The sequence below is a fragment of the Mustela putorius genome, unplaced genomic scaffold, assembly GCF_011764305.1.
Source record: "Mustela putorius furo isolate JIRA1106 unplaced genomic scaffold, ASM1176430v1.1 tig00003863_pilon_pilon_pilon, whole genome shotgun sequence".
In the NCBI taxonomy this organism is placed as follows: Eukaryota; Metazoa; Chordata; class Mammalia; order Carnivora; family Mustelidae; genus Mustela; species Mustela putorius.
Window position 1 is genome coordinate 21271328 of NW_025422015.1, and position 144179 is coordinate 21415506.

Here is a 144179-nt window from a genome sequence, read left to right on the forward strand (position 1 = left end):
CAGGGTAAGAGGGATGGTGAATGGGGAAGCGAAGGAAGACAGACAGCAGGGAGGGACAAGAGGTCCGTTGGGGGAAGACCTGCGGTAGCAATAAAATTGTCAGATTCATCAGCCATCGCCTGAGAGGTTTATTTTACAACAGGAAGCTGCACTAGAAAGGACAGAGAATAGAACAGATTGCTACAGAAGCTACTTCTCTTCCTTCTTTGAAAGAGCGGGACACAGGGAGGGAACAGAGCTTCCTAACTGGTAGAGAGGGCAGCCAGGACCGGAGATCACGAGCCATACTGCAGACAGAGAGGGTCTCAGATAAGAGAGAGCAGAACTGAGATCGTGAGAGGTGTCCCCAGGGTAGCCTGATGGGCACACCATGAGCATACCTTAGCTGAGATGGCCACCATCATTTCAAGTCCAAGGAGATAGAGGCAGGAAGAAAGAGCTCTGGCAGTGAGCAGGGAGAGAGAGAAAGTGAACATCCAGGAAATCACATTGAAGTCATTATTACTACATGAATCTCTTAACACGCCTGTGGGCTTGTGTTTAAGGTGCTGGAGATCCGGGGACGGATGGCTTTTCTGAAGGCTGAACGTGAGCTGGTGCAAAACAATCCATGGACTGGCTCTGGTAGCACACAACACACTCTATCTCTTTCCTGGAAGATTCTATACAGACACAAGTAGAAAAGAACTGAGATTTTTGTTACTTAAAGGAACCACACATGAGATACTATTGTTAGTAGGATTTAGAGAATCATCAGGTGATATATTTTGAATCGCCTTCACACTAAGAATTCTCTGGGAATAGTCACTTCTGCTGAGAGTCATCTGGTTCCTTCCAGACCAAGGAATGACCAGCAATGTGGTCTTGATTCTGCATTTGACAGCCTCTAGTGACTAACGGGGAGATGCTAGTGTTCTGCTTCCCACAAGTCTCTTGACCTGTGGTGGGGATAAAGGATGCCTTGGTTGTCCTGTTGGCTAGCCAGCAGGGAGAGTGGGAATGATAAAGCTCATACCTTCTACACAACACCATCAGGTAAGTTACCACTGGGTACATAAAAATAATGCTCATGAAAATATCTTTACTGATTTTCATGTTTATAAAGATAGTCCATGCTTATTTTTAAACAGTGAAAACAAGGTTTTCTACTTTCTATAGAAGTTATCTCTATAGAATATCTATCTATATATATATATATATATATCTTCTATACCTATCTATAGAAGTTATCTTCCTTCCCAGGAAACATTGTTTAACAGTTTGATTTATAGCCTTCCAGGATTTTTCTTATGTAGATAGATACTCCACATCTATAAGTATGTAACTCAAATCTTTGTATGTTTTCCAAGCTAGTGGTCAACTTTTACATGAATAATCAAATAAGATAGCTCCAGTCCCCATCCTAAGTAGTTTTGGGATCTGGCATTTTCTCCAGGTTCTTTAGCCATTCCTGAGGAGGATGTTAATATGGTGGGTGGCTATGACCTCTGGATCCTCTTCTGAAATCCATTGCTTATTGGTTTGTATTGGGTTCTCTCTCCAGCTTTTCTCTGGTTTTCTTTTCTTCAAAACCTGAACATGGTCTCACCTCATTTTCCAAGGCCCTTGTTAGATGGATACTATCATGTGACATCAGATTTTACTGAATGTTCAAGATTTTGGAGAAGATACAGAAATTAACCCTCTCTCATACTAGGCTTTTACATTTAAGTTCTGCTTGGTTATAGTTCATGGTCCTGCACTATTTATGGGCAATTACTAATAATTGTCATGATGATATACAGCCTCTTGACTGGCTAAATACAGAGTGTGGCCCCATGTTGTGCTACAAACCGCTGATGTTCTTAGAACCTTATTTTATCTTCACAGCAACCCTGGGAAGCAGGTGTTATCCGCATCATTATTTACAGATAGAAAACCGAGGTGAAAGGATGTAGCTTATTCGTGGTCACACCGCTAACTAACATATGGAGAAGTTTCGAACCCAGGCTATCTGACTTAGAGTTCCGTGTTCTCAATCTCTGTACTGTTCTGCTCCCACGCCTTCGTAATTATCAGAAATGTTGCCTATCCTACTAATTACTACTCTCTGTCACAAAAATCAGTTTCACTGAGATTTCCATCCTCCCTGGGAACTCTGGCCTCTCCTGTGGTCCACATCTTCTTCTTTCAAAACCTTTTTTTGTTTGTTTGTTTTGTTCTTGCAACCTTCCTCCAAAACAATCCCCTTTCTATTCAATGGTCATGCTAGTTTTAAAAATCTTGAATGGGCCTGAGTGCACCTTCGTTTGCCTATAAGACTCACCTTGGCATTACGATGCATCAATGCCTATATTAAGCTTCTTCAGTTCTGTGATTTCTCTGTTACCTCTCTTCTCATATTTCCCAGGTGGAAAACCTTTCTGTTTCTATAAGGGCAACTCTTGGAAGGACTCTAGAAATCAGTACGTGTCCAAAGCATGAGATGCGGCATGAGGCACATGCAGGGATCATGACCTGAGCGGAAGGTAGCTGCTTAACTTACTGAGGCATCCAGGTGTCTCCCTCCATAAAAGCAAAAAACACCAGACTAATAAATTAATTAATATTAACGTTATCTTTTAAAAATTATTTAGCATTACCAAAAAATGTTAGGAAGAATCATATAACTCTCAAAATCTCCTGATTCTCTACTGAATCACCCAACCAACAATAACATTTATTTACAAGAGAATGCCAATAATGCTTTACAAATTCCAAATTGGCCTTGCTTTTAAAAACAAAACAAAACAAAAACAACAACAACAAAAAAACAAAACCAAAACCAAAAAAGCAAAAAAAAAAACCCAAAAAACAACAACAACAAAACACCTATTGTCAATGATCTTTTCTATAAAAAAAAAAAAAGAAAAACCTTCATTTTGACTTTTTCTACATTGTGTCTTCCACATTCTCAGAAAATAAAAATAAAAACATGAAAAACGTGGGCAAGGAAATCCATATTCATTAGCAGGCATGTGCTAATGTGAACCACTTCTAAATCCAAGTGTAGTCTTTGGTCCACTTCTCCAAAAGGTAGCCCTAACCCAAAGAAGTCAGGGACTAATTAAAGATGAGATCATCTTATCTCTATCTATTCATACATTTAGAAAAGCACACTTCATTTGATAACAAGTGGTTGCATTGAGATTCCCCCTCCCTGCATATATTCCTGGGGGTCCCTTGTGGTCTCAGTGCCTCAGAATATGCAACTTCTGATCTTCCCCTGCCCTAGGAGGAGAGGTGATTTGCCCTGAATTCTGTCCTGAGCATTCCTCCACTACACATTTTTTAAAAGTATACTCAATACCCAACATGGGGCTCAAACTCATGACCCCAAGATCGAGAGATGCATGTCCTACCAACTGAGCCGGCAAGGTGCCCCTCCCTGCTACACCTTTTGTGAATGTTGAAGTGTGGGCATGTGCTATTTTATGAGGTCCTCCTTGTTTGTTGGTGCTTGGTTGTGTTTGAATCTTCATGGCGTGCATGAATCCGTCACCTCTCAAATAATAATAATAATGGTAATAATAGCAAAAATAACTGACAGCTTAAAAAAAAAATCAAACACTTTGACTTGAATGAAGAACTTGACTCCAAAACCTTAAAGCAGGAATTTCTTCTGTGGAACATGAATTCAGCCAAGTTCAGCAATAAGTTCTGCAGAGAAGGATCATTCTCTTCTCAGCATCAATAGAGTTCTCCCAGGAATTAAGTAGATTATGGGTTCAGTGGAAAGCTTCCAGGAGTAGAGTAACTCTCCTTTCAATCCAAAGACCTACCTGTTGATCTCAGTCCTGTTGGCCCACCTTCCTTTGAATCCCTTCCAGGTAGGCTTTTTGACTCCTGCAGAAGTACGTGACTATGGATATCTTTGGCCATGCTTACAGAGATGCATTTATAACCTTGGTATTGAGATATCAGAAAACTTGTTTTAACTAGTTTATAGTTTTGAGAATATTTGTGTGGTATTGTAGCCCTTCCGTATATCTATGTTTAAAGAATCAAGCTTATGCAAGAAGGGTGGAAGGAGACTGACACAGAATTAATACATGTTTTGGTTTCAAATAAAGAAGAGATTTCACAGAAAAAAAAATCAATTAAACTGACTATTCCAGGAAATAACCAACCTAAATATTGAAAAGCACATGCTAAACCAATAAATAACAGAGATATCAAATATCTAGAATAAAAGCACAAAGGATAAAATATTAGAAAATATCAAATTTGCTTTCTAAACTTTTAGTGGTTAACCTTTAAAGAGAATAAAAATAATAAGGCATTTTCTGTTTGTAGCCTCAGATTTGGTTTAAGATAGTCTTGCACAGTGATGATTACTACTACACCCTTTGGCTCCATTTGAAGAAAGAGCATGATTGAATGAGCAACTTTTGACATTTGAAAATCAACACTGTTTATACTTGAGAAAATCCACCATAGGTTGTTTTTAGTGAACTTAAAGCAATTTATAAACAAGAAAAATTTATTCTGCGTTCACATTACCTCCCTTCAATTATATTTTTCCTAGAGTTTAATAACTATAAACACTCTAAATGAAGCCATATTTCCAGAGCAGGCAATGATCACAATTCTTCTACATTATACTTGACTTCAAAACATTTCCCCACTTACAAATGACTTGGAAGGCTAGCAAAAGGCAGGGCAGTTGGGAGGCTCATCATTAGGAAACAAGTTAGGGATGGAGAAAAAGATGATGGTGAATTTATATCCAGAAGATACAGAGAAAAGAAACACAGAAAAATATTTTACTCAGTTAACCAATTGACTTTCTAATATAAAACACGGTATTAAATCTTGTGCAGAACAGAGCTATATTATGATACTGACGACCAGTCTGAACTTGGACCTTTAAAACTTCAAAACAGGTTGAGGTTGTTTGGTGATGGACTGAGTTTCATGTTTATATTTATGCCCTTCACCCTTTATTCTTCTCCTGCATCTTCAAAAAAAATTTATTGAGTCAGTTGATGCATATCTTTTATCTTTTCAGTTTGGAGAGAGCATCGAGTGAGTTGGTCAACGAAGGGTCTCAAACACTCATGTTCCACGACTTTCAATTTAGAAGAGGGGGACCGAACCAAGAGTAACTGTGTCCTGTTGGATGCAGATATGAGCAGGGGTCAAGTATTATTACCCCATGAGTCAGAAAATAAATTTCTTTCTCTTGTATTTCAGAAAATGCCCTGAGAACAAACATCTGGAGCTCTCTCAGGCTTAAGCTTGGTGGAAGCCAGGGGACCCGAAGACCTAAAAAGACCTAGGATGTCTTGATGTTAATTAAGCACTTGCTGTCCTACTATACCTGTGGTCTTGTCTTACAACCTTTCTCCTCTTCAATTGCAATACTCCGTCCCATTAACAACTTTGCTATCTTTACTTCTATATTATATGTATTTTTATAGTATATTACATTATTTCTATATTTTATAGTTTATTTTATTACATACATATATTACATATATATAATGTATAAATACAGAATCAATGCAAGTTCATCTTCCTCATTCAAAATTAAGAATTCTCTGAGGTGAACATAGTCTTTCCTTCCTCAATCCCGAGACTTGAGTCTCTTTGTCTTCTGTGTTGTCTCTTTGTCTTGACTGTGTTATCCAAAAAGCACCACTGATTCCTCTAATATCTGTATACAGATTCTTGCATTAGCTCATATAAAATTAATTTAGCTCAGATTTCCTGGAATACAATAGCCTGAGTACCTAGTAGAATACCATATGTGGCACAGGTGCACAGAGGGACTTTTTTCCAGGAAAATTACATACATTTAAGTTTCACACGAACTCAGTGAAAGGTGTCCCATGTCCTGAAAAGACACAAGCCTGACAGCTTGGTCTCAGAGCTGCAGGTAGTATGACAAACAAAAGGTGTGCCGATCTATTCTCCCTCCCTCCATGAGTGTTCACATACTTGCTTCCATTTTGTTCCTGGGTATACCCGAAAATGCTTCTCTCTAGAGAGTTGCAAACAGTTTAAACTGGTCACAAGGGGCAAGTTGGTCTCAGTAAAACAATATATGACTATCTCAAAGAAAGGAGAATTGGAGATGTTTTATATGAAATGATGAATTGCAAACATGTATTAACTGTTCCATTTAAATTGACAGTAACAGTAATCCTCATCATTAGAATATATTATGGGAAATGGATCTATATTTCATTTTTAAAGTTTTTATCTTATCATTAAAAAAAAGACTTTGAGAACTAAAAATTTATTCTGTTTTGATAGACTATTGATTCCAAGTGATTTTTGATTCTCTGTTGTATCACTCCACCACTCTCTCAGCTGAATTAATCTAAACCCAACAAACATTTTCTAGCATAATTGGTTTGGTTCACTGGCCATGTGGAGATTTTGAGTTAGCCAAATGACAGTTTCATGGCATATTTAAAACATCCATATGTTCCAAAGACGAAATAACCTTCTCTTTCATACTCTAGTCAAGAAAATATTTCCTAGTAACATTTCTCAGGACAATATTGCTTCAGTTAAAAAACCAACTGTTTTTTTGTTTTCTTTTTAATACAATAGATGAGTATGCTTTGATCAGTGTGCTGGGCAACAAAATCTGTAAGAGGGAAGCAAGGAATAAGTCCAACTGGGTCACTTTCTCATTATTTAGACTCTAGCATTCTTCTCCACTTTAAAACTTACAATAACAAACACAACTTTTCCTTTTTAAGAGAAGAATATCCAAATAAACATCATCTTTTTGTGGCATTTAAACTAACATAAAAAGGCCATTTTGGCTAAGTATGCAAGGAGGAATAAAATTCTTAAAAGACTTTGCACTCAGTTTTCTTACTGGGGTTTTCTAATGTTACTTGGTGTAGGAGTCTGGTTTTTCAAGTTTAATATTATGAGGAATGGGGTTCACAATGTCTAAGTTAAAAAGTTAAGTGAGGTTGGAGGAAATGCTGAAGGCAGATAAATGGATAAAGTTGTGAAATTTATACCCCTTTCCCATTTTAGAGATCTGAAAAGGGTTAGTTTCAATATGGAGGTATTAAGTAGATAAGAGATCTCAAACTGGAGTCAAAGCAAACCCTTTCTAGAAAAATGTGAAACTCAGGGACTTTCTAGTGACTTCAGTGATTTCAATGATTTCAGTGATTAAGAGTGAGATGAGTGCTATGGACATGAAGAGGAAAAGAACTGAAAGGGAGGAAGACTGTGGCATACTCAACCTCCAGATCTGGAGAACTGAGATTTCATGGCTGATAGTATTGGGGATTATGAAAGCTTTGGGGAAATAGGCGACTATAACAGAAGAAGTTTTTTCAAGATAATGTGACTGAAGTTCGGGCTAAAATTCCTCTACTCCTTCATTAATTCTACAAATATTTATCAAACACTTTCTATTTATTTGTCAGGCACAGTTCTTGGATCATGCATCAGAGGAAATGAATCAGAACAAAATCCTTGCTCTCAAGAGAGTATATGTTCTAGTTGGAATATAGGCAATTAAAAAAAAAAAGAAATTGTTAGTATGTTCAGTGATGATAAGTGTTAAGGAGTAAAAGAAATAACAGGGAAAGAGGACAAGAAGGATAGGTTTTGAAATTTTAGATAAGGTGACCAGGGAAGAGACTAGCAAGTGAGAAAGTCTTGAAACAGGAGGCCACCTGCATGTTTATTTCATAGCTAATACTTCTGTTCTTGTACATATAATGGGCTTAAAAACTGTGAACACTCCCTTTAGAAACATCTTGAAAGGCTGGATTTGGTACAGTAAATGCCTCCTGTACTACGTTTCTATACCTATGTAAGCCATTAACTAATGGATGAATATAACAGTAAGCATTCATTATTTCTTACAACTTTTGTAAATCAAGAATTGAGGAGCAATGTCTCTGGCATCTGCTTCCAGGTGGCTCCCTCCCAGAGCTGGAAGGTTCATGCCCGTTGTTGGTAGGAAGCCTCAGTTCATCCCCATGTGGGCCTCTCCACAAGCTGCTTGGATCTTCCTGTGACATGAAGCAGGTTTCCCCTAGAGCAAGCCATCCCTGAGAGAAGCCAAGATGGCAGCTGCAGTGTTTTTATCATCTACCCTTGGAAGACATACATTGTCATTTCCATGTTACCCTAGAGCACATGGTATTAACAACCATGATTCAATGTGGGCAGGAACTACACAAGAATGTGAATACCAGAAAGAAAGATCACAGAAGGCCATCCCAGAAACTAGATACACCACCACTGCATATACAGGAGTGTGCACTCAAGAAATAAGGAAAAACAGGTAAAAGAAGTGAAAAAGGTTAGCGTTCAACAGCGCTAAATTAAGTTACCCCCAAAGGATTTGCCTACCAGTCTCCATCTTCCTGGGTCTGAGGCATAATCTAACTACAGCAGTTGTTAATTGTTAAAGCTTACATTCAGAAAGATAAGGATTTGGAATAAGAATCTAACAGTAGAGCTGGACCCCTGAAAGTGTGACATAGTTAGCAAAAGAGGAACTAGAAAAATCTGCCCACTGACCAAGGAAAACAAGAAGGGCCATTTTTATTGGGCTGAGTGCAGTGGAAAAAAATTGTTCCCTAAGAATTAATAGCCACAGTCAGACCCTCACGTGGCTTCTGGTTTGGTGATATACTTCCTGCCGGCACCAAGAGCCCCAGAATAAAAAAAATGTGCAAAAAGTGGTCTTGGGTCTTGACGTGTCCAGCAGAATCAATTATTAAATCTTCTCTAGAGAAGCAAATTTTCAGACCATGACTTCTATGATTCCCATTTAGTATATACTTAATAGATATGAGCATACATTATAAAACTATAAAGCACACAAAGAAACAAAGCTTTACGGGTGAGACTCCAATGAACTACAGAACTGAACACTCAGGATTTCAGATTATAGGATTATGAAAATAAAAATCAAATATAACTATTTTTAAAATAGTAAAAGAAAGTTTAAAATGAAACAAACATGAAAAAAAGATCAGTCAGATTTTAGAAGAAATAAAACAGTAACCACTATAAACTAGGGATAACTAATAGTAATCAAAATTAGAACTTTACTGGGACCTCCTACATGTTGCATGTCAGAGTGAGGACACACACACAAAAATCCTTAAAAATCAATCATAAAGCTGGACAGAGCATGTGATCATTTCAATAAGCATAGAAAAAGCATTTGACAAAATGAATAACATTTTGGCTAAAAATAGCTCAACAATTTAGAAATAGACAAAAATTTTCTCAACTGGATAAAGGGCATCTATGAACACCTGTGGCTTACATCATACTTAATGGATGAAACACTGAATGTTTCTTCCCCAAGACCAGGAACAAAGCCAGGATGTCCAGTCTCATTACTTCTATTCAACACTGTGTTGGAGGGTCTTGCAAGAAGTAAAAGACATCCAGTTTGGAAAGGCAGAAGTGAAATTGTATGTATCCAGATGACATGATCTTGAATCCAGAAAGCTCCAGGGATTCCACTAGAATTAATAAACAAGTTCAGCTGGGTTGAATACAAGATCAGTACACAAAATTCATTTTTATTTTTATATTCCATCAATGATCTGAAACTAATTCCATTCATTATTTTATCAAAAAGAATTAAAAACCTAGAAATAAATTTAACAAAAGAGTGCAAGGTAGGTAAATAAAAACTACAACTTGGCTCAGAAAATATATGGATGATCTAAGTAAGTGGAGAGACTATTCATGTTTAGATTGGAAGACTCAAGAGGACAATTTTCTCCAAACTCTACCTAACAGAAGAATTGCAGAAACTGACAACCTGATCCTAAAATACATTTGAAAATGCAAAAGATCAGACTACCTAGAACAGTTTTGAAAAAGAAAAACATTGGAAAACTTAGAATTCCTGATTTCAAAGAATAATATAAAACTACAATAATCAAGACAATGTAGTATAGGTATAACATTTATGGTGAATGGACATTCAACAAAAGTGCAGAGATAATTCCTTGGGGATTGGGGAGAAAGGACTGTCCTTTCAACTGACAATCGACTATCTACATGCAAAAAGAGAATCTGACCCTTATCTCACACCATATACAAAAATTAATTCAAATGGATCACAGTTCTAAATGCACAAGCCAAAATTTTCGAATTTTGCCCTATGTGTGTTGTTTGCTTAGTTTTCTATGTATTTGGCATGTATCTATCTTTAAATTCTCCCAGAAGCATAAATTCCTTCTCAATACCTCTAGCACATCAGATATCCCGTCAACTTCAGAGTTTGGAACTTTCTTCTGGAGCCTTCTGTTCTATGCAGTGTGGATCGATTTGTGTCTATGATGGACAGAGTTGTCATCTCTGGATCACTCTCCATCAGTTCTTGGGTGTGTGGGGGGGTTTCTCCCTTTGTCTCTCCCATGGCTGAGACTCTGATTCATGGCTCTGTAAACATCCTATCTCTTGCTTTCTTCCTAAAGAATATTCCTGTGAAAGGATGCAAAGGAGATAAATTTCTGAGGTTTTGCTAATGTGGAGATTCTTTATTGGTCCCTTATCCTTAACTGCTCATTTGCTGGGTCTAAATGTTTAGGTGGCAAATAATCTTCCATAAGAAATTTGTTGGCTTTGTTCTGATGACTTCAGGTTTCCAATTAGCTACTGGAAAATTTGAGCCAATCTGATTTTCACATTTTTGTTTTCTTAAGATTTATTTATTTATTTATTTGAGAAAAAGAGAGAGAGAGCATGAGCAGGGAGAAAGGCAGAAGGACTAGTAGACTCCCCATTGAGCAGGGAGCCTGATGCTGGGCTCAAGGATCCTAGGCTCATGACCTGAGCCGAAGCAGACATTAAACGAATGAGCCACCCAGGCACCACCGACTCTCATTGTTTTATGCAATGTTTCCCCCCTCCCCAGCAATTTTCAGATTATTTTCACCCCTTATTTAGTGATTTCATGATGATGTTCTCTGGTGTAGTTTTATTTTCATCGTTAGTCCAGTGAACCCACATCTACAGTTCTGGGAGATTTTCTTTTCTCTCTTTCTTTCCCTCCCTCCTTCCCTTCCTTCTTCCTTCCTTAAGATTTTATTTTTAAATAATCTCTACACCCAACGTGGGCCTTGAACTCTCAACCTGGAGATCAAGAGTCCCATGCTCCACTATTGATCCAGTGCAGGGCCTCCTGGGAGATTTTCTTGACTGACTTGATAACACCTCTCCTCCCCTCTCAAGTCAAATTTTTCTGCTTTCTAACTCTGGAACTTCTATTATTTAGATAGAAACTTCTTTGCTGATTTAGTGTTATTGAGTTGTTATTTAGCTTCTTATTTCCATTTCTCTCTCTTTTTTTCTTTCTTTCTTTCTTTTTTTTTTTCTAGGTTTTTGTTTTCAACATTATCTTCCAAGTCTTCTTTTGAGCTTTTCTTTTATGGTATTTTATTTTTAATCTCCCAGACTCCTTTCATTATCTGATTGTTCCTTCTTAATGGTATCCTGCTATTATTCCACAGATGCTATATTCTTTCTTAGCTCTCTGAGGATATTAATAATAGATTTTAGTTGATTGTTGTTTTCTCAGAAAGTTTCAGATTCCTCAAGTTGCTTGTTCTGATGATTTTTTTTTCTTTTAGTCTCTTTCATTTTAGAATAGTGGAGGATTTCCTCAAATACTCTGTGATCCTTTGCATCTCACTCATACCAGAAGCTGGGGAGTTTAAGGAAAAGTTCTAGAACCTAGTGGGACTTGTACACTGTGGTATCATGGTAGGGTGATCTGACTGGCAATTTTATTAGGGGGTCCTAATAATATCTTTAGGCTGAGTAGATTCTCTAGTGAATAACCTTCCGCCTAGAGGGTGTAAGTCAGCACTGAGGGTTCTAGAGGTAGCAGAGAAAGAAAGACTGAAATCTGACATTCCGTGCTTCACTTATTCTCTCTTTCCTTCCAGAACTCCTGCCCTCAGTGCTTCCTAGTCCCCTCACCCGCTTCTGCATTTAGAGCTGCTCTGTTACACTTTCTAGAGAGTAAATCTTCAGTGTACGGCTGGAGGAAAAGAGGGGTCAAGAGGCACAGTTGAGTGGAAGAGAGGGGAAATGCTTGCCTCAAGATTCCTAAATTTCCAAACATCCTGTCTTCCCCACCCATCAGCTCCTCTTGCAGGGGTATCTGGAATCTGCAGGGCTGGGCTGTTTTGGAGATTCTGGGATTTAAATCACCTTTATCAGGACTTTCTCTATTGTCAAGTTAGGCTTTAGTTTTCTCAGATTTGCTAAGTCATTTACCATTGATCCAGGTGCTTTTTGGCTTTCAGAATTTGCTGCTCTTTTCCCCCTTTACATTTTTTTTCTCTTTGTGGATGTAGGGTTTTGAAAACTCGTGGTAGTGGGCTTCAGGAAGGAGGGAGTCCAGACAAATAAAGTGTTCAGTTGACCATCTTTATTTGAAAATGTGTTCAATTTTTTAAAAGATATTTATTTATTTATTTGTCAGAGAGAGAGAGAGAGCACAAGCACAAGCACAAGCAGGGGTGGCAACAGGCAGAGGGAGAAACAGACTGCCAGCTGAGCAAGGAACCCATCACGGGATTGATCCCAGGACCTCAGGATCACGCCCTGAGCCCAAAGCAGACACTTAACTGAATGAGCCACCCAGGTGTCCCATGTTCTACTATTCTTTATGCCATTCTGTGTGCCAGAAAGTTTTTGTAATTTAAACTAATTCATTGGAAAGAGTTCACACTCAGAAAAAGGGACATTCAGGACAAGACCTGTGGTGGGTCATAAGTAAGGGGATTTATGTATCTCAACATGACATGCTATCGTCAGAGCCCGCATTCTCTGCCACACAGAGAAATTACATTTCTCCTGATCTCAAAGAAAATCCCTCTCCTTTTCCTGATAAAAGTATAGATAATAAGTAAAAAACAGTTTTGGACTTTTTTTCTTGCCACACACTTTACTCCATTTGGGGGGGGTGTCAATATTGAATAGTGATTTAGTAAATTAGGAATTAAGAAGCAATGACAAATAACCCAAACATTCACATTTTAAATTTCCAGAATTAATGATTAGTTCAAAAAGATTTCCTAGGTCCACAGACTTGTGTTTTAACTTTCTTATAAATGAATAGCTATTTCAGTACTCTCTCAGGAACTAGATCTTTCCATTAGGTCAGAGGGCAACATCATGCAGCTCAGAGGAAAACGAGTATTTTGTAAGTGATGTCAAAAGCCTTGGAGAGAGTCTGCAAGTCTGAGAGGGGCTTTATTCATACAAGGGTCTCAAGCAGTCACCACTCAAGAGACAAAAGAAGGAAGGTCCGTCTCCGATTTCAGCATGCGCCTCCATCCCTGTAACAGCCCATAACTCCCCCTGCAGCCTCCTCTTCCAGGTTGGTGAAAATTCACACTTTGGGTCCAAGCTGCTGGTTTGGTTAGTCCGCTGGCGAATTATGTGAAGCCCAGTTCATCCAGGGAGGTTGGGTGGGGCGCCGCCGCCTTCTCACCCTTTCCCTTTGATGTTCTTTTTTTCCTGGAAGTCTGCACCTCTGTATTTACTGTTAACGGCATGCTGGAGTAGACCTCTTCTCTTGTAACCGTGTTATTGGAGTCAGCTGAGGTCAACTGAACTCTTTGCATGCTTTTAATTACAGGGGTTTTAAATGTTTTTTCCAGCTTTCCTGTATTTTACTTTCTGTCACTTCTGCCGCACTTTTCTCCCTCTCCATGCTCCTTCTCCACTCAAGTCTAATTCAGAAGGAAGCCTCCCTTTCATTAACGACCAATAGGATGGAAACAATAGATAACTTCTGGAGTTCTTATTTACAAGTGTGGGTTAACTGGACAAAAGGAATCCATTTTAATTTCTTGAAATGGAATATATTTGCCATGTAAGAGCAGGTGCACCATCGGATGTAAACAAAAAAACCTGGGTGGCTAGATTAATATTCCATGGTTTTGTTCTAGAGAAATTATTTCTAGGAGTCAATAACAGTTTTTTCTTTAGGCCTATTTATTTATTTTGTTGAACATGTACTTACACAGTACATCCTAGTGCCAGTCTTCAAGGACTTTGTAAGTACGAGCTCAGTCCTATGAGATAACTAGTAATATCTACATTTCATAAGTGATAAAAAATGAGGCACAGAGAAGTTCACTAACTTCCCTAAGGTTGCACAGCTGGCAAGTGGCAGGGCTGAGATTCAGATCCAGTGGTCTCCTACTCCAAAGTCCATGCTCTTTATTTTCTAAAAAATGAATCCATACCTTATCGGTAGGTTACTCTGCTTGTAGAAAGAGAAGGAAGAGAGACACAGGGAAAGAGAGAGAAAAAAACAAGGAAGGAGGGAAGGGAGAGAAAGAGGAAGAAGGACTGGGTGAGAAAGAGAATCATAAATGACAATGATGAGTCACCATCGTCCCTACCATCACAAGCTGGGTTTCTTCAATTCAATACCATACATTTAGAGAATGTACCACTTGAAAATGCTTCCAGTATATTCCTATTTATGCTGCAAAGCAAACTGTACCTGTATTTGTGAGCGGTGAAACAATGCCTTCAAATGTGAATCTGCCTTAAACTGAACATTTGAATTTGCTGAGTAGACCCAGATTGTGGGAGTATTTTCCAGGATATGCAGAGGTTTCCCAATAACTGGCTGAGGAAAACAAAAAATAAAAAACGTGTCTCTGAAGAAAGGATTCCATTTCTCCTGGGTTCCTAAAAACTGTAATCTGTTTCCAAGTGTAGCCTGGATAGCTGAGTTTTAACTTTTGCAAACATGTGTTAAATAGATACTAGGAAGATGTTGTACATGCAGGTGTGTTTTCTAGGCACAGAGAGCTATCCCATAATATGTACATATTCTTAAACGTGTGGTTATGAAATGCATTGTGAAATTAGAGACACATTTTAACTGTGTGTGTGTGTGTGTGTGTGTGTGTGTGTTGGAGGCAGGGGGTCTGGACGGTGAGGTCCGGATGCAGAAGAAATCAGACTACGGAAGTGAAGCTGGAACCCTGGGATCCAAAGAATAATTGTGTGTGAAGCGAACTGAGTAAATAGAAGGCAGGAAGAGATGACAATATTTACGTAACAAAGCTAATCATTCAAAATGTCAGACGCAAACATTCACTTGGTTGATTGAATTTATTTCCTAATAAATTAATTTGATAATTTAGACAGCTTTGCTTCGGGGTATCACGTAACAAAATGCATTAGCATTTCAGACCCCTGTGAAGTTTATACTCCAGTCTTGCTCAAAACGGCACATCCCCTTTTGTTTCCTTAGATTTTGGATGTGTTATTTCTTTACAGTGGTTTAAACTTTGTGTCTTGGCTCCACTAAGAACTGATGCACTTCTCTCTTATATAAATACTCTTCCCCTAAATTTTTGCTTTGTTTTAGTTAGTCTCCATGTTCCGGTAATTCTTACCACATGGAGCAAAACATTTCAACACTTTATTTATTTAGGAAAATGAAGGCCGTTATTTTGTTCTTTCTTTTGATAGAGCTCAAAATAAGAAAGTGAGCATACTTCAAAAATGGTTTTATATTAAAGAAAAATGTGTTCCGTAACCATGTCTAAAGGGGAGGAAAAAAAAAAAAAAAAACCCCGTCAGGTTTTTGACTACCTAGAATTTGGTTCATCTTCTAATGCTTCCTGAGTTCATTAAATCACTAGAATGAAAGCTCCATGAGGGGACAGATTTTTTGGTTTTTGAGATATTGTCAGTATCTAGATTTACAGGCACAGATGTTCTCAAAAATATTTCTGAATAAATAAACCAAATAATACCCTGGGATGCAGTCTAAATTTAAAAGCTCACAAATTTCAAATAAAAAATATTTCAAGGGATTAATCCTGATGAATTAAGGAAGTGTTCTTTTTTTTATAGAGCTGTGTAAACATGATGGTTTCTTAGAAAGGTTTGGCTTCACAATACATGTGAATTTTCTTTTTATGTTTGCTTATTTAGAAGTTCCCATAAAAATCAGCAGATCTAGTAATTTTTAAGCATTGGTAAAAATACAAAAGCTTTCAAATCCTGGTAGCTATTTACAGAAAGCTGAATAAACGAGCTTCTTCATTATAGAATGTGTACTGTGAACATTTCTTTCTAGCAATTTGAGTCATATTTTTTACTTTTTAAACAGTTCTTTCTGAGGCCCCTGGGTGGCTCAGTCATTAAGTCTGCATTCAGGATCCTGGGATCAAGCCCCGCCTAGGGCTCTCTGCTCAGTGGGAAGTCTGCTTCTCCCTCTCCCACTCCCCCTGCTTATGTTCCCTCTCTTGCTGTGTCCCTCTCTGTCAAATAAATAAGCAAAATCTTAAAAATAACACAGAAACCCAAAACTGTTCTTTCTATAAAAATCACAATTTGCTTAGACATTCTGATTTTAAAGATGTGGTACTCCCCAATCTAATACTGTCCTGTACATGGAGATCATCCTACTAACCAAACTGCCTCAAAGACAGCTCATAAATCTGACCTCATATCTCATATATACTTTCAAATTTTATTTTAATCCTTAAGTTTCTTTTAGATAAGCTCTACTCCTACTATCTTCCCTTTGCACCAACTCGTTTTCCCCTCCTATCAATATGGTAGTTAGCTGGGCCGAGCTGTCTTGGATAATCTAGTTAAGTTTCTGCTTTCTGTTAGAACATCCCAAGCATCTACTCCCTGGGTTTAGAAGGAGAGCTTTCTTTTTTTCTTTTTTAAAAGATTTATTCATTTGAGAGAGAGAGAGAGCATGTACACCCATGCATGAGTGAGGGGGAGGAGCACAGGGAGAGGGACAAGCCCAGTCCCTACTGAGCAGGGAATCTGATGCAGGGCTGGATCCAGGGACTGCCCCCTCCCCCATCATGACCTGAGCCCAAGGCAGATGCTTAACTGACTGAGTCACTGAGGACCCAGGGCCCATAGGAGGACAGCTTTCTATTTTTATTGAGAAAAACCACAAACAAGCTAAATCAGGGCAAAGGCCATGATTGATGAAGAGTTACCCTGAAATGGGATATGGAAGATGGACACTGGGCTGGTTGAGGCCATGTGACTGATGTTGACAGGACTCTGGTATTCCTCTTGACCCTGTCCCTTCCTTCTCCCTTTTCTGACTCATTCAGTGGGATTCAATCTGCTGCTTTTTCTAGTTCTTTTTCTACTCTTCTTCACCAAAAAACCATATGGAATTCATACCCCCTTAGATAAACACTTTCCAGGTTATTTCTCCATATCAAAGGGGTCATTTGCTTCACTAGGTAATTCAGAATTGATGACAAGTGTGTTTTAAGAAGTTACTGTCATCGGGTTTATCAGTTTGCCTAACTTGGCCACTCTCGAATAATGTGCTTTTTATTATGTGCTGTCCGCGTTTGTTCCCAGTGAATCAGAGAATTCAAATTAATGTTCTTTACTTGGTATTCCTTATTATTTCCTTGGGAAATGAATTGACCCAGGAATTTCTGTAAGACCGAATTAAGGCATCACTTTCAAAGACAGAGGAAGAGTGGAGCAGGGAATGGTCTGTTATGGCCGATCCTGTGGTTTCTTCTTTGTAGCAGGCAGGTCAAAGTGATTCCCTAGGTCAGGTCAATTCCCTTTCCTGGAATACTTAGACCTTTTAAATATTTTTTACATAGATAAACCTACTCTCCAAGGGAAGACTTTTTTAGAAATATTTTCACCTCAAAACATTGGTTATGATAGCAAAAAAAGCTTTTCAGCAATATGAGAGATACAGAAATAATATTTTGATTTCTCTGGATTATATCCCAAATCATTATATTTTTGACTTCCTTAAATTTTTTTCCGCCTTTACAGACCTGCAATATAAGTAACAATAATAAAATCTTGTCAGTTTTTTTAAAAGACAAGTTTTCAAAATATGTCATACATGTTAACTGGTTAATGCTTTTAGTCACGGTCATAATTATTTAAAATGCCTTCACTGTACTGTCACTAGAAGTCACAATATAAATCCATAATTTGAAAAAAAAAAAAAAAAGCATGATCAGGGCAATTTTCTCCATAACTTTTTTGCTGCTGTGAATTCTAAGCACTAGCTACATACTTGAGAAGGAGAGCCAGGTTATTTATTTTTTTTTCCTAAGTTGTTCCTTTAAAGACATTAACTCTCATTTTATGTTGTGTGAAGTTTGAGTTTCAACACCTCTAGTTGTCCTTTTCCTAACATCTGAGAAAGGAGAAAAATGGATTGATCATTTCCATTCCCTCTAGCAAAAATAATTGAATTAAGGTGTGTGTATATAGGGAGGAGACAGAGAAATAAAATATAAAAAAAATGACTCACTTCCTTCAACTTCAACCTACTTCTCCCCTTCACATATTGTTCCTCACCATTAAATTTTCATATGTTCCATTGCCATATGATCAATCTCAGCATATAACCATTCCACTGGGAACTCAGTAACCACATAAAGTTTTAGAGATTTGTGTTAAGGAAAGATCCAAACATCTGTAGCAAATTGGTTTTCTGTGTTTATTTTATTTTATTTTACTTTAATTCAATAAAAATATTACCAATAGAGTGGGTTTGATAAGAGACATAGAAAATTTTAGGATGCATGACAGTTTATGGTAGTTAAAAAAATAAATGAATAAAAGGAATTTTGTCCTTCACAATTGAGAGAAGATCCTGTTGTCACTAGAAGGAGTGGAGCAGGGAATGGTCTTATAAATCGAAAAGCAATTTTCTTCCTCAATTTCCTCCAAATAGACAACACTATTGACTTCATAAAAGTTACTCTGAAACTTAAATGAGACAGTTCATGTAACATATTTGCAGTACTCAATAAATGTATTATTATTATTGTGATGATCATTATCCTTATTATGGTTTTACTCCCAAGAGTTACAACACCTGGCTCTGTCCATAACCTCCTCTTAATAGTTACTCTTTATTCTTTAAATGTTTCTAGCTCATGGCTGCAATTTGTTTTTACCAAATATTAATTTCCCTAAACATCATGGAAGGAGAAAAAAGTAAAGAAGAAGAAGGCATTGTGAATACAGTGATATTCTCTCCAAAGATAGGGCTCTTTAGAAATTAACTTTCTGGTCATGCTCCTGTTTCTCATTATTACTGATAGTTTTACTCTTAAAGCTAAATTTTTGATGGCCTGGGGTTTTGACAGACAGTTTTGGTAAGCTCTGCTATAGGTGAGGTGACAGTAATTATCCGGTCAATTACAACAGTGACATTCAATCTGATTATTTAGTTTAAAAAGTATAGCTTTTTAAAAAATTAAGTGAGATAAAAGATGACTTTTTTTTTTTTTAAAGATTTTATTTATTTATTTGGCAAGCAGAGATCACAAGTAGGCAGAGAGGCAGGCAGAGAGAGAGGGGGGAAGCAGGCTCCCTCCTGAGCAGAGAGCCCAGTGCAGGGCTTGGTCCCAGGACCCTGAGATCATGACCTGAGCTGAAGGTAGAGGCTTAACCCACTGAGCCACCCAGGTGCCCTGGTAAAAGATGACTTTTAACACCAAATTGCATTTATGTGAGGCTAAGTTATCTTTAGTTCAAAGATAATTCATCTTTAATTTCTTTAACTTCTAATATGGACCTTTAAATGCACAAATTTCCAAAAGATTAGGATTAGAATTTCAAGGGACTGGGTGGCTCAGTCGGTTAAGTGCCTGCGTTCGGCTCGGGTCATGATCCCAGGGTCCTGAAATCGAGTCCCTTCTTCTCCCTCTGCCTGTTACTTCTCCTGCTAGAGCTCGCGCTCTCTCTCTCTCTCTGACAAATAAGTAAATAAAATGTTTTTAAAAAAAGACTAGAGCTTCAACTTACAAATGACAGTAAATAAAAGCTTGCAGCATAGGAAACAAATAACTTTTTCTTCCTTTTTTTTTACATACATACATATATATACATACATACATATACAGATGTGTATTTTTTCTTCTTTTTTGCCAAGAAAATGATCTGGTTCATAATAAATACTTAGTGTTAGTTACATTGCTGTAATGATTTGTATTAATCCTTTCCAGTTGCAGTCTCTCTGAGAGCAGGTGCACAGTCCCTTCTTGTTATGCGGCTGATAAGGAAACCTCCTCCTAGCTTCTCACAGGCCCTCTTCTTTCGCCCCTCGCCCCAGGTATAATCTCTTCAATGAGTTTAGTTTTCAAAAGCTGAGAAGAGCTGTAGACTTTAAGCTTTTGGTTCTTGGTCTTTGAGGGCCAGGCTAAAATCTGGGTAAAAAGAATTACAATATTTCCGGGGGTGGGGTGGTTGGAGGTAGAACACCAAAAGGGCAGAAGGGGATTTCAATGACTTGGCCTGCCTCAAGCGCCATGAAGAAAAGGTACAGGGCGCCAGGAGAAGCTATCACACATTTTCCTCCCGACAACTCCATGAAGAAGGTATGTGATGCAGGTGACAGACCCAGGCGGACCTAAACTAGGCTTTTGCGGGTGGGGTAGGATAGATTGAGACACAGAGACTCTTTAGAATAACAAATTAACTGTAAAGTATAAATCTGAACGTGACAAGAACAGCTCCTTCAAGCAAACACACAAGTCTGTTCACCTTCACCTTCTTTCAGTCCCTACACATGGTCATATTTTGACATGATTATTATCATGACATACGGACTACTTTGCATGGGGCTTTTTCTTACTCAACATATTTTGATGGGCCTTTCCCTATGTTTCCATCCTTATAATTAGCATTATCAACTACTGCAAGAGATTCCTTGTGAAGTGGGCCATGATTGGCTTAGCTAGTCTTCTGTGGTTGGACTTTGGTGCTTTCCAGCTCTTCAGGATTTTAACTAAAGCCTCACAGCTGCCTTCTCCAAAGAACTCTTGACCTCTGCTGGTTCTAGAAGATAAACTCTCAGGGGCCAGAATTTTTGTGTTGAGAGGCAATGTAGTAGGGAGGCCATGGGGCTGTGGGTCACACAGAACTCGCTGGGATTCCAGTTCCGTTTTCCTGTGGGGCTTGGTTCTCAATTCAGTGTTTTCAACCTCTGGCTCCAGTCAGCCCCTTGAGGCTAGGCCTTTGTACTTGCTGTTGGTTCTGGAACACCTTTCCTATGGATCTTCCTGAGCATCTCCCAGGCAACATCCAGACCTCAGCTCAGAAGTCATCTCCCTAGAGGTGCCCTCCGGTGCTGCCCAACACTCCTGTTCCCACACTTTGGCCCATTATTCTTTTTTAATTTCCTTTCTCGATTCCTATCACTCTCTGGAAGGGTGTTGGCCCATTTCACATGGCCTGTTCACTGTCTCTGACAGAGCTGTGGGTGCAGGAGGGCGTGGATGCATCCTGTCCATTCCCACCGCAGCCTCGACTTTCCCAGGGACACTGGTACCCCGATGCCTCCTTGCTGGGGTCGCACACCTGCCCCAGCCCCGCTGCTGCATTCTTCTTTATCTAAGTATTGCTTAGAAAGCAATTGCTTAGAAAGCTTCAGAACCTTATTTAACACTCATCCCCACACTGGGTCTTATATTTACCAGTTTCCACATGGAAAAATAATTGCTAATTAGTCCACTATTTTATTTAAGGGAACGTCTTTTTGTTACTTATTATGCCTAGTAATGACTGTCATGACTTAATGAACTTTATGGATAATTACATTTTTGTATTTATATATCTGATCTTTATGGGTTTTTTTCTCCCCCATTAGAGTACAGATGGCTTTAAATTTTTCCGAAACCGCGTGTGGGATTTTGGAATCAAGTGGTACTGAATCATCTCATATCCAGTGTGCAGCCAGCTTCGCATTCAGTTTTGAACAGATACTGGTTGCTCATTTCATTTGATCGCCCAGGCTTTCCTTTTAATCGATGGCCATGGAAGTATAAGCACACAAAATCACAAGTACTTATTTAATCTACTGCATAACCCGGAGGATAATATCTGGGGGGTCCTAGGCTTCGGGAGAATAGCACCGTGTTCACATTGACTTCTTTCTCTCTCTTCTTTCTCCAAATAGGTTTACGGAGGTTAGAACTTGGTAAAATCAATACCAAGGTTGAGCACGAGACATTGAAAAGAATTAACTGTTAAGAGAAGGATGGGGAAAGAGCCCAACATTGTTATTCATTGTGCGGGAAACCTAACCATCCTGTTTGTATCTACTAAAACACTGTAGCTCTGAACAGTTTGCTTCTCTCTTGAACTTACCTTCTCCAGCTGCAGGATGAGAATACTGACCAGGTTCCTTCCAAAACTGGCATTCCTAGGATTAACTCAGCACATTTTATCACCCCTCATTTCTCCTCCCACAATCACTGACAGCTAATGTTGCTTCATCTCCACAGAAGGGCAGTTTCCTGAAATGTGAGGACATGGTTATTTTCAATAAGCTCTAGATCATTCTGATGGATGGCAAAATTCCAGGCCTATTGGTCTCATCAATACACAAACAACTTTTAAAGTATGGCTTTATAGCCTTATAGGCTAAATACTAGTATCAATCAGTTTCTTCTCTACCATGTTATTGATAGACATCATGGTTCCCCATAAAGGGAAATTTTAACAGACGGTCATTAGTGATAAAAAAGAATATTACTTTTTTTTTTCTTCCACAAACTGTTCTTAGTTGAAACAATCTTATTTCAGAACATAGTTTATAGATAATGCCAAAGTGTAGGTTTTGCAACAGAGAAATGGTTTGCCTGATGCTACTTTTATTTTCATATGTAGGAAACTAAGAATGATTTCCAATGCCAACTGGTCCTCCATTGCAAAGTAACCTCAAGAAGTCAGTTAAACCCATCCCAGCGTCCTGATGATAAAAGTAAATGTACTATAGCCTCATCTTCTCCATTCACCCACAGTCATCATTACTTTCTCCCATTATCACAATAAGGAGTAGATTGTTGGGCTAATAGTGGGTCAAACATCTTGCTTATATGAAAAATATCAGCTCTGCTGGAAGGAAGTGTCCCAGTGATGACCTGGTGGCTTTAAAAATTATTATTTGGCAGGGGTGGAGGGGGCACCTGTGCCGCTTAGTCAGTTAAACATCCAGCTCAGGTCAGGGACGGAGCGTGGAGTCCAGCTCCCCCGTGGGCCTGGACTCTGCTTGAGATTCTCTCCATCTCCCTCTGCCCCCTGCCCCACTTGCTTGCACACTCTCTCAAATAAATAAATGAATCTTAGACAAATATATATATATATTATTATTTATTAAAGGTGATGTAATAAATATTTTATACTAATATTTATTAAGCTCCAACTGCATGCTGGTCCATACTCTAGACAGTGCATTTACAACCAGGAAAGAGGCAGGTAGAGAGGAAGGAAGGACAAAAGGAAGGAAGGAATAGAAAAGGAAGGAAGGAAAGAAGAAGAAGGGAGGGAGGGAGAAAAGAGAGGGAAGGGAGGATGAGGGTAGGGAAGGGAAGGGAAGGGAAGCGAAGGGAGGGAGGAAGGACGAAACCCAAGTTCTATTTTTGGCTTTTCTGCCACTGACTCAATATTAACTTGAACCAGTGACCAATTTTGGTCTGCTAACTAAGCCTATCCAGAGAACAGTGAGAAAATGCTTCAGCTTCCTTATTTGAATGCTGGACAACTGCTGAGATCACTTACATAAATATTTTTCTTTGAGCTCCCTAGAAGACAGGAACTTTATAAATATTTAGTATTATTGTTGCACCTTAGGTCCAAGTAGACAGGAGAATTATGATAGTCCTGTATTTGTGTAAGAAACAACCTATTTCAGACAATTCCAGTTCATGCCAAGCAACTTTGCATCGGTTGGTTAGGGTCCCTTGGGCTTTCCTTTTTCCTTTCTCCTCCCCTCATTGCAGCTGATGAATGTGGAAATATAAATAAACCCTCAGAGCAGAGGGTAGGAAGGTGAGGAAGCTCAGCGTGGGGGTAGTCACACTGGCCAGCTCCAGTGGTGTGTCGGAATGGGTGAGGATTCAAAATAAACATTACATTTAAAATTCCTGATTGAAAAGGGTGAGAAAATGATTCATTTTAAGAATGAGTAATTTGGTTGAATGTTCTGTCCTTGAGTAAAACCTTGATGAATCTTCAGTTTTGCCTGTTCTGTTTCTTTTTTGGATACATGTGGTTAGAAGAACCCAGAAAAATGGGATTGTAATTGGCATGTTTAGAGTCTGTTTGTTTCAAGTGGAGTCTTCCAAAATTAATTCACCTGTTTCTTTGCAAATTCTTGTCCCACAGGCTATTTCTCCAAGATTTTAATGGGACTCAGTTCTGGAACGATGTTCTCAGAATGCATACAAGGGTTATTTTTGGATGGTGGAATTTCAGGTGATCTTTTTAGTTTACTTTCTTATTCAAACTTCCCTGCACTTCCCGACTTTTTTTTTTTCTTTGAATAAGGAGCAAGTATCATTTTTACAAAAACAGTAGTTTGAAAAATAATAAAATTGAAACCCCATGCTACTGATTTCATTCTCCTCTCTGCCATATAGCCCAAGTTTCTAATGGACCTACGCTTTCTTCTTGCATTCCTTACAAATTTAAGACAAGCAGTTATACAGTAATTAATTTCCAAATTGGGAAAGTGAGCCCTCTGTGCAAATGAGTAGGCAGTTGATATTGGTCTAGGGAACTCAGGCGCTTATGAACCACACTTACATAACATTTTTCTCTTTTGTCTTTATTTACGGGAATAATTCAAACCAAAGCAGAGTGGGTCTCTTGCCAATGAATTATGCTGATAATGTTCTGTTTGTTAACCTGATGTCAAGATGATTTTATTAGTTTTACTATTTCTTGAGCACTCAGGGTGTTTTAGATACAATGTCAGTTACAGACAAACAAAAGACATTAACTTCACATTCAATGGTTTTACTTAATGAAATAATAAAAACCATTTAAGACTTTCTCTTTTGTGTATCCATGTGTGGTCTCCTTTTCTATTTCTACTCCAATACTAATGCAGGGCAGAACCTTCAACATATCTGGGGGCCAAACTTTCTCCCCACTGTCCAACTTCGTAAAGAAGATGCTTCCAGGAGGATCTGCAAATGCACCTATACACTTTTTCTATAAGTATTTATTAAGCACTTATAGCATGCTGGTCCATACTTCAGGCAATGCATTTACAATTGGGAACCAGAGTGGTCCCTGATCTAGAGAGGCTAATGGAGGAAAACAAGCATATCAACAGACACTGAAGTGTTAGCACTGCAATCATGAGGTCTGGATAGAACATTTAATGAACTCCACTATGGAGGGGCCAATGTCATCTTGGCAGAAATATAAGAGGAAGGTTCAGAAAATACTTCAGCGGGGAGAAAAGGCAAATGTGGCAGAGTGAGCAGTCTGAAAAGGCACAGTGATGTGAAACAGCAGGGCTCTCTTTTGAAAATTCTAGAGGTAGTTTTCATGTGTCTAGAGGGCATGGGGTGAGTGAGGTGAGAGTGATGGAAGGTGAAGCTAGAACATTAAATGGGGGGCAGTTTCTAGATATGAATTTAGGACTCATAGAACCAATCTCAGGAAGCAGATAGAGCTATGTGTTCCAGGCTCTTCCATGCTGGGAATAAAGTGGGGTCACAAAGCAGGAACTTGATCTTTGATTGCTCCGGAATAACCGAGCAGGATTTTAATCCTGCCCAATGTGGTGAGTGTGCCTCACATGGTTCCCAGATCCAGTCCTCTTGGCCTCCATGTCCACCATTTTGTTCCTCTCTTTCCACATTCCTCTTGTCTTCAGGGCTGGAGCCAGAAGCAATAGCCACAGCCATGGGGCTTGCAGAAACTCAGCTCTTTCTTACCTTGTCCCACAGTTTCCACAGCCCTCTTCTCTGATGCCAGCCTCTTGTCATTGGCTAAACCTATAGACTTCCATCCCTTCTCTCCTTGTAATGGGTCCCTTCTCAGGCCACTCCTGGAGCTCCCTGGTCAGCGGATCCACTTGCAGTTCACTTTCCAGACATGGTGACATATGCCTGAATCTTTGGGAGAAAAAAGTTTTGATGCAGGCTATTAAGTTTGGGAAAGTTCTGGGAAAAGAAATGGAAAGAGAAAATAGGAGAAAGAAAAAGCAGGCTGAACTAAGACTTAGAGAAAACAGGGTGTATACGTGGCTTGTACAGAGCTTCCAAATTCAAAGTAAGTGGTACATATTTGTAGTATTATTCCTAACCTCTTATCTTTGAAACTGATATCCTCTCTTATTTTTCTATTTCGCATTGTTTGTATGTTTGTAAGCCGCTCTAGAACTTTTTAGAAACATGGCAGAATACAAATACATGAGCACATAAATAGAGAAGGTATTTACAGTCGCCACAATGAATAATGAGAGTACTGAAAACAGGAGTGATGTGGTAAAACACACACACACACACACACACACACACACACACTTCTTGCTAAAACACTTTTTGCTAAACGTGACTGTGGTCAGAACTTGACATAGCGGGAAAAGAGGATTTCAAATTATAATCTAATTTCCAAAGCATGCTTTAATCCTGACCTACAATGGTGAAGGAGTTTGGCCATATTTGTTCCCTCAAAACCAAACTAAACCAAACCCAGCAGGAAGGAAAGCACCAGGGCGCTGACTTTCTGTCATCACGAGCAAGACTTTGCCAGCCTCGGGACTCCCACAAAGAGTAAGGGTGGGAGAAATGACCCGGAGGAGATGATGGTGTCCCTCCGTGGGCTAGGGAGCCCTGACCGGGACTTTCTCTCACTGTCCCTCCTCCCAAACCCAGGATTTATCCCTTTTGATCACTCAACTCCTCCCCTTCTCGGCTAGGCTAAACTTGTCTTCTCTCCCCAATTCCTCCTTCCCCCAGGGATTCACTCCCGGGCCAGCGCCCCGTCCCGCGCCCCAACCAGCGCCCACGTTCTCCCAGGACTAGCGTGCTCACTCCTTTCTCCTCGGCCCCAGCCCCTTTTCTCGGCTTCTGCCTCTTCCAGCGGGGACGCCCCCTCTTGCCTCCCCACGGAGCCCAGACCTCGGGGACCGAGACCGGGTCGCCGGGCCGCAGGTGGCTGGGCGGGAAGCCCGACGGGCCCAGGGTCGCCCGCGGCGGGCAGGGGAGCGGGAGTGGGGGGGGGCGGGGGCGGGGGGGGTGCCCTCCCCGCAGGCGGGCGCGCGGCGGGCCGAGGGGGCGGGCCCAGGCCTCCCGCGCGCCGCCACCGCCCCTCCAGCCGCCTCTTCGCTCCGCCAGTCGGCGCGACCCAGGTGCCGGCGGGCAGGAGGCGCCTGAGGATGTGCGGCTGGCCGCTGCTCCTGCTTTGGGGGCTGCTCCCCGGCGCAGCGGCGGCGGGGGGATTGGGCCGGGCCCTCCCGCACCGCACCCTTCTCGACTCCGAGGGCAAGTACTGGCTGAGCTGGGGCCCCCGGGGCGGCCGGCTCGCCTTCCGCCTCGAGGTGCGCACCGCCGGCTACGTGGGCTTCGGCTTCTCGCCCACCGGGGCCATGGCCGGGGCGGACATCGTCGTGGGCGGCGTGGCCCACGGGCGGCCCTACCTGCAGGTAAGCGCGTCCGCTCCGGGAGCCCGCCCCGCCGAGCCGCGTCCCGTCTCCTCCCGCCCTCGGGGCAGGCGCGAGTGCAGGCGCCCCCGGGGCCGCCCGGCGCCCTCCGCGGCGGAGGCTGGAAGCCTCCCGTAGCCCTACAGCCCGAACCCCGCACGCGCTCCTCTTGGAGGTCGGCTCCCGCGCCCTCGGAGCCAAAGGCGCCCGCGGCTGGACTCCCCGCCTCCGCCGCCCGGCCCCGAGTTTGCCCCCGGGGAAGCTGAGCACGGGTGACCCCGGGCAGCTTTCCGTCTCGGAACACTTTCCTTTCTCCAGCGCCGCACTGACTAGATCCCCCGCATACACACCTGCCACGCATCCCGGTCCATCCGTCCTGGAAAGGGAGAACGACCTTTGGGGACCTAAGGAGAGGGCTATTAGGGTTGGAGGGAACTGGGGGCTTTAGCACTTTGCTATCTTGCTGTCTAGAACCAGGATCCCAGAATTTACCAAATCCCAGCCATTCTGGAGTCCCCAGGCGTGGAGCTGAGGTTCCCTGCCTCATCTGAGAGATGAACGAAAGGTCCCCAAGAACCGTTTAGGAACTTTGCTATTCTGGGAGCCCGTTAGGATGCCCATTCAGAGACCTGCAAAACTTACAGTTCCCCAGGCAAAATCCTCTATGAAGTGGGGAAACTTTTCACTTCTTTTAATGGCCAACCAAGTTAATTTGACAGCTGCCGATTTGCTATGAAAGAGTCGGAGTAGGCACGTTGCCTGTTCATAGATATCTTTATGAATGGGGGAGTGGGGGAGGATGGTGAGAAAACCAGAATGATTAGGTGGTTAGGTTTTCTGGACATCTTTGTTAATTTGATCTTCACAACTTTTGGGCGCTTTTCCATGGTTACATAATATGGTGAATATACTCTGTTACTTATAAATGTTCATCCCGAAATACTGCCCTTTGCTAAAAAGTCTTTTCTTCAAAATGAAAACTCCTTACCGTTCTGGCTTTGGGTTAAGGTTTTGATGATATTAAAATCAGTGCACTGGTTGGATACCAAAGCGCCTTTCTCAGTAATTTTATTTCCGACTTCTAAGTTTGATTTCCACAACTTTCTGACTGAGATGCCATCAGATTTTAACCCTAATTCTGGCACTGAGCTAGTAAATCTGGCTAGAAATAAAGAAAATGACTGTAATAAAAACTTCAAAACCTGTTGTCTGTTTTTTTTTAAAATATATAAATTAATCCTTTCTCCCAAAATAAATTTACTACACCCCCAATAAATGAACTTTTAGGAGGACTATGCTTTGTTGAAGTCATTGATGTATAAATTTCCTCCAGCAGCATTTCAGACATCAAATTTGTAAACCAAGAATTTGATCGCAGGACAACAGGCCTCACTAGCTGAATAACTAACTCTCTTCTGATAATGAAGAAGAAAATATCTTCTTTAAATACCTAATTGAGCCAAGTCCTTTGTTTGTTTGTTCAGGGTGGGAAAAGTATGTTCTTTAACTATCTTTGCACGTTTTGTTGAGAAGGACTTGGAAAATCTGTAGTAATATCATAAAACAGGGTATACTTTAAAAGATAACTTGATATTGTCCCCCCTACAAAAAAGAGCAGCATTTCTAGAAAATCCATCCAATTTGATATCTAATGAAAGACCAAAAGTAGAGTCTTGTTTCAACATGCCGTAATTGGCCCACCGCAACAACAGACTTTGTTAACCACAGAGTGTTTTCACACTGCTGGTGGTTCTTCATAAAGACTGTATAAAAATTAACTAAATGCTCTTTGGATTAACTTGGAGCCATATGAATTTTCTCAAAATAATCAGTGAATACCTATCACTATGAGATAAACCTTAGAAATGGTCGCTTTCCTAATATATTTCATGAGAATGAAATAAGATTTTCCCCTCCATTTTTATTCCCAAGGAAATAAAATCGTTATTTTCATCTATGTATGATAATTGTTCTCTTAGTGGACTGACAAGCTTACTGTTCCCTTTCCTCCATCCTACTCATTCTAGGATGTATAAAATACACTCAGTTATTTTATATGGAAATAACTCATCAGTTATATGGAAAAGAAAACTGATCAAAAACCTCTTTAATAAAATGAAAGACACCAAACACTAAAAATAAAAAAATATACCAGTTCCTTCTGGGTCATCCAGGCTAGGTGATTTTCTAAAACTTGAAATTGAATCTTTCTTCTAGAAACTATTAATTTGAGAGTCTTCATACAGTGGTATGTTAAGGAGCAACTACACCAAAAAGGTAAACATGGTCCTTAAACAGTATATGTAATTCAATTAGTGGACTTCAGATTTCATGTAATTTTACTCCCAGTGAGAACAAACTTTGCAAGACAAAGCATTAGCTTCTGGGGCATCCAAGCATGTGCAGCAGCTAATGGTTGGAGATGGCATCAGGCCACTGATAATACCCTACATTGACATCTGGGTCACCTCCCCTTGCAGCTTTCTTTTTTTCTATATATTTTATATCCTCTTTTCTTATTTAATTTTTAAAAACTTGACCTTCAGATATTTTTTTCTCTCATGATTCTGACTTCTATTTTCTAGTTATCTTAAACTTTCTTTTCAGTTGGATATTAACTCCTAGATAACTGTGTAAGAATAAATTCTAGCCAACTGGTAAAGAATTGTTGGTTAAAATAGATGCCAGAAACCCAAATGCTTATAGAGGTTAGACAGCAAGTATAAAAGAGTGATGGGCTCGATGCAATGCAACAGACAGTAGAGAGGATTGAGGGCAAAAGAGTTTTTGTGACTGAGTTACTGTTTTGTGGGAATGCAAATCAGGTATTGGCAGATCTTTTGTTTTTGCTTTTGGTTTTTTTGAGAGAAGATGGAAATTTAGATGTGTGTAAATAAAATCCGATTATGAAATACTGGCCACAATCCAAGTTTGTACAAAGCACCATGTAGAGCACATACATACACAAAATTTTCGTGGAGGTAAGAGCCCATGGATAACTTAGTGTGGGGCCAAGAGGGAAAATGCCAAGGTTAGTAACGAATCGACCCAAATTATGAAAAGCCATGAAAGGCAGAGGGGCAGGTCCCATTTCTCTTCAGGCATGGCTTATTCTGTGGCAAGAAATGTCCACTGCCAGAGGGGGCCTTGTCCATTTTTTTTTTAAATCTATTGTATAACACAACACCCCAAAAAATGTTTGCTTAATACAGTGACACTTAGTTGGCTCTCAGCTCTGCAATTCAAGGAGAGGCTACTTGATGTCAACTCCAAGGTGAGTGATTGGAATCATCGGAAGTCTCCCTCAGTCACTTGCCTGACTGGCGGCTGCTGTTGTCTCTTGGCTGGGAAACTTAGCTGGTCCTGTGGTGGGAGTGTGACCACTCAGCTTCCCCACAGCTCAGTGGCCCTGTCCCCATGGTGAATACCCTGAGAGGCCCAGGTAGAAACTAGATAGCAGCCTTTTATAACTTAACCTTTGATTCATCTTCGTTGTAGTCGTATCTCACTGTATTCAAGAGGGAACATGAGGTGGCACCTCAGGAACATGTCATAAGGAGGTTTCAGGGGAATAAAATATGAGTGTGACTGTCTTTGCAAAATACTTGCTTCCACACCCATCCCCACTGACTTGTCACAGTCTCCTTCCCACCACCACCTTTGAGCACCTGTCTACATGCATCTATTCTCTCTTGACACTACTGAGATTGGGAGACAATATTTACTTATTCACCTTCTTTCCTTTTACTCACACCACTCAGACGGATTTAGTGAACAGTTATCCCACACTATTCCACACTCCCTGCCAATAAAGACTACAGAAGTCTACAACTCCCATGTTTTTCAGTGGTTGCCGATCCCTAATTCAGAGTCAGAGCCAGTGAGAATACCTCCAGAGGGCAGTGTGACATTTGCTAGTAGGTTGTAGGTGAAAAATCAAGTTCTATTTCCTTGCCTCAAGGCTATAGGCCTGGCCACCCTTAAAACTCTACCCAGAGATGAGGCTTTATGGAAATTTGCCCCTGCCCAGTTTTTAACCCACTGACCCAAATGGGTATATAACCAGGTCTGATCAAAGGGGAAAGAAAAGAGAAACATGGTTGGGAAGTGAAGGTCTCAGCATCATCTATCAGAGATACCCTGTTGTGGAGGGTCTCACACTTGGGGTATTGTGACCCTTGGGATGCTGCTGTGGTCATTTCTGCACTGGCTTTCACAGGACTGCCTGGGGTGGGGGTGGGAAGCAGCCTTTCCTCTCGCCTTGGCTTTTGAAAACCTCACTATTTTGTCTCAATGAATTAACTCTCACTTCCCTGATGGATTCCTGTCCTTTCCTTGTACTTTGCCCCTTTTTGACACAGTGCAATCCCACCCCCACCCCAGCCACTTAGCAACTGTGAGTCCCCATTTGAGGAAAGTAATCCGGGTTGATGAATGCCTAGTTTGTGTGAGTTAGAGAAGAGGGCAGCATTGTCGGATGTGCCCGTTGAATTTGCACAAAAATTGATTCACTCTTCCTTTGGGGGTAGAAATCGCCAGTGAATGGAGGCTGAAACATATGTCATCATTTGTTACAGCCTTGCTCCCGGGCTGCCTCTATGAAACATTTCTGTGGAGGAGAAGCAAGTCTTCAGCAGCAGGGTAATTGCTGCGGGGCTGGTTCGCTGAGGAAGTGCTCGGAAATTGTGCTGTGATTTGAAATCACAGAAAACAGTGAGCATTCTTTGTGGTTAACGATGTGCTGCTTTTAAGCGCGTCCCAGCCAACGGCAACAAAGAAATGTTTGGAAAGCAAATTGAAAAGCTGTAAGGGAAAGATGAAGAGAGCGTACAACCCTGACACAGCTCAGCTGGGGCTTTGTTAAGAGATATTTATAAGTCTTCAGATTATGCTCCCCCACCCCGATTTCCAGATGACGAAGGGACCTCTCCAAGCGTCGTGCTTTGTGCATTAGTAATAAGGACACATGAGCCCGTGTAATGCTCCACACACGATACTCTACAGCTGTGTGGTTCTCCCTGGCAGAGCAGATGATTTCATAATGCCAGCCTGAGGAAACAGGGCAGACCTAAGAGCCACGGGAATAATGCACCTGAACTGCCCAACAAGTTCAGAGCTTCAAACTACCAATGGCATATTTCTGGGTTCTTGTAAGGGAAGGCAGAGTCCACTTCAAAGAAAATGAATGGTGGCTTACTGATTCACTTTTTTGTAATAGAGCCCTATTGCAATAAAGTTGCTGGCAAAAGGAATGAATTCATTATACATCAACATGTTTCTGAAAAATGTTTGATCCATATGAAAGAAAAAGACAAAACTTTGAGTATGGATGCCTTATGATGCTGTTTACCATAACTTTTTAAAAAACAACCAGTACAGAACTTTTAAATAGCCAGCTGGTTCCCCAGGAAACTTCTTCCCAATCTATGTCTTTTAAACTTGTTACAATCTAGAGTAGACCCCCCAAACAAACAAACAAACAAACATCCAAAAAACCCTGCTCATAAGGATAGCATATAGTGCATAGCAGAGAATTCCTCAAAAATAACTTCAAATGCATACTTTTTGTTAACTGTAAAGTTGAAATTATATATCTAGTGCTATACAAATAATGTATAGACCACATTTAATTTGCTATCGAGGCCTTTCCTCTTCATCTCGTGTAACCAAAAATTATGAGAAGACTTTAAACAGTTACTGCTTTTACAGGTTAGTGTTGCTGCTCTGTGTATTTACTTACTGCTCTTAGGAACTCAGGGTTCAGGGATGCCCGGGCTGGCTCAGTCTGCAGACTCTTGATCTCAGGGTCAGGTGTTTGAGCCCCACATTGGGTATAGAGATTGCTAAAAAATAAACAAACTTAAAAAAAAAAAAAAGAGCTCAGAGTTCAGTTGATTCCCCTCAGGGCTCCTAAGTTTCCCCACACCTCCAATTTTACATGTGAGAACCTGAGTCTTCTACACCTATTCAGTGGTATGGTGGCCATACAGATCAGCAGCCTGGATTCATTTCCTCTGAGTCCTGGTTTTTTTATTCTTTCTTCTTCTGCAAGTAAGCAGTAGTTTACATAAAAACATTCCAATTTTCTTTCTTAATAGTGAAAGAACATGTATAATAAATAGGTTTTAAAAGTGATCAGTAAAATAAAATCATAGTATTTCTCTTACTACTTCTGTTCCCCCGTAAATGTCATAGACATACATTTCTATGGTATGATTTTTCATTCACTGAGTTCTTAGAAAATGCCATACACTATGATAAGTCCTTAAAGTATGTACTCTCATATAATGCTCACAATAGTCCTCTGAGGTCAACGTCTTATTCCTCCCATTTTGTGGATGTCCAAACTTGAGGCTACAGGTTACAAAGCAGGACAATAATTTGTGACTCTCACATGACTGAATAAAACACTTACCTATGGGCAGTGAATGTCGGAATGGTCAGTCAGTCATTTAACCAATATTGATTGAACTTTTATGTTCAAGTTCCAAATCCTAGGGACACAGCATTGAGTGAGATGAAGCCAGTGGTATCATGGAGCTCAGATTTTGGTGGGGGATAAACAAATAAATACATAAACAAGAAAAATACCAGGAAGTGCTGAGAATTAAAATAGCATGATGTGATAAGGGGAAACCATGTGGCTATTTCAGATTAGGGTGCTTATGATCAAGACCCAGAGAAAAACAAATGTCCCAAGTCTTAAAGGTTGTCTTTGGAGATTAATCACAGTGTTTACAACTCAAAACATTATATACTGTGAAGAAGGTTATCTGGCATGTGCATCAAAGAAGTTAGTAGACCTTGAATATAGGAAACTGCTTACCTGGAAGAAATATAATTAATGTTTTAACAAATGTGTCTGAACCACATGAGCTCTCTTTTCTGTTTCTGTGGTATTTCTACACAGATGTTTAGTAAGCTCCACTAGAGTCTTTCACGCTTTGATCTAGAGACTTGGTGATTTTATAGAAGTTTCTTTTTTAATTCTAGGTGTCAATGTTTTTCTCTTATACTCTGCTCTTTCTCATCTGCAACAATATTAGAGAATTAAAGAACTTGGAGAAGCTAGATCAGCAAAACACATGTGCCTGCAGAAGAGTTCCATCTTTCAGGCAATTGTTAAACGAAAACTCGGAAATCTCAGTTTGTTAGGTAAAACTAAATTGCTACCCTTTTCTCCTGGGCAAAGTGCATGCCCTGAAATTTGCTCATACAAGGGAACTCATGGTAGATGAAACCAGGTAGAAGCTAGGCCTCCTGGCACTTTGGACATCCAGATCCCTTTGGGCAGAGCCAAGATGGATTCATGCTGTGGCGGATGACAGTCTAGTGATGAACAGCGCGGCTAAGAGAACTGAGAACTGAGAAGATACTTCCTATGCCAGAAGTTCTCTGCACATTAACATCACTTGGGGGGGAGGGTCTTTAAAAAACTCCAAAGTCCGGGTAACTGCCCTCCCTCCCCCAAACCAGTTAAATTTCATACAGTCTCAGGGGGTGGACATAGGCATTAATAAATTTTAGTTTCCCAGGTGATTCTGATCAGCGGACATGCTCAGGAACTACTGACCTAATGTGTTCAGGCTCTTTGATAGGAATCAGGTAGTCAACTCCTTTATGGACAACCTACAGAAAGCCTGGAAGATTCCAGGCATCTGGCATGGGGATGCAAAGGAGACTTCCATACAAAACCATTCAGAGTGTATTTGAAGTCTGATGTTGAAGCAAGGCCGGCAGTATGTCTGGATACGGGAAAATGTTTTATAAAATAGAAGAACAAACTGGATTCCCCTAAAATGGAAATGCTTCTAAGATGAGTTTGACATGTTATTGATAATTCCCAAGTACTTTCTTTCAGATTTACATGCTGAAACTAGAGTAGCAATGGAAGGAATGTGGGTAGTGGTGTATTTCAACATATCTCTCCTCTCCTAGCTTTCTATCATTTCTGTACACCTTTTGTCAGTTGGTCCTAGCTGTTGTATTTCTAGGCAACAGGAATATCTGCCCACACAGAGTCTAAAATTCACAAGTTATATATGGTTACAAGGCATCAAAGGAACATTAATAAACAAAAGTTTCAGATAATTCTCAGCCCGCATTTAAGCCAAGAAAAATGTTCTACTTTAAAATCTTTTATTAGAATTAACAGTAACAAAAGGGACTCCCTGTGTATTTGGAAAAATTCTCAAGTGTCTTTCCAGTTACGTAAATAGACATCCTCTCTCTTCCTTCCTCTGTTCTCCGAGGTTACTAGTAAGCAGTGAAATGCCCTGAAGTTACCACTGCAGAAGGGAGAGGAGGAATGGTAGTGAAGTGGTAGATAATTAGTATTTTATTAGGGTATGGATGGAACATTTACAAGTTGGTGACTGTCCACGTTGCCACATCTTCCCGAGGTACCAGGGACAGCAATTCCATGTGCATGATAGGTCCTCAAGAAGTGCTTGTAGAGTAACTGAGGAACACTTAAAAGCAGGAATTCTTGGTGTAAATCCGGCACTGCTTGCTGCTTATTGGATGTTGGGTCCCTGCAAACTCCTTAGCCTCTCTAAGTGAGTTTCCTTTATGAAGAAGGGACTCCTGATATCTAAAGCATGGGGTTTTGATGAGAATTAAATGGAATTTAATTTTGCTTAAGAAAGCAAACTATGTGGCACATTGAAAGTACTTAAATACAAGATACTATTATAATTGGTCAAGCAATTAGTGAAATGTCAGAATTAGCGGGAGATGACATGGAGACAAATGTGGCAGCTTTTCAACGTGGGGAAAAGGTTTATGTGCTCAATATAGAGATGGGGGATATTGATAGCAGTGTTTAAGAAAATTAGAGGAAAAACTATAAGCAATTGGTTTGTGAATACTTTGCTGTCATTAATGACCGGAGACCAGCATAGTTTCAGTAAACACAGGTTACATTAACAAGACTGCATTTTCTTTTGCATTTAGTTTGCTGGACTTGTGGTTGGAGTATTAAGTACATGGCACATCGGAATGATAATAAGGCAATTGGCAGAGTTTCTCATTTCTTGCATGAGATGGACAAAAAAATTGAATTAGGCATAATCATGGATATTTAAACATTCATATCGAAAATACGTTGCTAACAGACTGGTTACATTGGACTACAAGATGAGGACTCAAAGATGGTAATGTAGTAAAAGAATGAAAAGAAACTAAAAGTTAAAAATTCACTGACAATACACATAGAGTTAAACACCTGGTTAAAAAATTAATTGTGTATATATAAAATGTGTAAAATTGAACTTAATTAGAATTCATATGGAAAAGTTCTAAATATTAGGTCATTTTAAACTCAGAATATGTGCTGGCTAAACACATAGATGCAATATTAGCCTATAAACTCTACTGTTTACATGAAGGGAGGTAATATTGTCAGAGTACTCTGTACTAGGCTAATCACATCAGAAGGTAACTTTTAGAATAACATTTTTAAGAGATCTAAAAGAGGATTATAAACATGATTGAAATCTCTGGAAGCTGGGATTCCCTGGGTAATGGGAAAGAACTGTCAATGTTTTGCCTGGAGAAAGTGATTAAAAAGATGTGATCATTTTTTTGTTTTTGTTTGTTTGTTTGTTTGTTTTGAGTAGTGGACAATATTCCTCAAAAAATATGGATTCGATGCTCTCTGTTAGGCTCCAGAAGGAAGAGAAAAGACCCAATTAATACATTAAAGAGTAGAAGATTTTATTTAGTTCAGTATAACATACATTTCTGACAATGAGAGGTCTTGAAATTGAATGAGTTGCTTTGTGAAGTTGTAAATTCATGAGCTTTTCAATAGAGGTATTAAATACTGTATAATCATCTCTTTAAAAATATTTCTGAGAGAGGAGCATCTGGGTGGCACAGTTGGTTGAGCGTCTGACTCTTGGTTTTGGCTCAGGTCATGACCTCAGGATCATGAGACGGAGCCCTGCATTGAGCTCCAGGTGCAGCGGGGAATCTGCAAGAGATTCTCTCTCCCTCTTCCTCTGCCCCTCCCACATTTATGTTCTCTCTCTCAAAGAAATAAATCAGTCTTCAAAAAAATTTTTTTTTGGAGAGAATTCCTCCTTTGGTAGGAGCTGAGATCAGGTGACTTTCAGGCTGTCTTCCAGCTTTAGTGTGATATTAAAAATAACACATTCATGCTTTTAGATTATTCAAGAACTCAATAGAAAAGAAGATATTAGTAACTATATTGGAAACTGTCTATGTTGTTTTTCACTCTGTCTCAGAAGTTGTCCTGTCTCTGTGTGTACTGTCCCATTACAGTGGGTATGGGAGCATTTCATCTTCCTACTGTGTATATTTCAGTATATTTGAATTATGTGTCATGAATGTGTAATTGAAATCTGAAATTTAAAATCTGAATTTAAAAAAATGCTTTCTGACTTGTATATACTCAGAAGAATTTGGAGGGCTTCAAGAGGGAAGATGATTGTGAAGTTGGTGAGTTTCTGAAACTTGATGGTGACCTTATTTTGATTTATCTCCTCCCAGTCTGCATATTCTCTGTCTCCTGACCTTCCCACCCAGAATGATGTCTAGGTAGGCACCTCAAGTTTAACCTCGTTACCCTCAACATCTTTCTTTCTCAGCCTTCCCAGTCTTAGTAAATGGCACCTCCTGGTAGCTCCAGTCAAAGCTTAGGAGTCTTTGTTTCACCTTCTCTTTCCTTCACCCCACATATGAAATACATCTTCAGGTTCTGTTGACTTTTCCTCTAAGCTAAGTAAAAAACCTGCCTCCTTCCCTTCAGTTTTACTATGACCAATCATTCACAGACCACCCGGACACTGAATGACAGCCTATCTCTCTTTTGTTTTTTTCCCTTTAAGATTTATTTATTTATTTGGGAGGAGAGAGAGAGAGCGTGCACACACGTGTGCACTACTGGAGGCAGGGGCAGAAGAAGAACTTCTTAAAACAGATTCCCCTGAGCTTGACCTGGGGCTCAGTCTCATGACCCTGAGATCCATGACCTGAGCTGAAACCAAGGGTTGGTCGCTTAACTGACTGAGCCACCCAAGTGCCTCATGACTCCTGTCTTCTGACCACCACTCTTATTCCTTCTTGTCATCCTCTACATGGTAACCACAGTAACACACACACACACACACACTTTTTTTGTGTCAATCAGAATATGTCACTTGCTGCTTAAAGCTCAAATGACTTTTATATAAGCTTCATATTAAATTTGAACTCCCTACACAACCTATAAGGAATCATAAGTTCTGGGACCTCCATTGATCTCTGTTCATCTCTCTTGGGCGCCATATAGTTCAGCCACCTGGCTTTTATTTGCTTCCTCAAACCGGATGCCCACCCCTGTTCAGGTCTTTTCTTATTGCTGCCCTCTCTTCCCGGAATCTGCTTCCTCCATAACCTCTTTTGTTTGGCTCATAATTGTAGTTTATTTCTCAGAGTAAGTATCATTTTCTCAGTAGTGACTTTTCTAGTCACTCAGCCTGAAGGCTTTCCAGTCACTCTCTATAATCTGTTTTGTTCTTTTTTAAGTATTCATTATCTAAACATTTTGATTATATATATATATTTTTAAATTTTTATTTATTTTTTAAATTTCTTTTCAGTGTTCCAGAATTCATTGTTTATGCACCACACCCAGTGCTCCATGCAATGCATGCCCTCCATAATACCCACCACCAGGCTCATCCAACCTCTCACCCCCCGCCCCTCCAAAACCCTCAGATTGTTTTTCAGAGTCCACAGTCTCTCATGGTTCATCTCCCCTCCAATTTCCCCCAACTCACTTCTCCTCTCCATCTCCCCATGTCCTCTGTGTTATTCCATATGCTCCACAAATAAGCGAAACCGTATGATAATTGACTCTCTGCTTGACTTATTTCAATCAGCATAATCTCTTCCAGTTCCATCCAAGTTGATACAAAAGTTGGATATTCATCCTTTCTGATGGAGGCATAATACTCCATAGTTTATATGGACCACATCTACTTTACCCATTTGTCCATTGAAGGGCATCTTGGTTCTTTCTACATTTTGGTGACTGTGGCCATTGCTGCTATAAACATTGGGGTACAGATGGCCCTTCTTTTCACTACATCTATATCTTTGGGGTAAATACCCTGTAGTGCAACTGCAGGGTCATAGGGAAACTCTATTTTTAATTTCTTAAGGAATCTCCACACTGTTTTCCAAAGTGGCTGCACCAACTTGTATTCCCACCAACAGTGTAAGAGGGTTCCACTTTCTCCAAATCCTCTCCAACACATGTTGTTTACTGTCTTGTTAATTTTGACCATTCTAACTGGTATAAGGTGATATCTCAATGTGGTTTTAATTTGAATCTCCCTGATGGCTAACGATGATGAACATTTTCTCATGTGTCTGTTAGCCATTTGTATGTCTTCTTTGGAAAAGTGTCTGTTTATGTCTTCTGCCCATTTCTTGACATGATTATCTGTTTTGTGTGTGTTGAGTTTGAGGAGTTCTTTATAGATCTTGGATATCAGCCCTTTTTCTGTACTGTCATTTGCAAATATCTTCTCCCATTCCGTGAGTTGCCTCTTTGTTTTGTTGACTGTTTCCTTTGCTGTGCAGAAGCTTTTGATCTTGATGAAGTCCCAAAAGTTCATTTTTGCTTTTGTTTCCTTTGCCTTTGGAGACATATCTTGAAAGAAGTAGCTGTGGCTGATGTCTAAACATTTTGGTTATATTATTATTAAAAATAATCTTTAAATTGTCAGCTTCCCCCTCCCCACAACTAAACTATAAGTTTGATCAGAGTATGGACTTTGCATGCTATCCTGTATAGTTATGTGCTTTTAGCCCTACAATAGGGGCTGAGGAATACTAGTTGCTCAATGAAATTTGTGTTGGAAGAAAGGAGAAGGAAGGGAAGAAGGAAGGAAAGAAAGAAGGGAGGGAGAGAAGGAGGAAGGAAGGAGCCAGTTTTCTTCTCAAAATTTACTTCTTGTGTATAGTGGTCATGGGTAGTTAAGAGAAGTCCTCTAAAATGTTAAAAAACTAAGATGGGGGATTAAGATGAAGGTAAAATAATATCTTATTTCTATGATAAAACCTGAAATTGCTTGATTCCCCCATTGGTATTTATTGTTAACCTAAAGAATAAAAATGTTAATTTTATATTCTATCTCTGATAATTCTATAATTATAGCAAAGTATTAAATTACTGTATGTGAAAACTGAACTGAGATGATTGGCTGTAGGGGAAAATGCAGGATGTGTATTTTCAGAAGGTGGCACTTAAAGAACAAACAGATTGCTCAGGTGGGCCCCTTATTGGAACACAAGCCAACAGGGTTCCTATTTTGGTATTCCAGTAGCTATTTAACAGATCCCTTATTAGACCTAAAGAGTTTCAGTTTTATCTGAAGTGGTTTCTAGAAGGCAAGCTCCTTGTGTTTTGACATTCTGCCCTGATTTCTAAGATTAGTGAAGAAATATCTTATTAAAACCAGCTTACCCTGAAATTTGAAGGTTATGTTTATATAGTTTGTTTATACAGCTTATGAATTTTGGGGATCAAAGATTCTCTTTAACACAAAAATATTTATTATTACACTACCAATATTATTAAACCACTGTAATACTTATAGAAATTGATATCACAAACAAATGTTTGAAGTCACAAGGCTTTTGAGATTCAGGAAAAGAAGGAAAAACGACAAGCACCTGTTGAAGAAAGTGATGGCAGATGGTAACATTTTTCTCAAGGTTCCCCTGCAGCTGTGCTTACATTCAGTTTTCCAGGCTGAACCGGGTTTATTCATATCTTTTATTACACCCAGAAGAGTTTTTACTTCATCCTGCTTACCACAGTATCAGTCAAAGCTCTTTTCTGTTGCAGAGATTTTATTCAAGAGAGAGAAAAAAGACTGACAATGAGAAAGAACCAATTGAACATCTGTGTAATCATGTTTTTTAACAAGAGATCGTAGCAATCATGCCGATTTCCAAAGCCAGCTTTTGGATGTTAGTTTTAAAGTGGCAGTCAGGACAGTCAGGACTCATGCTTATCATGCCAGGTGATAAAAGCCAACGGAGGTGAGGGTTGACTTACTTTTCTCTTGCTCTCCGCATTTTGAAATCTCAATGATATATTTCATCTTTTTTTTCAAAGCCTAGTGTTCAAAGACAAAACATCCTGTGAGAACATGTTTCATTTTTATGACACAACTGCAGATTAACTTTACTGCTGAAATCTAATTATCAACTCAGATTTTCAAGGATAACAGGTAATATTTTATCTTTAAAAGGTAAAACAATGAAGCACCTGATTAAAATAATAATCCACAATAAAAAGCAGAAAATGATACCTTCATGGCAATTCCTACTAAAGTTAATCTTTTTTTGTTTTTAAGGTTATTTATTTATTTATTTGAGAGAGAGAGAGAGTGAGAGTACAAGCAAGGGACAGAGGCAGAGGGAGAGGGAGAAGCAGACTCACTGCTGAGCAGGGAGCATGATGTGGGGCTTGATCCCAGAACCCTGGGATCATGACCTGAGCTGAAGGCAGATGCTTAAAGCACTCAGCCACCCAGGCACCTTGAAGTTGATTTTTTTTTTTAAAGATTTTATTTATTTATTTGACAGACAGGGATCACAAGTAGGCAGAGAGGCAGGCAGAGAGAGAGGAGGAAGCAGGTGCCCTGCTGAGCAGAGAGCCTGATGCGGGGCTTGATCCCAAGACCCTGGGATCATGACCCGAGCTGAAGGCAGCGGCTTTAACCCACTGAGCCACCCAGGCGCCCCCTTTGAAGTTGATCTTAACGTAGATATTTAAGTTCAAATATGATTGAAATCCATGTAAAGGGGCGCCTCAGCATCAGGCTTCTTACTCAGCAGGGAGCAAGGTTTTCCCTCTCCCTCTGTTATTACCCCTGCTTGTGTGCTCTCTCTGTCAAATAAATAAAGAAAATTAAAAAAAAATTCACATAAAGCCATTTAGCTAGAGTAACATAAGTTCACATTTCACTTTACAACATTAAAACTGAATAAATGTAAAGAAGAATGACTTCTGCACATTGACATAATTAAAAGATCTTCAAATTTTATTTTTAAACTTTTACAAAATCTATACAGAATCATGAATCTTTGAATACTCCTCAATCCTCTTGTCCTCATAAAATCAATTTTTAATGACACTGAATTGGAGCCTATTTTTTTTTATTTATCAGTATTTTACGTTAATTTATACTATATGCACTATGTATCATACAATTAGATATTTATAATGGCTGCGGCATCTGACCCTGACTGTGAGAGTGCACTGTGATCAGTATTCCTATTTTTATTGTAAAAGTGCTGGAATATTGAGCACTATAGGAAGATGGCTGAGAAATGGCCTTTACCACGGATGCTCAGTAGAGATGTATCTGATTGTATTTGCCAAATGGGACCTGGAATGGGGGCAAAGATGTGTCATCCTGTTCTAACTGTAAAGGTCAAAATCAGATTGTCCAAGTTATCTCGGGGAATTTCATAAACATAAGTACTATACAGTCTGGCTTTGTGACTATACATTTGTAGATTATATTATTGGTTTTCAGGCTCTTAACCGGTTGATGTTTTAATGTCAATTTCATTCTGCAGGGGTTTTCTGTGTTTTTTTTTTTCCTCCAAGAAGATAATAGTACAAAATAATGATTCCATGTAATTATCCAGTCAGGTGACATGTAGTCCTTTATCAAACTGTCAGGAAACTGCTAAACTCACTGAACAGTACTTTATTGGATTTACCAATCTGCATGAAGGATTTTCAAGATTGACTATTCTTTGGGTGACTTGCTTTCTTTTCATCTCTTCTTTCCTCCCTCCCTTCCTTCTTTTCTTCCTCCTGGCAAGAACAGTTGAATGATAGGGAATTTGGGACTCAGATTTTTTTTTCTTTAACCTCTTTCTCTTTCTGGCGTACTTCATTGCACTTTTAAGGTTTGCCATATACCATTTTCTTTATTTTAAAATATTGACCCCATTAAGACTGTGTTGGGTTCATTCATGTATTTTCTTAATACAGGTTGAAGGAAGAAAGAAGGTGTTGGGAGGGAATAATTTTATTCCCCTGAGTGAAACTATTTCCATACCACCAAGATGTTCATATAGGATGATGGCTCCTGAATTAGCATTAGAGGAAAAATTTATAATTTATAATTTATTAATTATATAATAATTTATATAATTAATTGAAATAATGATTTAAAAATAATAATAATTTAGAATTAGCAAGAGGAAAGCAGGATGCTCCTTTAAAACTATACATATTTAATAAGCATCTGCAGTATGCAAGTAACTCAGGATATAAATTCACAGGAGAAAACATTCTGAAACATGGTTTCTCTCTCTTAGATCTGGGGGGTTTTTTGTGGTTTTTTTTTTGCATTTTTTTGTTATTGTTTTTGCCTTATTTCTTTAAAATAGGTAGGAAATGCCCTTTAAGTGTAAAAAGATTTCAAAGAGCTATTGCATGCATCAACTTTTTTTTTTCTCTCTGAATGCTGATGTCAGTTTCATAAGATTCATGTCCATTTAGGGGCTAAAAGGTCACAACAACGTTCCCAGATTTCAGGGCCAGATGTGTCTGCGTGGCAGATCATGCCAGCTCAAACTCCTGCTAGCATCTGGTTAAACACATTCCACACCGATTTTAACCATATGTAAATGTAATTGAGAACAATTGAGAAAATAATCCGTCTCTCTCTTTTTGTTCCATTTACAGCACAAACAACTATATTAAAGGTACAAATTTATAGCTGGATTGATAAGATTAGCTTTCTACTTCCAGGCAATTACTGCATGGTTGAGAAGATAATTTTTATCTAGAATATATTGCAGGCTCCATGAGAATGCAAAAGAGGAGTAAGGATTCTAAGAGGGAATGATCACTTCCAGTTGGAATGATCAAAGAAAACTTCATAGAGGAGCTAGAGTCATGAGTCTTGAAGAGAAGGAAGTGTTTCACTGGAGTTAAGTTTCAGTGAGTGGATTTAGTGGGGAGGATTTCTCAGTGGAGTAAAGAGAGTAGGGGGAATAGAGAAGAGTGTGAATAAAAGCTAGGAGAGAGCAAAAGGCAGAATTTGAGGGGAATAATAAATAGATAATAGAGACCATGTGGCAGGGTTAATGGTGACACTCTGAAAAACCAGTTTAGGCTGAACTGTAGAAAAACTTGAATCTAAATTATAGAACTTTGTACTATAGACCATTGAATAAAATACAGTGACACACTGAGAGTGATTCTGACATAAATAATACAGGTGATACTCTGAAGTGAGGTAGAAGAAGTTGTAATAGAGTAGAAGTAAAAGATGGGATATTTTTTCCAAGGAGGAACTGATAGGATTGTGGAAGTGTGAGTAACAGAGGAAGAAGTTAAAGAAGACTGCCATTTTGAATTTGGATAGTGGGAGAATGGCAGGATACTGAAAGAAAATTAGGAAAACAAGTCTTAGAGACAAAGGGTGGATACAATTTTGGTTATATTGCACTCTGAAATGATACTAAGACTTACAAGTGGAGTTATCCAGTAGACTTTTAGATATGTGATACTGAAGGAAGGCAGTGATTGGAAATGCCTAGAGTAGATGAGATTCCCAAAGAATGAAATATGAAGACAGGAGATAATGTCAGGAACAGAATTTGATGTTTATGCTTAGAGAATGGGAATAGTAGAGATAAACTGTCAGAAGTAGTCAGTAGTGGGGCTGTCCAGAAGTGAGAAATGTGGACATCCTTGCCTTTTCCCCAAGACTTACTTGTCCCCAAACCTAGGGGAAGAATTTAGACTTTCATCATTAACTATGATGTTTTCTGTAGGATTTTTTAATGGATGCTTTTTATAAGGTTAAGAACGTACCCTTCTGTTTGCTGAGAGATTTTACCTTAAATGAATGTTTTAAATGGTTTTTCTGTAAGTATTAAGATGATTCTGTGATTTCCTTTTTTAGACTTAAATGTAATGAATTGCATTGATTGATTTTATAATGTTGAACCAACTCTGCATGATAATGATATAGTATCCTTTTAAAAAAAATCACTAAATTCTATTTGCTAATACGTATTTTTGTAATGTCTTTGATTTTGATATCAGGGTAAGGCAGGCATCAAGCAATGATTTGGGCAGTGCTCTGTAGTCTTTATCTTCTGGAAGACTTTGTGAAGGGTTGATATTACCTCTTCCTTAAATATTTGGTAAAGTTCCAAGTGAAAGAAACTTGGCTTAGAATTTTCTTTGTAGGAAGGTTTTTACCCTTGAGTACACTGTAGGGCTGTTCAGAGTATCTTTTTTCCTTAATGAATTTTGCTGGTTTATGTCTTTCAAACTTTGCCTGTTTCACATCTGAATTATCCAAGTTTCTTATGTCTAGGTGTACATAATATTATTAACTTTTTAATGCCTATAGAATCTAATGTAATATTTCCCTTTCATTTCATTTGCATCTCTTGTCTCATCTGTACTTTATTTTATATATCTCTCTCCTGCTTTTCTTTTAGATTAGTATTTTTTTAATGATTCCAAAAAGTGAATATTATTTGGGATAGAAAGAAGGCAAGATATGAGCTGTCATGTATCATAACTGAAATTCTCTTAAAGTGAGATGCATGATCATAAGCTGAGAGTGGGGAAATACTGGCATCTTAAAGAGAGAGGGTTCTAATATTTGTCTCAGGAGGCCTCCTGAGAATACAATAAGAGATTCACATGTGCATTTCTAAGCATTAGGAAGGGCCTAGCTCAAGAAAACATGTAACTGATAATACTATCTTGATAGCTAAGCTATGGTAGGCTCAAATCTGAAGACATGTATCAAAATAGGCCTTAAGAACTGGAGAATGTGGAGAAAATAAAATGGAATTACAGGGCTGCTTCACATTTCAGTTATAATAAAATCCATTCATGTTTCCCCCAATAAGTTTGAAGATAACCAGCATCTTTCAGACAATCACATGTTGCCAGAAGCCTAGATCTTTTACTTAACCATCACCTGTCTTTTCACAATATTGAACCCTCAGCAGTTGATGTAGCATAGATGTGCATGCAGTGGATCTTCAGGGAGACCTGAGTGAAGTTTCTCCCATTTTCTCACAGCTAAGTTATCTGAAACGTCAGAAAAACGTTGAATAGCTGAAGGAATTGTTATTGGTGAGTGAGAATAGAAGGAATGGAAAGTTGGCGAGCCAGCTGGATATTCTGTGGGATTAATGGGTTTGGAAACATATTTGCAAGACTGGGATAATTATTCTACTCTTCATTGCATTTTGTTTCGTGTTCTTTTTGTTTGCAAAAACTGTGACTGCTTGAGTCGTGACATGAAATGTGAACTCAGTATCAAGGCTCCGTTTATCCAAATCCCTCTCTGTCTCTGGACATTGGTATTTCACCCACATATTGAAAATCTGTGTGATCAAAAGTGGGAGGATCACAATATGACAGGAATACTTCATTTGAATTGTTTTCACAGTTACAACCGGTTCTCAGAATAAATATTTTGACAGCCCCCAACTTTAGCAGCAGCAAAGTAACGTTTCATGTAAAAACAAACAATCAAAAAAACCTTAAAGTAGATATTTTCTGTAGACTTCCCAGCAGCGGCCACTACAGCGTGTAATAGTGGAGAAGGATACAGACTTAAGTCAGACAGTCTGGCTTTGAATACTGGCTTTTCAGCGTCCCAACTGCGTGATCCTGAGCAAAATGCTTGACCTTCTTACGCTTTCGTATCTTTGTCTGTGAAAGAGGAAACTGGTTTTATCTCATAGACCTGATGTGAAGGTGGAAATGATTTAATGCGTGTGCACGTAATAATACACGCTTAAACCGAGCCTTATGTGTGGGGTGTGCTCAGTGAGTTGTAGTTGCCGTGAGGGTGAAAAAGGGTTAGTTAGGCTCTGTGCATCACTGATAATGGGTTTAAAAAAATTTCGGGATGTCAAATTTACACATACTCGATAGCTACCTCAAAAAGGTACTAGGAATAAAAATGCCAGATGTCATCCATTTGAGTGTGACATTTACCATTTAAGGTTTTTTCCTGGTGTACTTTATTTATTTATTTATTTATCTAAGCGTAGTGATCATTTCTTCAAATGCAATTTTAATGTTAGGAAAAAAATAATTGTAATTATGTTTCAGCATGCATTTTTGAAATCAGCCTTTTATGGCTCATTAAAAATAAAATATTCTCATGCACAGAAAGGCCAGGACAATTAAGGCCAACTTGGTGTCTTCTAGAAGTGATGAGAATTAGCACCATGAGTTTTATAATACAGTAATATATTAGTAAGGGCCAAGTGGTAAGATAGTAGGCAAATGGTAAAATACGGTAAGTAAATGGTATATGGTCTAGGGAAATATTTTGGATAAAAACCAAACTGCATTGGAAAAGGGGAAAGGAAATTAGCATTAAATGGGCAGTAATCCATTGTAGGCAATTTCCCCTCATTTCTTTATCTTTCAAAATCCATAAATAGGTATGTATTATCCCCCCTTTTCACTAATGTTAGAACAAAAGCTCACAGAGTTTGACTTCAACAATTCCCCGAGGCTATTTAAGGTAGAGCCAGGGGTCAGGTTCTTGCCATTTGATTTCAAAGCCCACGACCTCTCTGTTGCATTTGTCTGCCTCCCCAAAGTTACCACTGATTAAGTTTAGTACAAAAATCATCGCTAATCCATATAAACAAAATTTCCCCAGTTTTTCAATATCTTGTAATTCAATGAGTTTAATTTCTTTCCGTTCTTTTCCACTGCATTTCATTTTAATGAGCATTGGGTATTACAGCACATACTGAAATGACCTGTATCCTCAGCTGGGGCCTCTTTGCTTTTAGGAGCGGTGATGGGAAGCCCCAACTGGGATAACAGTGGAAAAGGGCTTTCCTTGGGTTGGTTCTACATGGGTTGGTTCTATCTTTGTCCCAATCTAGTCAATTCACTTTGGAGCAAGCTGTTTCACAGTGTGGAAGTTCCTCTTTTCATTTGTATAATGACGGAAAAGTACTAGGTGATCTTTGATGTCTGTTTACTCCATCCCTTTCAATGCTCTATGATACCATAAATCCATATCACATTTTCCCAGAGCGCCTGAGGTCCAAATACGATTCAGTTTCATAGGGAACTGATTTCCTAGTTGGGATACTCCAGCTCCTTGAAAACTCCCAGGACTATAGAAATGACTGTAGATAGAGGACTTTGTAATAAGCAAGCCCCAATCACTTTTTTAAGGTCCTATAAATATTCCTAATCTAAATTCTTTTCACTCTGAATCTGGGATGTCCTAATTTTCTTTCCCATATTTTCCACAGGATTATTTTACAAATGCAAATAGAGAGTTGAAAAAAGATGCTCAACAAGATTACCACTTGGAATATGCCATGGAAAATAGCACCCACACAGTAATTGAATTTACCAGAGAGCTGCATACATGTGACATCAATGACAAGAGTATAACGGTACGGAGCCTATGTGAGAATGCATGCATGAAGATACTGTGCATTTATGGTTGTGAAACACTGCAGAATAAAAGGAACAAATATTTTAAAATAACCTTTGCAAACAAAGTCACACAGTCTGTTTTAGAGTACCTTTGAAATCTTTTTAGAAACCACAGAAAATCTAAGACTATACATTTGAAGAAAGGCCATTTTTGTTTTGAATCTCACATTTTGAAGGGCCATTTAAAGTGAGTGTGATTTTATCTGTAAGAGTTCCAGCTTTTTCTATATCAAGTTGGAGAATCCACAATAGGTAAAGGTTGGAAAAAAATATATTACACAAGAGGGGATGATGATGCTGAATATCAGGGCATAATTCACCTGATTTGTGACTGGTTCATTTTTGTAAATTTCTAGAGTCAAGATGAATAGCAGATTGATTAAAATTGCTACCAACATTTTATACAAGATTTTTTATTGTCAGACTTCATGCAAACATTAATATCTTTATGCATATGCAAATTGAATATTTAGACAGTATATAATTCATGTGGTACTTAGGAAGTTTCATGAATTTCTTGGATCGATTTCATTCTGTATAGATCAATCAAATTATCTTTTTTATTTGATAAAGCTTCAAAGATGGGAATGTAAAAATCTGAAACAGTTTTGATTAACATTTAGTGTAAAGAGTCAAAGAGGAAGAAAAAGAACACATGCAAAGACATGGATCACTTTTTATGTAATATACAGTGCAATTATACTTTAATTGGAAAAATAATTATAGTCATTTGACATATTAAGAAAGAATATAGCTTTTAAAATAAATAGCTTTTGCTTTATTATTTATTTTCAAAGTTCTTATTACAAAGATCTGGCAAAAACACCTTTATCTGTGGGAGGACTGAACAATTTCTTCACACCTCAGCAAGCCCTCCCCCTCCCTACTCCAGCTCCCCTGGGGCAATCTCTTGTTTGCTAAATGGAAACCAATTTCACCTGACAGTACTTTCCCTCATTGGGACACCCTAGTCCCTTGGAAATTCCCAGATTCATAAATGACTAAAGCTAGATTCTAGGATAATAAACCCCAAATCAGAAATTCTTCCTGTGTTTGCACTTTCTGTCAGTTCATACACATGACCGGGCTAGTGCCTAGGAAAAATATATTATGAATGTAAAGGTACTGATCTGGAAAGTCGTTTTAATTTTCATTCTGTTTATTTTCCCTAAAATGTTGCATGGCATAAAAACAGGTTTTAATTTTATAGAATCTTGCATCTGAACAGGAGTATTTGCTTGGTAACTACGAGTTGCTAGTTTGCAGACCTGGTGTGAAGATTATTGACTGTTGTCATGCGTGTGAAAGGATAACCACGGAGTCCGTTGTTCTTTGCTCTCTCAGAAGACATAATCTTGTGTGCTGAGAGAGACTGTTTCTTCCAAAAAGAAAGCTGTCTATTTGGAAACTTAATGACTTAATCAAATTGACAATTAATCCTAGAGACCATACTGAGGACTCCAAATGTCATTACTCTCTTTTCTTCACATCTCTATCTGGCTTCCAATAGAGTTCTCTACACTCAGCTTAGTGGTTAGGACAAGGCTCTCATGAGACGTAATGATACCCCTGTGTGATCCCTAGGAGAGCACTGTGAGAGTGATCTGGGCGTACCACCATGAAGATGTGGGAGAGGCCAGCCCCAAGTACCATAACTCTAATCGTGGCACCAAGAGTCTACGACTGTTGAATCCTGAGAAAACCAACGTGTTATCTACAGCCTTACGATACTTTGACCTGGTGAATCAGGACGTAAGTTTTTTCAGGTTTTATGGCTGGAAGGGTGGGTTTATTGAAATCGTGTAAGAGTTTTTAACTTACACTGCTGTGTTTAATAGTGTGACTTTGTGTTCCCTTCCCCTTTTTATTAAGACAGGTCCCCATCCCAAACAAAGGTACAACTTATTGGTGCCAAATGTTTAAGATTCCTGTGTTCCAAGAAAAGCATCATGTAATAAAGGTATGTGACTCAATCACAGGCTAAATTTAATATGTATGAATGAAGGAGAAATTGTTGTCAAAATGAAAATGACTAAAAAATTGAAATGATTTTCAAGTATGTGAAAGTTATTTCAAGAACAAAGAACTGGCTTATCTGACTCACACCCTGTCTTGGGAGTCACTGAATTTAGAGAGAAATCTTGGATTGTAGCTGGGATTTTGATTTTTGTCTCCTAATTTTACATTTTAAGCTAAAAGTTGGGGGATTCGTTTGAACACTGCTAGTTATTTCTCTTTTCTTTTTTAAAAAAGATTTTATTTATTTATTTATTTTAGAGAGAGAGCGCATTCACGTGGGCACATAGGGTAGGGTAGGGAGGAGTAGAGGGGGAGGGAAAGGATTAAGGGGGAAGAATCTCAAGCAGAACTCCATGCTCGGTGGGGAGCCTGATAGGGGTGGGGGGGGGCTCAGTCTCTCAACCCAGAGATCATGACCTGGGTCAAAATGAAGAGTCGGGCACTTAACTGACTGAGCCAGCCAAGCACCCCAACACTGGTTATTTCTTAGGCAACATTGTACAGTTGGAATTGCTGGAGTTTCCATTTAAATAATACATTTGCATATCAATAAGTTATATACAGGAAGATTACATTCCCCACCAATATTGTTTAAAAATGTCTGCTTCATTGTAAATATTGGATATTGTCAAAAAAATGTTTTTTATAGTGATTTTTTTTGAAAACAGGAAAATGAGTGGATTCCCACAACATTAAAAAATTCAGAATTGGGTAAGAAAGAAGCCCACTTTGCCTGTGGCTTCCCACCTCTACCAGAAATAGTCTCCCAAAACTTTTGCATGTGGTTAGTGAACGAACAAGTATTTTTGAGGGATTACACGTCCTTGGCTCTGTGCTAGAAAGTGGTAGTTCCACAGAGCCTGAATATATAGCCCATGCATTCGAAGAACCTGGGAGAAGTGTCCTAGACACAGGAAAGAAGAACATAGAATTCAGTCGTGATACAAATGCTCTAAACATTCAGAAAGCCGACGTCATCCGCTTTTCGCCAGCCCCCAGACCATGTAACAAGGCAGTGTGGATGTGAGAAAGGAGCAAACCTGTAGATTCTAGAATCCAGAAGGAAGTATATGGGCTCGACTCACAGGTTGTTTCTTGAACTAATTTTGTGCTCTCAGGTAAGTAGTGCTGGGGTAATGCCCTGGCTTCTTCGTCTGTAAAGGGTGATCCGTTGTAACACTGCCCTGCTAACCTCAAAACATTTTGGCAGAAATGGAAACACTGAGTACATTCTATAACGTGAATTAAATTTGTTAATTACTAATATATTTGTCCAGAGGCACAGAGCTGGCTTTTGTTTGTACATATGATTCATAACTACTTACAGAGACAAGAGGGGCAGGTTGAGGGAATGTTTATTGAATTACTAAGTAGTCCTAAATATTTGTGGAGTATTTTTGCAATTAGAAGACTTCAAATGAGACACTTATTTCTGTGCAATGTTATTTTCTGTTTCCTCCATGTGCCTTAATACTGTGCCTAAGGCCAGTATTATGCCAGTGAAAAGCCTTTCTCAGGAAAGAGAATGGTATATTTATATATACTTTGTGTCATATTGTACTGTGTGTCATTTGCAGTAAATTTAATGGGAACTCAGCTTAAGGGACAAATGTAAAAAACTATAGGGTCAGAAATGAAAGCAAATGTTTCATAAAATGGGTCCCTGATTCATTTTTCAGCAAATGTTAATTGATAGGATATGAAGCCCTTAACTACTTACATCAATGCATTTTTAAAAAAGATTTTATTTATTTATTTGACAGAGAAAGAGAGCACAAGCAGGAGGGAGAGCAGGGAGCCCGTTTTGGGGATTGATCCCAGGACTCTGGGATCATGACCTGAGCTGAAGGCAGGCGCTTAACCCACTGAGCCACCCAGGTGCCCCCATCAATGCATTTTTATTTTCAGTTGTTATTTTTCTTTTTAAAGATTTTATTTATTTATTTGGCAGAGAGAGAAATCACAAGTAGGCAAAGAGGCAGGCAGGGGGTGGGGTGGGAAGCAGGCTCCCTGCTGAGCAGAGAGCCCGATATAGGGCTCGATCCCAGGACCCTGAGATCATGACCTGAGCTGAAGGCAGAGGCTTAACCCGCTGAACCACCCAGGTGCCCCTTTTAGTTGTTATTAATGTTAATAATTAAGTTGAATGAAAAACGAATTTGCTCTTAAGGGGAGTCAGTATATCTTCCAACTCTCGAAGTAGGACACTTACTCAGTTTCCCATCAAAGACATGATAACCATCTCATGGTTATCATAGTAATGCTCAGATATGTGGGCATGTATTAAGTATCTGGAGTTCTATAAGATGATGAAAGTTCTTTATTCCTAGCAAAAGGGGATTTGAGGGAGAGAGGAGTGGTTATACAAAATTTGGGAGCTGCAGGGGCAGAGGGTTGGTGGCTGGAACTTAAAATTCTGTTATTACTTAAGAATACCATTTATAGAATAGGTTCCCGAGCTTGTTAAACCCTGAAACATTTTAAAGGTTGTTAAGTATTATGAAACATTTTACTTAGAAATGAACTCAAGGTCTACAAAAAAGAGAAGGGGTGCCTGGCTGGCTCAGTTGGGGGAGAATGTGACTTCTGACCTCTAGGTTGTGAGTTCGAGCTCCATGTTGGGTGAAGAGATTACTTAAAAATAAAGTCTTGGGGCACCTGGGTGGCTCAGTGGGTTAAGGCCTCTGCCTTCAGCTCAGGTCATGATCCCAAGGTCCTGGGATCGAGCCCTATATCGGGCTCTCTGCTCTGCAGGGAGCCTGCTTCCTCCCCCTCTCTCTTTCTGCCTGCCTCTCTACCTACTTGTGATTTCTCTCTCTCTGTCAAATAAATAAAATCTTAAAAAAAAAAATAAATAAAGTCTTAAAAAGGAAAAAAACCCAAAAAGAGAAAAGAAAGCTCTAGTTAGAAAATAAATCCAAAATATTTAAATTGTAAAAATAGGGAAACCTGGGTGGTTCATTTGGTCAAGTGACTGATTTTGGCTCAGATCCTGATCTCAGGTTCCTGCCTCAGGGTCCCAGCTCAGCAGGCAGGGCAGTTGGTTTGAGGCTTCTTTCTCTCCCCCTGCCCCTCCCCCAACTGGCTCTCTCTCTCCTTTTCTCTCTCTCTCTCTCAAATAAATAAACAAATCTTGAAAAATAAAGATGATAAAAATAATTCAGGTTCTACATGTTTGGAGACAGTCTTAAAAAAGTTTTAATTTGTGGCGTATGCCAGTTTACAATAAAATTTTAATACGTTTCTGCAGTAGAATTCATAGATTTAATACCTATCTTGAGAAATTACCTAACTTCCATTGTCTTTCCCTTAGCAGAGATGATTTCTAGTAATTTAAGAAAATTGTATCTTCTTTTCACAGACTCAAAGACTCCTATGTTTTGAAAAGCCATGAGCTAGGTGCTTGTCCTTATTCCTTATTTTATGTCCCACAAATCACTGGATCAAAAAGTCTCAGTTCTCTGATACAAAAAACAAAATGTACTTTCTCAGAAAAAAAAATGCCTTTTATATTGTGTTATATTATGTGTCATTTGCAGTGAGTTTTAAGAACATATTGATAATAGTAATACTGCAAGAAATCAACTTTGTTGTCTGCACTCTCATTTCAAACAAAGAAAAGTGTATAATTGCAGTTTGATTGTTAATACTACTGCCCAGTATACATTTTGTAGTTGTTATAACTATAAAATTAAGCTGATAAAAAAAATATATCAGTGGCTTTTTGTGAATATATTTAATGTAAATGACTAAAATAAAAAATATTGATTACATTTTAATTTAAATTTTAATCATGTAATGATAACAATCATTTGCTACCAAAAATATGAAATAAGGTAAATATTTTCTAAAATTATAAACTAACAAGGTAAATAATTTCTAAAAATATAAACAAAAAAGGTCAATAATTCCATCTGCAGGAGAAATGGGATTGTGATAGAAATTGTTGGTGACTTTAATTCACTTGTGATTCCAATTTATTGATTTGTATTTTGATTTTTGTGGAAAATATTTAAATTGTGATTTGAAAATATTTGTATTATCAGATGACAGCATCTCACACTAGAAGATAGATATGGAGATTATTAAAAAAAAAAACCCTTAACAATTTATACTAAAATCATACCTCTCATGTGAGACCACTTCTGTGACTCTCATGAGACCCACTGTCCAGCCCATATCTCCCTATCTGAATATGACCCTATTTAAGCTTTGCCAAATAAGTAACTTCACCTTAAATTTAAAGTTTTGGGAGAAAGTGATTTTTTTCTACTCTTTTTAGTCGATAGTGATATCATTATCACCTGATAGTAACAGCTGGAGATGATCTGCTAGAAGCTGGGGTTATCAGTTGGTTTAGCACACTGTTTTGTGTGTGTGTATGTGTGTGTAGCCTTTACTGCCAGAGAATTCTCCATAGATGAACTGAACTCTGAACTCCTCCATTTAAACTTGATCTATCTTATTTGACTTAATAAATAATTTTTGATGGCCTATCATGTTAAAGAGGAGGAAAAGAAGAACAGCCAGCTGACTCCTCATCCTGTAGCCATCTCGCCTTAAAGGCGCACCTTTCTTATAGGGCAGCAGTTAAGCCCTTTGGTCTCGTAGGTGAGTTCTGTGCTCTGATGGGCCAGATGTGGATGCCTTCTTGCCATTATTAGACATTTATCCATGGGAAAGTTATTTGTCACCAACATTTTATGATTTAAATTCTAATGGTAACTTCCTGTGGGATTATTTGGACTGAAGGTTATGTAGCAATTAAAAAACTTTTATTGCCACTTGGCACTGTATCTGACACATAGAAAACTCTTACCAAACTCAGCTATTATTATCAGGCTTTCTTCCCCCCCTCCCCAATGTTGCTGTCTGAATTACTTTTCACTGAAAACTGCTATTTAGTGAGGAGACCCAAAAGAGGAAAGAGCGTCATGCTAAAAGATTGACTATGGCTGAGTGTTAAGGGAGAATTACCTTTACTTTTTGTGTGACCACTGGCAAATTATTTACTTCCTTGTGCCTCAGTTTTTTCACCTGGAAAATGGGTGTAATAGTTCTCACCCAATAGGGTTGTTATGACTTTTAAGTGAATCAAAGGAATTTAACATATGTATTTAGAACAATGCCTGGCACACAGTGTTTGTTAAATAAGTAAATAAAATTAAGTAGATCACTAGCAATACTCAGTCGCTAATCTGTCAATCATCTTGGTTTCTGGGTTGCTGAGGGATCCCAAACCAGTCAATCCTTTCTAAACAGTCAGAATTCCAAATGAAACCCAGATTGTCCCTCGTTTCACTTAGGGAGGCCACCTTGAAAACTTTCCGTTGTAGAGAAATGTGAAGTTGAGATAAAACACTATCATCATTCTTTTCATCAATAGATGCAGTAAGAGAAATGCTCTGCTGTCTACTTGCTACTGAACAGAACGCTTTTCTTGACATGATATTAGATGCTGCTGTTCTTTTCCATTGGTGCCATTCATAAATCTGAATGATTTAATTTGGGGGAATGTTTCCTAGGACAAGAACATCTAAGAATAATTGACTCTGAATGACCATGAAATGTTCTTGAAGCCAGAGTACTGTATAGCCATGAAATAGTCATTCAAAAATTGACTTTCCTGTCCTAGACACATGGCATGAGTATATGGGCTTAGGTACCATGTTAAATAAACATTGCCGGTCAGTTTCCCTGTTATGTTTATTTCTCTCCCTCCACTCCCCCATCCCTCTCCCCCTCCCCACCTCCTTCTTCCTCTTTCTCCCTCCTCTTCCTCTCCTCATCCTTTTTTTCTAAATTAAAGGACACCATCACATAGAAAGCTTCAGCATTAACATATTCATAAATGTCAAGTGTGATAGAGGATTTCTATTTCTGAAAATGTGTAAGACTTCTAGGTTAAATTTAGTAAATTGTAAGAATTTTCAGTGTCAAACTACAGGACTTGACAACTATTAGAATGATCTCTTGTCAGTTTATCTTCTTCCTTTTTTCCCCTGAAATGATATTTCAAAATATATTTTCATTGATGTGATTTTTCTTCTCTGATGGAAATAACATTTTGGTTTGTCTTCAGGATGCATTTCCACAGACCCTATGCTTTAGTTCTCATTATTTTTTCATGTGTTCACCTTCAGTTTCTCGTCATTAGGTGGGAGACTAGCAGATGTTTGCTGTTGACTGTTGACTGAATGGTTGTAGTTTCACCCATTTACATCCAACTCTTTTAAACTTTTTTTAGCTTATCACTGTTTCCCTTTGTCTTTTTACCAATTTAACCATATCTTCTAAAGGCAAATCTTTGGATATTTAGCTAGATCTATTTAGTATGTTGAAAGAAATTAACTTTCAAAGTATGCCTTCTAAGAAAATACTTTCTATTCCTTTTAAGTACTTGGCAACACTATATTTGATTATTAAATTCTTAATACCGATGATTATCCCAGCGCCTGTGCATTTTGTCACCCATTGACAAAATGGAAAACTTTTTATCCTCTATAGAAATTATACTGTAAAATCATAAGAATCTTCTTCTTTAGGAATTTGTCATCAAAATTTATAAATACCAAAATACTTTTATATGTATGTATATTTCAGTGTATCTGTAGTTTCATATATGTCTTATGCACTAGAAGAGATGAAAATACTTGGCCATTTACTGTGGCTGAAATTATAACTCTGTACAGAAAAAAAGTGGGTAGAACTCCGCTCCTAACAATAAAGAGTTGACTCAAATTAGCACATTTGAAAGATTGCTGTCTTAGATTGTTCAGTGTTGCAAAGTTCCTTTCCAGATCTTCTTGAGTTACATCTACTTGACAGAAACATTGGAGATTGTCTAGCTACTTGGGTGTTCTTAATAGCCACTTGAGAATACAAGGTAATTGAATTCACTTTGAAAGCATGTCTTTTCATGGAAGTGATTTATTGCTAACTCTGTCACTAATTAGCTTTCCGACCTTAGAGAAAGTACTTAACCTCTCCCTGGTCCTCAAATTCCTTGTCTGTAAGATAAAGGGATTGGATCCAATGATTTCAAATGGCTCATTTTACTTCTAACTATCTATGACTTGCTAAACCTGAAAGTGAACTATGTGCTGGGGTTCAGCTGCCGTGGTCTGAATTGCAGATTCTCCTGCTTCTCACCATCCCTAGGCTTGCTAGGGTGAGAATGCTTAGGACCCTACTGCTTCCCTTGAAGTTTAAAGGCCTCTTTCTTTAATCCCTTGGGCCTGGTTCTCCTAGCATGTATTTTGAGATTTAGATTCTCATCTGTAAATGGAGATAATAGTTCTTGTCTCAAGTGATAACTACCATTATCAAATGAAATAATATTCATGGAGTTCTTTTATTTTTGGCCTGTGTTAGATAGCTCATAAATACTACCTACATTTCCAATTTACATTGGATTTCAGAGACCTCTAAATCTTGGAAATAACCTAAGTGAAATAAATCTAAGTAAATAAATAAATCTAAATCTTGGACATAATGTCAGTTTTAAATAAGGGTAGAAATTAAGAATGCCACTGTGAGCAAACTTGCAAATTGGTGCAGTACATAGTTGAGGCTCTGGAGATAGGGACAAGTTGTATTCTAACTCTGCGTTTCATTAGCTTGATGACCTTGGAGAAACTTAACTTTCAGAATTTACATCTCTACTTGAAAAGTAGGAAAAATAATTTCCAGTGAAGATGAAATAAATACAAGTGAAAACACCTGTTGCATAAAAGGCTCATAATTGCTCATTTTCTTCTCTTGATGGGGATTACAGAGACGGACGACTCAAACTTCATCTAGTACTTTCTCATACTTATCAGGGCTGCACTGAAATCATGATAGGAAGTCAGTTTCTATTTTATTTTGAAGAAAAGATTCCCTGGGAATTAGATTTCATAGTTTTGCTCCCATTATTCTAACCCAAATGAAATTTAAGCTCATTTCCTCCTGTTCCTGTCTAAGTAAGGATAAAATCCAGCTGGTGAATATCCTCTGGGAAATATTCTTTCACATTCTTAAGGTCACCCATTACCCTCCCATTTTGCGGCCTTAAATAGTCCCATTTTCACAGATAGAAAAAGATATTTCTTCTTCTTTGTTCTTCTACCACCCAACTCTACTCCCAATCTAGTACATTTTTAAAAAGAAGTCTAAAAGGTTGGACAAAAATATTGAAAAGCATTAGCACATTTATTGATAATTATTGGCTATAAAAATTGACAAATAAGTTAACAAACAGCACTTTTACCGAAAGCACTAAATCTGTACTAAGATATTTATGTAGGATTCTAGGTGTTGATGGCAAAATAGGTGTAAGAAGAAGGATGGTAATATGCAGATAGGAGTGACTTTTACTTAAATGTAAAAATAATTTTACTTAAAAGTAAAAAAAATTTTTTTTGCTTTTATTTAAAGGCAATTTTTTTTTTTTTTTTACTTTTACTTAAAGGCCAGGAGGTATTATTTAAAGTATAACTTTAAATACATTTTCTTGTTAGATTTTCACAGCCTCCTACAAGGCAAGTTGAATTAGCACCACTTTCCAGATGAGCACGCTGAGGCATAGCTGCCTAAGTAACTTGCTTAACATTATCATACAAATTCTGTGAGGCAGAGTCAAGACCGAGCACAGATCTTCCTAGCAAAATTACTGGACCTTTCTCTCTACAATTCTACTAACCCAAGCCTTCTAGCTGATATGCGCTGCAATGAAAAGTAATTTGGGTGAGAGGTATCTAATAGCTTGTATCCAGCCACAGGTCCTTTGAGTCAGTTTCTCAGAGCCAAGGCCTCTTTTGAATCCGATAAGATCAGGGCAGAGACCGAAGGCTTCTTGAGCAAATGCCATCAGAACCTTCCCAGAGATACCAGTTCAAAGGTCCTGGGATCTGACGTAGACCTAGTTGGGTGACGTTTGAGCAGACAGAACTCTGCTGTTTTCATGCTTGAGGTTTGGAAAGACTCATTAACAGGAAATGACACATAAACTATCATTTGAGATTTAAGAAGTCACTTAAATGAGACTAGAGTTGAAATGATTAGATGAAAGATTATCCATATGGCTATAAAAAGACACAGAATATTAAATATCAGAGATGATGGTAGGGAGAAAAGAATTGGAAAAAAAATTCAGTGAAAAGAGAGTAGTCTGCTAATCTTACGGGACACATCTTGTAACACAAGAATCATGGGGAACAAGACCATAACCTTCTGTTTTAAGCTGAGTTACAGTCCTCTTTGGAGAGAAGTAAAAATAATGGCAATGATCTATTTTATTCCCCTTCACTCTGAAAAGGGACTTATGGGAAGAAACAATGCTTTAATTTGGAAGTTAAATTTATAGCAAAACGCCCAGAAAAAAGTTTTCTAAAATCAGGAAGAGCTATGTTGTTGGAGAAAGAACTAGAACTACTGGCATCTCAGCATGGCCTAAGAGCCAGGCTGAAAGCTGGGTTCTACTTCTGAACTAACCATTGGTTACTGGAAAGTTATTATGTAGGCATCACTGTGAGTCTCAAGAGATTAATTCACGTTAATAACACAATTCAAAGACTATCAACCTGTGTAACTGAGAGGTTGTTCTAAGCCATCTTTAGCCCTTAAAATTCTAGGACCTTAGTTAAATATCAGAATTAACAAAACTGGAAACTTATAAAATAAGTTTCTAAACTTGATATCTGTATAACATTTATAAAACTGTAATAAAAGGTTGTCCTAAAAAGTTGTAAAAGAAGAGAATTTTTGTGTGTGTTCCCACAGGATATAATATGCCAAATTTAAGTTGTTTTTGTTTTCAATGTAAAAAATTACACACTTATCAAAACAGAATGTCATCCATTGTTTCCTTTTTGATCCAACAATGAATATTTTTTCTAGTTTTTTTGAATGGTTCCTTTAGAAATGGGCAGGAAAATGTTCCATATGTGGTGGACTCTCACTTTAAATAAATATCTACTATTTGATTTTATAAAACTCATAAATCAGAGGTCAGTTTTAGATCATCCTAATCAAGTTATAAAAGACTACAGAGCTGTGTTCTTTAAAATACCTCTTTTGGTGTGTTTAAAGTGAGTGTGTTTCTACACATGAAAGTTTGATTATTATTTTATAAAGAAAAATATTACTCTCACATTGCAAAACCGTTGTGGTTGAATCTTGCTTCATTGAGTCACTGTGTTTTTCTTGATTCATAATCTCGGATGAATCATCTGAATAGAAGCTTTAGGAATGGAGCCCAGGCCCTTATGTTGGTGGGTGGTTATTGCTGTCTTTATGTTCTATTTTATAACACCTTGTAAATGTCCTTCATGTTAAGTAGCATCAATACACATTTTTATGGGAATACACTGTTTTATTCAACAAATGTCCTAAAAACTGAGCACACACAGCACATATCCCCTCTCGAAATACACTGCTAGTTGTCTGCACATGAAAAAGATTTAAGCAGTTTATGGTTTTGAGATAGGTAATTCCTTGATGCATTGCATATTTCTCTGTGGATGCAGAGACGAAAAAACACCAGCTGTTTCCTGGAACCACAGCTGACTTCCATTATAAAATTTCAACATGAACTAATTCAGATATAAGGGATGCTTTCTTCTACGAAGGGAAAAGATTTATGACCTAGTGAAATATATACACATCGAAGTTAACTCTATACACTGATGTTTATAAGGTAATGGCCCCACTTTAGGAACTGTGTATTGAAGGTGACCTTGCTGACTCTAAATGCATTCCATTACCGATCAAGAGAGATCTTTTTCCTCCCTGAAATCTCACTGAGTTGTATGTGGAACTTTAAATATTAAGTAAAGGCATGATGAAGTAAATAACAATTAGTGATCATGTAACTACTACTCCATAGCCTTTCAGCTTTTAGTTTGGCCTGAGCAAGTCTTGCGAGATAGGAGAGGCCCTTGGTGGTATGTTCCAGAAATCAGTGTACATGATACACTATAAGTCTTAATCAGAGGGAAATATCCCTTTGCACTACCCTCCCAATGGCGAAGAAGAATCATGAGTGTCTAATGAGTGCCTGCTTTGGACAGCTCTCAGTACCGTGACTTCTAGCAGATACAAGGCAATATAAGACATAGTCTTTCACCCCAGTCCAGATGGGGGGAGAGAGGCACACCTGAATAACAGGGAAACCCTAAACCTGGCAAGCGAACATTGCTGTCAAAGTACATAGTAGAGGCGAAAGTAAGGAGTGCTGGTCTGGACACCACCTCCTGCTGTATGGAGAGAATAATTGGGGAAAGTACAACCGAATAGATCTTAGGGGGGTCGGGACATGCGGTGAAGATGGCTGGGACACAAGCTCTCGGTTCACGTGCTCAAGCACCAAAATAAAATCAGGTGATGAGACGACACTTACTGAGAGCACTGTCCACTTCATGGACCATCCATTATCAGAAGAAAACCCAGGAAGTAGGTAGTATTATTGTCTTCATTTTACTGAGGAGGAAACCAGAGCCCAGAGACGTTAAGTAACTTGCCTCTTATTCTTAAGTGTCCTGTATGTATACGTCCCTCCCCACCCTGCTCCCCCTGGAAGATGGTATATTTTTAAAATAAACATGTATGAGCACTTTTTCTAGATTAGCCTCAAAACATGAATTCTAGGTTTGCCGAGAGCAGCACTCATTGACTAAAAAAGTAAGACTCATGCTCCCTAGTTTTAGTTCCTAAGTATTACACAATTGTCTGTGTGGAAGCTCCATCTGGTCCCACATGTGGCAAGGACTACTTGATGCTCCAGCCGACATCTGCTCATGTTAGAGCCAGTTCACAGCTGCTGGCTAAAGTTTAAATCCATCGTATAGTTATGTCAGATTAGAATGCAGAAAGTTGGCCGTTACTTGTTGTCAGGGTAACTGCATTTTCTGACCAGAGAATGCCTTAATCATACCAAAGCCCTTAGTGTGAAATGCTGAAAGGGGCTGCAGACTGTGGCCTTTAGTACCTAAATGGGGTCACTGATTTTTATCTTGAATGATACCATTGTTAGCTTTATCCCCAGACATGAACTTATCCGTTTTGCTTAAAGTTAGAACTCTGGCGAGTTGTGTCATAGTTTCCAAAATAGAAGCTGAAGCTACCTCTTAATTGCATGATAGGCATAAAACCATTTAGTTCTTTAAAGAAAAGCTGCAGACAGTTCCCTCAGAAGAGAGTGATGGTTTTTCAATTCTTGTGGAAATGAGGGACTCTTCCTTAGAGCTGTAGTCCCTGGAGAGTGATTTGACCCTTGCGTTTGCTGGAAGTCTGTTCCCTTGTCAATGTCAATTACATGTTCTGATAGTTGAAATGTATGCAATGTATGTGAATTTCTACATAGAAGTTTGTATCATTCAGTTTTTCATTATGTTGGACCATGAGCCTAATAAAGGTCTCCAGAGATAATTTACAGATAGCCCAAGATTTGAAAAAAAATTTTGCTTAAAAGCTCCCTGAAAGACATTTTCCAGAGTAATTTATTTCTTCTTCAGCTTGAGTTAATAGTCACATGAAATTCATATGTGATATGATATGCCCTGAAAACAGATCGCAGCCATTAAATTGTATCCCTTACCGTTTGAAAACATTTATTTTGCAAAAAATGAAGTCTAGTGAAAAAAGTTGCTTTTCTCATCTGGTTAGTTAACTGAAACCAGGATTCAAGTTTAGGTCATCATTATTGTATTAAAACTTTCCACTTTCTAAAATCATCTTTATAAATGAAATTGGGATATTTTTGCCATAGTAGCTAACTTGGTGACTTAAAGGCAAATGCACTCCTTTAGGATGGAAACTGAATACTGGTGTTTCATCACTATCAGTAGCATGGTCTATTATTTGAATATGCCCGGGGGCTTTTCTCTTACCTTTTGTGATCTTGGTAACACCATATTCCCATATTTAGAATGGAAATAACAATTCCTATCTTCGCAAAATTACTCTGAAAGTGCTTTAAAAATATTGAATTTTAGGGGCTCAGTTAAGCGGCCGACCTGTCATTTCAGCTCAGGGTCGTGAGATGGAGCCCCACATCAGGCTCCACGATCAGCAGGGAGGCTGCTTAAGATTCTCTCTCTCTGTCTGCCCATCCTGCTCATGCACATGCTGTCTCTCTAAAATAAATAAATAGAAATTTCAGAAGAGAAATTATTTGTTGTTTACCCATTGGTAACAGACACTGTGCTTTACTTCTTTCTTATGCCATTTTGCTCATTATGAAATTGAGGCTCAGAAGAAATAGATGTCCTGCCTAATGTCACAGAGTTATTATAAGACATCACTTAAGGGCACATCCGGGTGGCTCAGTTAGTTAAGCGCCTGCTTTTGGCTCAGGTCATGATCGGGATCGAAGCCCACTTTGGGCTCCCTGCTCAGTGGGGAATCTGCTTCTCCCTCTGTCCTCTGCCACCACACTTCTTGTGCTCTATCACTCCCTCTGTCAAATAAATAAAAAAATCTTTTTAAAAAAAGATATCATTCACTTAGTCTAGTGATGGGAGCTTGCACAATGGATTTAATTTATATGAGTCTAAATTTGGAGGTCCCTATCTTCCTGGTCACTTAGAGCTGGTTTCAAATCCTGCTCATTTACCACATATATGATCTTGAGTAATTTAAATAGAACACTGAATCTCAATTTCTTCACCGGCGAAATGTTCACACCTATTCACAAGATTGCTTGGAAAATTATCGGAAGATTTTTATAAAGTACCTGAAGCATGGTGGGTGTGAAATGTCCTTCTACTGTCACTTTTTGTTTACTTGGACACTACATATTCTGTTTGCTTGGGCAACATTTTATGTAGTTGTTGGAGAAAATGAAGTCAAGCAAGAAAAGTCTGCTTTTCTCATCCAGCTAATTAATTGAAACTCGAATTCAAATTTAGGTCATAAATTCCAAATTGCTACATTTCTTTTTCAACATATGAAATATAAAACAATTTTAAAGTAAAAAAATATACTGAAGATTTGTATCCTTTTCTATAGTCATCTTTTAATAATCTATAATGAAATAATTTTCAGAGCTTTGGAAAAGCTTTAAATTACTTAGATGTAATTATCCAGTAATTTAGAGCAGTTGTGAAACTCATTTTGATTTCATTGACTTTTTTGAGGCATTAAAAAGGGAAAGCCTTGAAATACATTTGTTTATATCCAACTGGATTTCATATGGTATGTTAGTTTTTTATAACTTGGCTTTCTCTATTTCTACTATATTTGCTTTTCATTTCTCTATTCACTTTAAAGATAAATTTTAATTCTTTTAAGAATGAGCCTGCCAGATACATTTTATTTCTTATGTAAGGCAAACTCTTATTGCAAGAAGTTGTAAGATTTACAACTGAATTAAATTTGCAAGGTTAGAGAACTAAGTTCTTTTTTTTTTTTTTAATGATAAACAGGAAATATCAGTACTGAGTAATATTTTCCACTCATATAGCAAAAAAAATTTTTTTCCAACAGATTGTTGGTTCAGTCACAGTATTTCAAGGTATATTTATTCCAAGTTGCCAGAAGATATTTTAGGCAATGATCTATTTGTTTTTCAGTTTGAATTAATAATCTTATAAAATTCATGTGTGATATGAAATGCTCTTTTAATGATCCTGAAAAGAGATCACAAAAGTTAAATTTTTATCCTTCATTTTTTGAAGGTTTAGGAAGTTTGTACTGTACATTGTTTTTAAGATAACGCTTGGGGGCACCTGGGTGGCTCAGTCGGTTAAGCATCTGCCTGGGTCCTGGGATCAAGTCCCACATAGGACTCCCTGCTCAGTGGGGGAACATGCTTCTCCCTCTGCCTGCTTCTCTCCCTGCTTGTGCTCTCTCTCTCTCTGACAAAAAAATAAATAATTTTTTTTTTTAAAAAAACAGAGAACCCTTAGGTTTTTTTCTCCTTTTTAAATCAATTTTGTATGAAGTCTGTGTCTACTTGCACTGTTACATAAGATTTGAAAACTGCATTTAATTAAGTGACTTGATGTTCCTTTTTTTAAATTTAAATGCTGGGAATTAATCAAAAAGTATTATCTAATGTGTATTTGTTTCATTTTTAATGTAACGTATATTGTTATGACAAGAAAAAAAATGAAGTGTATAATAATGGTGATGTCCTCCTTTATCCAAATTCCAGTTTGGAGGTAACCATTTATTTGTGTCCTTCTTTAACTTTATGTTCAAGAAAACACAAAATTACACAGGATCTTATTGAGTTAATCACCCTTCCTTTTTTAAAGAAAGGAGGATTACTGTACATAGTGCTTTGAAATTTGCTCTTTCAAGTTATTACCCATGTCATTGCAAGTCAAATATAATAAAGCATTTATTTTAATATTTGCATAATGAAATCCCCTAATACACATAAACCACAGTTTTTGCGGCCATTTACAGTTGGATTCACATTTAAGGTGAACTTAATTTTTTTTTGCTGCTGTAAACAAAGTTTTAATAAATATTCTTTTATGTATGTCCTTAGTGGTTTCATTTCTGTAGGAGAGGTTCCTAAATACATTGAGTTAAGCTTATAGGCATTCCCAATTTTAACATATTTGTCAGATTGCTTTCTAAAATTCACACACTGGCAATGTGTGCATATTTCCTCATTATGTCTCAAGACTGAGTACTGCAGTCTTTTAGAAAAATTTATTGGCTCCTGGTAGGTGAAAACTGATATTTATGATTGTTTCAACTTGTTTTCTCAGACTACCAGTGAGACTCATGCTCTTTTTATTTATATTTCCCCTTCAGTGAATTGGTTGGTCAGTTAATTCATTAAAAAAAACCCTTTTATTGAATTACATACATTAAAAATTCACAAACGCTGGTATACAACTCACTGGATTTTCATAAGGTGTACTAACTCATGGTATCAGAATTCAGATCAAGAAATGGAACCCCAGTGTTCCACCAAAAGTGGCCCCAAGAACTCTTCCAGGTACTACCTCTCTCGGGACATAACCACTCTTCTGACTGATCATTTTCTCCTGTTTTGAACTTTATGAGCTATAGACTTTTTTGTGCCTACCTTCTTTTGCTCAATGTGATATGTGAGTCATCCATGCTTTTTTGGGTAGAAAATAATGGTTTCGTGTTCATTTTTTTGGTAGAGTTTCATTATCTGAATATCCCAGAATTTTTTATTCATTTTGTATCAGCTAATTCTGTGCACTAAACCATCCCAAAATTCAAGGACTTTAAGTAAATACACATTTATTGTAGTTTATAGATGAACCAAGGTGTTCTTCTGTTTATTGCTTTGCTTACTCCTAAGTCTGTAAGCAGCTTGTCTTGTGTGGGCAGTCTTTCTCCTAGGGTGGGGAGTCAACTCTTTGCAGGCTGGTCTAGGACGCCTCAGATGGGAAGTGGGGTCTTATTAATAGTAAGTGTCATAGTCTCCAGAAGTCTAGATTGAGCTTGTTCTGATGGTGGGGGCAAGATTCTAAGTGAGAAAATAGAAACTCTAAGGCCATTTGAGTCCTGGCAGTGGAACTGGCACACCGTTACTCTTCCCTAAGAAACAGTTTTAACCTAGCTGCAAGGCGGTTTTTTTGTAATAGTTTCTTCTTTTTATTGCTGGATAACGTTCCTTTGTATGGATATTGCACAATTGGTGTATCCATATTCACTTGATGGGTATTTGTGTTGTTTTCATTTGGGGACAATGACAAATAAAGCTTCTATGTTATCGTTTCTTTGGACATATATCTAAGAGTAGAAGGTCTGGGTCATATGGTATGCAATATGTTTGGTATTTTTAAGAGTCATCAGATTGTTTCTCTATGTGTTACACTATTTTATTTTATATTATATATATATTTATATATGTCATATATAAATTTACAGTTGTAATTTGTAAATTGTAAAATACAGTGATATTTTATATTCGCAGCAACAAGGTCTAACTGTTTCAGGTACAGCACTTCCTCACCATCACTTGGAATCATCACTTTTAAATCTTAGCCTTTTTAATAGTTGTATCTCGTTGTGGTTTAAATCTGCATTTCCCTAATAACCAAGGGTACTGAACATCTTTTTCATGTGCTAATTTCTCATTCCTATATAGTTCACCTTTGGTGAACTGCCTCTTCAAATCTTTGTCCATTTTTAAAGTTTTCTTATTATTGAAACTTGAGTATGCTTTAATATCCTGGATACAATTTGTTTACCACATATTTGATTTGCAAATATTTTGTCTTAATCTGTGGTTTGTCTTTTCTCACTTTTTCTCACGTAACAGTATTTCTGAAGAAAAGAATTTCTTAATTTTGGTAAAGCCCAGTCTATTTTTTTTTTTAATGATTATGCTTTTAGTGTTGTAACTAAAAAATTTTTCCTAATTCTAGGTCATGCATATTTTATTTGATTTCCCTAAGCAGTGTTTTTAGTTTTTAGTGCAAAGGTCTTATACAATTTTGTCAAATTTATTCCTAAGTATCTAATATTTTTGATGCTATTTCAGAATGACATTTACATCCAAATTTCATTTTAGGATTTTTACCAATGTGTACAAATGATTTTTTTAAAAGATTTTATTCATTTATCTGACAGAGAGAGATCACAAGTAGTCAGAGAGGCAGGCAGAGAGAGAGGGGGAAGCAGGCTCCCTGCTGAGCAGAGAGACCCATGCCGGGCTCAATCCCAGGACCCTGAGACCATGACTTGAGCTGAAGGCAGAGGCTTCAACCCACTGAGCCACCCAGGCGCCCCACAAATGATTTTTATATATGAATCTTGTGTCCCTTAAAAATGCTAAACTCACCTATTAGTTCTAGCGGAATTATAGAATACAGTTGGATTTTCTGCATGGATCATCATGCCGGTTCAGAATAAAGAGAGTTTCACTTCTTCCTGATTTGATGCCTTTTCTTCTCTCTTTTAAAAATTCATCTGGGGATGCATGGGTGGCTCAGTCAGTAAAGTGTCTGCCTTCTGCTTAGGTCATGATCCTGGAGTCCTGGGATTGAGCCTCGCATTAGGCTCCCCTCTCAGGTGGGGGAGTCTGTTTCTCTGTCTGCCCCTGCTCTCCTCCCTCAGCTCCCTCTCTCTTTCACACTCTCAAATAAGTAAAATCTTTAAAAATAATAAATAGATAAATAACAATTTTATCTGCATTGGACTGTATAAACATCCACTGTAATGATGAATAGAAATGGTGAGAGTGGATTCCTTGCTTGTTCCTTCCCTTAGGGTGAAAGTACTGAGTCTTTTACCATTTGTTGCACTGTTAGTTATAGGCTTTTCTGTCACTCCCCTCTTACCGTGAGTTTAGTATATCAGGCTGCTTCTAGTTGTCCTACATCTCACTTAAAATTCATTTTCTTAGTCTGTTTTTATTTTGGATAGTTTTATTACTCTGTCTTCAAATTTGGCTGTCTTTTCTTTATTATCTACTCTGCTCTTAATACTATACACTGTATTTCTCACCTTAATCGTTGTAGTTTTAATCTCTGAAAGTTAGATTTGAATAGTTTAAAAATATCTTCTCCAGCATGTCTACTATACTTAACATATTCTTTGACCTATCTTCTGGAACATATGAATAATAGTTATAATACATGTCTTAATGTCCCTGTCTACTATTTTTATCATTTGCACGAGTTTTGGTTAGTTTGTTTGAATTTTGTCATAGGGGTTTTATTTTTCTGACTCTTTATATGACTAGTAATGTTTGCTTGGATGTGAGACATTTTGATTTACCTTACTGGATGATGGATATATCTGTATCCAGAAATATTTTTGAGCTTTGTTCTGGGATATAGTTAAGTTACTTGAAATCAGGACTTTTGGATCGTGTGTTTCAGCTTCGTTAGATACTCATTTTACCCACTGCAAGGCAAACCCTTCTGAGTACTTTACTTAATACTGTGTGAATGACAAGATTTTCCTCTCAAGATTTTCTCTATTGGGGAAAAGCTCTATTCTCTGCATTGTGATGTTTCTGTCATTGTTTCATCTAATACTTTAGAGTTATTTTCACCTGGTCTTGGGTAGGATTTTTTAGGGTCATTTTTACCTGTGTAAGAGAATCAGTGCTCAGTAATGTCTTTGAGGTAGACCTAATGTAGATGTCCTGAGTTATCTCTCTATGCACCTCTCTCCTCTCCCATTTTATATTCTGTGAACTGTAACCTTCTTGGCCTCCTTGGACTCCCAATTTGATCTCCTCAACTCTTGGAAGAATGCCAAGTTCTGCCTGAGTTTCAATTTTCTATGCAATAGCCTTGAAACTCTCCAGACAGTCGTCTGAGGAAATTATAGGATGGATTTCATTTCCAGAGATCACTCTCCTCTGCCTGATGTACACTGCCTTGATACAATGCTCAACATCATTCCTTGGTAAGAAATTTCAAATTAAAACCATACTGGGATGCCACCTACGTGAATTGCTATATAAAAATTAAAGAGGGGGCGCCTGGGTGGCTCAGTTGGTTAAGCAGCTGCCTTCGGCTCAGGTCATGATCCCAGCGTCCTGGGATCGAGTCCCACATCAGGCTCCTTGCTCCGCAGGGAGCCTGCTTCTCCCTCTGACTCTTCCTTCCACTCTGTCTACCTGTGCTCGCTCTCACTCACTCTCTCTCTGACAAATAAATAAATAAAATCTTAAAAAAAAAAATTAAAGAGTTGGCAAGATGGGGAGTAACTAGAACTCTAATATACTGCAGATGGGAATAAAAAGTGGTGCAACCACTTTGAAAAATCATCTGGCAGTTTCTCCAATCATTAAACATACATTATCATATATTCTGGTTATTCTGCTATTAGCTAAAGGCTAAGAGTAATGAAAGCATATGGTCATACAAAGATTCATAAAAGAGTGTTCATAGCAACTTTCCTTATACATAAATACAATGGTCTACTACTCTGCAATTAAAGAGAATGAACCACTGCTACATAAAACCAATATAGATTCATCTGAAAATAATTACGCTGAGTGAAAGAAGCCAGAAAAAAAATGAGTACATATAATAAGATTCTATTTTTTATAATATTCTAAAAAAAATACAAGTCTTCTATAGTGATATGAAGCCATTGAACAGTTTCCTGAAATAAGAATGAAGAAAGGAGAGAAGACAATGAGGGATTGCCAAGGAGTGCGTGGAAACTTTTGGGGATGATGTGTATATGCATTATCTCAATTTGGTGCTGGTTTTATGAATATGTCCACATGTCAAAATTTAACAAATTTTATACTTTAAATGTATGCACCTTAGTGTATGTCAAATTATACCTTAATAAAAGTGAAAAAAAAATGTTGTCTTGGAGAAGTTTGAGGTCAAAATGATATTTTCACATTCAGTATTTGTTCCTTAAATTGTTTTGTTTTGTTTTGTTTTTAAAGATTTTATTTATTTATTTGACAGACAGAGATCACAAGTAGGCAGAGAGGCGGGCAGCGAGACATGAGGAGGCAGACTCCCTGCTAAGCAGAGAGCCCGATGCAGAGATCGATCCCAGGACCCTGGGATCATGACCCAAGCTGAAGGCAGAGGCTTTAACCTACTTAGCCACCCAGGCACCCCTGTTTTTTGTTTTTTAATGTGCTATTTAACTCATCCATAGAGTTTTAAATTTCAATTATTTGTTTATGTATAGAAATTCTATTTTGTCCTTTTTTAAATATGCTGATTCAATCTTTTTCTTGCTCATCTTTCCATCTTTTATTTTTAAAAACATTTAAATTTACTAAATAACATTTAAAAAATGAAATATATATAGTTATTTTCTATTTTATGCTTAATAATTCTAATAACTCCAGTCCTTGGGTATCTAAGTATGCTGTGGATACTTTGTTTCCCCAAGTGTTTGTTAAGTTTGCCAAGTTAATGTAATCCATGGAAATCACAAGGTACAGGATGAAAGGATGCTCCTGCCAGGAAGTATCATATTTGTATTTGCTTTTGCCAGTGCCAGGGGATGGCAACCCATGAGGGATTCTTTATTTTCTTGGTTTGGAATTTCCCTAAACATACAGAACTATAAATTTGAATCCTGCTGTCCCATGAGGGTGAACCTCTGTTTATTCATCTCCAAGGAAGAATATTGTTGTTATTTTCTTCTACCCATGTCTTAGTCAACTCAGGATACCATAACAAAATGCCATAGATAGGTAAACAGCAGAAATTTATTTCTCACAGTCATGGAGGCCAAGATCAAGGTACTGGCATGTATGTTTCATTCTGAGGCCTCTTCTCATGGCTTCATCAGCATGTAGACAGCTGCCATTTCACTGTGTGCCCATATGACCTCTTCTTTGCGTAAGCATGGGGTGAGGAGATGGAGGGCAACATGCTCTTTGGTGTGTCTTATTGGGGCATTAATCCCATCATAACGTCCCTACCCTCATGACCTTACCCAAACCTAATTACCTCCCAAAGATCCCATCTTCAAGTACCATCTCATTACAAGTTAAGGCTTCAACATATAAATTTGAAGCTGGGGTTGGGAAGGAAGGGGGGCGTGGCGGGTAGCATACAAAAAAACATTTGGTCCATAATAATCAGGAACTGTAGCAGAGACAGACAAGTCTGTCAAGTGTTTTCATTGGCTGCCTTTGTTAGTAGTTAGATTTTTTTCTAGTCCACCATTTTACTGCGTTAGTATGAGCTTAGAGAGTTTAGTTTCTATTTTTAAGTGAAGGATACAGGGGGAAGAGGTATATGTCAAGTTATGTCAAGTTCAGTCCTACATCATTTGATTATCCTCTCCTGTGACCATTATTCTTAGAGATTCTAGGATCATAGTATGACATATGGTCCCACAGTATCCTTGGATTCTGCTTTTATCACTCTGATTTTGACTTTATATTCTTTTTCTTTTACCTTTGGAAAATCTTTCTTAATTTCTTACTAAGCTGATCAATACATTTCAAGACACATTTTTTTTTTTTTTAAGTTTTGGGAATCCAGATGTCTTCCATCTGAGAGGTGTTCTGAACATTTAGTTCTTTTACTAGAAGCTCAAGTTCCAATGGATACATTTCAGTTTTGCCAGATTCAGTATGAGAAGGCTGGAATGCCATGACCAAAGACAGAGAACAGGTATTCCTGGTAATGTTTGGGGAACTCTTGATAAGACCACAGAGAGCATGAATTGTAAGCCAAAAAGGGGGGACTATTGGGTTTCGACTGGACAAATGGCATGATTTGTCATAGAGATTTTAGAATATAGAAGATTAGAGCCAGGAATGTAACCTGGACATGTTGGGACAAAGTCTGTGAGAGGGAAAAGCAGCCTCAATTGGGTATGTGGCCTTGGAAATAAGGAAAGAATGCTCTCGAGGGTTGCTATGGTCCCTCCCAACTTGCTTGATGTTTGGGGTTAGGAGTTTTAAACAAATCTGAAAGAAGTGATGGTTCATGGAGGGGAGTGAAGATCCTGAGTTCTCTTTTGGAACTATTATTTTAACTCAATTTATCAGATCCTTTTTGGGTTTCTTCTTTTAACTGCCAAGAGAAGAGGTTGGCCACATTTCTGAAACTTGCAAAATTCTCTTTGAATATCTATGCTGGTTGTAAATTATGACATTTAAATTGAGTGTGGCTTTTATCTTACTGAGAAAGATGTGGAATAAATCACCCATGCTTTTTATGTTATCTTCATAAATAGATCCATTTTAATGTGATTTCTATAACTACAAAACTGCGAATATTTAAACTCTGATAAAAAGTATTAATTGCAAAAGTTATTTTAAGTTTTATTTAAAGGGGTTCACTAGCATTTTTAAGAAAAAATGCACATCAGACCTGTTAAGACTAACAACATGTGTGTGTACTTGGTAGCCATCTTGACGGTCACTTTGGCAATTCAGGTCACCATGAGTATCTAATGGGAACAGAGATATGTGCTAGGTCAAGGGGGGGGCAAAGATAACTAGTAAAGTAGAAATGACAAGATGTTAACTAATTCTGGGCGGTTTTTATACAAAGAGTGTATTATTTTCTCTCTATATAAACTTTCTAAAGTAAGCAAGCAAACAAATAACCTCAAATAGTGGCTTTGCTTTCCAGAAACCTACATCTTGAGGAGACTTATTTATTTAAATAGCTGGAAGGCAGCAGGAGACTTAAGAGTGTTGAAAAGCTGACTTCAGTATGAACCTGTTTACTAAGCCAAGCAAAGTCTTCATGGGGGGTTATCCACCTAGAGAGGAGGTTCAACCACAGAAGACTAGTGGTGAAGTCAAGTCCTAGCCTGAGCACACATCAGTTTGTGGAATTGACCCTCTTCTCATCGTGGAATTGCCCTAAAAATTAGAACTTCTTCTAATGGAGGCCTCATGTTTAAACACAGAAAACTAGAGAGGAACCGTAATTACAAAAGCCATCCACTTGTATTCATTTCTTCGCTTACCTTTCTTGAAGTACAAAAGACTCTATTTTGTAATTGTGTTGTAGTGATGGTTAATCATATTGTGTGAGGTCAAGTATAGATAGCCGCCTTTTTCATTTTTTTTTTTATCATCTCTTTTCATAACCAGAGGGCAAAACTTGATTTAAAAGATCAAATGGCTTTTTTGGGTGCCAGGATAGCTCAGTCGGTGAAGTGCCTGACCCTTGATTTCGGCTCAGGTTGTGATCTCAGGGTTGTGGGATTGAGCCCCTGTCCTTGCGCTCCATGCTCAGTGGGGAGTCTGCTTCAGGATTCTGTCATTATCCCTCTTCCTCTGCACCCTGACCCTCCTCTCTGCTCAAGCGTGCTCTGTCTAAAATAAATAAATTTTAAACAAACAAATAATCAAATGGCTCTTTGAAACATACTGTAACATGAAAGTACAAAATTATTTTGAGCTTATTTTAATTCCTTTTCTAATCCTAACTCCTGTCTCACACTCCCACCACAGCCTGTTCAGAGCAGAAAGGGGCAAGCACAGTTACCCAGAGAATGGGACTGAATGGTCAGCCCTGAGTGCCGCTCAATCCTGCTACTCAGCAGCTGGGCCAATCTATTCAGTTTACTTAACTCTACCTCAACTTCCTCGTCTGTAAAATGAAAACAGTAACACCTACCTGTCTCCAGATTGCGTGAAGACAATGTGAAATGAAATGTATTATGTGTCATGGGCCTGGTACAGGTAAAAAATCCTTAAGTGGTAGCTGGTACTGATGCCATAGAACCCACGTGTTCTCTATGGGACTCGTTTTTTTTTGCCTGACAAGAGAATGGAAGCCCCTCCCTGCTGTGCCATGCTCATCCTTGAATTTTCAGCCCTGGGCACAGTTCCTAAGAGTGGTGCATAGTGAGTTTTTGTTGGATTCTTGATTTCAATCTAGACTCAAGTCCGTGATGGTGAGTGGTAAACAATGCTCAGAAAATCTATCTTACCCCCCAGACAAATGAACTTGGACTGTGTGGCACTGTGGATTATGTATCTAATTTAAGGGCTGAATTGAGCAGTTCTGCTGTGTTACTTGTAAACACTTCATGGAGAGGGTCAAAATCCAAGAAAATAAGGATTTGAACAGCTGCAATTATTATTAGTTCTAAAGCAACGGTGTTTTGTATCTTAGAGGAAAAGCACTTAACATCAGTTTCTCCTTTCATTATAAGATAAAACAGAATATACTTTACATTTGATTTTAACTTAAATTTAAAGAGCAGTGAATTCTAGACCTCTGGATAAAAGCCAACACAGAACTCTGCATGAGGCAATGTTGTTAATTTGTTTTGCCTACAGTTAGATCTAATCTTTAAACTGTGTCTGAAGGAATAAAAAATGTCTTTCAATGACTATTTCCCTACTCTTAGGAGAAAAAAAAAGATGGTTCATTTATTAAATTTCTTCAGGAAATATAATCCTTAAATTATGATAAATGTTAAGATAATATACTGTATTTAAAACTGCCAAAATTATCATGATAAATTACATATAAACACAAGTACTAGACCTTTCAGGATGTGAAAAGAAGTTTTTAAAAGTTAGTTTTAAAATATACACCATTAGATTGGTTATTTTTATATGTAAGCTGTATTGGAATAATGAAAAACGAAGTTGTTTTTCTTCAATTTTGAGGTTGTGGAATTTTATCATGAGGATCATCTGTTAGTAATTGAATTCTGTCCTTTCATGGATGGAATTATTAGGCCTTTAAACTGTAAAATAAAATTTTAAAATGCACAACAACAACAACAACAAAAAGCAGACTAGCAACTGTTACTTCAAAGGAGACCAAAAAGGAAAACAACCCAGCGAGACAGAAAACATTTGCTGCAGAACCAAGGAAGGTCTCAGTGTCTTTGCTGGGACCTTCCCAGCAGGAGCTGTGCCTGCTCAGGGGTGAGTCACATACACTGACATCTGCCACTGGGCTGTGAAGTCTTGACAATGGGTGTGGGGTAGAAAACTTCGTTAGTTTTTCTAAGAACCTAAAAACTCAGAAGATGTAGCTGGGTTTTCAGAAGATCAGCATGTCGTTCTCTAAATAACAAATTTTAATTTAAAACATTATGAGAGGAAATAGATTTTTTTTTACATTGTGTGGGGAAAGAAACAATTTTGAAGGTTTTTAGAGACTTTGTACTTATACGATTAAGCATAATCGTATAATATAGAATTAAGCATGGCATATATATAATACGTATGGAATATCATAGATAGATTATGCATGGGAAGTATGAAAGCTAATATGAAAGCTAACATTTGATGAATGCTTTGTCTATACCATGCACTGTGAAGGGTTTTCCAAGGCCTCATGTAATTGTCATGATTACCTTATGAGGTAGAGAATAGAGCCTCACATATTAACAAACCTCTCAGGGACATTTAGCTAGTAAATGATGAAACCAGAACTTAAAAAACATGTTATAAAATTAATATTTGTTCACTGTAAATATGCAAATACAGAAGGACATGAAGTGAAAATCAATAAGCTCTAAGTTCTCCCATTCACAGTCGTCTTCCTATAAACCAAATCAATATTTTCTTGTATCTTTCTGAAATTCTCTATATGTATGTAATCATATCCCTTTATGTCTTCCGTGTATATTTTCATCCCTCTCTCTTTATATGTGTATGTAGTTTTTCCTGCTTTTATTTTTAGACCTCAATGGGATTGCCTTATATATTTTGACACTTGCTTTTTTTTTTTTTTTTTTTTGCATACAAATGATTTAATTTAAGTGTCATTTTAATGCAATGACATGACAGTGCTCAGCAGCTATTAGTTCTCACTCAACATAGCACTTTTCCTGGGTAACTACTATCAGCCTTTTTTTTTTAATGGACAAAGAAATCAAACCAAAGAAAGGTTAAGTAACTCCTTCACTGCTTACATTCTTTCTCCATGCCAGACGGCCTTCTGAAAAGATGAGAAGAGTCCTGTAAATCCAGGAGTTCTTGTGAATTTTCATTACTACTTACACTTGCTTTTTATATTTAATTGTATGTCCTGGAAAAGTTCCACTACAGTATGTATAGAACTGTCTTACTCTTTTATGACTGTGTGGTAGTCCATCGTCTAAATTTCATATAATTGAATAGAGAACAACATTAAATTATTTTCAACTTTATGCCATTTACAAACTGTCTGTATTCATCTGCGTGGGTGGCCATAGCAAAGTTCCATAGACTAGAAACCTTAAACTGCCGAAGTTTGTGTCTCATAGTTCTGGAAGCTGAGAAGTCTAAGAACAAGGTGCTAGCAAGGTAGGTTTTACTCTGACATCTTGTCTCTTGACTCAGTAATCATGGCTGCCTTCTCACTATGTAAAGTATATAGCCCTTTACTTGACATAAATGTTGCAATGATTTTTATCATTGTTTTGGTAGTTTAATGTTTATTTACCTTTGCTCAGCTGAGTGCTACTTCTAATTCTTTCCTCTATTAACTTTTTTTTTTTTTAAGATTTTTATTTATTTATTTGACAGACAGAGATCACAAGTAGGCAAAGAAGCAGGCAGAGGTGGTGGGGGAAGCAGCCTCCCCGTTGAGCAGAGAACCCCATGCGGGACTCCATCCCAGGGCCCTTAGAGGACTTGATCCCAAGACCTGAAGGCAGCACCTTAACCCACTGAGCCACCAGGCACCCCCTCTGTTAACCTTTAATTCACTTCTCCAGGATAAGAGTTGGGTCACACAAAATAAAGTTGTAGTGTCTATATATTTTATTGCATAAGTCTGCCTCCCTTATGCTGGGATGCCAAATTATGTTCCTATGAGAAGCCCCCACTTCCTGCATTCTTATACTCCATAAAACGTGTTGATCCACATGTGTCTCTCTGCTCTACATCGGATTGGCAGAATTCCATATATAATTCTCAAACCTTTGATATACATATTGCTGCATTGAAAGGCATGTGTTGACTAATAAAACTGTGGGGGAAAGTTCTCTGAGCCATATTCTGTAGTATGAAACAGTAAAATCACATCTACTTTATGTGAATTTTCAATCCAACATATTGCCAGGGTTTGAAATGCAGATTAACCTGAAAAACAATTCAATTTACTATTAAAAACAGCTCCTACTCATAAAGATGTAAGCAATAGCATACTAAAAAATGGCCAGCAATATTTAGTCTTGAGTTTTATTTTAATTACAACAAATAATAAAGGCCTTGAAGAAGTCTCCTCCACATAATAAATTGTCAGCAAGTGGCAAAACAGTGACTCACTGCTCCAATGAAGGAGAAAAGCTCTCATGTATGTATTGCATCCAATTAAAAAAAGATAACTGTGCTAAGTTGCACAGAACTGAGTGTTGTTTTCAACTGCTTGATACAAATTATGATATCCCAGACACATTTTCTCCTTTTGAACTAAAGAAAGTTGATTTGTATTTTCATTTTTTAAGTAAAAAAACTGAGTTTCTGAAGGTAAGTAGGCTGTCTCAGGTCACACAGCTCGTACGTACCAGATGTTGAATTCCAAACTAACTCTTTGTATTATTATTATTATTATTTTAATTTATTTTTTATTTTCAGCATAACAGTATTCATTATTTTTGCACCACACCCAGTGCTCCATGCAATCCGTGCCCTCTCTAATACCCACCACCTGGTACCCCGAACTCCCACCCCCCCACCCCTTCAAAACCCTCAGATTGTTTTTCAGAGTCCATAGTCTTTCATGGTTCACCTCCCCTTCCAATTTTTCCCAACTCCCTTCTCCTCTCCATCTCCCCATGTCCTCCATGCTATATGTTATGCTCCACAAATAAGTGAGACCGTATGATAATTGGCTCTCCCTGCTTGACTTATTTCACTCAGCATAATCTCTTCCAGTCCCGTCCATGTTGCTACAGAAGTTGGGTATTCGTCCTTTCTGATGGAGGCATAATACTCCATAGTGTATATGGACCACATCTTCCTTATCCATTTGTCCGTTGAAGGGCATCTTGGTTCTTTCCACAGTTTGGCGACCGTGGCCATTGCTGCTAAAAACATTGGGGTACAGATGGCCCTTCTTTTCACTACATCTGTATCTTTGGGGTAAATACCCAGTAGTGCAATGGCAGGGTCATAGGGAAGTTTTATTTTTAATTTCTTGAGGAATCTCCACACTGTTCTCCAAAGAGGCTGCACCAACTTGAGTTCCCACCAACAGTGTAAGAGGGTTCCCCTTTCTCCACATCCCCTCCAACACATGTTGTTTCCTGTCTTGCTAATTTTGGTCATTCTAACTGGTGTAAGGTGATATCTCAATGTAGTTTTAATTTGAATCTCCCTGATGACTAGTGTTATTATTTTTTTTTAAAGATTTTATTTTAATTAAGAGAGAGAGAGAGAGTGAGAGAGAGCATGAGAAGGGAGAAGGTCAGAGGGGGAAGCAGACTCCCTGTGGAGCTGGGAGCCCGATGTGGGACTTGATCCTGGGACTCCGGGATCATGACCTGAGCCGGAGACAGTTGCTTAACCAACTGAGCTACCCAGGTGCCCCTAAGTCTTTGTATTATGCTAATGCATAGCCCTACCTCCTGAAAGAAGCTTAGAAAAACAAGGCAAATGTGTGCCAAAGTAATCATAGAAGGCATCCAGGGGAAACAAAACCTGGCATTTGTTTGTTTGTTTGTTTGTTTCTTTCTTTCTTTTTTTAAAATTTATTTGTATGTTAGAGAGAGAGAGCGCCAGCACAAGAAGGGGGAGGGGTGGAGGGAGTAGCAGACTCCCTGCTCAACAGGGAGCCCAGTGTGGGGCTTCATCTCAGGACCCTGGGATTAGGACCTAAGTTGAAAACAGACGATTAACCAACTGAGCCACCCAGTTGCCCCCACATCTGGACTTTCAACAGTGGCTTGGCGGACATACTGGATGGAATAAACATTGAACAAAACCATGAAGGGTAGAAGGACATGGTGTGGACTAGGAAGGAATTCCTGTGGCTAGGCATGCATGCTTATGGGACTGTGTAGTCCGCATGCAGCAAAAGCCACATAATATCCTGAATGTCAGAAATACGAGTGTGGACTTCATCAGCTGCAGGCTGGGTGGCCTAGAGCCATTGACCATTCATTATCTGTTAGATTAACAAGATGAAAAGTGACTTGGGAAGATTAGTTGAGAGAGGGAGCGTCGTCCAGAAAGCAACCTCCTGAGCATCTAGGAGGACAAGCAAGTGGCTATTGGTGTATTTCAGGTGGGATGTATGAAGTGTGGACCAGGGTAGGCACTGTGCCTAGACAGTACTTTGAAAAACATTTTGAAGATGAGAAAGATAAATTAGGATGAGTCATACTGCTTTGTCATTGTTCTAAATATTCAGTGTTCTCATGAAAAAAATGTGGTTTTTCAAACACAGTATAGAACCCAACTACTAATTATTCTGGGAACTTCTTTTTGTGTTTTTCAGAAGTCTGAATTAACAAAGCTTCTGACTTCATCCAGATTTGGGTAGTGTAAAGAGGGGAAAGACAAAAGGTGGATGAAGAAAACAATTTTCCTTGGTAATAACTATCAGCATCGAACTCATTTTTGTTTCAACTGAATGTTGCTTGGGTTTATTTCAAGCAAATCCCATAGTCCAGAGATTTATGATGTTTCAAGAGCTACAGCTTCATTTTGAGCTTTGCCCTTAACATTGTGTGGTCCTCATCCTTAGGACCACATGATAGAAAATTTTGACATTGGTGGCAAATGTTTTCCCTTAGGATAGAAAAATTGCAGCCCAACTTTTGAAATAGAATTTTTTCTTTCATATTTTGGGAGGAGAGATCCTCAGTCACCCACCACGTAGAAGTCCCTGTGATGTGACCAATTTAAGTTCATTTCAAGGATGGGATCACATAGATGGGTTTAGGCCACTCATGGGAAGTGGGAGTCATTCTTAGCCAAAAGGTGTGGCTAAAAAATTTAGGACTCTGACAGAAAAGTCTTCTGGGGGAATTGATGCTGGAAGGCAACCAAAAGTTATAATTCTCTGCCCTTAACTTCTGTGGAATATAACTGATGTTCTCTTTCTAGAATATAAACGGTGTGACAGATTTATATTTGATGCATCTTTGTTTACTTCTTGGCATCTGAGAGTCATTGTTAATTAGTTAGTTAATTAGTTGAGTGAATGAATGAATGAATGAATGAAGGACATCTCTGAGAGAAAAGATTTTCAGAGCAAAATGGTAAGGAAAACTTATATTCAAAACCGTGCGTAAATATATATAAGAAATGTCAAAGAGGGAGATCACATTTCAGAAAAAGACCTCTATAGAGAAAATACTGTCTTATACATACAAATCTGAAAATCAAATCCTAAATAAATTGATATGGTATATATAAATATATACTTCATATGATTACATATTTTGCAATAAAACATGTGACTGGGCAATATTTTTATTTTGGCCTGAATATTTGTAACATAAAAGTCTTAAAATTAGATTTCAAAATACTGGCATTTGTGAATGGATTACTTCTATAGATTTGTTTGTTATCTCTTTGGGCCCAATGTTAAAAATGTATCTAGAACCCAGAATCCAACATACAATAAAAATACATAATTCTCTGAGCACCTACCAGGTGTCTCTAGCTTCAGAAATGCCGCTATTTGTCTATACATAGACTAGAGTGTTAGAGACTGGTCGAAAGAAAGCTCGTGCGCTGTGACTTCCTCACAGTCATGTCACACAGCTGTTTGGTTGCACAGCCAAGAAGGGATCTCAGCCTCCTGACCTCTAGGTCTTCCACTACTCCTTGCTGTCCAATTGGGTATTAATTTAACATTTCTTAGAGGACCTAGGTGACCTCTAGTTTATTGAATATCTCAGTTAACTGAATGTTAATATTTGTTAATAAAGGGCTAAAATCTACTTTAGAGTTCATGGATAATCTATTAAAAATTCAAAGAACAGTAGACAAAAGAATGCCATTGCAAAACTTCCTCAAAAGCAATTTTCTGCTTTGTGTTTATATGCTTGAGGTGTTTGGCAAAATACCTGATTGCTTCACATTCAGAAATCAATGACTATAAATCATGATATTTTTAATTTCTCAAGGACACTTTGCATGTTCACCAGTTAAAACAGTTTCAATAGTGCTCGCTTCAGTAGCACATATACTAAAATTGGAACGATACAGAGCAGACAAGCATAGCCCCCTTGCAAGGATGACATGCAAATCTGTGAGGCATTCCACATCTTTCAACAATTTACTTTGGGCATAGAGGATTAATAAGAATGTAATTCGTAAATCTATGGCCCCATTCTGGTATTTTGTCATGACATTTAAAGAAATACAGAAATATTAACATCCTGGCCAGTCACAGCTCACACGGTCCTATACTGAATGCCTCTTCTGGAAGAATACATTTTGCCACCAATGTCAAGAATCGATAAAACTCCGTTTTAATACAAATTGGCAAAGCTGCCAATATCAAATTTTGGTACGGTATATTTTCTTGAGAATTAATAGTTGCTGTGACTAGACAAAAACAAAATAAAACAAAAACATGCTTTAATGCTTTCAAATAACATTATAGTAAACTAAAATTGAATTTCTGTGTAAGAATGCTGAATGGAGGAAGACAGAGTCTCCTGGTAGAAAGTTGCTCCCCAGCCTGCCTTGTGTCTAGTTACTTCCTGGCTCTCGCTTCCTTCAGTTGATCCCTCCCCCTTCGCCCTGGGGCTTCATCCCCAGCATCTGCAGATGTTCGCGGAGCTGTTGGGTCCTCAACCACAACCTCAGAGGCAACATGAGTTGGGGAATTTTTTTTTTTTTTTTTTGCCTTATCATTCCTCTTAATAGTTCATGCCTTAACAATAAGTCTGGACAGCCCAGCTGGAATGTTGCAACCAGATCCAATTTGTAAAAACAGTTCTCACTGAGATTTCTCCTTTTGAATAAATTGGGAATTGAAAATACTTTGGTATTATTGCATCAAGAGCCCTTGAGACATTATAGTTGATTTCCAAACATACACTGTAGGAATAAACTTATGGAGTAGAAACATGTAAAAACACACAGAAAAAAACCCATATAGTCCACTGTTCTGATAAATGTAATCATTAGCTTTCAGGGTGAACTGCACTTTGAATAAGTTAAGAAAATGGTAAGGTTCTAAATTTATGGTTTCACAGGCATTATGTATTTTTTAATTTTTTTAAAAAAGATTTTATTTTATTTATTTGACAGAGAGAGATCACAAATAGGCAGAAAGGCAGGCAGAGAGAGAGAGGAGGAAGCAGGTTCCCCGCTGAGCAGAGATCCCGATGCAGGGCTCGATCCCAGGACCCTGAGATCATGACCCGAGCTGAAGGCAGAGGCTTAACCCACTGAGCCACCCAGGTGCCCCTCATGGGCATTATATTTTAAACAAATGCAAAAGAAAAATAAGCAATGACAGTGATACTGCACAAGTGATTTGATTCTAATACTATTTGGGAATATCTTCGTGGCACAAATGAATGCAAACCAAGTTAGTCATTTGGTTTAGAAATCATATAGACTAATGCTGCCTAATTCTATTCTCTAATGAGGGTCCAGGGCTAAAGGCATGACACATCTTGAAATCACGTTGAAGGACAATTCCCTGGTAGGGCACTTCACTTATTCACAGTCATTATTCGGCCTGATTAAGTTGGAAACTCATTTTCTACAGGAGCAAGAATAGTAGGCTCTCTTTGGAGAACAGTGTGGAGATTCCTCAAGAAATTAAAAATAAAACTTCCCTATGACCCTGCCATTGCACTACTGGGTATTTACCCCAAAGATACAGATGTAGTGAAAAGAAGGGCCATCTGTACCCCAATGTTTTTAGCAGCAATGGCCACGGTCGCCAAACTGTGGAAAGAACCAAGATGCCCTTCAACGGACAAATGGATAAGGAAGATGTGGTCCATATACACTATGGAGTATTATGCCTCCATCAGAAAGGACGAATACCCAACTTCTGTAGCAACATGGACGGGACTGGAAGAGATTATGCTGAGTGAAATAAGTCAAGCAGGGAGAGCCAATTATCATACGGTCTCACTTATTTGTGGAGCATAACATATAGCATGGAGGACATGGGGAGGTAGAGAGGAGAAGGGAGTTGGGAAAAATTGGAAGGGGAGGTGAACCATGAGAGACTATGGACTCTGAAAAGGGGCGGGGGGGTGGGAGTTCGGGGTACCAGGTGGTGGGTATTAGAGAGGGCACGGATTGCATGGGGCACTGGGTGTGGTACAAAAATAATAAATACTGTTATGCTGAAAATAAATAAAAAATAAATAAAAAAATGAAATAAATAAATTTAAAAAAATAGTAGGCTCTATACCACTAATTAACTTAATATGATGTCATTGTCTACATTTCTATTTTTGCAGAATGGCACAATGACATCCATGTAGCATTTCACACCTATTTTCAGCATAGAAAACGTGGGTCAATTCTGATACATACTTGCTGTTGGTGAAGCAGTAGATGTCACTGAACTGTTGAGGGTTGTGGTCGTGGTCCTCATCAATTACTTTGGGGTATGTTTTATGAAACAGGTGATGAAAGTCCTTTCGATTGAGACCCCCAGTGTTGCCATCTTAGGTGTATGGCTGTTAAGACAGTGACTGTCCCAGTTTTGAGACTGTTGAAAACGGAGTAGTTGACTGCTTTACCATGCTGGTGGCAGACTCATTTGTATGGCCAGAAGTCACAGAGTGACAGTCCCTGAGAGAATATGAAAAACATTAAAACCAGGGCTGTGACTCAGGGAGTTAATATCTGCCTTCTCTGGGATTTTCCTGGTCACACGTAAACAATTCTTTAAAAAAAAATCCTTAAAAATAAGTCAGCTTTAATACTAACTACCTATGTGGAATATATCAGGAATCATTAAGCAAGAGAGACACTTGTGTGTTTTATAGGGGTGATTATATTTCCCAACTTGCTAGGGCCTTGATTGAAGGAACTTTGTTATTAATGTGCCCAGCTCTGATTAAAAATTATAAATAAAATTAAAGGGTAAAATGAAAACAAAATAGTTTCACGTTCCAAAAAGTTCTAAGAGAAAAAAGGACAATTTGAGATACTACATGTATAAATGCACACACAGAATTGATGAACTGATGATATATATTTACTTGTGTTTGAGTCTTAATCAAGACTCTTGGTTGCAAATGAAAGGAACACAACTTGAACTAGTTTTGGAAATAGGAAGGAATCGACATGAAATAAGAGGAAAGATTGAACAACTAAGCCAGAGAACAGCAGAGATGCAGCTGGGCTCAGAAAAACTTAAGTATTCAAACCCTGCTGAGACCATCTTGTCTTAGAATTTTCCTTTGCACCAACTTTATTGGATCTCACTATACACTGACTTCTTTCACAATGTCCAACTTCTGGCAAGTGATAAGTTCTTTTTCATAGTTTTGAAGTCCCAAGAAAAGATTGATGGGTTGGGCACCCATTCCTGAATTGGCCAATTACGGTTGAAAGGGCATGGACACAAATGAAGATGGTAGTTTCCAAGGAAATCAGGATTGCAGTAGGGCTACATTATTTCCCAGAAGTCTCCTCTTCCTCGGTTCTTCCTTTCATTCCTTCTCTTCATCTCTGTTCCACTTAACTGTCGCTTCCTGAGCTTTAACTGCCAAGTCCCTTCAAGCTGTGGCCCTTTGACACCATGTCAGCAGTCCAGTTGTGCTTTGAACTCTGACTGTTCTCAGAGTGGATTATCTGTGAGACAATGATAACCATTTTCTTGCTCAATTTTGTTGTCTCTTATAAGTTGAATATTTTATTATGCTAAGAGAGATCTCCCCATTAGGGATGAGGACAAGGGAGGGCAAGATACGTAGATACTATCTGCTATCCTACCATAGTCCCATGAGCATATCAGCATGATTTTATAATTCTCTGTCTACATGGCTAGTCCTGGCTGAAATGTTTTCATAGGCTGCATAGCATTATGAGCCAGATGCCCTTTGGATAACCTCTGTCAGAGATGGTTTACTGGCTTTTCCATGGACATCAACCTGTGCCTGGGGTGGGTATGTAAAGCACGGTGCCAGAAACAAGAATGGGCAGGAAAAAAAGTGATGGAGATTTACCAAATTTCCAGCTCATTACACATTCCATCCATTACCTCTCTCCTTTTGTTTTAATTTTTAATTTGTTGAATTGCAAGTTGTTTTTGGAAAGCTATGATCTACTCATGTTTCAACAAGCAACATCTTAAATGGGTAGACTTGGAAGAATAAGCATAGGAAAGTTGCTCATAAGAGTTCTAATAACCCCATGTTTTTCTCACACTGACTCAGTATCCTTGGACAAGTCAGGAAGAGAACTCCTCCTCCCTCCCTGCCCTGCTCTTTTTTTACCCTCCAAAAGTAAAACTAAAGTAAGATACACATATACTTAGCTATTAGATAATAAAACTTCTCTAACTCTCTCAAGGGCACTTTCATATTCATCAAGTAAAATAGCCTTAAGACTAAATAACTACATGGAATTATTTAATGTCAATCATGTTGGGGAAAACAATGTGCATTTGTAATAAGTTTGTGTCTCAAACCAATGCAGGGACAATCATGACCTAGGTGTAAGTGTACAAAGCTGTGAATTGTTACTTTATGATTAAAAAAAAAATGAGAGTGAAGGATGTATTAGTTTCCTAGGGACGCTATGGTTAAGTGACTACAAGCCAGGTAGCTTGGAAAAGCAGAGATTCATTCTCTCACAGATCAGGAGGCCAGAAGTACAAAATCAAGGCATTGGCAAGGCCATCCATGCTCCGTCTGAAGGCTCAAGGGGAGAATCGTTCCTTGGTTGTTCCAGCTTCTGATGGTCTCTGGTTTTCTCTGACTTGTAGCAGCTTGAGTCCAATCTCTGTGTCCATCTTCACTTGGTTGTCTTCTCTGTGTGTATGTCTGAGTCTGAATCTGCTCCTTTCTCTTCTATAATGATACTGGCCATTGGAGTTAGATCCCATCCTGAACCAGTGTAACTTCATCTTAACTAATATTTGCAAAGACCTTCTTTCCAAATAAGGGCACATTCTGAGGTACCAGATGGACATGGTTTTTGGAGGGACACTGTTCAACTTGTACAGGGGAATAAAGCAATAATATGTTTCTTTATTATTATTGTTGAGGTAATTGGTATTTGAAGTTTGCAAAAGCATGTGGATTCTTAAGTTTGTCAATGTTCAGTGGCTTTTTGGAGAAGTCTTTTTGGAACAGAATCTGTTTGCCAGTAGGTGTTGGTGAAAGACCATCAGGCAGGCACAGTTTTGTCAAGGACCCCAAAACTTTAATGACAGAAAGATATCTTACATTTCCACTCTGAGTTTCTTACCTCCTATTCTGATATAGTGCCTAGGTTCTAAGTTCTAAGGAATTTTGATACACTTAGAAGCTCTTTGTCTTATCCCCATCTCATTTTATTCTATAGAACAAGGTTACACCAAGTAAGATTCTTCAGATCATGTCGTTATTTTATGTAATTAAAGTTTTTTTCCCAATCATATTGTCTCCAACTCTGGCCTCATGTAACTAGAGTGAATAGAAATTCTTTCTTCTCGTATCAAAAATAATCAAGTCATTTACTGAGAGCTGATTAGAAGGTATACATAGATTTTAAAAGTTTTGCAATGGAAGCGAAGTCCTTTTCATTTTCTGAAACTTGTCCCCTGCCCTGAACAGATTATCCTCATCCATAGCCAAGGAACAGAACACAGAACAAAATAAAGAAAGATTTATATGCATGGAAGTAGAAATATGAATCATGACTTTTTTTTTTAAAGATTTTATTTATTTGACAGAGAGAGAGAGATCACAAATAGGCAGAGAGGCTGGCGGGGTGGGGGGGATGCGGGCTCCCCTCGGAGCAGAGCGCCGGATGCAGGGCTCAATCCCAGGATCCTGGGATCATGACCTGAGCTGAAGGCAGATGCTTAACCCACTGAGCTACCCAGGCGCCCTGTGAATCATGACTTTTGAGCTCCTTTATGAAAAGTTGTGAAAGTATCTTCAGTATCCCAAGTAGAGACTCAAAGGGGGAAGGTTACAGGATTGATCCACAGTTGTGTCCGTGTCACTTGTAAGGGGCTGGTGCACAAGGAGTTTCAAGGAGCCTCCTGGGAAGAAGTGGTAGGTTAGAGACTGGAGAGGTGTGAAAGAACCAATAGCCAGAAAGAGGGACAGAAAGAGAATTTTCGAGAGAGGACAGTCCTGGGTGGTTATAAGTGCAGGGTGGGATAGGGGATTCGGTTGCTGAGGTGGGGGGCGGGGATGCAGGATAGGTCACTGGCATTGAGACAATCAAGAAATCAGGAGGCAATAAATTTCATGACTCCGTCTTGCTGATGGAAAGGCTTCATTTCCATTCAATAGTTACTAAGCAGTCTCTGTGTGGCAGGGATTATGCTAGACATTGACCTGGATAAAGAGGGTAAGAGAAGATGACAGGGTCATGAGAACAGTGTAATATTTGGGGCTTCTCAGTTCTCAGGTTCAGTTTTACAGTGTTAATTTCCACATTGTTCTTGGCTATGCTTAGTATCTCTCTTTTTTCTTGTTTTCTCTTTTACTGCTAAGTCCTCTCAAGAGCACCCCAGAATTTCAGTTACTTGAACTAACTGGAGACAGTTTTACTCTGAAAAGTCCTTCAGGTTGGGTGCCTGGGTGGCTCAGTTGGTTAAATGACTGCCTTCAGCTCAGGTCATGATCTTGGAGTCCCTGGATGGAGTTCCGCATCAGGCTCCCTGCTCGGCGGGGAGTCTGCTTCTCCCTCCGACCCTCCCCCTTCTCATGCTCTCTCTTTATCTCAAATAAATAAATACAATCTTAAAAAAAAATTGTAGGCTTCCCTCTCATCCCTATTCCATCTGTGATTTTTTTCTAGACTATTGTTTTGCTCTGCATGGGGGCTAAAGATAACCTCCCCCTCTCTCTGCCTGCCTCTCTGCCTACTTGTGATTTCTGTCTGTCAAATAAATAAATTAAAAAAAAAAAACTTTTAAAAAAGATAACCCACAGGTGCCAGGCCATCCTTGCTGGGCCTCTAACGCATGTGAAGATGGGTGTAGGGAATTCCCTTCTGTTCTGGTCCGTAAGTCACCCCTGCATACAAGAAGACAGGAATCAGGAACTCTGTCATCAGGTGTTGGTGTCACTGTGTCCCACTTCCGTAGGCATTTCCTATTCCTTTTTTTTTTTTTAAAGATTTTATTTATTTATTTGACAGAGAGATAGAGAGCACAAGTAAGCAGAGCAGCAGGCAGAGGGAGAGAGAGAAGTAGGCTCTCTGCTGAGGAGGAAGCCCAATGTGGGGCTCGATCCCAGGACCCTGGAACCATGACCTGAGCCGAAGGCAGCTGCTTAACCAACTGAGCCATGCAGGCACCCCTCCTATTCCTTTTAATTTTTTTTCTTCTGCAATCATATAGCCAGCCTAAAACAAAAATAAAATTAAATGTTTGTTCCAGTCTCAGAAATACCCATTTATCCACATCTGTATACCTTATGTTGCCCTGAACTTCTTTGACAATTTTTGTAAGTTTAATATTTTTTTAATAGAAGCAACTTCTGGCATTTCCATTGAGATTGTTATGATTCTGTGACAACTCTGAAGTAACCAAAGTAAATCTCCCTGGTTAAGTGCTGTCCCTTGGAAGCAATGATTCCCTACAGCCTTTTTGTCTCAGAAATATTTTTAATGTAAAAATTGAATGATTATTTCAAATGATGCGATGATGCAGAAGCAGTAGTCCTTCTTGCATGGACAGTTCCCAAATACACAAGAAAGAGTAGTGTTGCATGCTTGCAGTCCACTTACCTGAAGGCTATATCATGGAGCAGCGCTCTCTCCATCCGCACAGGGTGCTCCCCGGTCTGGGGCCCCAGCCTTGTTTGGGCTAAGGAAGGATGACACTGCAGGTTTGTGGAGCTGGTTGACGAAGCAGCGGATAATGAGCAGCTGTCTTTTCTGGAATTGGGAGCAGGGCCCTGGCATCACTGTGCTCTGGAGGTGTGGCAGGAAGCTTTGTGGGCAATTCTGCTCCGTGTGGGGCACCTAGAGAGAGCCAACCCCAACTCTGCTCAAGACTCTCATTACCTGGAGCTTGTCCCCTGCACTGAACAAGCTACGACTGCCCACGGGAAATATCCTTGGGGTCTCAATGAATGATTCCACACGGTCATCTTAAAATTCCTTCTCCAGAAATTCTTCTGTTTTTCAGTGGTTTGATAACCTGCTTTGTTTCTCTGATATTAGTGGCATCTTTGTTCAGTTTAGACATGCTCACTTCTCTCTGTTTGAACTTCATCTCACATCGTTTCTGTTTTACCAAGAGCTTTGCTTTTTCCAAGCCTTCATACTTTCTCTCCTATGAACAGTGCTCAGATTTGAATGCAGAAAGTTTCCCTGTTCTCTTATGAATGTATTTTTTTCTTGGGAAAAACTTTCAGGCTGTCCCCTCGGTTTGTAGTCTGGAGGTCAAATTACAATTTAATTCTCTTTGAAGACCTCGGGTTTTGAAGAGACACCTTGTTATTTGCTCTCCTTAGGAAACAACATAACCAAAGGCCACCACCTGTCTCGTCTCCCTAAGGGCCAAGGGACGCTTGAACTGGGGTGGCAAGGAGGGCAGGAGATGCCCCCCCAAGACGTAAGGCTCCCAGTTTTCCCCCTCCCTCTCACTGGGAGCAGCTTCCAGAGCCTGACGCATCTCCATCAATGAAGTATTGCAGCTAGCAGAGTACTGACTTTGAGGTCAGACCAGCCTTGTCTCAAATCCCCATCTACTCTTTCCTGCCTTGGTACTTTGGACTTGTTGCCTAATCCTCTGAGTCTCAGTTTTCTCATCTGTAAAATGGAGTCAGTAACAGTAACCTAATAGATTGCTGTCAATATTACATGAAATGACAAATCCAGTGACTGGCAGAGAGTAGAGTAGGTGTTAAATAAAATACAGATGTTATTATTATTCCTAGAATACACTAGTAGCTTAGAAGCTTTGCTGTTGTTTTTGACACTCGCTGTATTAAAAAAATAAATAAATAAAATAAAAATAAATAAATAAAATAAAATAAAGTACTTGTTTCTAAAAGTTTCTTTTAAGAAATTGACATGAAGCTCCTTAAAAGCTTAATAAATTCTACACGCGCACTTAACACACAGACACACACACACACACTCTCTCTCTCTCTCTCTCTCTCTCGCTTGGCCTCAATGAAGTCCATTTGTTTCTGTAGCTGCCTCAGCAATACCAACCTTCCTTTGTCCTCCTGGCTCCCTCCTGGGACCGACCTTGTGGAGCTAAGCACAACCTACAGGTTCTGCCTGAACCCATAAGGCACTTGGACAAAATGTCTCCCGTGCCTCTTTTCCTGTGGACTTGCTCGCAGCACCCCATCTCCCTTGGAGCTCCAGGTGCCCACTGAAGTCTCACGAGAAAGCTCAAACCAGATGTGGGGGCTGAAATCTAATCGCAGTCCTAGGCTACCCTTTTGCGTCCTGTATTATGCAACCATGCTTGAACAATAACTGTCATTTTCAAACAAAATAGAAAATAGTTTCTGCCTCCAGGGTGCGCAGTCCTTTAGAGGCGAGACAAGTGCAAACAAAGCCATGTGCAGTGTCATTTCTGTGAATGTGATGTTAAAGATGCGTGTGTGGGGGTTAGCCGCAGTGTGACTCACAATGCAACACAGAGGCAAGCTGGGTTGAAAAAGTGGGACCTCCAGCTGCCTACTCAGATCTCTGCCTACTACATACCGTTTCCCTGTGTGGGCGCTTTGATTTTCTGATTAAAAAAGAAAGAAAGAAAGAAAGAAAGGAAAGGAAAAAATAAAAAACCATGTAGAAAATCAAAATGGAAAGTTTAGGAGAGACAATAGCTAAAAACACTATCTTTATATACATGTCTAAAGCAGGGCACAAGCAAGAGTTTCAAAATGCATTGCCTGCATTTGAGTAGTTAGGGGAAGGGCGAAGGTGTTGAGCTCTAAGGCAGGTAAAGCCTTGGAAATTTAGGGACACACGAGGGCTTCTTTAGCAGATGTATGGAGTGTTCAATGAACCCTGAACCCTGGAGCCCTGTACTTAGTACAACTAAGTAACTTAGCCACAGGTAAGTTACTGCAGGCAACTTCCTGCAGGCACGGCACTTGGGGACCTGCAGAGGCGCTTAGCTCTTTTCGAGTTCCTGGATGGAGGAAGGTGGGCAGGTGGTATGAAGAGAACTCACAAGAGGGACCGTGGAAGGAACCTGCTGTCGTGCACTGGGATGTCAGAATTACATCCAACTCGACCGCTCATTCTCTGTTCACTGGTTTCTACTTCCTCTCCTAATTTGAGTGATGTCACAGGAGCACATTACTACGATGTTGTTTTCTCTCCCAGATACTCATAGTAAGAATTTTATTTTAATCACTAAAATAAAACTATCCATTATTGAGTCCTATGTTGTGTCTAGCACTATGCTTAGCACCAGATAGAAATATAGATGATAGATCGATAGGTTGATAATGGAAAGATGATGTAGCGAACTAGCTAGTTAGCTAGATGATAGACGAATGACACATCATCTGTCACCATCAGTAAAGATCAATAAAGGTAATATTCTGAGGTGGAAGAGAGACTGAGAAAGTTTATGTCTATTTACAATCTTGATTTTTTAAAAATGTGGTTAGCCACAGTGTGACTCATTGTGACTTAGAAAGAAGGAAGAAAGGAAAGAAAGAAAAAGAAAGAAAAAAGGAAAGGAAAGGAAAGGAAAAGAAAAGAAAAGAAAAGGAAATAAGAGAAAAAAAAGGAGGGAAGAGGCCCTAGGACAAAGTAGCCTGGAAGAAAGCATGATTTCAAACAGCTGCCACACAGAATGATAAGGAAAACAAAAGTGAGTTCAAAACCGAAACAGATCAGTAAATCCTATGATTCCTGGAGGAAAGCGTTATCTCATCTCTTTTTTTCCCCCTAAGATTTACTTCCTTATGTATTTGAGAGAGATAGAGCCTGTGAGCCAGGGGAGGGTCAGAGGGAAAGAACCTCCAGAGACTCCCCAGTGAGCTTGGAGCCCAGCATGAGGTGAGGCTCTATCTCGGGACCCTGAGGTCATGACCTGAGCTGAAACCAAAGGCTGGACAGCTCAGCCCACTGAGCCACCCAGGTGCCCCATGGGTTATCTCACCTTCGCCATTGCCGGCGTCACCATCATTATCCTTGTTATCTTCTCCAGAACAAATTAGTTTTGAACCACACCATAACCTTGGCATCGTTGAGAGCAGGATTCCCTTGAAAAACCGATCATCGTTTCTGCTAGTTTCCTGCCTAGTGCTGGGGATGTACGGGGGTTTGACTCATGGCCCCCTTCCTCTCGTCTGTGCTTTATTCAGGTGGAGCCGCTGATACAGAGAGGCCACGAGAGTCTGGTCCACCACATCCTGCTCTATCAGTGCAGTAGCAGCTTTAACGACAGTGTCCTGGACTATGGCCACGAGTGCTACCACCCTAACATGCCTGATGCCTTCCTCACCTGCGAGACCGTTATTTTTGCCTGGGCCATTGGTGGAGAGGTGGGACCAATGATTACTGAGATGGGACACTATTCGTGGCTCATGTTTTTCCCCCCCTTCGGTTCTGATACTTATAAGTAAAGCTCTATACATTATCTCTGATAGGAGGATGGCTTATTTTTCCTTCCATTGGAAGCGATTCTCTCCTTAAGCCATTTTGTTATATCCACTCTAGATCATGGAGTTCCAGAATGTTGAAATATCTTTGAGAATGGTTGGTTTTTGCGTGGAATAGAACATTTAGGGACTTTTATAGGGCACGTCTTATGGAATTTTCCTTACTTAGGGTTTTTCCTATCCACCTCATGTTGGATTATCCCTTGGCACTCCGTTAGATCCTCGTTATGTGCTCCTGGAGGTCCATTATGACAATCCGACTTATAAGGAGGGTGAGTTTATTCTTCATATGTTTTATCTGTGATTTTTAAAAGTTCTGTAACTCCCATCTTAACAGGGTTGAAATATACTGCCGCCCAATATTAGAAGGAATTAACCTATATGTTTGTCATCCAAATTAGGATACTTTTTAGAGAAAATGAGGATACTATTAAAAATTACACTGGGACAACAGTGATCAATGAGCCCATGAACTGGGCAAAATGGATACGTGTGGTCACTGATCTTAAAAAAAAAGTGCATCTTACTTTCCAAGAAGTAGGATAGTAGATTTTTCTCTTTGTGATATAAATTAGTTCCCAAAACATAGTGCTTATGAAACATTTTCTGTCTGTACATATGAAAGGCTACCAATCATCACACTAGAAAATATTAATATTTTGTTATGGGGTAGGAAAACCATAAATATGCTCATGAAATATTTATGCAATGATATTATTTAATACAATATTTAAGTGAAGAGGGCTTATACTTACATTTGATTTCTGAATCTAGTTTTCTAAACTTATTTATTTAATATTCTAAAACCAAAAAGTCTAAAGATTCAATATGAAGTTCTCAACAGGAGTAACTCAAAGTTATTATTTTACACTGATTTGTGCAATTATTCAGCAAATACTGAGCACCAACTATGTCTCTGCTCCGTGCTTAAGTGTGAGTGAAAAACACAGCAAACACACCAAACCAGGTGGAAATTATAGTGTAGTAAGAAAGAGAGACAATAAAAATAATCACAGCAATTAATATAAAATTATGTATATGCCAATGGTTCCGAAGGGTCAATTTGGTAATGACAGGTAAGTAAGTCAGCCCTGCAGAAAGGAGGCAGTTAGTTTTCAAAGTCAGTGGAACGAATTTATGAAGGGTTTGGGTCTCATGCTCTCCCTCCTTATGATAACTGTCTCAGGAAGGAATGTGTCTTACTTTCATCCTCACATGCCTATTGTTGTTCTTTCTAGTCACAGAATAGATTCTTAATATTTTTTGTTGACTGAATGACTACTTTGTTAAGTGATTAAAAGAATGGTGGCAAACTATAAAGAAAATTAATCATCAGTAGTTTATTCTGTCAGCAGGTGGTCTCTAGACCAAAGGGCTTTTACGTCTACGAAAATGTTACTGAACTTTACCTGAAAACAATACAAAATAAAGTTTTGTTGAGTTAGTTTATATTCTAATGAATGACTAGAATTTTCCTTTTGTCTGTCTTTATGTTAGATCATTGTGGAATATTATCAGCTAGACAACACAAACATTTCTCCCATGGTATACTGTGTAAGTCAAAAATAGTTGCAGACAATACGACAACTTACGTTTTCATTCCTGGGTTTTTTTTTTTTTTAAGATTTTATTTATTTATTTGACAGAGAGAGACAGAGCAAAAGCAGATGGAGCAGTAGACAGAGGGAGAAGCAGGCTCCCCATTGAGTTGGGAGCCAGATGTGGAGCTCGATCCCTGGACCCTGGGATCATGACCTGAGCCAAGGCGCTCCTTAACTGTTGTTTGTGAACCTGAATGTTGTCTTCCATTAATCTTTACTTGTAATTCTTTCCCTTGTGAGGTTTTAAGGAAAATTCACAAATCCATTCAACTGAATGTAGAGAACTTCCTTTTTTTGAGAACTCAAACTCGCTTTTAATTATATGCTCTTATTCCAGGCTTAATAGATAATTCTGGACTGAGGTTATTTCATACAGCAGACATAAGGAAGTACGATGCTGGGGTGATCGAGGCTGGCCTCTGGGTAAGCCTCTTCCACACCATCCCTCCAGGGATGCCTGAATTCCGGTCCGAGGGTCACTGCACTCTGGAATGCCTAGAAGAGGTATGTGGAGGATGAGGTCTATGAGCCGCTATTCATTGATTCATCGGTGTTCTCGGAAAACTATGTTTGGGGAATCCCATGCTTATTATTATTAATCTTATTCTTGTTGTCATGCTCTAAAGCCATTACTTATCATTGTAGCAAGATCTTTGATTGCTTTTTTAAATCTTGGAGGGTGTAGGAGTAGAATTCTGGACAAAAATACCTTCCAGGATGGTTTCCTTCCTGACCTACTTTTTTTTTTTTTTTTTTTTTAAATATTTGACACTTTATTTTATCTCTTACAATTTCTACCTTGGTTCATGTGGTCACTTTTTCATTTCTCAATTTCACCTTTTATCCAGATTTGTTTTTTCCATTATTCATTTTCAGTTTTTTTTTTTTTTTTTCCTCTTTGCTTCACAGTTTCCTTCCTACTTAAACCAAAGAGCAGGAGTACTTAATATAAAAATGCATGCTTGGTCAGGAAAACCAAGTAAAAGTATTTAATAATGGCTACTTCTGTTTACAGTTCTTTTCTCTTAAAGGAACATGTTTTAGCTTAGATCATATTCTTTACAAATTATAAGCTATTATTGTATTATAGACAGATGGCAGACTGATGAAGTGGAAGGATTATGCCCTTTGAGTTATTTACACCATGATTCAAATTGCCATGACATCGTGTACTAGCCGTGGGACCAAGGGCAATTCAGATAATTCTACTCTTCCACCTGGTTTTCTTATCTCGGAAAGTAGGAATCATTTTTCCTTTTAAGAGTGTCTATTTACAGGTTACTAACATGCTGGAATCTTTTTGTCAAGATGACTTTGATTGACTCTTTACCTCTTAAAAGAAAGATAACGTTTAGGGGTGATCTGATAGGTCCTCAGTAAGCATTAGTTCCCTTTCCTTTTTGATCGCAAATGTTACTTCACAAAGATAACACTGTTAGGAGTAAGTAATGAAAAATCCAAATTCAAATGTTTGGCTGCTCAAGCATTCACTCAAATTGCTTTAGACTTTCTTCTCAGTTGTCCCTCCAAGTCTCTTTTATGGTGAACTGTCTGAACATGTGCTTGTTTGGGCTAATTGTGTCTTCCTCTGCGTGCCCCGCCTGTAGGCTCTGGAAGCCGAGAAGCCAAGCGGAATCCATGTGTTTGCTGTTCTTCTCCATGCTCACCTGGCTGGCAGGGGCATCAGGCTCCGTCATTTTCGCAAAGGGGAGGAAATGAGATTACTGGCTTATGATGATGATTTCGACTTCAATTTCCAGGAGTTTCAGTATCTAAGGGAAGAACAAACAATCTTACCAGTATGAATGTTTTGTTCTTTTTCACTGTATCTTAGAGAAGTCAAGGCATCTCTCTATCACAATTTAGCAGAGTTTCTACCAGTAAAGTGAGTTGCTCATCGTACTCACATTCTTGAAGCCACCCACTGTGGGTGTTGCACAACCCAGATGGAATGTGTTTGATCTGATTTCCAAAATCAAAACTCACTTTTCTTACCATTCCCAGGAGCAACTCAAGTTGTTGATTTAAAAAGAGGAGAACAACTCGGGTTCTGAGTACCAAACAGTACTCTTTTCTTACTTGACTTTCCAGTAAACATTTGGGTTGCAATTCTGAAAATGCAAAAATAAGAGGGTTTTGTTTTTGTTTTTGTTTTTCTTAAATACCTTAGGATAGTTTGGGGAAGTTTGATTTTGGGTAAAAATAAAGATAAGGTAATTCTTTCATTTGACACAGGTTTCAGACAGAGCTAATTATCCAGCTTGCAACAATCGTTGGGATTATGGAAGGGCAGTGTGGGAGGACGGTGTGTTGAGATACTGATCGTGGGCCTTTGGAGTAGTGGGCCAGGGAGATCCAATCTAGGGGCCAGCACCCAGCACAAGTTGCCTCTGGTCCATGAATAGCTTGTCCATCTTTCTGAGTGGTGAGCCATAAAAAAATTATTTTCTGTGTATGCAGAATTGTTCAAAAGGTTAGAAAACATTGGAACAATAACTATTACTTTGCTTCAAGTCTGTTGTGAGGAAATAAAGATGTGACTAAAGACCTTTAAAGAAAAGCATATAAATGAAGAGGGAATCATAATAACTAGTATCTATGACTAACATTTATGAGGTGTTTCATTTGCCCTAAGAACTAAATGCATGTTATGTCGTTTATTCTCTTTACAGCTGTGCAAAATAACAGCTATTTTACAAAATTATTGTTTAAATAAATAAATTATGCCCAGATAATTCTTTTTCTTACCTGAGGCCATACAGATAGAACATGGTGGAGTCTGGCCTGAGAGAATCTTGTTGGTTTGCTTGTTTATTATACTAGCAGTCTTAGAATTCAGTAGATCAAGGTTCTCCTGGATCAAATTTCTTAATGAACCAACTCACATAGCAAATAAAACTATTGGCCTACAAATAGATAAATAAAACAGCCTAAAACCCAAATCTGAAAGCTTTTATTTTTATGTTTTAGGGAGATAATCTAATTACCGAGTGTCGTTACAACACAAAAGATAGAGCCCGGATGACTTGGGTAAGGAAATTTTTATTGTTACTAAAATCCATTTGCGGAGAAGGAGGAATAAACTTTGATTTTAGAAGAGAAAAAGCAAAAGGCATTCCCATTTGGAGGCAAAATTCCTGAATGTCTTGAGCATGAAACATTGTAAGAGTGAAATGAGAGTTATTTTAACATTTTATCAGATTAATGATTCTATGGCAATATTTGCACTATAGTTTATTGACCTTTTCAAGAAAATCTATCCTAGTCTTTTAGTTTTTCCTTAGCAAATTGTATTAAAGACCTGTGGTCGCGAATGACCATCTGCTTGAGTCCCGACTTAGATGAATCAAGACTTCAAAAGGAAGAATGAATTGTATGACTTTAGGGCTTCTGACCCAAAAAGAAATTTGGTCCCAACAGATTTACTGAGGAATCCTGACGAACACTCAAGAAGTAGACCATTCATGCCTTACGTAGTCTCTCCCAGGAAATACCTCCTACCAACTCATTTTATGAAGTTAGCATAATCTTAATATTAAAACTTGATAATGATAGTATTCAGGAGGTCAACAACATGCACCTGATGGAAATACCTTTGAGGGAATATTGGCAAACCAAATTCTGTATTATATAAAAATGTAATGTTAGGAGGAATTCAGGTTTAGCTAAGGAATGTAAATTGGTTTAAGATAGAAAATATATTAATAATACTATTCTACATTAGGAGATTAAAGGAAAAAGACATATGATCATGTCAATAAAGGTAGGAAAAAGCCTTCATAAGATTTAAGACAGTCATAAAAAAAGAAATTTTACAAACCAGGAATAGGAGAGAATTTCCTTAACCAGATGAAGCTTAGCTATGAAAAATCTATAGCAAATATCAAACTACTTGAATATTAGAAGTGTTGGTTTAATATCAGGAGGAAGACAAAGATGTTTATTATCATCATTTCCATTCAACATTGTACTAGGAGAGGAAAAAAATAAGTCCTATCGATCAGAGAAGAAGAAGCAAAGAAACAAAACACATTATTCAAAGATATTATAATTTTCTACATTAAAACCCCCTCAAAACTGATATCTAAAATTAACTATATATTTTTTTTTCTTAATTTATTTGTTTGACAGATATCACAAGCAGGCAGAGAGAGGGAGAAGTAGGCTCCATGCTGAGCAGAGAGCCCGATGCGGGGCTTGATCCCAGTACCCTGGGATCATGATCTGAGCCGAAGTCAGAGGCTTAACCCACTGAGCCACCCAGGTGCCCCCAAATTAACTATATTTTAGTATATAAGAAACTATCTTAAGGAAATGCATTTTAAAACTCTAAATTCTACAGAAATAAAATCTAACTTTAGATGTGTTTGATCTCCATGGTAAAAAAATTATAAATCCATATTTACAAAACTTTGTAGTAAACCTAAAGAAATGAAGAGATACTGTGTTCGTGAATAGAAGGTCTCCATAAGATAAAGATAATCCTTCTATTCAAATTGGCCTATTAATTTGATATATTTTCAGTAAAAAAAATTCAGAGAGATTTTATGATTTGAGATTCCCATATCCTAACTAAGAAATCCTTGCCTAGCCATAGCTGTGAAAATTTTCTCTAATTTTTTTCATATTTCTATAGGCATATTTTTTTAATTTTATTTATTTATTTGACAGAGAGAGATCACAAGTAGGCAGAGAGGCAGGCAGAGAGAAAGGAGGAAGCAGGCTCCCTGCAGAGCAGAGAGCCCGATGTGGGGCTCGATCCCAGGACCCTGAGATCATGACCTGAACCGAAGGCAGAGGCTTAACCCACTGAGCCACTCAGGTGCCCCCATATTTCTAAAAATTTTCTAGTTTTAGCTTTTATATGGAGCAAGTAGATTCTGAAATCTACATAGAAGAGCAAAGGGTTAGTAACAGGCAAGACACTACTAGAAAATAAAAGATGGAGATAGTCTACTGGATGTGAAGGCTTATTTTAAAGCTATGATGATCAGTAGTGTCTTTGGGTCCAGAGTTAGAATAGTGGTACATAATAGGAATCCTGGAAACTGGTCTACAAACCCCTTATACAGAAACTTGGTTTAGAACAGACACAATATCCATTTAGGTGCGAAAGAATGGACTTTCCACTAAAGAATACTAGCACAACTGGGTATACAATACACAAACAAGCCAATTCCAGGTATTTAAATTAAATAATTAAATGTGAAAAACAAAATCTTAAAACTATTGGGAGAAAAATATATGAATATATTTTTATGCTGTTGGGAGTAGTTAAAAAACTTAAAGCATAAAAAGCATGAACTTTAAAAGATTGATGAGTTTAACTACTTGAAATCTTTTGGTTACCAAGACCCACTATTAAATAAGTGAAAAGGCAAGTTTAAAGCTGAAAAAAAAATGTATTACATAGATTAATAAAACATTCGTATCCAGCATATAAAGAAAATTTCATAAATCAGTAATGTAAGACAAATAGATCATAGAAAAAAAATACAGTAGATAGAAACCATTTCACAGAAATAAAGGCCCAAATAGATAATAAACATAGGAAAGGATGCTCAATCTCATTTGAAATCAGAATCGTGCACATATAAACCAGAATGAGATATTTTATACCCATCAGGTTGGCAATATATAAAATTGCAATTCCAACGTTCTAAAACTGGAGTCCTTGCACATAGCTAAATATAAATTTATAAAACTACCATGGGGAAAAGCATGACATCATCCAGCAAAGCTCTAGATTCATAGACGCTCTCCCAGTTCCATTCCTCTGTGGATTTCACCTTAAGGTTCTTTTTGCAGGAAGTGTTCCTGGAGAGAAATATATAAAATATTTGTGGTGGCGTGTGACAACACAGGAACACAAAGCTGGAAACAGCCCAACTGTTTATAAAAAAAAAACGACAAATAAATACAATATAATATGTCCATAGAATATATTTACACTATATATTTGTGAAAATTAATGAGTGATAGCCAGGCATGTTAACATGAATGTATCAGAAGAATAAAAAGGACAAGTTAAGCAGACCCCAGGGGGTACCTAAAGTTGTAGAACGTACAAAATGTAAGTGGATGTAGGGATGCCTATGTATGTCAGTAAATGGAAAGTAAAGGGTTTGAAAGACAATAGAATGATTAATCAAGTGGTGAGATAATCCTCATCTTCAGTTAAAATGGGTAAGAGGAGAATTAAAAATGAGCACAGAGGGTGCAGTCAGTCCACAGGTGTTGGCTTTGTTTTGTATCTTATATGTGATTTTGTTTGCATGAATTATTTTACTACAGACATCATACGTTATTTTAGTGGATATTGTGGTGGCCTCTTCAAAGCCAGCACAGCTAAACTGAAAGTATCTGATGATAACTCATAACCGTGTCATTCACTGGGCATTGCCTTTGGTATCAGGAAATGGCCCACCTGAAGTCATGCTCCCCAGAGTGGGGCAGCCAGCAGTAGTGACTGGTTCATGGGAGGATGCAAATGCCGGGCTCCCTTCCTACAATTTAGTACCACTCTGAATAGTCATCCCAGCTGAAGGATAAATTAAATATGATTTTTAATGAAGCGTCACTTGTAACCTCATTTGTAGATTAGCTTCTCCCATTGCCTAATCCTGTAAAACATGTGTTTTGCAATTTGTAAAATCATTGCATTTTAGCTACTGCATTAATTTAGAACTATGAACAATACTGCCAAGTTTTCCGCCTTCACTTTTTGAAGAGCAGATGATTTGGTGGATGCAGAATTCTTGGTTAATTTACTTTTCCCTGCAGCCCATGAATCTGTAATCCCATTATCTCTTTTTTACTTCCATCACTTATGATGAAATGTCGGCTGCCATTCATATCATTGGTCCCCTACATGTGATGTGTCATTTTTTTCTTGTTGCTTTCAAGATTTTCTCTTTGTCTTTGGCTTTCAGCTATATGACTATGATGTGTCTAGGAATGGCTCTCTTCAAATTTATCTTTGGTATTTGTTGAGCTTCTTGGGTCTGTAAATGTTTTTCACTAAATTTGCAAAGATTTCAGTCATTATTTTTTCAAGTATTTTTTTCCTACCCTTTTCTCTCTTCCTTCTCCTTCTGGAAATCTAATTACATATCTGTTGGAACATTTAATATCATATTTTGAAGTATTTTCTGGAATTTTTTTCACTTTTTTAGTGTTTTGTTTTGTTTTTCTTTTCTTTCTCTGTTCTTTGGGATTGGAAAATTTCTATTGTTCTATCTTTAAGGTCACTGATTCTTCTGCCATCTCAAATCTGTTGTTAAACTCATCCTGAGAATTTTTTATTCAATGATGGTAATGTCTAACCTTAGAATTTCTATTTTCTTTGTTCTTATGTTTTCCTTTCTCTGGTGTCATTCTCTATTTGTTTACTCATTTTTGATGTCTTTGCCTTCAATTACTTGAGCATCTTTAACTTTTTAAACGTATTTTTACCTGTTTTTAAATTTTTGCTAAATGCAGCATCTGTAGCTTCTCACAATCAGTTTCTGCTGGTAACTTTATTATTTTTAGAGTACAGATCATAGTTTCCTATTTCTTTTTATGTTTAATGACTTTTGGTTGAAAATTCAACCCTGTAACATGTAATAGTTCTAGATTGTGTTCTCCTGAGGAGCTTTAATCTTTTTACTTTTAATATCTAATTTATCACCTTGATTTGAAATTTGAAATCTATCTTCTCTGTGGTATGTGTCTTCTTATGTTTATACATGACAACAAGATTATAGAAAATTCAGTGCAGCCAAGGAAAGATTCCATTGACCTGACTGATTGGTATCATGTTAACCAAACATCCCCATAATCCTTTCAAATGTTCACTGTGGTGAATAGTTTTCATCAAATGAACAAAACTTGAAAGAGATTATTAGGTTGTTTAAAAAAGGAAACTTTTAAAGAGATGGACATCATTTTATTAATTTTTTAATGTGTCTCTACCTCTTTAAAAATCAAATTATCACTCAGATTATTATTGCTCATTTTCAGACTTATTACATTTCAATATTGAAGGGAATTGTATGACATTGGTGGCTTGTGTGCTCTAAGTGTCAGAGTTGGTGGAACATACACTTTTCTAAATAAAATATCTCCATTTTCAGGGAGGATTAAGCACCAGGAATGAAATGTGTCTCTCATACCTTCTTTATTACCCAAGAATTAATCTTACTCGGTGTGCAAGTATTCCAGACATTATGGAACAACTTCAGTTCATTGGTGTTAAGGAGATCTATAGGCCAGTCACGTAAGTACCAAATGGATTTCATAGTGGGGTAGTATACCTCAGAGAAGGACGGGATTCATTTTCATACTGGATTTATCACCACGTTATGGAATTCTTTTAAGTCTTAATCTCTTTGCTTATTTTTAGCTGGGGTGAGAGGTTAGCTTCTTGCTTGGTATGTCCAGGGTCCCTGAGACTCCCACCAGGTTCGGTGATTTTTCTAAGAGGACCTAAAGGAGTCGGGCTATTATTGTATTCATGGCTAATATTTATTACAGAGAAAGAATACAAAGCAAAATTAACAAAAGGAAAAGGCACATGGACTAAGTCTAGAGAAAACACAAAGCAAGTGTCTAAGAGACCTCTTTTGAGGAGTCACATGGAATGTACTTAATGCTACTAGCATCGAAGGAGGACAACATGCATGAAGGGTTGTTAATGAGAGATACTCATTAGAGACTCAGTTCCCAGAGTTTTTATTGAGGGCTGGTTACATAGGTGTCCTCTGCCTAGTACTAAAATCTAGACTCCTAGAAGGAAAGCAGATGTTAAACACACATTGCATTATTTGTACAAATAGTCAAGGCACAATAAGTCACTCTTCATTTAGAGAAAGTTTTATATCAGAATAGGAAATTGTTTACTCCTTAGGTTTGCTGACGCCAGCCAAAGGCCAGCCTTCCAAATAGGCATTTCTAAGGAAGGAATTCTCAGGCCTGCTATGTTCACTCACTCTGCACTATCGCACATCATAGAAACTACTTAAGATAAAGTAATAAACAAGATCTATATTATTTCTGCCCTCTTGGAATTATATTCTGGAGTGGGAGAGGGGTAATAAACAGTATACATATAAAATTTCAGGTATTAGTAAATGTTATGAAAATAATTGCAACAGTAAAGAAAGTGTGTAGCTGTCGTCAGTTGGGTGGTAAACTCTTCTCTGGGAAGGTGTCTTGGTCTGTCCAGGCTGCTGTCACATAATACCACAGACAGAGTAACTGATAAACAACAGAAACTTATTGCTCAGAATTCTGGAGGCTGGAAAGTCCCAGATCAAGGCGCCAGCAGATTCAGCATCTGGTGAGAACTCACTTGCTCACAGATGGCCATTTTCTAACTGTAACCTCATGGGGCAGAGTGGGGGAGGGAGCTTTCTCAAGCTGCTTTTATGAGGATGCTAATCCCATGAGGGGATAAGACCCTAGCTCCTAATACCATCACTGGAGTGTTAAGATTTCAACATATGAATATGGGGCACAAACATTCGATCCATGGCAGGAGGTGATATTTGAGTAGAGACCTAAGTGATGAGGAGCCAGCCATGGAAAGATTCAAGGTATACTCTTTCCAAAAAGCCAATATAATGACCTTAGGGTGGGTATGAAGGTAGCATGTTCAAAGAACAGCAAGAAGGTGAGTCTGGCTGGAACAGAGTGAAATATGGTAGAGAGTTAAGTGAGGAGGTCGGACAGCAGGGGGGATGTTATAGGCGACATAAAGGTCACATGGGAGTTTACAAGTGACATAAAGACTTTGGGTCCTAAGAGCAAAGAAGCCATTGTAGGATAGAAACAAGGTTGATTTGCCTACTGAATTCAAAAGGATTCTAGGAGGACCAGACTGGGAAAATAAATACCAACCAGGAGACTGTTGTGATGGCGAGGTTGAGTTGTGTTGTGTTGTGAGGCGAATGCGCCTGGGACCAAGGGGGTGGCAGTCGAGGAATGAGAAACAGTTACAAGAAGGTTACCTTCTGGGGCACCTGGGTGGCTCAGTGGGTTAAAGCCTCTGCCTTCGGCTCAGGTCATGATCGCAGGGTCCTGGGATCGAGTCCTACATCGGGCTCTCTGCTCAGCAGGGAGCCTGCTTCCTCCTCTCTCTCCCTGCCTGTCTCTCTGACTAGTTGGAATCTCTATCAAATAAAAAAATAAAATATTAAAAAAAAAAAGAAGGTTACCTTCTCATGGTGGCACTCGATGGACTCGTTGGTTGATGGCTTCTCAAAGAGAGGTGATAAGGGAAAGAAAAGAGGAAAGAGAAAATAGTGATGTATGTGCTGTGGGGAACATATTTGAAGAAGAAATGGAAAGTTCTGCTTTGTATATATTAAGGTCAATGTAGAAAAAAGGGATTTTATTCATTCTTAGCAATACCACAAAGAAGAATTAGGGTGGCTGGTGGAAATTTTGGAGCATAGATTTTGTTTTAATATAAGGAAGAGTTTTCTAATGAAAGAGACTGATATAATTAGGTGAAAGGTACACATAGATTTTCAAGGGGATATGTTTAAGGAGAGGATTAAAAACACATCATGAGAATGTGGTCAAATGCATTCACTGAAGTAGCATGTAATTATGATCTACTTTTTATTCCAAATTATTATAGAGATTGTAAATGATGAACTAAGAGCTCTCATCTTTTTAAATTACACTATCTGTAAATATGTTCTAGTAAGTTCCTCCTCAGACAACCCAATGACAACCAGAACAGGAGTCTGTATCTACTAAAATTCAAATGAAAAAATGCTTATGTAAATTCGGTTGTAGTTCATGTAGTTCCATGATGGGAAGAGACATGCGTACTGAGTGCTTTGGGCAGGGAGGTGTGGGACCTGTGGGTGGACAGGGTCCTGGAGGAATGGGACTCCAGCAGGATATGGTAGGGGGAGAGAAGAGTATGAAGGCCCAAACAAAAAGCCCCGATTTTAGATGTGATACCGAGGTTTTCATTTCAGTTTGTTTTTGTCTTTTCTTGTTTAGATACCAATCTTTTAAATTCTTGCATTTTAGTAAGAAAGCTACCTTTTTATGGATGTTACCAGTTTATTGACCTAATATTTGTAAATTGTCTGTTTGGGCAGGTAAAATTATGTAATGCAGTGTTTCAAATGGGAATTTTTTTCTTTTTATTTCCTTTTTCTTTTAACTATATAATGTCCCTCAAGTTATGGCAGTATACCTTGTGCCACTGAATTTCCAAAGTGTACCAATTTTTTTTTTTTACTGTGCTTCAAATAAATAGAAAAAATTGTTATATATATATAAAAAAAGGGCGCCTGGGTGGCTCTATGAATAATTTTAATTAACTTGTTTTCACACAATTCCAGTTGGTAGAGTAGGACTTGCAATCCTAATTTTGTAGAAGAGGAAATGGAAACTGAGGGATTTAAAGACTATTCCATGTCAGAAGGTGTATAATCAATGTAGGAGATAATGTTTGTTGTGTCTCTGATAGAGAGGGAGATATATAGCTGCCTTTTTATTCAAAATAAATAATTACATAGGCAAAAAAATAAAATGGTAATAACTACCAAAACAGTATATAAAAATGTCATTCTAAAAATACTAGGCTCCGGAGTCCCAGGATCGAGTCCCGCATCAGGCTCCCAGCCCCATGGGGAGTCTGCTTCTCCCTCTGACTTTCTCCCGCTCACGCTCTCTCTCACTCTCAAATAAATAAACAAAATCTTTAAAAAAAAACAAAAACAAAAAAAAACACTAGGATCTAGTCTTGTTTTTATTTTTATTTTTTTTCAAAGATTTCATTTATTTATTTGAGAGAGAGCACAAGCAGGGGGCAGGGGCCAAGGGAGAGGGAGAATCAGACTCCCCGCTGAGCAGGCACCCCCCCCCAACTCAGGGCTCCATCCCAGGACCCCAAGATCATAACCTGAGCTGAAAGCAGATGCTTAACCCACTGCGCCACACAGGTGTCCCTATAGTCTTATTTTGAAAATATCAATATCGTTCCTAATAAGACTTAGTAGATTTTTGCCCCTTTAGAATTTTTTTTAATATATTGACTAGAAACTTTTCCCTTTAAAGGGTTAATCTGAGAATACTTTAAATGGACATTCAAAGCTCTTTGTTTCATAAGCTGATGATTCAAAATGCATTCTAGGGGCCAATTATTTTCTTTTGTGTTCATCCTGTGTAAGTCCTCTGAAAATGCTCCAGTCCCAAGTTCTAAGGAGCTCTGCTAGAGTCCGCACCTTTGGTCTCACCCAGGAAATACTGAAGTTGGGTTTTAAGAATTGCTTCCCAGAACTAGGCCAGTTTTGAGACATCATTGCCCACATAAAACCACTTAATTACATGGTTGAAATTTATTTATTCTTCAAAAGTACGAGTGAAAAGGAGCCTCTGTTGTAAAGTTCATGTTTAGGCTTTATTTATTTTTATTCTGAAGATTTATTTATTTATTTATTTGTTTGTTTGTTTGTTTGACAGACAGAGATCACAAGTAGGCAGAGAGGCAGGCAGAGAGAGAGGAGGAAGCAGGCTCCCTGCTGAGCAAAGAGCCCCATGTGGGGCTTGATCCCAGGACCCTGAGATCACGACCCAAGCCAAAGGCAGAGGCTTTAAGCCACTGAGCCACCCAAGTGCCCTCATGTTTAGGCTTTAAATCAGACTTAAAGTGAGTTCATCACACTGGCATAGATGCTATTAAAAGCCAGACCAACAAGGGACTGGCTAAAAGACCAGTAAGAGAAATGGCTTGGGTGACTTTTTTTTTTTTTCTGTTTTACTGAAAAGAATATTGTGAATTTGGTTTCAGGAGACCATATTCGAGGGAGTATCCTATAATGTATAACCCCTACTACCCTATTCCATGCCTTTCATGTAATGATTAGTTAGGTGCACTGTCTTGTTTTAAACATCCTTTAACAATCCTAGGATTAGAGGAAGAGCTGGTAGAAAAGTAGAGATAACTACATCCTGTCTCAGATCTGTCTGTTGAAGGGGTTGTGATTTCCCTCTGCCTCCTACAGATCTGGCAGGGCTTAAGGAAAAGCGGAAAGACTCCTAAAAGATCAGAAAACAGACTAGATCACATGTTTAGATAAATTCTGTATTCTCTGTCACACCACACAATGACCCTTTCTCCATACCTCCAAAGAGGCTTATGTGATGGAAAGCTGGATGTCATTTGTTCGATTTCTAGAAAAGAATCAAGGGACCTGTGTGTAATTTTTCTTTGTAAGAAAAATTCCTTCATGTTTATAGTGTGTAAAAATCTTTCACTCTTGTTATAAGGGCTTTAAGGAAGGCAGGAAGAAAAAAAAAGTTTGAAAAAGAAGGCACAAGCAATCACCTCAAATTCTGTTAGAAATAAACAGTGCTGGGGTGTCTGGGTGGCTCAGTGGGTTAAGCCTCTGCCTTCGGCTCAGGTCATGATCTCAGGGTCCTGGGTTCGAGCCCTACATTGGGCTCTCTGCTGAACAGGGAGCCTGCTTCCCTCTCTCTCTCTGCCTGCTGTTTTGCCTACTTGTGATCTCTCTCTGTCAAATAAATAAATAAATTTTTTTTAAAAAGAAATAAACAGTGCTAACATTAATTGAATGTTATTACGGAGATCTTTCTGTGGTGGTATTGCTATAAAGATGAGTAAATGCTGTTATAAAGACTATAATTGTACTGATTCAAATAACACATTAAATCATAATTTTGTTTAATTTATATAAAAACATGGGGCTCCTGAGTGGCTCAGTCGGTTAAGCATCTGCCTTTGGCTTAGGTCAGGATCCCGGGGTCCTGGGATCAAGCTCCACATCGGGCTCCCTGCTCAGGGGAGAGCCTGCTTCTCCCTCTCCCTCTGCTGCGCCCCCTGTTTGTGCCGGCTGGCTTTCTCTGTCAAATAAACAAATACATGAATCTTTTAAAAATGTATATAAAAATATGAAGCTAAAAATGAACAGTTGTTGAATTTCAGATAAACATGGTTGCTTCTATTGTTTTTAACCATAAGAAGTAGTATTTTATAAAAAGATCTCAATATTGAGAGTAGAGATTGTAGAAGGCATTAAAATACTGCACACATTTGTTTCACTACAGGTTTTGACTTCAAATCATGAAGGATGAGGACATTCATACTTTCACATTTCTCCCCCACATCCTTTTTCCATACCATACCTCCAAACATTTATCACTTAGATTATAATTTTTGTATTTTCAAGTTTTTAAATTCTCCCCTTTATTTCTCAAACCAAATTCCCACAATATTTAATGCACCTTTTAGACTTTAATAGATTCAGCGGTAATCCTTAATCTTATAGGATTTCTACATTTCTGAGCTCTTTCATTTTATTCATCAGAATGTTATTTCCAAGTTGGTTCATCAAGAGGGGTTTCCAAGGGGCACCTGGGTGGCTCAGTTGTTAAGCATCTGCCTTCAGCACAGGTCATGATCCCAGAGTCCTGGGATGGCCCCACACGGGGCTCTCTGCTCAGCAGGAAGCCTGCTTCTCCCTCTCCCACTCCCTCTGCTTGTGTTCCCTCTCTCTGTGTGTCTCTATTAAATAATTAATAAAAATATTTAAAAAAAAAAAGGATTTCCAAGTGTTTTATGCCTTGTGTTTGTTTTTTGTTGTTTGTTTTTTGTTTGTTGTTTTTATATTTGTGAATTTCTGCATTTATATCTGGACAGCATTTAGCTGTATATAACATTCTGGGGCCCTACCACTTTTTCCCCCTTGGGAGCTCTCTTTGGATGAATGGTAGTATTCTTCATCTACCTGTAGAATTTATAAGTTAAACTGAACATATTTTAGTGTTCAACATCTGCATTAAATTTTCCTGAAACACAGGGTGCTCTTTCATTACATATATATATATTTTTTTTTCAATTCAGGGGAAAAATTTTCTTATATTATATCTACAAAGTATTTTCTAATCTATTTGGAATTTTTCACAAGTGTTTTCTCATAATTTTGGGGGCGGGTTCTTCTGCTTCTTGCTTTTTTCTAATTTATTTGGTGCTAAATTTGTTTTAGCCTAAATTTATTTCCATTGGTCTGCTATTTCCCTTTTCATCTCATTCTGTTGTTTAAAATTTTTGTATGTGAGCTCTTGTTTAATTAAATGCATGCTCTTATTAAATAAACTTAGTACATGAAACACTTGTGGAATTCTCTCTGGTATAACTGGTTTATATTTTCTTCTAGAGTCAGCCTTTTCTGTCTCTTTTCATGAAACATGATATAATTTCTTCTTTCTCTATGTTTGCAGGCTTATGATGTCATTTCTTGCTTATGCTGAGCTAATTCTGTCAAAAACGGCTCTTTGATCTGATAAAATATGGGTGAATTCTTGTCTACCTTCTGAGCAAATCTGACAGTAGCCCTCTGTCTTTGCACACCACAGTTTGAGGTTTGGCTGACAGATTTTATGTACACACTTTACCATATTTTGGGGTAAAGGGCTGTGGGGATAGGGCATATAGAGGTAGGACTATATACTCTGGGATTACAGAGGATGGGTTATTCCTTTCTCAGATATTCTTAAGAAAATCTACTGAAGATATTCTCTTTCTTTTAAGATTTTTTTTTAAGGATTTATTTATTTTAGAGAGAGAGAGTGGGCAGGGGGAGTGGCAGTGGGAGAGGGAGAGAGAGTCTTAAGCAGACTCTGTACTGAATACAGAGCCTGATGCGGGGCTTGATTTCACTACCCTGAGATTGTGACTTGAACTGAAACCAAGAGTCAGACCTCGACCTAGGGTGGCACCCAGGTGCCCCTTTAAAGATTTTATTTTTAAGTACTTTCTACCTGGGGCTCAACCTTTAAGTACTCAACCTGGGGCTCAGACTCAACCCAAAGATGAAGAATCACATGTTCCACCAACCGAGCCAACCAGATATTCCCTGCCTCCCCCTTGCCCCTGAGGGAGTTTTCTAATTGGTTGGGACCAAGTCCCTTTCCAGAGGGGAATGTCCAAGGCTTTACATCATATGGTTAAACCTGTTGTGACCCAGAAGTTTCTCTTCCATCAGTGAGACAACTTTACTGGGGGCTTCCCAACATTCCTCTAGTCTTGGAGTGTCGAAAGGATTAGGAGTTATACCTTGTTAGGTCAGATTTCCTGGCTTGCTTCTTCAACAATTAGATTATAAAGTGTATGACATGATACTGTCTTTTTTTTTTCCCCCCCATTGGCTCGTTGGTATGTTTTTATTTCTTTTTACTATTTTTTTTTTTTAAGTCAAATCTTTAAGGTAGAACTTACCTATGACAAAATGCACTCACTCTCAGATGCGTATACCTACTTACCCCCACCACGGACAAGATACAGAACATTTTCATCATCCCCACAAGTTCCCTTCTGCTATCTGGAGACAATCCCTCCTCCTACACAAAGCCCCGGGAAGCTGCCAATCCACTTTCTAGCACTACATTAGTCCTATCTTTTCTAGGTTTTATAAAAATGGGATCCTACAGTATGTACTCTTTTGTGCCTGGCTTCTTTGATTCAGAATGTTTTTAAGATTCATCTCTGCTGTTGTATCAGCTGTCCACTCTTTTATATTGTTGAGTCGTATTCCCCTGTGTTCATCTCTTCCTCCATTAATCACTAGTTGAAAGACATTTGGATTGTGTCCAGTCTCTGGCGATCATGAAGGAAGCTGCTATGAACAGTGTATTCATTTCTGTACAGACATATTTTCCGTTTTCTGGGCTAGCATGGACTGCTGGAATCACTGGATTTTTTTTTACCTCATACGACTCTCAGAGTACTTTCCAAAATGATGCTTCTTTTTACATTCTTACCAGTAATGTATAAGAGCTCCTAAATTTTACTTAAGTGTATGGAGTGGTATCTTATTGTGGTTTTATTTTCCATTTCTCTTATGACTAACAATGTTGATTCTCTTTTCACATGCTTATTGGTCATTTATATATGTTCCTTTTTAGTTGCTCAAATTTTTGTCCATTGTTGGGTTACTCATCTTCTTATTATTGTGTTGTAAGAGTTCTTTATATTTTTAAAGAGTTCTTTATACTTCAGATATAAGCTGTTTGTCAGATATATTTTTACAACTCATTTCTCCTAGTCTGTGAAGATTTTCATTTCCATTTTTAACAGTATTTTTTTGAAACCCGTTTTATCATTTTCTACTTATTTTTAACTTTGGACATCTTGTATAGGAAGTCTTTGCCTACCCAAGGTTAGATTTTTTCCTGCCCCCACCAACCCAAGGTTTACAGTACCAAGGTTTACAGTTCCCATTGAATTACCCTGAAATGTTTGTTGAAAGTACTTGGATCATATACTATTTCTGGACTCTGAATTTTGTCTTGCTGATGTTCATGCTTAGCCTTACTCTAATGTCACACTCTGTTATCACAGTTTTATAGTAAATCTTGAAATAAGACCATGTAAATGCCAAAACTTTGCCATTTGTTTCTTTTCCCAAAATTATTTCAGGTAGTCTAAGTTCGTTTCAATTACCTATATATTCTTAAATGAACTTGTCAATTAGATTGAATTTACAAAGGGAAATTGCTCACCAATATTAAATCATGATGTTAATGAGTTTGTTTTTATCAACTATGGTGATACGTAAATAATACCTTCTTATTTATATTTGCATCTAGGTAGACATTTACACACTGCACAGATGTAAAGAAATGAAACTGTTTTAATTTCTAATCCATTCCCAATATTCCTAACCAACTCTGAGTCCCCATGAGAGCAGGACTTGCTACTTCAAGGTTACTTGTTTCTGGTTTAAAGGAAAAATACACAGGGTAAATATTTACCTCTTTAGGATTTCTCTTTCCGTCTCTCCATTCCCTTTTCTCCAGGAGTAATCCGGAAATGTGGATAGGCTGGAAGGGGTAGGAGGTTTGTTGGTGTGATGTCATTACAGACAGAGGTCTGGACAAAGTCAGCAGGAATGCAGAGGAGACACTAAGTATGAGTCTAGCTTCCATCTAAGAGAGGATCACCAGCCCCTGTCACCAGCCCTAGTCAGGCTGTTTCTGAACATGTGAATTTTTCTACATCCTTTTCCATACACTTACAGTAAATTTACAAGTGTGTTTATATTACTTCTGTTATTTACGCTGTGAAATCTCAAAAAGAAAAGTACTAGTTTACTGATTTATTCAAGCAGCAAAACTTTTTAAAAGATTTCATCCATGTACAATACACTATTCACTCTCTCCCAGCAAGGCTGTGGAAAACGCATTGAGGTGAAGTTCCCTTAGCGCTTTAGTACGGATTCTAGTGCCACCCTGTGGTGTTTCTGGGAGTTACAGGCTGGTGATTTCCTTCAGGGGTTTCTCATTGGTTATGAAACTGATTTTCTTTTTCTTTTTTAAAGATTTATTTATTTGACAGAAAGAGATCACAAGTAGGCAGAGAGAGAGAGAGGGGACGAATCAGGATCCCTGCCGAGCAGAGAGCTGGATGCGGGGCTTAATCCCAGGACCCTGAGATCATGACCTTAGCGGAAAGCAGAGGCTTAACCCACTGAGCCACCCAGGCGCCCCCTGCTTTTCTTTTTTTAAAGATGTACACCTTATCTCTTTGAAAAGCACATTTTATTTTTAATATTTGATTTTAAGACTTTTAAGAAAACCTACCTGTAGCTTTCCACGGATTTAAAAAGACACTGTAGGAGCACCTGGGTGGTTCAGTCTGTTAAGCCATGGATTCTTGGTTTCAGCTCAGGTCATGATCTTAGGGTGTTGGGATCGAGCCCTGCATTTGGCTCCCTACTCAGTTAAGAGCCTGCTTGTCCCTCTCCCCCTTCTTCTCTCCCTGCAACCTTGCTCACGTGCTCGCTCACTCTCAAATACATAAATATTTTTAAAAAAGAAAATTTGAAGATCAAATATGGTAAGTGTAAATTCTTCAAGGGGAGGTCAATCAATCGGTAATTCTTGGACCATTTTCTTGGGTTGTTATGGGTATCAAATACCTGCTGGTGACCCATGACAATCTCTGAGAAGATTCACGGACTAGTTCATGTAAATCTTTGTGGTTGGCCAACACTACCTAACAGTTTTCCTTTTTTCAGGAATCAATAACATAAAATTTACATTCATGAAAAATATCACTGGAGGAGTAGCTTTTCAAGCAGACTGTGGTATTCTTCTGTGATTTCTTCTTTCTTTCTTGGCCATTAATGTGTTTTTTGTTTTGTTTTGTTTTGTTTTAAATAGCAAGTGGAAGCAAGAGTTTATCTTCAGCAGTTTTTTTTTTTTCCTCAGTAAAATTTGAAAAATGCTGGTTCAGTTTCATATTTTTTTAAATTTATTATCACTTAGGCAAGTCAAAACACGGCAGCCCATAGGGGTCAGGCTTTTCAACTCTATGGGACTGAAATTTCCATGTTTTACAGTAACATCTCTTTATTAGACCATTAGCGTTAAATTCTGTGGAACGGAACACGTACCAGGCATATTGTTGTTAAGGAGAGCCAAAACAAATAAGCAAAGGATTGTGAGGCTGGGGGAAGCTTTCTGGGTCAAAATTATTTGTCTAGAGAAGTTCCCATCTGCTACTAAAATAAGGAATTCCATTTTTTTCCAAGGACTCCTTACTCGGTCCCTGTATATCTTCTGGAATTGCTGATGAGTCAATCAATCCTTTGTATTAGGTTTCCTGTGTGTGTAAAATGGACAAGTATGAGGTCTATCTTAGAACGTTGAAAAGTAAGGGAGACATGTTTAATGCTTTTGTTCTGAATATGACTGATTGTGGTCCTTTTAAATTCAGGACCTGGCCTTTCATCATCAAAAGCCCCAAGCAGTATAAAAACCTTTCTTTCATGGATGCAATGAATAAGTTTAAATGGGCTAAGAAGGAAGGTCTTTCCTTCAACAAGCTTGTCCTTAGCTTGCCGGTGAACGTGAGATGCTCCAAGACAGACAATGCAGAGTGGTCGGTAAGCCCTACTTTGTTTTCATCTTTGAAGAAACTAGACGTCACATTTTACCTAATCCCCAACAGGTTAAATCTAAGGAACAGACAAATATCCATAAATCCAGCGTTTCAGTTGTCTTTTGATATGTCTGATAATGTATATGTTCAGTTGCTGCTTGGGTTGACTGAGAAGTCCTGATTTTACCCTCTACAAAGAGGGAGATTGACTGATCAACTAAGGTCGGAATGAAGCAGGAATAGGATGGGATGAGAGCTTCAAAAAGCAAGAGAGCTGAGTTTGTATCTCTCCTTCCCAAAGGCTCTCTGCCCCTCCCCCCTCCGCATCCCTAAGGCTCCAAGTCCCCTGATGGTTGACTCCTTGGACGACCCACTCCCACCCACCGTTTCCACCCTGCCCAAGTCGGGGAGCTGAGCAAGACCTCTTCCGTCACTGGCATTGTCTACTGTTTGGTTTTTCAGATTCAAGGGATGACAGCGTTACCTCCCCACGTGGAAAGACCGTATAAAGCAGAGCCTTTGGTGTGTGGAGCCTCTTCTTCCTCTTCCGTGCACAGAAATCGCTCTTTTGAGCTTCTCGTGGGCTTCATGGCACTCAGTAGCTTGCTGCACAGCACACGCTTATGGTCATCATTCTGTGCCTGGGGACGATGTTTCCTGTGATCCGAGCGTGTGGGTTAAAGACACTGTGGGCACGAAGAGAGAGTATGAGGCATGTGGAGAACTTCCGGTCACACACTCCCTTCCTCTCTGCGTTCATCCTTCCCCATCTACCTGAGAGATGTTGACTGGGTTCTCTCCTTTTGCTCAGATGTGTCTGATCACATGTATCTGCTGCCAATAAAGCAAAACTAGACTGACTTAACACAACCTTTTTAACAATTTGGACAAAGTCAGGTGGAAGAGTTCTTTATTTCCTTCCATGTTTCATTTTATTTAAAGACTCATTATCGTTATTTTACTTTTTCTTTGGTGATTTGGCTTCCAGATTCCTTTCTTAAAATGCTTTCATCTTAAAAATGTGAAAGAAAGTACGTGCTGTTCCACGTTTCGTCCTCTTTATTGTTCTTTGGGTGTGACTTCCCCAGTGTAACAATGGTCCTTTCTTTCCTTCAGTGTTAATCCAGCTCTGCCCTTTCTGTGAAAACCCGATGGACCCCTGACCTCAGTGGGTTTCACTGAAACCCATTCTAGCCTCTCGGTTTATCTGGGTCGACTAGTACTCCCGAACTACCCCAAACCCATCTTAAAATAATTTCTTTTTCCTTCCCCACCCAGCATTGGCAAGGTGAGTTTTTTTCTTGAGCTCTGTTACCCTCTAAAAAGAAAGAAGCTACGGGAAACACAGAAATGGTATATAATGGTTGTAGGCTGAGGAGAAAACATAGCTGGCTGCAGACCCTGTGCTGTGAGGGGTCCTTCATGAGGTTCCAGGTCAAACACTCAGTAATTTGAGCCAGGCTAGGAGGGTATGGGGTCCCTGTAGGACCTCACTGACCATGTTGGGTGTCACGCGTGAGGCATCCTGGCTCAATCTGAGTCATAGTTGCTATGGTAGATTTATTTTTATATTAGTTAATAAACTAACTTTCCTTAGTAAAGTCATCGCCAATGGAAAATCGTGTCACTTTTTAGGTTCCCTTTGTGTAGTTCAGCCAAATCTCATTGTATGTCCTTTCCTCATTTCTTAAGCCAAGTCTGTTTGGATCATATTAATAAACTAAGTAAAATTAAATGTTTGTGTGGTATCTTGTACACTCCTTGAGGGAAGCAAGAGATTCCATACTGATGTGTCCAGTCAAATGGATTAAGAATGTTGCATTTTTGTATTCCATTTGTAAGCCCTTTCTCTCTTGCAAACAGTGTCTTCAATACAAACTATATCGTCTTTTAAATAAATACTGTATTTTGGAGGGTTTCCTTCATGGCTCTCAGAATTTATCAACCTAATGAAATGTGTGTAATATTTATGAGGTGTATTTCATGGTTAACTTTACTTGTTTTTATTTCATAACTGGTATATCAAATTCTATGATTTTCCATCTAAATATTTGTATAAGAAACACGATAATCCCAAACACTTCCCAGTTGAGACTTCGTGTTTATTTTTACTTCAGACTGTCTGAATTTGAGATGTCAAAGTAAACCAATTTCCTTTGAAATTATGGAATAATATATTTGTTTTCATTGTTCTTTGTGAGGAAGATGAATATACAGGCTGGAAAGCGATACGGGGATTTTAGAAGTTTGCATTGGTGCATTCAGGGAATCTCCTTTTTCAGTTGATGTAACTAAGAATAAAGCTGACATTCTTCTTCTCTTAGGAATTCTTACAAATGTATAATTGTGAGGCATTGGCTCTATATTTGAAATTAGGATAGGTTATCTGTTGAAAATCCGGTAGGATTCTGATTATATTCTTAAGTTTTCCCTTACAGTGAGTAGACCTTCCTGAAGAGCCCAGGCTTTCTACTCTGCCCTTGGTCATGTTGCATGGCCTGTTTCCTAGGCTAGCAGGATTGCCTGAGACCAAAGGCAGGACAGAGTCTCCATGTCTGATGGTCCCTGCTGTAATCCTTAATCCAGGAAGTGTAGCAAACACGTAGGTGATGACACCAATAATCATCAAAGCTGGATGAGGTTCAGGGGTATCTTGGGTGATCACTCTCTCTGAAGGAGTCTCTGGCAGGATCAAGAGAGTCCTAGTGGTGTTAAGAGAGATGCAGTCCGCAGATGGAAACTTATTAAGACCTTTGAACTTCATCTTAATGGCTATGGAGGCCAACGACGAGTGGCAAACAGAAGAACATAAGGAAGCATGGTAATTGCATTGTACCTAATTGTACTGTACAATTTGTTCATCCAAACTTATTGTTGGATACAGAAGCCATCTCCTGTTTTCTAGTATGATAAACATTGTTGTGATTATAAGTATTTCCTTACAATAAATTACTCTAAGTATAATTGCAGGATTACTAATTATCTTTTTCAAGAATTTTGAGTTAATAATTATAAATTGAATTTTGATGAATAATGCCAGCTGTCTTCAACTTTTTGTTTAAATTATTTTCAGATGGTTCCCAATTCTATGTATCTACTTATCCATCCATCCATCTAACAATATCTATCATCTATGTGTATAACCATCCATCCATTTATCTAACTATATCTATCTATCTATCTATCTATTTATCATCCATCATCTATCTACAGAGAGAGAATGATAATTTAAATATGGCACTTTGAGGGCTCAGGGTGAAAGGTTTCTAAAAATTTACTCTTTTTAGGTTTGTAATTATTTCAGAATAAAAAGCTACAATTATGAATGAAATAATGAGGGATCCACCTATGGTACAATGACCCACGTGGTCTTTCTCCCCTAGGCAGTACCCACCATTTTGGAGAGGCATAAAGAGAACTTGGGTTGTGATTATTCTTCAGACGCCTCTGGGAGATTATTTCTCAGTTTGTCAGTTCTGACTAGAGATGGGCATATGCCGGGTTTGGAGGTCCAGAATGAAGAAAGGGCTTGAAGAACCCAGCGAGCGGAGAAGGATCCCTGTAACAAAAGAACAAGAAGACTTAGAGTTTGGAATCATTTAAACATATTATATATTACTTTTGTTCTTCCCTCGATTATAAACCTAATGCGTAGTTATGCCTATTCACTGAAAGGAATCTGGAAAATATGGTAACTTTGAAAGCGTACGTAACAAAACCCATTAATCCTATTACCGAGAGAAGACCAATTTTAACCTTTTGGTGATAGGCTTCTAGTCTATACCTCTGAAAGGATATTTGTGTGGATCCCTACATTGATGTTAGCTAGCACTAGGTTCTACAACAAATACCAAATATGAGTGGTTTAACACAAAAACGTTTACTTCATGTTTATTAATAGTTCAATGTGTGTGATTCATTTGGTAACTGACTTTCCTTCTTAAGGTGATTCAGGTCCCCAAGATCCTGTGATTCCATCATCCCTAGATCATGGCCCCTTGCGCTCACCTTGCTGAAGAAGAGAGACCTGACCTAGAAGTGACATATATCATTTCTGGATTCACTCTGTCAATTAAAATTAGCTACAGGGCCTATTGGTGCAACGCTTACTGGGGTAGCTGCCTCCTAGTGACAACACTGTAGAAGAACCGTCTCTGCAGCCATAGAGACATTTTAGCAAACTTGACTTTTCACCTAGTTCAGTGATTCCAACAGTTCCGAGTTAGAAACAGTAGAACAACATAGGGGTGCTGACTATACATTTTTCAAATAGAGCACTAATCAGAGCAACTACTATTTATTTCATAAATTTTATTGAAAGCCTCTTTGGAGCCAGGCTCTGCACTGGAGTGTTGGCCTTAGAACTGCGAGCAAAAAACAGATATTATCTGTGCCATGATGGAGATTTAGACTTGTGAGGAAGCTCATCTCCTATCACCAACATTTCACTTTACAATGTGGAAGGAGGGGTGCCTGGATGGCTCAGTTGGTTAAAATCTCTGCCTTTGACCCAGGTTATGATCCCAGAGTCCTGGGATCGAGTCCCACATTGGGATTCCTGCTTGGTGAGGAGTCTACTTCTCCCTCCGCCTGCCGCTTCTCCTGCCTGTCTCTCTCTCTCTCTATGTGTGACAAATAAATAAATAAAATCTTTTAAAAAGTTAAATAAAACATAGAAGGATTCAGAATAAATGTCAGTCCTTCGAATTGAATAAATTAAGCTTTATGAAAAGCTTATTCATTCACTTTTTCCATAAATTTGTACCATGAATCCAGTTTGTATCTTAGTTTGATCATCTTAGCCCTACAGAATCTTGATTGACAGTTGTATCCAAATCCAGCATGGTCAAACTGATACATCACGAGCAAAAAACAGATAATTGAATAGACTGATGGCAGCAACCCATGCTTCCCCGGTCAGAGCTGTGTTCCATGGAAAATATGAAGAGTCATGGAAAATTTTTGCAAAGTTAAACAGACTTACTACAGAACTTCTGAGTCTTTAAATATATATATATATATATATACATATATATACATATATACATATATATATATATGCATCTGAAAGTCCAAAAGAAGTTTATGCTCTATGAAACATTTCCCAATATACCATGCAGTGGTGGAACAACATTCCCCAAGAAACAAGCTTTGGGGCACACAACTTTCCTGGCAGAGTATAGACAGGTTTTCGTAAAAAGTTTTATGGAAGATTCCAAACTGTTCATGGGCAACTGTAAAACACAGCCCGACAGACATAGGCCTTCCACTTATGTTCACTGGTCTCTTCCTTCCTTCCTGTTCTGTTTTGCCAACAAACACATGCTACTTTTAAAAAAATCAGTCTAGAGGTAGTATAATAGAATTTTAAAAAGGAATTTAAAAGGGAATATTAAAAAAGAATATACTAAAATGAATTAAATGACATGAATTAGGTATTTGAGAAATGTTGACCAATAAGGCTGTATGTCTTTGGAAAGTTTAAGACCTCTGGACAGAGACTAATGGTGTGGAATTGACATAATACAAAAAAAAAAAAAAATTGGGGGGAAGTGTGGGGAATAATCTACAAATGTAGGATGCAAGCCTGAACTGAACTACTTTCCTCCTTAATATTTTTAAGTAGCCCTATTAAATATTCATGAGCAAAATAATGCCATACATTTATCTAATGCTTTGGAATTTGTAAAGTGTTTTTACATATTTAGTGCTTAAAACTGCTCTTATAAGTGAATGCTTATATTCAGAAAAGCTAAGGAGACAGCATTTTATTCCCAATAATTGTGGAAGACCTGTTGCAATCACTTTACGAACTACATGTGTATGAACTAGATCCAAATGACTTGGACTTACTAAGCGTCTGTTTTCCCACTGACAAAGTGAGGATAATAATTTCTAGCCTTATGAAGTGCCTTGTGGACTAAAAGTGGCAATAAAGAGATAGCACCCAGCACACTGCACTGTCAATATTACTTTTTTCCCTCTCTTTGAAGATCTCACACTGGGGTACACACTCTCTGATGATAAATACAGAATTTTCTCTCTTACCTTTCAGGCATAATCAACTAAAATTAGACTAACCAAACCATTTCTGCTGAGCAAATGATACACAATCAAATGAATGTTAGATCTGGGTGAATTTGACAATCAGTCCCTCAAAAAAATCTCTCTAATGACTGACTACCTAATATGTCTTCTGTTTTTGAAGAGGAGAATAGCACCTTATTTTGCTTTTTTGTCTCTCCTCTCAGAAGCAATGACTTCTCAATGAAATGAATGCTAGTTCAGAGTTAAAATGAGCCAATCCACCTTTCTTGTCTTTTGTACGATGAGTATGTGAGTAGCTTTAAATTCTGCTCTATTTTTTATTGCTTCATGAACTTTTATCTTCCATATTTGATTACAGTAACTTCACCTTACCTTGAGAAATTGTTCCATAAGTTGTCTTTTTCTTATTATCATGTCTGGGAAAACAGGCTTTTCCAAATAATGCTACTAAGCAAAATGATATTCTGTTAAGCAAAAATAAGACAGATATGGGACATGAAAGAGAGGGCGGTGGGAGAGGGATCTGTATTGAGAGGGAAGTATTGCTCCCTATTAGCCACTAGAGGGCGTGCTGCGCATCCGGCTGGAAATCTTGCGGGCGTCTCAGAACTGCCCTAACCTTCCACACTAACTCTATCTACTTCCTTCCCTATTACGTATATTGGTCCTATTTCTAAATTCAATTACCTCAAGTTTAAACTTTCTTTCTCACGGTCTAGCTCGGAGGTCAATCTTAGGTCTCTTAGCCTTTTATAGAGATGACTCTAAGCCTCCTTTCTAAAATTTCCAGTTTGGGGGTGCCTGGGTGCCTCAGTCTGTGGAGCCTCAGACTTGGTGTCAGCTTGGGTCATGCTGTCCAGATCATGAGCCTGGGCGCTCCGCCCAGTACAGAGTCTTTTTGATTTTCTCTCCGTCTCCCTCCTCCTCTGCTCCTCCCCTTGTTCACACTTTCTCTCTGTGTCTCTAAAATAAATGAACAAATAAAATATTTAAAAATAAAATAAAATTCCCAATTTGATGCTTCATTATAGCATGCATTTCATAGTTCACCTTCCATTTTAAATTGTTTAGATCTTTAACTTTCCGTTCTCTTATTTCTCACTTTTTGGGTTTGTTTTCTTGTTTAATTTCCCCTTTTATTTCCGATCTCACCATCTTAATTATGGCTTTCCAGTCTCTTTATTATTTAGCCCATTAGTTCTTTATGCTTAAAAACTATTCTTCTTTACTCTCCTAACAGCGTGAACCTCATCAGCAGAATCGTGAGCAGTGGGTGAGAAGGCACTTGGAGAATAAGAAAGAGTGAAGGAATCCCCCCCACACACTTTGTATCTTTATCGCTGGTTTCTGCTAAAGGATTTCCCAGGATAGTTGAAATTTTCCAACGGTTCAAGTCCTTTGTTAATGTTGCTAGAGTCATAGATCCCATCACTCAGATGACACAGCAGTTTTGCAAGAATGGTGTTGCCTTCCACAGACCATTTGGTCCTGATATGAAGGACTCTGTTCTTTAAAATTCCATAGTCCCCAAATTACAAAACCACAGGGTCTGGAGTTAATTTGGACAATTTCATCTTCTAGCCAGGAACCATATACGGGCATTGGACCTGGAGAACGGGGCAAATACAGTTACTGAGGCGACTCCTGTCACTTTTGTGACTGCTAATTAGAGAAATTTTCTCTTTTGTTCTTTTAAGATCTTCTATTTTTATGGTTAACAGAGATTTCCTGCAGTTCATTCCTTACTTAATTGAGATGTAGTTGTCCATATGGGCTCGCAGGAAGCCTGTATGCATCCTTTAAATGGTTTTAGCTTTTCATCAGTCATTCATTCACCCTTGAGTCAGACACTTCGCTACAGACTTGAAATACACTGGTAAACGAGAAAGCTGGAGCTCAAATACAGGGAGAAAACCAGAGGCTGTAGGTATGATTTTTTTTTTTAAAGATTTTATTTATTTATTTGACAGAGAGAGATCACAAGTAGGCAGAGAGTCAAGCAGAGAGAGAGAGGAGGAAGCAGGTTCCCTGCTGAGCAGAGAGCCCAATGCGGGACTCGATTCCAGGACCCTGAGATCATGACCTGAGCCAAAGGCAGTGGCCTAACCCACTGAGCCACCCAGGCACCCCTGTAGGTATGATTTTTAAGTCTCTTTTTTCAGGGCACCTGGATGACTCAGTTGGTTAAGCGTCTGCCTTCGGCTCAGGTCATGATCCCCAGGGCCTGGGATGGAGCCCCACATCGGGCTCCCTGCTCAGTGGGAAGCCTGCTCCTCCCTCTCCCTCTGCTGCTCCCTGTGCTTGTGCTCGCTCTCTCTGTCAAATAAGTAAATAAAAAATAAAAACAAATAAAAATCCCTTAGTTTTGAGTCCTCTTTGCATAGTTAATACAGCATCGATTCTGATGGCCATAGGACACGGTTTCTTTGCATGTCTAGTATACTTCGTGTCGTCATCTTTGACATGCACAGTGTCTATAGCTATTGTATTTACCCTCAAGGTTAGTGGTATTTTTAGAACTTTTAACTTACTTTTGGTTGTTATCTATAGATAGAACTCAATAGTTCAAAAGAACTTTCTTTAAGTAAGATATGCCTGTATCTCCAAGAAGAATATTAATTTTTATGTGATTTGGCTCCATTCAACTCTATCTAATTTATAAATTATACTCTTGAACACTTTCCCTACCAGGATGAAAGGGGAACTGAGAGGTAGAATGAGTGAGCAGAGAGTCTGCAGAGAAGGAGAGCTTTGACTGTGGTCAATACTGCCTATCTACAGAAAAACACGTTTACTTGGAATTTGTTACACATGCTTGGTCTCCAGTTCATAGTAGCACCTATTTTGGCATGAAGAATTAACTTGTTCTTTGCCTTACTTCATTGTGATGATAGAGGATTGATTTAAAGCTGACCCAAGTACTGGGGTACCTAGGTGGCTCAGTCAGTTAAGCATCTGACTCTTGGTTTCAGCTCAGAACGTGATCTCAGGGTCATGAGACAGAACCCTGCTTTGGGCTCCGTGTTGAGTGCGGAACCTGATTGAGATTCTCTCTCTCTCTCCCTCTTTCTCTGCTGCTCCCCCTGCTTGCCCGTGTGTTCTCTCATTCTTTCTCAAATACAATAATAAAATCTCAAAAAAAAAAAAAAAAAGCTGACCCAAGTACAATGAAAAAGCTATAATAAAATATCAAACTTTTAAAAATCCTCTTAAGATAGTTATTCAAAAATCCCAGTCCTATGGATTGTCTAATGTGATTTAACTGAAAAGTTTCCATCATCTCCCTTTGTAACCCCTACTGAGTTTAGTCCAGTGAATTGCCTGTAGTCATTTCACTGTAAATATTAGTTGAATAATTCTGAAATATGTAGTTTTAGAGTACCTCCAACTATGTTTGAAAAAAAATTTTAAGTAGGTTGCCAAATCCCAGGAAGCTAAATATATTTATTATTTAAAATTCTAGGGGCACCTCGGTGGCTCAGTGGGTTAAAGCCTCTGCTTTCAGCTGAGGTCATCATCCCAGGGTCCTGGGATTGAGCCCCGCTTTGGGTTCTCTGCTCAGTGGGGAGCCTGCTTTCCCCTCTCCTTCTGCCTGCCTCTCTGCTTGCTTCTTATCTCTCTCTCTCTCTCTCTCTCTCTCTGTGAAATAAATAAATAAAATCTTTTAAAAAAAATAAATAAAAATAAAAACAAAATAAAATTCTAAAAAAAATTTGACTCTCTCTCTCTCTGTGAAATAAATAAATAAAATCTTTAAAAAAATAAATAAAAATAAAAACAAAATAAAATTCTAAAAAAATATTTTGAATTCAGAGTGTTTTGTACCAAATGTGATACAAAGCATATGATGTCAGACAAAATAAATCAAGTGTTTTCATGTAAAGTTATTTCATGGGAGAACTTATTCTGGTAGAAAAACACAGCAAACAGAAGTAGTATAAGGCTATGTCTTGCAGGCGAGGCTTACTTCGTTAAGTAGGCAACATGGAGAACCATCCATGTGATCCAGCTTCAGGAATTCAAAGGCTTATGGGATGGATGGAAAAACGCCCCCTTGCTGGCTGCTGCCTAAAATCCCCCCAATAGAATATTATTATTTGGTAATGGGGAAGATAATACAGTAAATCTTATTATGCCTTCTGGAGAGAGAAGGAGTTTGGTGGGATGTGGTGAGAGTAAAAGGTTTCGGGCTGAGCTAGGTGGTGTATTCAGGTGAAAGAATGAGTAGGCGTTCCTGTAAGAGGTAACAGGCACTAGAAAGAAATCTAAAACAACCTACTCTCCAATTTTCTTAGTGGGCACCAGGGAGGTGCAGAAGCCACACCCAAAATTTGTCCAAATAATTTGCCTTCAATGCATTCTCTCCTGTCACCGCCCCCCCCACACACAAATAGCATCAGTATAAGACAGGAAGTAAAACAAGAGGCTTCACAAGTGGAAAAATCTGTGCAAAGTTGACTCCCCACTGTATGCAGAAGAGGGAAAAGAGGTGCTCCTTCTCCCCTCGTGGCGGTAGGTGTCACCTTACCCAAGAACGGAGGGGCGACCCATCATTGACGCCCTCGTTAGTTTTTAAGGGTTGTGCCCACCCTTTTGTGAGCAGAGGTCCAGGCCGAGGCAGAAATATCCTCATGCCTGCAGAATCACACAATTTGGTCTTGCGGATTACACAGTAGCCTGGACTTTGAGCCAACACTGTGGGCCACAGATTCTTCATTTTTCTCCCATGTTCTCTCCCCCCACCCTTCCTTCTAGCTTCTCCCTTCCGCCTGCAGATTTGCCCTTTCGTTCTTCGTTCCCTCATCCTCTCAGTTAGATGGCATAGGTTTAGTGAGCATCCACCTGGTCAGGCCATAAGCAGGACAAATCTCCAAACTTTCTAGAACTGACAGCCTGATGGGAGAGAAACACCATGAACAGCAATCAGACAATTGCCACTATGCGTATGTTAGAGTGGCTAAAATAAAACCCTGAAAAAATGCCAATGAGGGGAGGAAGCAAAAATATACCAATTTTCACACATTGCTGGTAGGAATGTAAAATGGTACAGGCATTCTGATAAAAAGTTTGCAGTTTCTTCTAAAATGAAGCATTTATTTAACATATAACTCAGCCTTCCTGCCCCTGAGTATTTATATTAGAGACAGGAAGCCCTGTCTTCACACAAAAACTTCCACGAATGTTCATAGCAGCTTTATTTATATTAGTAAAAACTGGAAACACACCCAATGTTCTTAAATGGTTGAATGCAGAAACAGATTGTGGTGCATGTAGCCGCTGAAAAACCACTCCGCAGTGAAAAGGATTGCACTCTCCATATGAGAATTTGCACGGTTTCTGGCGTCCTCATGCGGAAGGAACACAACCATCTAGAAAGGTTACACAACGTCCAATTCCACTTTTGGAATGTTATCTGAATGACAAGATTATAGTGGTGGAAGAGAGACCAGAGTTTGCTAGGAAGCAGGGTTGTTAGGAGGATTTGACTAGTGAGGGGTATAAAATGAGGTTTCTCTGCAGTGATGGGCTAGTTCTGTTTCCTAATTATGACGGTTACACAAATATATACGTGTGATAAGCTTTCCTAGTCTAGATAGCCTTCTCCTCCAAAAAAAGGTGCCTGAAAATCCTGGTGAAATGCCAACATTGTCTGTAGTTTAGTTAATTGTATTGGACCAATATGAGTTTGCTGCTTCAGACAATGCTCCACAGTTACCTCAGATGTTCTTATTAGGAAAAGCTGGATGACTGGTCTACCGGCAATCTGTACTATAGCCTACTTTCAGCTTTTCGTGAGCCTTAAGCTATTTGAAAATTTAAAAGTATTAATGAAAAATTTTTAAATAAAAAAAAACAGTTCACTATGTATTGGTTAGAAAACTCACCCATGGGGGATCTGTCCTCAGTGGGGGAGTGCAGAGTGTTTAATTTCAGGAACAGGAGTTGGAAACATCATCTGGAATGTTTGCTCTGCTCCAGCATGGGGCCAGCTGCTGTCACATTGGTGACAGGAGCTGCAGAGCCCCTTGGTTCCATCGGAGTTATTGATGCTGTCTCCAGTGACTCAGGGACTCAACTCAGTTGACGCTGTGAGGGCCCCTGCTGTGTTGGAGAATGTCCCCTGAGTTCTGCCTCACCATGAGGGCTGAAGAGACTTCTAATGAAAATCCTTCCTCAAAAAACCAGACTTTCTCAACTTCTGTGGAATAGCCTTTCACAGTCAAAGACCATTTGCCAACTTAACTCTGTCAGTGTGCCCTGTGGCAAAATAACAGTGTTTCCCATGAGGGGCTCTGGATATCAACAACACATACAGGTTGCCGAGGTCTGCCCTCCCATCAAACATGTGACTGCCTTCAGTAGACGTGCTAAAACGTCATCACACCCTAACAAAAGGAAGTTTCATCTTTCCTCCAGTTACCACATCTATTAAACATCACTTGGATGATGCTGAAGGGAAAATTGCATAACAGTGTGCTTGACGGAAGATACCAAAACAGTTGTAGGTATTGGTTTGTGGGTTTTTTAAACCTTGTCTTTTTTTTTTTTTTTTTAACAAGTAGTTGAAGGTTTACAGCAAAATAGAGAGGAAGTATAGAGATTTCTCACTTATTCCATGGCCTGTCCCCTAGATATTGTTTCTCACATAAATAAATTTAGGCAGGAGACTGACACTACTTATAGCCAAGAAATTTTCACGTATTTAGTTAGTATTAATTAGCTTTAGCGTGATGTTTATTTTTCCATCTTTTTAATTTTAATGGACTTGTATCTTTATATTTAAAGTGAGTTTCTTTGGGACAGTGTGTAGTTGGGTCTTGCAATTGTATGAGATTCTGATCATTTCTGTGTTTCAATTATTTCTTTTGAAGAGCAGGGAGGGGCAGGGAGAGAATCCTAAGCAGCTTCCACCCCCAGCATGAAGGGGTAGTATGGGACAGGGTAGGGGGATAGTGAGGCTCCATCCCTCAACTGTGAGATCATGATCTGAGCCCAAACCAAGAGTCAGGTGCTTAACTGATGGAGCCACCCAGGCACCCCTAGTCATTTCTGTTTTAATTGCAGTCTTTAAACCATTTACATTTAATATGATTATTGACACGGTTGGGTTCAAATCTGTTCTCTTACTACCTCCTTTTGTTCCATCTCTTTTTCGTTCACCTTTCTCTTTTTCTGCCTTCTTTTAAATTAATTATTATTTGTGACTCCATTTTCTTTCCTTGCTGGCTGCCTATGACTCTTAGTTATGTCATTTTAGTGGTTGTGGAGGGTTTGGAGTGTACATATTTAACTTTTCCTGTTCTGCCGTCAAGTGCTTTCTCATTACTTTGCATATAGTGTAAGAACTTCTCAACAGTGTACTCTCATTTCTCCTCTTCAGAATTTCTTACTACTGTTGTTGTATACTTTACATCTCCATGTATTATAAACCCCATGATATGTCCTATTATTTTTCCTTCAAATAGTGTATGAACCTTAAAGAAATTTCAGTAATGAGAAGAATTTCAGCCATGCAATCAGCTTTCCAGTGATGGCCCTTTCTTTGTGCAGATCTAGCTTTCCATCTGGTCTCCTTTGCCTTCTGCTTGTCAGACTTCCAGGAACATTTCCTGTACCACAGGGCTGCTGTAACAAATTTGCTCAGCCTTTGTATTTTGCAAAAGTCTCTATTTCACCTTCTTTTTGAAAGACATTTTTGCTGGGAATTCTAGGCTGTTCGTTTTCTTTTCATGACTTTAGTCTTGTGGCCCTTTTGCATTATTTCTGATGAGAATGTACAATCATTGTTTTTATTCTTTTGTGCATAGTAGGTTTTTTTCTTGACTGCTTTCTGTTAATCACTGTAAGTCTGAGCAATCTGGTTACAATATGTTTTGGTATAATTTTCTTCATGTTTCTTGTGCCTGGGGTTTGTTGAGATTTGTGGATCTGGGATTTATAGTTTTCATCCCATTTGAAGAAATGTTGACTATTATTTCTCCAAATATGTTTTCTGTCTCCCACCCTCTGCCTTTGGGGACTCCAATGATTTGTATATTAAGTATATTAGATTTGACATTGTCTCACAGTGATTGGTGCTTTTCTTTTTTTTTCCCCCAAAGTAGTCTTTTTTTTTTTAATTTTTATTTTTTTCTCACTGTGTTTCATTTTGGAAATTTTTATGGCTATGTCTTTCCAGGAGTATCTTTCCAGGATTGTACACTGCTATTACCAACAAGCATATTCTTCATCAAAGATATTGTAGCTTTCCTCTCCAGAAATTTGAAGTGAATCTTTTATATCTCCCATTACTTTATTTAACATGGTCAATCTTTCCTCTAGTTTCTTGAATATATGGAATACAGTTAAAAACTATCATAACACCCTTGGCTACTGATCCCATCACCTTCATATATCTAGATCAGTTCCAACCAATGGACTTTCTCACTTTCTCCCCCCAAATATCAACTGTACCTTCCTGCTTCTTTACAGTACCTTTTTTTTTTTTTTGCAGTAACTTTTTACTAAATGGTAGACATTTTGAAGTGTACTGTAATGGTTGTGGGATATTTTTGTATCATTATAAATTGTCTTGAATTTTGTTCTGGAATAGTTAAGTTACTTGGAAACAGTTTAATCTCCAGATCTTTTAAGCTACTAACACATTTAGTACCGTGTTAATTTTTTGCTCACTACTGAAGCAAGATTTGTCTTAGCATTTTAACCAATGCCCCCAATTAATTATGAGTTTTTAACTCTGGCTGGTGGAAAGAGACACTAGCATTACTCTCAATGTTGGGTAACCTCCAGGCACTATCCCTTCCAATCAGCTCAGGTGTTTTTTCCCCTGGCTTCAGCATGAGCTGACTCATAGTCAACTGAATACTTAGTGGAGACTGCTGCAGATTCCTGGGGTTTTCTCTCTGTGCATCCCTTTTCTCTCTCATGTCCTTTCTGTGAATACTGGCATCCTTGGCTTTCTTGTAAGCCCAGTTCTGTCTCCTCAACTCAGGGACACTACTGGGTTCCTTTGATTCAGATAGACAGCAGCCTAGATAAATGTTCATGTAATTAATAAGCTTATAAGTCAATAAATCTTGTGATGATCTGAAATGTCTTGGTTTCTGCCTGAATTTTCATTTTTCCTACAAAGGAGAAGAAAAGCTTTTCTATCTAGTCAGTTGGGTTCCTTGGGCATGGGATAGGAATGGGAAGCTTCCATCCATTTCATGGGACCCAAGTTAAAAGGGAATGCTAAGACCAGGAAAGAATGTGGCACTAAGAGGATCAGAAAACCAAAGTCCAAGTCAGAGTGGTCCAAGACACTGGAAGCCAGACAGCCAAACAGAGGGGCCAGCTGTAGGTGCTTATTCCTCCAGGGGTCTTTCTTGACTCTTCCCATCCCTCATGTCTGGATTAACAGCTCCTTATCTATTACCCAATAGCATCATGTACTCCCATTTTCAGAGGATTTATTATTATACACTCCCTGCATATTTTTCTATGTCCTCATATTTTTCCATGGCCTGTGAGTTCTACAAAGACAAGAATTATAACTGTCTTGTTTATGTTCAGTTCCTAACTTATTACTGTGTAGAGAGAAAGTCATCAATAAACTTTTGTTGAATAATGCATTCTTTACAAATTATTAGTTGATAGTTCAGGTTGCTTCTAAGACCAATCTCATCTAACTTCTTGTTGCATGTAATGCAAGGATCACTACCCCCTTCTTTCCTCATACTTTCTCTCCTTGTTCTTTCCCAGATTTTCATCTTTTCCTAAACCCTACTCATTCCTGGATGTAAAGTGGCAAATTCAATAACTGTGGTGGTTAAACAGGTAATATAAATAAGCATCATGCTTGTCAATTATAAGAAAATTTGGAATGAAGAGGTCTCGGCCAAATTAAAGAACACAAGCCTCAACTAAAAAGTTTTAATTTTTTAAATTAAATCAAATTTTAAAAATGTTGGGTAAATCTTACAAAATGTATTTCTGTGATTCAGTAATTTCCAGGCTTAAATGCTGATGCTTATCAGGGTTCAGTCCTTCTTGGGTTTCACTAGTATTTGTTTCATGATAATTCCTGGCCTCAAGCATGTTGGACTAGATACAACAACATGGAGATAGAGATACATATAAAATATGTAAAATTATTTACATATACTATATATTGTTATATATTATGTAATATATATTATATATGATATGTATTATATAAGAATATATTTGGTGTATACATATTTATTTCAAAGTTGTTGTATCCCTAATAGAACTCATCTTGCTTCATTAATTCCATGTTCTCATCTATTTCCTTTCTGTGAACTGGCCCCACAGTCTTCTCATCACATAAACTGGAATTTGAACTCATCATAGATGTCACCCACTTCTACAGTCCTCATAGTCACCTGTCTCTATTTCTTATAGACCCTTGAATACTTTCTCTATCCTCAAGTGTTAGGAGTTCAATTCAAATTCTTATTATCTTTCATTTGATCTTTTGTCATAGTTATCTTGTCAGTGATTCCAAAACCTGGATGTGTGTCAGAATCATATTGGACATTTCATAAACATAAAGCTTCCCATTCTCAGTCTCCACATCATAGCTCCTGAAGCGTAATCTCAGGGGATGGGCTGGGATCACTCACAATTAGCTAATTACAGCAACGAACTAGCTTCTCAAAAATACACATCAAGGGGCGCTTGGGTGGCTCAGTCGGTTAAGTGTTCTACTCTTGATTTTGGTTCAGGTCATGATCTCAGGATTGTGAGATCGAGCCCCACATTGGGCACTGTGCTGGGTGTGGAGCCTGCTTAAGATTCCTTCTCTCCCTCTGTCCCTCCCCCTTTCACTCCCTTTCTCTCTAAAAAACAAAAACAAAAAACCCTCATCAATATTCTTATTGTTGGGTCCCCCCCAAATTGGGTACCCCAATAATGGGTCCGTGATTAAAGGAGCGAGACTGATACAAAGCAAAAGTCAAGCAATGCTTTATTTCACACCAAGAATCAAGAATCAAACCGACCTTCAGACAGAATGGTTGGGGCTGCCCCTTATAGAGGGGATGACCCCTCCCTGCTTTCCAGACTAACTTTTATAGAGCAAAGCCCATGTGGTTGGGTCTGGCCACACAGGTGGCTAATGAAATTGTAACACACAGAGAAAGCTGCACAGTCATGCTCGGTGACCAATTGAAGTACAATTTACCCTAGTAGACATTTGAACCAGCCTATCATCTTGTTCAGAATTGGCACCCAATAGGTGCCCAAAGGGCGGGGCCCATACTCCTTGGTAGCTAGGAGACAGTATGCACCCTCCACTGATTGAATACCTCCACCGGGCCTGACTCACCCTTGTACTTGGACTTTGTTACTTGGGACTGGTTTCCGGGACTTGTTTTTAAGTAAGTTCCCCTGAGGGGCGGGGAGCAAAGTCAATTTAAATTTTACAACAAAATGGCCATTCAACCGGGGTGGGGCCACTCTGGCTGAATAGGCCCTTACACTTATCATTATACCACGGCAGTCTATACCTCCAGTAAACATATTCACACTCAGACTGTCCTCCTCCTTCCTCTTCCTAGAGAGGACAATACATCACCCTCATGCTACACAGAGAAACCACAGTTCAAGATGCTGCAAGACGGCCCAGAAATGCTTCAAGCTTCAGAACTTTAACAATGGACCATGCAAGTCAAAATGCAAAATAAGGGCAAACTTTGTGACTTGGAAAACTATCCAGAAATTCAGAGCCAAAAACCTAATTTGCACACCAAGAAATGAAGTCATTTTCCTCAAAAAATAATCTTCCTTACGGTTCTCCTGGGAGAATTATTGCTGATTGTTTAAAAGGATTTCTGTCAGTTTCACTGATAGGCTTTTTAGATAGTACTGGAAATGCAAGATAGGTGAATTACAGCCTTACCTATATTAAATGAACCTCTGCTCAGGGACTGGAGAAAATCCCTCAGACAGAGTAAATAGCTCTCCATTTCATTGTTCTGACATTTGTTTGTCTTTAACAGAAACACGTTCTCAAAAAATAATACATTTTCACAAGTAGATGAAAAAAACTAAAAAGCTAAAGTAAAAGTTTCTTAATAAAATGTCTATTTATAAGAAATACTCTTTTGGGGGTACCTGGGTGGCTCAGTGGGTTAAGCCACTGTCTTCGGCTCAGGTCATGATCTCAGGGTCTTGGGATCCAGCCCCACACTGGGCGCTCTGCTCAGTGGGGAAGCCCCCCCCCGCCCCCCCCCCGCCTGCCTCTCTGCCTACTTGTGATCTCCCTCTTTGTCAAATAAGTAAGTAAAATCTTAAAAAAAAAATAAAGAAAGAAATAAAGAAAGAAATACTCTTTTTTTCCAACATGACAGTGCTGATTGTCAACCCAAAGTTTTAAGAAAAATTGTCGCTGGGTCCCTGCAGGCAGCACAGCTATGGGTGGGAAAGAGTGCCATCTTGTGGCATAAATGAAAAATGATTTGTCGTGCAGGCCAGCCAGTCCTCATTACATATTTGTTTTCTTGCCTTTGGAACTATTGGATTCATAATAGCATCTGCTTTATCACCATTCAAATACAACAGACACACGCAGACGTTCTTTTTACTGCAGCCGGAACCTCCGGGCATAAGCCAGGACAAAGTGCTGTTTTGATTTTAGCTTCTTTTGGAGTCAATGGGGAGCACAGTGCCCTCTTGTGGTAGATTTGTCACCTTTGCAAAGAGTGTGGTAAATTCTCTGGAAGGAATCCAAAAAACAGTCCAAGAAGGATTTGAATATCGTCGAAAGGGTAGGTGAGCATTTAAGGATCTGCCTAGAAATCTTGAAAGCAATCTTAACAATTTAGTATTTTCTATTATCATTACATATGAAGGATAAGAAAGTTCATCTTAAAACAGCCTTTTAAAGACAATTGTGAAAAAATACAGAACTCCTTTTGAACCCAGTGCTTCCCAGTCTCCTGTCTTGCACACATTAGTGGAATCTATCAAAAACAATGACACACCCAAGTGTTTCTAGCCACTTCAAACTGAAAGGAACAAACAATAAAACCGCCCCAAACTGATTGCCAATGTCCATTTGTGAGAAGTGTAGCTAAATTTAGATTTAGCTCAAGAACCTGAATGTTTAGCAGGTGTCTGGCGTAAGAAAAATTCACTGAATCATTTTTAATGAATAGAAAGCTTCTCGTGACATTACCTGTGTGTGGGAATTCAACTATGTTTCTTTTCATGAAGTAGATGAACCAGTTTAAGTAATGAAAGCTGTGTCAATTAATTTTCATATTTTAAAATAGAAATCTTAATATTTTATGATATTTAATATTTCTATTTGAAGGGGAATCATTATATTAAAAGTACACTTTGTGCCTGTTAATATCAGGGGCTGTCTGCAAGGTGAATAGAGAGAAAAAATAAAGTTCTTACTTTCAAGGACTGTGCTGGGTAATAAGCAAGCAACCACCCATGGGCTGTTTTTGTTTTTGTTTTTGTTTTTAAGATTTTATTTATTTATTTGAGAGAGAGGGGGTGGGGGGAGTGCCAGGCAGAGGGAGAGGGACAAGCAGACTCCCCTCTGAGCCCTGGGATTGGTATCAGGGGCCTGTGATCCCCTGTTTTATTTTATTTTACATGAATCAGTTTGTTCACAGAGTAGGTTTGCTTAAAAATAAAATATAGTGTCTCTCAAAAGGAGTTATAATTTTCTGGCTAATTTATTTATTTACTTATTTTTCTATTTCCTCGGTTTTCAAAATAAAGAGAGTGTCAATAAACTTTTAGCATCAAACGTTTGCATATGTGGCCATTCTATGTGGTCTGTATTTGTCAACATTCTTCAGAGGAACAGAGCCAATAGGAGATACATGACAAAAAGATGATAGATATATAAGAAGAAATGTATTGTAGGAACCGGCCATCACTGTTCTGGAGTCGGAGACATCTGCCTGAAAGCTGGAGAAGCGGGCCAGCCAGAGTGGTAATTCAGTCTGAGTCCAAAGGTCTGAAATGGAGGCTGAGGGTGGAAATCCCTAAGAACCAGAGTGTCCAGGGTCAAGGGCAGAAGATGAATCTCTCAGCTCAAGCAGAGAGAACAAAGTCACTTCTCTACCTTTTCGTTCTCCTTAAGATCTCAGTAGGTCTGGCGAAGCTTACTGCGTGATTTAGGATGATCTGCGTTACTCAGTTCACTGATTCAAATGCTAACCTCTTCCCAGACAGTCCCTGAAATGATGTTTTACCAGCTCTCTGGTCATCACTTAGCCCAGTCCTGTTGAACACATACAAGTAACCATCACAAGGCCCATTCTTGCCTTCTGAAAAGTTATGGAGGATAGAAATTTGACCCATAAGACTTTCAGATGTAAGAGGTTTCCTTTTCCATATAATTAACAGAATCTTCAGAACAAAGTAAGCGGCATTGACTTCTGCCCTAGGGGCTGTGGCTAACCATTGGCAGCTTGCTGGAAGTGATCCAGGACGCCAAGAAGAGCCAACGAATCCTGGGAAGATAGGATTCTGCCGGACCAAATACCTACAGGAATTTGCTTCCTCAACTTGGGGACTTCGCGATTGAATTCAAGGCACAGGAAGAACAAAGCATGCCAAGAGTTATGTTTGCTTTTTTTCCACAGAGGGATGGTGGCTCTTCACTTTGGAACACAAAACTAGAAAAGGTGTTTCTTTAAGGTCTTGATTTGAAGGGTTCCAGAAAGAAGCTAGCTTGAAACTGTGTCCTACACTAGTCCGATTAATACTTGACATTCCACTATTTCCTTTCACACAGTGAACCATAGACAATCTTCTACATACTTGGCATATTCTGGGTACTTAGAAAAAGGTAGACTGATGGGAGACAATTTATAACATACTTTTCAGTCTGGTAAAAAAAAGAAAAAAAAGTCTTGGAGCTCGTGGGTGGCTCAGTTGGTTAAGCATCTGCCTTTGGTTCAGGTCATGATTCTAGAGTCCTGGGACTAAGCCCCGTGTTGGACTCCCTGCTCAGGGGGTAGTTTGTTTCTCCCTCTTCCTCTTGCCTGTTCCTGCTCACTTGCTCTCTCTCTCTCTCTCTGTGCATGCACACTCCCTCTCAAATAAATAAAACTTAAAAAAAAAAATAGTCTCAATATAAGAAACCATGGGGCTCAGGGGAAAATGGGCTACAATCAATTCTATAGGGGTACAAGCTGGGGAAGGAAAAGCTTTATACTGAGCACTTTCCCTGGGTCACCCTCTTCACATGCATTTTCTTTTTTTTTTTTTTTTTTTTTTTTTTTTTTTTTTTTTTTTTTTTTTTTTTTTTAAAGATTTTATTTATTTATTTGACAGAGAGAAATCACATGTAGATGGAGAGGCAGGCAGAGAGAGAGAGAGGGAAGCAGGCTCTCCGCTGAGCAGAGAGCCCGATGCGGGACTCGATCCCAGGACCCTGAGATCATGACCTGAGCCGAAGGCAGCGGCTTAACCCACTGAGCCACCCAGGCGCCCCACATGCATTTTCTCATTTAACCTTCCAAAGTCCATGAGGAATTTCCAGATATAAACATGTATTGTGCTGAAGATCATACACTAATTAGGCAGAGAATCTGAGATAGTAATAGCCAAGATAATAACAATACAATTATAATAACCAAGAGATATAATTTCTTGAGGCTCAAGTATGTGTCATTTATTGTACTGGAAAACAATCCTGCAAAACAGTCCCAATCCTTCTTATTTTGTAGATGAGAAAACTGAACTTTAGGGAGATGAAATAATTCCCTTTGATCCCCCCAAAAGAATAATAAATGCCCAGTGAGGATTTAGACTCCATTCCATCTGAAGTCTTCTGCTCAGACTCTTGGCCCTCTGTTGGGATGCTCTTGAGTTTGGACTCTGAAGCCAGGCTTTGTCACTACCATGCCCTCTTGTAATGTTTGCTCTCACAGCAGGAACCGCACATGCCAAGGAGAGCTCAGTGAGCAGTTCTTTGGGTTAAGACACAACACCTCTGGCAGCTTCTTGTTAAACACCGCACAGGTCTAAAGGGTTCAATTCTTTAGATCGTGTGTTCTCCTGGTCACCAAAAAGGAGACCCAGGGTAAAAAAGTTTTGGGAAACATTTGATTCAGTCACATTAGAAAGGTTTTGTTTTTTGTTTTGTTTTTGTTTTTTAAGTGCAAGAATTCTCAGCATCATTAAATAGTTGTAAGAATAGTGGTTGTAAAAGTCCTCGTTAACATGTGGTATGCCAGGCTTTTTGCTGTTTAATCTATGGCATGTGATTTAGTTCTCAAAAAGTAATGGAGGGAAGAGACTATTATTGGTCCGATTTTATGGGTGAGAAAAATGGAAACGGAGTCATTAATTTGTCTAGGCTCCTACGTGGAAGAACTGCCTCCGGAAATTACAAACCTCCACGTGACCTTGGGTAAGTTTCAGTTCACCCCATTTCCCCATTTGACTGGGAAGCTTTCTGGTAGGGCAGATCCTGAGTCGCATTTCTTCTCGAGGTGTGTTGGTGTCACTGAGATGATAAAAGCAAATACTGAGAAGCTCCGTGCACCTGCCAGCCCAGTCCTAAAGGCTTCGAGTAGAATATTTAATTAGTCCCTGAGCATTAGGTCTACCTCCTTTTCGGGATGAAGAAAGCAAGCCTGAGCACAGGTCAGAGACTTGCATAATGTCAAGGAACAAGTGAGTAATGGCGCTCCCCAGACGGTGCGCCGAGCCCCAGTGTCCAGGCCTCTCCAGGTCTCTTCCAGACCCCATGGAGAGGCCTCTCCAGCCCCCAGTGCAGCCACAGTTCTGTGCTCCAGCCCTACGTCTTGCATTTGGGAGGTAGAACCTAGATCTCAAGGGTTTCAGATAGACAATAGGGTCGTGGAGAGAAGGGACCCCAGGGCAAGGGGACATTGGTCAGCTGGAGGCAGGGCTGCAGGTCGGTGTGGGATGCAGGAGAGAGGCGAAGACCAGCCAGGTGAAGACCCCCCCCCCACCTCCACCCCTCCCAGGGCCAGGCCTGAGCTAGCCTGGGAAGTTGGCTCAGGCCAAGGCCAAGCTAGAGGGCATGGGGTCATGTGAGCAGATCCAAAGTCAAATGCTGGTGCTAGACTTGGAGTCAGCCTCCGGTAGGTAGAGGAATGCCTCATCACGGTCCTGGCCACCTCTGTGAGGGGACAAAGTGACATTCACGGAGAGGGCTGGATGGCCACTCTCCTGTGAAGCAGACTTCCTACCTGAAGCTCTTGGCAGTGCTGTGCATGGGTGGTGCCCCTGAGTTACTAGAGAATCACCCCCATATTCCCCCTCATGGCTTGTTGGAAACCCCAGTGCCTTTGCCCCAAAGAGGCGACGTAGTCGGAAGGCCTAATAGATGGAGGACAGGAGGATGGAGAGGTTTCATTTCTGCACTAGGTTTCCTCAGACCTGGGCCAAGGAAGCCCCATGGGGCCTGTAGAAGAAAAAGCCGCACACAAAAGTCTTTCTGAATGTAGTTCATGCATGGAATTAGTATAGTAGAATGCTCTGGTCCCTGAAATTCCCACTATTTGATCATTACTAAAGAGTTACAAATATAAGACACAACAATTATAAATCCTCCAGAATGTCAAAGAGAACTTGCTCCAGAGACAGCAAGAAAAAAACATGGGCTGAAGGAGGAAAAGTGAGTTATGCTGACTGTGTGATATCTCCCCAGCCAGGACTTGAGGAACTTCTGGCTAATTTTAGCACATTTCCCAGTAGGAAACACCGAATGTCAGGGGCACCTCTCCAGTCCGCACTGGAATGTGGCTCCAGAGATGAGGGGAGCCTGGCTCTTATTTATTCTGGCTGGCTAGTCCAGAAAAGGAACAGAATGTGCTCCTTCTACAACAGTAGAACTCTCCTGTGGTGGCCCTAGCTGCTCCAGGATCAGGGCTTGTCTAGTACTATTGGTATTCTGGAAAATTCTCTGACTCATAAAATGGGAGAGGTCCCTTTATTCTAATTCAGAACTGTAGAAAAGCAGTAGCTAATTACGTCCTGACCATTTCTCAAATTGGCCTTGATAAACTCCCAGAGTGATGATGACAGATCAAAGTTCACAATTGTAAGACATAGAGGGACTTCAGAGAACAGACCTGACTTCCTTTAGTACCATCACCAGTCTGAGAGATAGGTTTCCTTGGCGGTGTGGATCTCCATGTTTGGCAAGGTTGAGTCTAATCCATACTCTACAGGAGAAAGTAGCTTCCTTAATTAATGATGTCTAATATGGGTGTTGGAACGAGCCATCTGAAGTCAGCTGCGTTGTACAGCAAACCTAGTGTTACAGCAACCTGTTGAAAAGAAAGAAGCCTTACCCACTGCTTACATAGACTTTAAGGTATTAGGAATGGACTCCAAGAGGTCATAGGGCCTCGAAGACACATTCACAGAAAATTTCTAAGAAGAAATAGGAACAGGAGAGGACAAAGATGAAGCGGTATTGAAATTTATTGCCATAAAGTATATGAATAGAAAAAGGAAATGCTGAGGAAGTGTTTTAGATGATAATTTAGTGAACATTTTATTCAAAGCATTTATATCGTCACATTTTATTCAAAGCTGGAAATACAGTATCTATTACATGTGTTCTAGTTTTCAGATTTGTTCAAAATGAAAAAAATATTTTTTCAGTAGTATTTCATCTATAATATTAGATTCACTTCTGAACATTATATAAACTTCTTCAGTGAGCTAGTTGCTTCTCATCAGCTGGTGACAAAATGTTATAAATAAAGTTGGATTATTCTAATATAGCATTGCTATAGAGTGTGCCTAACTTTACTTCTGACTACCTCCTCTGCTTCCACTAGAAACATACCTTCTAGGGAAAAGAAAGCTATATTCAAAGTTCAAATATAGTATGATTTTTGAGGTTTTTCTTTAAGATTTTTTGGGGGAGTCTTAAAAGGAGGTATACTGTATACTTAAAAACAAAGCAACTGCCTTTCCTCACTTCCTCCTTCCATTCCCAAAACAAAGAGAAACAAAGAAATAAACAAAATACATTTTGTGTGTGTGTGTGTTCATTAGAAGAATAATAGAAACTGTTGATTTCTTTGAATTATTCAGTAACAATGTGTAAGCTTGTGAGCAGATACTTTGAGAAATGCCAAAGGACAAATATTATTCTAGAAGCTCTATTTTCTGCTTTAAAATTCAGGGCAGGCCTTGCATTTGTTGTTTGACACCCCATACTACCTGGTCTTCTAAAAAGAACCACCAGTGGTGGGCAACTTCAGATAGCCGAACCTTGGGCTTGCAAAGGGAATGAAAATATCTGAGCAAGGAAGGATGACTGGGGGGCTGCTATGAGCTGTGTTTATCCACACTGAGCTCATAAATAAGACCTTGGCCATTCCTTCTGACTCTGGCCAGGTGCCAGGTGCCTTTGATTAAAGGGAAAACTTGGGGACACAGGAAGAAGAAAGGCCAATATTTGCTCTTGGTATCTGGCTGTTAGAATAATTTACGCAGATCACACTGGGTGAGTAGGGAGAGGCCAGGAAGCTGAGCAGCGGCACAGGAGGGCAATTGTCTCAAAACATGGAGGGGGTTTCACATCCTGTGTTAGGCTTAAGACTGGTGTTATTTTTTGCACTAAAGCTATGGAAAATACTGAAAGGTTTGGGCAGGCGATCTGAAAACAAAAATTGTGCTCCTTGTAATTTTGTGCCTGCCGCTTTGCCAGCCAGCATATGTAGAAGAGAAACAGCCAGCCTCTTGCTCCAATGCCCATTTTCAGTGATTGATGCTTAAAGGTCACTGGTTGGCTTGCCAGCACATTTTTGTGCGAGGAGTCCAGTTTTCTATTTTGACGTTAGATATACATGTGGCACCTGAGGAACAAGGAGGAGACGGAGAAGAATCAGATTTTCTTTTGGCTCAATCACTGTCAGCTTGGAAACTCCTGTAGGTCTGAGTGCCTTATTTGGCCTAGACACCTCCAACCCAGCAAAACATTCTTTTGTGATATTTTTATATCACACTTTTAATATTTTACTCTTTGTCTTTTTTTTTTCTTTCCACTCACTCTTTTCAATTTGTCCTTTCATCCTTTCTAAAACTTTTTTTAGGCCCTGACTATATCTATCAGGTACTGTACATGTGGGGAGATACAGAACATGAGGTGCCCACAGTCTGTTGAAGACTTAAGCTATACAAACATATCAACACTATAAGCGACTCATGTACAAAGTGCCATGTGTCCTGGACAATGGCCCGGAAACTTTAGATGTCCATACTATTTGCTCCTATAATACAACTAACTTTGGTTTCTCTCTATATCCCTATCTTTGTGATCAATAAATTGTTGTTGAAACTTTTTATCTTTAACTTTGCTTTCTTTCTAAACAGCTGATTTGTTCTTGGAAGGCTGCCCTGAGTGATTTATTTCAATCAAGATTTATTGAATGGTTATTAGGGGCCAGCCCAGAATGGTGCTAGGATTTGGGGGTTATGGAGATGAACAGAAAAGGCCCCCAGCTCATGGTCTAATGGATGAGACTTTTTTTTTCAAAGCAAGACTATAAAAGTCCAGGTAGGCAAGTTCTAGACATCATGTGTGAAGTACTGTAAGAACATAGAACAAGAAGAGATTATTTCCTGATTGACTTCCTAGGGTAGGGGTGCGTCAGGGGAAGTCACAAAGAGGGGCTGGCATTTGAACTAATTCTTAAAAATGACTGAGTTCACCAGACTGGAGGCACTGTATTTATTTCTGATTTTTACCAAAGTTGAGATGCATAGTGAGTGAATCATTTTATAGAGATGGAAGGCAAATAGCGCAAAACTGATTATGGTGTATCCTTGTTCTTAAGTCTTTCGGCAGCCTTCCCTACTTCAATGGTCGGGCTACTCAGCCTGCCACTTTCTCAAGGCCTCTTCTATGTCACTGTCTCTGTTCTTCCATTTTTCTGGCCCATCAGCTTATGATGTCTTTCAAGTTAACCTGCCACCATTTACTCATCCCCGAAACTACGTTTAGCTCCCAGGGACTTGTTAATACACACCACTCAACAAAGAACCATCTATCCTGGGTCTCATCAGAGCAAAGGTTTGATATTGCGGCCTTTCAACCTCTTCAATAGCTTCTGTAAGTGGAAAGGAACAGAAAAGAGATTTATTTTTGCACTTGTATTTCGATAGCTACGCAACTCTCTGGAAAGTGGAAATCACCACAATTTTCATTTTAATACTTTTCATCCCTGGGACTTATTCTTGATTCCTGACCTTGTGTTTTTCTAGGAATTCTGTCAGTAACACTTGTTCTGATGTATTTGTAACTCCTTACAACATATATCGCATTATATCTACATTCTACCATCTACCACCATATCATGATATCACATCCCTACAATAAACATATAGATGCAATTCCTGCATATCCTGCTTCATTGGCACATGCTGGTCAGATGTGGTTCTACTGCCAAGCTCCTGATTTTCTTTAGAAGACCTGAAAAAGGCAGTGACATCTTTTGGACTAGTGGGTTGTAGATTGTGAAGACCAGTCTTGACTGTAAAAATCAGTGACAATAAGGGACCAACCACGAAAGAAGGTAAGCTACTTACTAGCAGGGACGTAAGTGGTTTGATGGTCCTGCATTCCATGTTTCATAGTTTCCATTGGTCAGGTCACATGTATACAACAACACACTCTGCATTTTGCTTTAGAGAGACTGAGCTAAAGAAACCCAGTTGTTTTTAAGTGCTCAGAAGTGGGCCAAGGATATTTTTAGAAAATCTGCATTTTCTAACCTTTCCTAAATTTTCTCTTTGATGGTGGAGAAATTATTACTTTCTGAGAAAAAAAGTATGTTCTTGGAACAACTGCACAAAGCTAAAAATAGTGGGAATTGAACATAAGAATGTCTTGGAGGAAAGAAAGCCAAATTGTAGATTTGGGTCACTATGTTTCACTTAAAACGTCTCTCAAGTAGGGGAAGAAAAGAAAATTCTAACAGGTTATATTAATTGGTGTTATTTGAAAAGCAGCTGTCTTTCATGGTGTAAGATTTACCTCCCTTAAAATAACTCATTTTGTTTCATTTATTTTTCTGAGAACACTATCAATTCAATTGGCTTAGGATACTAGACGTTTTGGGTTGGATAACAAAATTTAGTTTTGTAATCATAAAATAAAAATCAGGATACTCTACCACAAAGTATGGATTAACTTTCTTCATAATTTGTAAGCGGGCCAGATTTCCTTTCTGTTCATAAATGTCACTGTCTTCATAAAGCACTTAAAGCTTGAAATGAGTAAGGGGCACTTGTGAACACAAAATGGGTTAATGTCCCATCTAAGTTCAGTGCTATGGCCCTTTGGAATGTACTATGTGAATACTAAAGAGAAAATAACAATATCTTTATGTTTCTCCTGGAAAACAACTGTGCAGCAATATATTCTAATCATGAACCCAGAGAGATCTATTTTTTTTAAAGACATATTTATTTATTTGAGAAAGAGAGAGTGTGTGAGTGGAGGGAAGGGCAGAGGGAGAGAATCCTTAAGCAGACTCCCCACTGAGCATAGTGCCCAACGTAGGGCTCAATTCCAGGACCCTGAGATAATGAACTGAGCCAAAATCAAGAGTTGTATGCTTAACTGACTGAGCCAATCAGGCA

General features: G+C 38.7%; 1 protein-coding gene and 1 non-coding gene across 2 annotated transcripts; both read left to right on the plus strand.

Annotated features, from left to right (window-relative positions):
- Window positions 1–27102: 27102 nt before the first annotated feature.
- Window positions 27103–117692, plus strand: MOXD1 (monooxygenase DBH like 1). The gene is made up of 12 exons (XM_004740209.3): window positions 27103–27445; window positions 48761–48907; window positions 50535–50702; window positions 50827–50910; window positions 93708–93887; window positions 94174–94276; window positions 95943–96109; window positions 97213–97404; window positions 98576–98635; window positions 103723–103865; window positions 115353–115521; window positions 115980–117692. Exons 1-12 carry the CDS (start codon window positions 27179–27181, stop codon window positions 116178–116180), a joined length of 1881 nt encoding a protein of 626 aa, XP_004740266.1. The 5' UTR covers window positions 27103–27178; the 3' UTR covers window positions 116181–117692.
- Window positions 82430–82536, plus strand: LOC123387871. The gene has a single exon (XR_006602369.1). It is a non-coding gene; the product is annotated as a U6 spliceosomal RNA (small nuclear RNA).
- Window positions 117693–144179: the final 26487 nt, after the last annotated feature.

Excerpts from the sequence above, each read along its gene's own strand:
- MOXD1 (XM_004740209.3), top strand. The coding sequence starts at position 27,179 with ATGTGCGGCTGGCCGCTGCTCCTGCTTTGGGGGCTGCTCCCCGGCGCA. Across the intron at positions 50,911-93,707 it reads AAAAGCATCATGTAATAAAG|GTGGAGCCGCTGATACAGAG; the intron begins GTATGTGACTCA and ends TGCTTTATTCAG. Across the intron at positions 98,636-103,722 it reads ATAGAGCCCGGATGACTTGG|GGAGGATTAAGCACCAGGAA; the intron begins GTAAGGAAATTT and ends CTCCATTTTCAG.